Source organism: Crocodylus siamensis, chromosome 4, assembly GCF_052110815.1.
Source record: "Crocodylus siamensis isolate JL-2025a chromosome 4, ASM5211081v1, whole genome shotgun sequence".
In the NCBI taxonomy this organism is placed as follows: Eukaryota; Metazoa; Chordata; order Crocodylia; family Crocodylidae; genus Crocodylus; species Crocodylus siamensis.
This window is the reverse complement of record NC_143398.1, coordinates 42,169,354-42,313,532: the sequence shown is the minus strand read 5'-3', so window position 1 is coordinate 42,313,532 and position 144,179 is coordinate 42,169,354. Positions and strand designations below refer to the sequence as shown.

The following is a 144,179-nucleotide window of genomic DNA, read 5'->3' as shown; positions in this document are numbered from 1 at the left end:
GCTACTTTTCCTCCACATGGGAATGGAGTTCTTCCGGGCTTTGAGGATTGTGTCCTTCAGGAACGACCACTCTTCATGCACTCCTTTCACCTTCGGTCCCTAGTTCCACAGCACTTCTACTATTGCCTTGAGCCTGTTGAAATTCACTTTTTATAAGTCCAAAACTTCAACCCTGTTAATTGATTTTCCTGCCTTACGATGGATAGTGAACGTGATGGTTTTGTAGTTGCCAGTTCTCAAGAGAACTCCAGAGTGAGCTTCTCCCCCTTGTCTGCTGGTCTGTAGTCAGAGGGTTTTGAGATGTTCTTCTTTGGAGCCAATATCAGCCTCTAAGGAGGGGGTACTGCTCCCTCACATAGAGAGCTATACCTCCACCTTTCTTCCCTACTTGGTCCCTTCTATGCAGGGTGTAGCCTTGCATGATTGGAACGTAGCCCTCTATGGCTACATTCTAATCATGCAAGGAGTCCCACCAGGTCTCCATAATCCCTACTAGATTGTAATGTCTGATGAAAAGTAGAAGGGCTAGCTCCTCCTACTTGTTCCCCATGTTCCTAGCATTAGTGTACAAGCACCTGAGTCCTTCAGTTGAGACCCTCAATTTCCTTGCACACTGAGGGAGAACCGTTCCCATTCCCTCAACTCTTGTAAGAGCAGTTATCCTAGTGTCCCCAATGTTGGGGTGTTCTTGTACGCCAGTCCCCGGGCATGCTCCAATCAGTGTTTCCCCATCACGTGGCAATCTAGAAGATTGGCCATCCTGGTCAAGAACCAGGACTTATCCCCCACGTGAGGTGGATGCTGTCTCTTCTCAGGAGTCTTTCTCCCTGACATGTGTGCTGTGGTCGAAGAAACCGAAGCCCTTTTGGTAGCACCACTGCTGGAGTTGTTGTTTCACTTCTTCAACACATCCTTCCCTCCTAGGTCCATGGCCTGCAACCGGGAGCACAGAGGAAAAGGCTACCTGCACCTCTGACCCCTTAAGCCCAGCCCCCAACCCCCAGAGCTCCAGCACCATGTGGCTGCATCATCAGACTGCAGAGCATAGGACTGCACCAGCATGTCTGTGCACAGGCTGAGGGGCAGAGTCTGTGCGCGTCTGTTCATAGGGTGAGTTGCACACGCACACCCTACCATATACATGCACCCATACATCCCCTTGCAATGCCATACACAAACCCCAGCCACCTTCCCTCCACACATCTCCCCACAAACCCCATACTCATCCACCCACCCCTCACATATCCACACACACACCCACATGCTCCCTCACCCCACATACCTACACACCCACAGTCCTGCACAAACCCATACCCACCTCCCCAACACGTAAAAGAGTAAGACTTCATTTTAAGCTGTTGTGCAATCACCTCTATTTACACTACACAAATGCATGTAAATCAGGACAAAAATATTTTTTGAAGTTAAATTAATTAATGCTCTCAATGTTTGCTTTTTAGAATATAATGTGGTATTTTTCTGGTTCTGAGATGGCCACTTGCTGAAAGGAGTACTTCTGGTGGTAAAAATCAGGGGCAGGACTTTTGGTCACAAGATAGCAACTAGGGGATGGGGCACCTGTCCGGGGGGTGGGACTACCCATGCAGCCCTCGACAGCTTGCCCAAACTCAGTAAGCAGCCCTCCACCCAAATAATTACTTTCCCCTGCCTCATGGGTCCCTGGTAGGGGGTCTGGATGGCAGATGGGTCCCTTGGTACCCTGCAGGAGGGAGTCCCCCACCATCACCATGCATCTCCTCTTGGGGGTAACAGTTCGCTGACTACCAACCTCCTCCTCCAGTGTCTCCATTGGAGCCTCCTCATGCGTGGTGAGGAGAGCATACCTGTTGTGCAATGCCAGGGGAGGGGCAGACCTAGCCCTGCATATCTTTGAGCCTGAGACAACCATCTTCCAGGTAGCTCTGGGTCAGTCTTTTTGGCCAGCCTTCTTTTTGTCCACCTTCTCTTCTTCTTCATTCTTCAGGAGAGTAGCCTGACTGTAGTAGTCCTTAATCTCCTGCTCGTGGGCCCTAATGGCACACAATCTGCCTACCTGGGCCTAGAGCTCAGTCACTTAGGACTCCAGGGAACCTCACTAAGAAGCATACACCAGATGGCAATGACCTTACTCCCATTCCCAGTTGCTGACAGCCATGCCAGGCAGCCACTGCAGCCTGGTGCCAGGGGCTCTATCTGGCTGGAGGCCTTAGTGGTGCAAGGGAAGGGAGCACCAGCTGGTATCAAGGCAGGAAGCCACACAGGGTATGATACATCCCCACCATTGTATAGTATAGGCTATGCTACTACCCATGAGCTGGCCTGCAAACTGTTTCCCATTGGTGACACATAAGGGGTGCACCCAGGAGCACATGTACCCCCTCGGGTGTGGCGGTGCACCTCCTATGAAAAGGCATTGCCAACACTGTTGGCAGTGCTTGCAGGCAGTCGCCACTCGCCATACCCCTTTCCCCCCCACTCACTGCCAACAATGCTATCAGTGTCTGCGAGTGGGCAGCAATAGCTGCTGGCTGATGCTGCTGGCAGTGACTGCGGGAGCTCCCTGCTTGCTGCCGCCAGCACCGCTGTGCCCCCACCAGCCAGCAAGGGCACACATCATTCATGCTGCTTTCCCTCTTTGCAGTTTCCGTTCACTGGCTCTCTGGTTGCCTGGGGAAGTCTCCTTTTATACCCTTCTGGGTCTGGGACTCAGCCCCTTTGTTAGGGCTTCTGTCAGACCCCAGCAGCAATCACACAGCAGTCAGCAATCCCACAACAATCAACAATCAGCAATCACACAGCAGTTAGCAATCACTCCCAGTTTCTTAAAGCACACTCCCAATTTCCCCAAATACACAGTCCACCAAACAAACACTCAATAAAACCAAAAGTACAGGCAACTGGATCACTTACCTTTCCTGGGCAGGATCTGGTGCCTGGCTTCTTTCCCTCTTCCCCCTCTTGCCTCCAGCAACTGTCTGCAAACTGCTTCCCCTGTTTGCAGTCCCTGTTCACTGGCTCCCTGGCCACAGGCCTAAAAGCAGCCAGGACCAGCCTTGAGCGCTGCAGTAGGACCCTAACAGACATTCCCTAGCCTACCTTTTGTTCCTGCCAGCCATAAGAGGCTCATCTAGGAGTTGAACCCAGGACCACCCACACCCAAAGTGAGAATCATACCCCTAGCTGACAAACCATTATCCCAAGATGAATGAGCCACTAGTTGAGTGGCTAGTTGAGGCATTTCGTATTTGTGCTTCCTTGTCTAGATGATTCCCTTCTATGGGAAAACACATGTAGGAATCATGGCTGGTAGATGTGGTCACATACCAGTTCTCATTTGAGAGGACAGTTTTGACCCTTTATCAGCTAATCATTTGGAACCAGATAAAATCTAAGCTCTTAGTTTTCATGGGGCTTGATGTTTTTCAGCATTAGATGACATAAGTAAAGTTACAACTCATCATTAATGAAAATATTCTCTCATATCTCTTCACTCTTTTATCACACTTGGCTGCAGTAGTTTAGACAGGGATGATACTGTCTTGAGAGGAGGTAGATTAGATCAGAGGTCAGCAATCTATGGCCTAGATCTAGCCTGCAATGTGGAACAGGGAATAGATGTCATGAAGCTGTGCTACGGATGGCGAAGGCAGTCTGTCCTAATGGTTAGGCCACTGAGGGAAGGCAGGGGCTAGAGACTGGGCCAGAGTTCAGGAACCAAAATATCAGGTCCAGAGGGAAATCCAGGGGCAGAGTCCAAAACACCAAGCTAGGACTGGGGTTCAGGAATCAGGTGCCAAGATCCCAAGTCCAAGGTGTAATCCACAGGTCAAAGTCAGAAAACAGAGCTGAACCAAGTGACTTATCAAAACAGACGAGGATCAGAATTACTGGCTAGTCTGGGAGTCTACTCTCACAGGTAATGGTAGGCAGCACTCCCAGCAGCCAGTCAGGAAGCCAGCCAGTTAATTAGCTGGGGCAGAGCTTGTCAGCCAGAAACTAAAGGCAGACGTGACTGCTTAGGCTATTTTCCTCGGCTGGGCTGTTTGATTAGGGTCCCTGTCTACCACCTATCCCTTCTGCAGTGATCCTCTCTGCAGTGAAACCTGCTCTTTGATTGTATCTTCACTTTTTAGGGGGATGATGGGGATCAGCAGTGAGGGTAAGAGTCTGCCCCCAGGTGCAGACTTCTGGCAGGGATGTAAAAAGTTTGTTGATCCCATGGATTAGATGAGCTTCTAAAGTTCCTTTCAGCCCAGTTTTTCTATATTCTAGCATCATACCCTTTGCTTTATATGCTTTTCCACACTTTACCACCTCTCTCTTTTCTTTTTCCATGCCATCCCTACAGATGAAACTATTTTTCTGAACTTCTCTGCCAGGCCTCCATACTCTCTTCCAAGCTCTTTGTATGGGTGTCTTTCTTCCATTAACCTTACAAATGGTTCTTCCTCACCTCAAGAAAATGGTACTGGAAACAGCGAATCAATCAAGACACATTCAGCCATAATGATTTTCTCATATTTCCCTTTCCTGTATTCTTCCATCTGCATTTAGTCTCTTACTACAGTAACTGAGACTGAAACTTTGTCATTTTAAAATGGTTGAATATGCCAAGCTTATTTTCCATTCTGTGAACAGTAATAATGATTACTGTTCAAAGCTATTTTTTCTCTATCCCTTCACAGTAAACAGTCTTCTAAAGACTGAATATTTACCAGGACAAGTAAAAGTACCCTGAAAAGAAAAAATGAATCAAACTTAAAAAAATATTTAAAAATACATGTCAAGGGGATCCACTTTTTCTCCAGTGCCCACAAAAGTCTCACCATTGCTAATGGAAGAGATGCATATGTATCAAGGAGAAAATGATTCTCTAGTCATCTTTTCTTTTTGTATTTTCCCTAAGGTATTATAAAAATAAAACTATATCTAAACTATTAGCACTCAAAAAGCCTGTTAAAATTGAAGTTCTTATACAAATCATTCAAATTTTGCTTTCATAATTCACATTTTCACCAAAAATCCCTGAATACTGTTCAACTCCAGAACAAATTTATTGCCTTGTTTCTATTATGAATCTCCATAGCATATTCCATACTCCAATTGGACAGACTTCTTGTTGATCCAAAGAGTACCACTTACAGAAGGAAAGCTATGAAACAGAGATAATTTTGTTCTTACATTGTGCAGCTTCTCATGTTCAGTTCCTTTTGTGTTATAGTGCTGATTTCCAAATATTATTAGCACATTTTTCTGTACATTTAAAAAAAAAAACCCAAACTACAGATGACAGTAACTTGGAACATAAGTAAAAAAAGGAAATATTAAAGTAGAAAATAAGTGATCAAGATGATTTGCTGCTACCAACATAAAAACAGAATATCATTTTGAGTGGAAATGCAAACTCTAAGCTGCCCTAAACTGCCTCTGGCTGTCCCCAGGTTCAGAAAACCTTGGCCAACTCCTCTGGGATCTTAGCAGAGACGCTCATGTACTTTTTTAACTACAGAGTAATGTAATATTCTCATTATAATGTGCAAATTATCAGATATTTCCAAACAATCAGAGGACAATATGATGCTTCCCTTAGAAATGAGGATTCTTTCTGGTGATATCTTTTATTGGACTAACTAGATAGCTGGAAGAGATGTTAGACAAAGAAAGGCACTGTGTGCACAAAAACTTAAGTATGGAAAAGCAGCAGGCACAATTTAAGCTTATCACCTTCACCGGTATTACATACTTCACAGCACTTATTTAGAAATATCTTGTTCAAATTATACTTTTAATAATTACATTCTGTAAACCTAAAATTTTGCCTCTGATACTTTTACTAGGATTTTCCACTTCCTGTGCAAAACCTTTGCACGATATTGCTGTATAATTTCAAACAAGTGCTGCATTTTCATAGATTTCATAGATTTCATAGACATCAGGGCTGGAAGGGACCTCGGGAGATCATTGAGTCCAGCCCCCTGCCCAAACAGCAGGAAGTCAGCTGGGGTCATAGGATCCCAGCAAGATAAGCATCCAATTTACTCTTGAAGGTGTTCAATGTAGGTGCTTGAACCATCTCCGCTGGCAGACTGTTCCAGACCTTGGGGGCTCGGACAGGAAAGAAATTCTTCCTTATGTCCAGCCTGAAACGGTCTTGCAGGAGTTTGTGACCGTTCGACCTCGTCATCCCTTGGGGCGCTCTGGTGAACAAACATTCCCCCAGATCCTGGTGGTCACCCCTGATAAACTTATAGGTGGCCATCAGATCACCCCTGAGCCTGAGCCTTTCCAGGCTAAAGAGTCCCATGGCTCTCAGCCTGTCATCGTAAGATCTGTTTTCTTTTCCTCTGATCATGCATGTGGCTCTCCTCTGCACTCTCTCAAGCTTCTCCACATCCTTTTTGAATTGTGGAGCCCAAAACTGGACGCAGTACTCCAGCTGCGGCCTCACCAAGGCCGAGTACAAGGGGAGAATGACGTCCCGGGATTTGCTCAAGAAGCATCTATGGATGCAAGCCAGCATTTTGGTCGCATTACTAGCCGCAGCATCGCATTGGAGGCTCATGTTCATCTTGTGGTCAATGATGACCCCCAAGTCTCTTTCTTCTGTATTGCTATCCAACGTAGCACTGCCAAGCCTATAAGGGTGCTGCAGGTTTTTCCTCCCAAGGTGAAGAACCTTGCATTTTTCGGTGTTAAACACCATCAGGTTCTCGTCTGCCCATTTGCTGAGCTTGTCCAGGTCAGCCTGGATCACCCGCCTATCTTCTGGCATGGATGCTTTGCCCCAAAGTTTGGTGTCATGGGCGAACTTGGCCAGTCCACTCCTGACTCCAATGTCCACATCATTAATGAAGATGTTGAACAGTATGGGTCCAAGGACAGAGCCTTGAGGGACCCCACTGGTTACAGGGCACCACGATGAGTGACTGCCATCAATTACAACCCTCTGGGTCTGACCACGGAGCCAATTTCCCAGCCAGCGGATCGTGGTGGAGCCAAGGCCACAACTGGCCAGTTTGGCCAAGAGGTGATCATGGGATACCAGGTCAAAAGCTTTTTTGAAGTCAAGATATATGACATCAATCTCTTCTCCCTCGTCCAGGTGATAGGTCACCTGGTCGTAGAAGGAAATGAGATTGGTCAAACAAGACCTACCCGCAACAAACCCGTGCTGGCTATCCCTTAGGATGTTAGCCTGGGCCAGTCCCTCAAGGATGGCCTCCTTAATAAACTTTTCTAAGATCTTCCCCAGGATAGAAGTCAGGCTAATGGGCCTGTAGTTAGCCGGATCCACTCTCCTCCCTTTCTTGAAGATAGGCACCACATTGGCCTTCTTCCAGTCTTCGGGCACTATACCAGAGCGCCAGGAGTTTTCAAAGATCCGTGCCAGGGGCTGGGCTATGACACTCGCCAGCTCTTTGAGTACCATGGGGTGCAGATTGTTAGGGCCGGCTGACTTGAAGGTATCCAGCTTCTCAAGGTGTTCCTTCATGAGGTCAGCATTTCTGGAGGGTAGGGGACCCCCATCACCTGGATCTCCCTGTCCCATAGCAGGCATGGGCGTCCCATGGGACTGATGAAAGACTGACGCAAAGTACCTATTTAATAGGTTGGCTTTTTCATGGGAGTCAGTTGTCAGTTGCCCCATCTGGTTTAGCAGGGGTCCAACGTTGCCTCTCGTTGGCCCATAGACTTCTTGAGTCAGGTAGAGGTCATCCACGCACGAGAGAACGCTTTGCGACCGCTCGGATTTTGCTGAGTGATCTTCCCACGAGATGTCTGGGTAATTGAAGTCACCTATGACAACCAAGGTCCTGGAGCAAGCGGCCTCAGTCAGTTCCTGGGCGAACTCCTGGTCAAGCTCAGGACTTTGAGTGGGAGGTCTGTAGTAGACTCCCACCATTGTGTCCCCTGTGCCGTATTCCCCATGAATTTTTACCCAGAGGGTCTCTAGCTGTCCATGCCGGTAGCCAACAACAGCTTGCAGGGACATGTAGCTTTCCTTCACATAGAGAGCTACACCCCCGCCCCTTTTGTCAACACGATCCCTCCTGTACAGGGTATAGCCCTCTATCCCCGTGGTCCAGTCATGGGTGGAGTCCCACCAGGTCTCTGTTATCCCAGTGACATCATAATTCTTTGCACTGAGCAGGAGGACGAGCTCGTCCTGCTTGTTGCCCAGGCTCCTGGCATTAGTGTACAGGCAGGCAAGTGTCCCCTTGGGGGCTCTTGCCTTGCCCACAGATTGTGCCAGGGCTGGGGCAGGGGTGGGTTCCCTTAAGTGTCTTGGTCTGCTGGCTTTGCAAGGGTTGCTCAGTGGGCCAGCAGTGGCAGTAGTCCCCCCATCCCCCAGCGGGCTTAGTTTAAAGCCCAGTGGAGCAGGTCAGCCAGCCTGGCTGAGAAGCATCTGTACATTAGCAGTGAGTGAAATAATTTCTATATATAGTTTTTAAATTTGTCAATAATGTTAGTGAAGTATGTAGAAAATATTTATGAGAAATTAATTAAAGCAAGATTATTGATATCCTTCTATACACAGCATTTTTTCTTTCTCTGCACTGTACTCAGTAGTGCTGAGGAAATGTGGTCAGCATAGATGTAAAGAGCCACTTGTTTTGACTAGAAGCCAAACAGAAATAGTATGTGCTATCAGTAACAACAGGTTCATCTCCCACAGTGTTATTATAGAACATGACTTGTTTTAGTAGCACAAGGTGATAAGGTAGCATTGGCTGTATGGAAACAGGAGAGTGGGGTGGAGGAGAAACCTTCATAAACTAAACTTATATTTGCCTACATAGAAAAGAAGCACAAAAAGCCCATTCTTTTATAACATAATGGCTTATCTGCTAGCAAATATAAACAATACTGAGAATTTGCTGTGTCCTGTGGCTTCCAACTCAAGCTTTGCTTTATAATGAAAGTTTGAAATAGGTCAACAACTTATAGGACCCTGTAAGTTGGGGACATGGGTAAGCAAAGTATTGTGGCAGTGAACTTTGTTCCTCCTTAAAAAGGCTGGAGAAATTTTGGGTCACTAAATGTTTCCACCTGTCTTCCTAGATAGGCTTTTCCTGCTAGTGTTTCCTCCCGTACACGGTCATTGTCCCTAGCCCACCCTTTCAAGACAGATTGTAACAGTCTTCTTGCTAACTCCTCCCAGAACTGGGTTATCTTCCTAATACTCACAAATCCTTCATCTTTTTGCCAAACGAGGCAACCTAAAAAATACCAATCATACAACTGACTGGCTCTAGGCACTGCTACTTGTTGGTCTCTAGGGGCTTTGGCCTGTGGGGATCCCCATGGACCTGTAGAGAGCCCCACAGGCCAAATGACAAGGTGTTGGGGACCGGATGTGGCCTGCAGGCTGGGAAATCCCATTCCATAAGCACCTCTGATTTATTTTATTAAATACAGCCTCCTGCAAGTACCAGCAGTGTGCCAAGTTTCCTTGATGAAAGCATGTGGGGGGTCATACTCAGTAGTTGCTCCTCAGCTCTAGAACTTCCTTCCCCTTGAGGCCTGAGCCTGGACACCTTCCAGAAGAGGTGAGACCTTCCTATTTGAGCAGGGATTTAGCAAACTAGACTAAGTTGCAATGTTGTTGCAGGGTTGTTTTACATTTTATTTTAATGTTCTACTTGCTTGTCTCTATTAACTTGGTCTCTTGTTTTGTTTGTTACTTGTTATCTTGTTTTAGAAGTTATTTTCTCCTGTTACTGTAAGCTGCTCTGAGCCTTTGTTGGGAAGGATGACATATAAATAAAATTAATATGACATATTGCATCAACTTCATTGAAAAAGCTCATCCTCAAATTCTTTGTGAGGACAACTGCTGATCTGGGTTAATATGTCTCCTATTGAAAACAGCTAATGAACGTTCCTTGCAAAATGAAACCTGCAGCGAACCAAAATTATCAAGCTTGCAGACAGGTGCCTTTCAGTACGAGAGCGCTAAGTTTCAATGGGGAAACAGCTGTAATGGTAGTATTCTCCTAATTATTTTAGGGAATTAGCCCCATGATTTCTTTTGGATAAGAGCAATTTTTGGGACATTCTCAGGTTATGTTTGAGTTTTGTCCATAGATTTATAATTACAGATTAGTGTAAAGTAACATCCCTGTTAACAGCTTGCAGCTAAGACTACCTCTTACGAGTTCTAATATTATAAAAGCCTACATCTGTCTGTCTGTCCATAATGCTTTAATCTCACTCTGATTGGCTGACAGAAACAGCCAATCAGAGTGCTCCAAGCATGTGGGAGTGCCACCATGATTCCGAAGCTGTGCCGAGGACCAGACAGATGGTGGGGGAGCCGAGGCCAGCAGCGTTGGCCTTGGCTCCCCAACCCCACTTCCCACAAGAGGCAGAACAGTGGCAGCATGGGGCGTTGGGTGACGACACTCAATCCCAGCCCCCTCCTGCCTTCGCCCCCCATCATTCTTGATGGGCACTTGGCTACTATTTAATACTGAGGTTAGTGTCAGAACTGGGACAGAGAGGTTTTTAGGGTAAGACTTCATCTCTACTCTGCCTATCATGGAGCACCAAGCAGCACTTAAGCAAAACTTGTAATTTCTCAGTTATATTCTGACATTTCTTGAATCGAGATGCGTTAGATAAGAAGGCCTTCTGGCTAATCTATTTATAGAAAAACATTTAGTTTAAACTTCAGTCTTTATAGTTCCTATTTTTATTAAATTCAACCATACTGATCTACACAGGAGACTTTTTGGTGAAAGCTGCTCTTTTGTAACGGTAAGTGTGTTGCTAAGCTATGCTCTGCATCTGGAACCTGTTTTCAAAGAGCTAGTGGTATTTAGATCAAAGTTTTTGTCTTGACCATTTTAGTGAAGAACAACTGTGAAAATCTGGATCCAAGTGTGGATTTAGGTTCTGACCCACTGCTGAACTCTTATTTCTATTTTTCCCAGCATAGATGGAAGGGTAAGATGGGAAGATCCTTCTCTCTCATGTGACTCCATGTTTACAGTGTCACTAGGACAGATAAGCTGAATAATGGAATCATCTGGCAGAGAGAAAAATAGCTGAAAAGTTATTCCTTCATATGCCTTCAACACCTGCTTTATCCCATTTGCTTTGCTGATACCACTGTTAAATGTAGGTGATGACGCATAGTTTTCAAGGACAGCATAGCGTGCAAAATTTTTAACAGTTGTGTTTGTCTCTAGGGTAAAGCTGATACAGCTTGTCCCATCAGATTGTTTCACAGCCAGGTTAGGAGTTAGGCAGGATTGATTTCTTTTTCTCTTTTCTTTTTGACCTTCTATCTTCAAATAATTTGTTTCAGCTCATAGATTCAATTTAAATTCCTTTAGAAAGTCCTGGTAAACACAATGGTACTGGTCAGATCAAAGCCATAAAAATGTGCTACCTGCATCTCCCCTACATGAGAGGATCAATGGATTAGTCAGGTTGAACTGTATATTCCTTCTCGATTTATATAAATACCACCAAGAAAAGCTTGTAAAGGTGAAGAAAGGAGCACAACGGACACACTGGAAGGCACAGGGGATTTGCAGTGAGGATAGAGAATACATATAGGGGTAGGGAATGGCAAAGGGACATGCAGGGGATCATGCAGTGGGAATAGGGGGTGGGGGGAAGTAGAGGGGACATGAAATGGGGAGGGGGAGGAGAGCTTTGAGTACAAAATAGCCTTCCTTAGGGTTTATAGCCAGAAAGAGGTGGGGGGCATAAAGGGAACTATAGGCAAAGAAAAATCAGGGCTCAGATGATGAGGCAGTGGGAAAGTAGAGAGAAAAGGTAGAAAGGAAGAGAGGAAAGAAAATGCAAAAGTAACAGAGAGAGGGAGAAGAGGGCAGCCAGACGCTTTTTATTTGCATGTATTTATGTTGTTTTCAATGTGTGCCATGGTAACTAAGCTATGCTCCTGAAGCCTGGGATTGCAGTTCCACTCCTTCCTGGAGTATCTGTCTGACAGGCTGTCCTCTTGCTCTGTGGCTGAAATAAATAGCCAACCATTACACATACATCAAGAAAGGAGTGGATGGCAATTGGGCATCTGTCCAATGTTTTGCCCACGCTGACCATAGTGGAAATGGGACTTGGATCAGCCTTCTGAACTGGGATGCATTTCACCCCTAAAGTATTGTACACATGGTTTCAAATGATTGCGCCAAAGTGCCAAAGTTTGAGCAGAAACTCCTACAAAATTTCTCAGACTTATTACTTGACATGTTTGTCTTGGGATGAAATGGAGGAAATGTATATTCAGAAGGGTTCTCTCTTCCAAAAAAATGAGAAAATAGTTTCTGAGAAAGGAAGGAGATTGCATTGCTAAACTCTAGCTGCCTATGCATAGCTTAACCCCCTCTCCTCCCCATACAACTACTATTATGGAGGCATGAATGGAAAGGTGTTTGCTATAGAAAACCTCTCACACTGAAATAAATTAGCATGCGAAATATCTGCATTCAGGAGCAATTCCTACATTTATAAAAATGGCTTTTTTTCTATAGGAGTTATTGCTAAGAAACCAGTCGTACTTTCACCTGGGGGGAAACAAATATTGATATTATTCTTAAGATAGTATTGAGTAAAGCAGTCAAACTCATACCATGAGTAGCAAAATATATGGTAGGTTCAAACCAGACAACTGTTGATAATACTCTTAAAATCCAGCCCTAATGCATTCAGTAAATATTATGCCCTACCATTATACATCATGTGGTGGCACCATGTATTAAGGTTGCCTGACACTTATAAACCCCTGGTTGGTTTTAACTTTGCCAAACTTTTAAGATGGAAATGTTCCAAGAACAACATCAGCCCCAGATTATACTTTGTAATTTCAAACAAAATGATTCAGCTGTTTTTGAGAATGAGGGTTAGGAAAACAGACATACATTGTTTCCACCATGCTAAACCACTCTAGTATCCTTTCATTTGAAATGCTCTGGTTTCCTCATGCTTTAATACAGAAACTTCATATTCAGTGGTACCAGGTTAGGGACCTGCTTTATCCTTTCCAAAAGTATGTCAGTCCAAATGGGCATCTATACATGTGCTCTAGGGTGGGGGGGCTCTTTAATTAGGGAGGCTCTGAGAGCCACACAAATTAAAGCACCCACAGCATCATGTGTATTCAGCATCCCACACTTCAAAATGTTGGTGGGGGTGCTTTAACTAAAGCTCATTTGATGAGATTTAGTTAAAGCACCCCCATCACCATCTTGAAATGTAGGGATGCTGAATACATATGATGTGGTGGCTGCTGGAGCACATTAATTAGCACGCCTTAGCAGACTCGCAGGAGACTCAATTAAGTCGAGTATGAGCTGACATGTGCTCGTTACTACGCATTGGACCAGAGGTCCATCACATGTATAGGTAACCAATTTGGCCATGTTATATAAGCTTTTGAAAAGTTACAATTTACAGAGTTTCAGTAGAGACATTGGTTTTAGCAGCTAAATTCCCTAAGGGAATTCACACCAAGCATGTTGTATCCTGGCATTTAGCTGGATTTTCTCTGCAATTGCAGTTGCAGTTTGGGGCAGCTTTTTAAAGGATTGGACCCCTAAACTAGCTCAGCCTAATTTACCAGCTCCTCAGGTACCTCAACCCTTTCACACAGGATAAAAGTTAGCACCACACTAATACAATTATACTGCTTCTGATATGTGAGCTAGGATATTTAAAGCTAGTTTGGATATCTCTACAGAACCCCACATTACTCTGTACAGACATACCCTGAGCATAAATGATGCCATATGATAACATTTAAAGGGTGGAAGGTTGTGAGCTTTTCTAAAAAGCTAGGATATTACACAGAGTTTCTGGGAGACGCCAGGCAAGTTACTTAATTTAAGTTTTTCACTGGCATCACCAATTCTGGGCTCGTTTTCTCCACTCAGCCTGATAAATCAGTGGTCTGATGGCAAAAATACTGAGTGTTCAAATCTACAACTGATGTCACTAGAAACCATGCTCTGAACATCTGGAATACTATGATTAAATGTACTGAGAAATCAGGTCCCAGGTGCAACCATTTCAGCATCCAAAATTAGCCAATATTTCTTATCTTAATGTCTCTGTGCCTTATTCTCCATCTGTGAAATAGAAATAATGTAGCACCCCCACCTAACAGGTATTGCAAAAATAAATTCATTAACAGTGGTGAGGTGATCAGCTACTGCATGATAAGCATCACAGAAAAGCCCAGGAGGAAATGAATAATTTTGTCCAAAGCAATAGGGGCCTGGGGCCACACACTGAAGGATAAAGACAAAAGAAAATATTAACCTGCTCCTTATTAAGTCCACGCTGTGCACGGAATGAAACAGAAGTCCCATAGAAAAACTATTATGAAATTACATGGCTAGTCACACACCATAATACACATCAACAGATGGGCAAATTCAGTATTTTTTAGGTTTTGAATGTATGACTTTATAAACCTTTGTAAACTTTTTAATGACATTTGTGTGTGCGTGTGACATTTGGGAATCTGTCTTCTCCATCTCTAGCCTGAATGGGCTAAAAAGTTATTGTAATGTATTGAAAAAGATATCTCTGGTTCGTGACTGCATATCAGCCAGAGGCTACATGGAGAGAGGAAATACAAAGCTAGGGAGAGAATGGAGAAATTCTTCTCTGACTTTTTTTGTTGTTGTTCTGTTTTCTTTTAATGGCAGCTGTTTGAAGTGCCTCAGGATTTGCAAAGTTAGAATTAGTCACAGGCAGGGCAGATCTAGAGGGTGTGCAGTGGTGTAGCTGTACCTCCTCCCCACTTTTTTGACCATGCAGTATTAATGGCAGTATTCACTTCTTGGCAAAACTGGCCAATTGTGGCCTTGGGTCCACCATGATCCTCTGGCTGGGAAATTGCCTCCATGGTCAGTCCCAAAGGGTGGTAATTGATGGAAGTCAATCGTCATGGTGCCCTGTGACCAGTGGGTTCCCCCAAGGCTCTGTCCTTGGACCCATATTGTTTAACATCTTCATTAATAATGTGGACATTGGAGTCAGAAGCGGACTGGCCAAGTTCACTGATGACACCAAACCTGGGGGCAAAGCATCCACACCTGAAGACAGGAGGGCGATTCAGGCTGACCTGTACAGGCTCAGCAAATGGGCAGACAAGAACCTGATGTTGTTTAACACTGAAAAATGCAAGGTTCTCCACCTTGGGGAAAAAAACCTGCAGCATCCTTATAGACTCAGCTGGCTAGCACTATGGAAGAAAGTGCCTTCAAGTCTCAGGCAGTCCAGGTTGGGGTCTGAGTCCTTTTATATGATCCTATGACCCCAGCTGGCTTCTTGCCCTTTGGGCGGGGGCCTGGACTCGATGATCTTCTGAGGACCCTTCCAGCCCTAATGTCTATGAAATCTATGAAATATCAGTCTCGCCAAACACAGAACCAAAAATGGTCTAACAAAAAAAACAAGGAATCAGAGGTCTGAATTTCTGAAAGCCCTCAGCCACAAATGTCCAGATAGCTATCTTCTGGAACTACTCCCTAGTCCCGTGGGTGACATGGGCCTCTCCAGGCTGCTTCCTGTACATTTCAAGTACCAGTCTCTATGAAGGATGTCGGGGAAAACCGAAGGATCGGGCCCCAAGGTCACGGTGGGCCGCGGTGGCAATTAGATACGGACAGGTGGGATTAGCAGCGTAGAGTCTGGAGTTAGGGACTCGGAGCGGATTGAGAAAGAACAGGAGAATTTATTTGACTTACGCTTCAGGCGTAGGCAGAAAGGTCTTCAGTTACAGTTGGAACACAAACAAACAATTAACAACAAAGGGGGCTGTTGGCCCACAAGGTTCAGTCCGAAGACCTAGTCCCAGGGCTGGTCAACAGCTCATAAATGGGGATCACAAACAACAAAAACGAACTGTAACACGGTGATGATGAACCGCGTGACGCCAGTCCACAGCAATGGACAAATCGGGTGGTCGAATGAGGAAGCCGAGGTCAGGAGCCAGAAGATGAAGCAGCGGAGACGTCAGTTGGAGGGATGAGCAGAGTCGTAGGTGGTGAAGGAAGCCGAGGTCAATGATCCAGAACCGGGTTAAACAAAGTCCAGAGGGTGATCCAAAATCGTAAGCCGTTAATCAGTTCAAAAGGTAAGTCAGGAGCCAGATGATCGTAGTCAAAACCGCAATACAATGAGTAATACGAAGGACTAAGCCACGGAGCCAAAGGAGGAGATCAATAGGCCTTGAAGCCTGACTCAGAGAACAGTCTCTGCAGCAGCAGCCTCTGTCTCTGGTCCGCGCGATCTCCCCCCGAGGGAGGGGCTCACAGAACTTTTATATCAATTTGGTAGCCAATCAGCGTGCTCTCCGCAGAGAAATTTCTAGCCCGATTACCTCATGTCAGGTTCTGACTGAGCATGCTCTCAGTCAGGAGCTGACACAATCTGAGCATGTGTCTGTGGGGAAAGTAGGTCAACAATGATTGACAGCTCCGCAGGTCACCCAGGGGGCAAGGACTGGGTGAGCCTTGGAAATTTCCACTCACAGCTTCAAACTGCGCATGTCAGTTTAACCTCTTCTGTACTGGCAGCACATACTCAAAAAATTTCCATGACAAAGGAGAACAAAACTCTGAATGGTCTTCCTATGCAGTCTTACTGGAGAAGGCAACCCACCACCACACTGGTTCCCCCCACCAGGTCATCCTTCCTCATACTTGTCCCAGCCATGTCTGATTTGACTCTCTTTCACAGATGTCCTTCGTGCGGAGTCCTCATGGTCATGTTACATACTTGTCTTCTGCATCTGCTTTCTTTGGTGATCCTCCAATCAGCCCATGCTCCTCCACTACGGCCAGCTTCATATACCTCCTGGGGAGAGAGTCCTCCAGCATCTTCTCCTCGTTGATGCTACCAATTCTCAACTGTAGCCCCTCCCCACAGCTGGAAATACTTTCTTGGGCTCACCAGCTGCCAACCCAGAGGAAATAGCTATTCTGGAAGTGCTGCTCAGTGCAGGGAGAGGATACAGCTGTCAGTCAGGATGCTGTGGGCTTTTCTTCCTCCTCTGGTGTTTCTTTGCTTCCTGAGCAAGACGGTTCTCTTTGAAGTGTACTGTAGCTTGATGTATGGTACAGTGCCTTTGAGACTTGTTACCAGCCAGCACTTCCCAGTTTGTAAGGCTAATGCCATCCTTCTTAGGGTATGCTTTCAGGGTGTCCTTGTAGCATTTCCTCTGTCCTCCATAGGTCCTTTTACCATGACTGAATTAGAAGAGGATTTCTTTCAGGAGATGAGTGTCAACCATGGGTGACTGGTGCCTTTTGAGTTGGGGGTGAGGGGGCATTTGTCTCCCCAGCAGCCAGTCAGCAACCGGGGGAGGGGGGTGGCAGGAGAGCACCTTGGTTTTCCCAATATTAAGGGAGAGTCCCAGGCTATGATAGCCACCTGGGAAAAGGTCCTGGGTGGATTGTAGATCAGTCTCAATGTGTGCAAGGGGACACAGTTGTCAGCATACTAAAGGTTGGTCTTGGTGACTTTCATTTTTCTGCGAAGGCACCACAGGTTGAAAAGCTGACTATCCATTAGATACTCAATCCCAATTCTGGGAGGAAGGCAGTCATGGATGAGAATCAAAACCACAGAAAGATAGATGGAGAAAAGGGTTGGGGTGACGACTCATCCTTGCCTGACAACAGTATGGATGGTAAATGGGTCTGTCTCTGAGCCACTACAAAGACTGTGGTGGTCATCCTATCATGGAGTAGCCTGAGGATGCTGATTAACTTCAGTGGACAACCAAGCCTAGCCAACATCTTATATAAGGCTTCATGACTGATGGAGTTGAAGGCCTTAGTTAGGTCAATGAATGCCATAAACAGCACCGAGAGTTGCTGTCTACACTTCTCCTGGATCTGTTGTGCAAAAAAATCATATTGGTGGTACCCAGTAATAGTCTAAAGACACACTGGGATTCTGGAAGGAAATTTTCAAGAAAGGGGAGGAGGTAATTCAGAAAGATGTGAGAAAGAATCTTCCCAGCGATGGCAATGCCTCAGTAGTCCCCACACACTGACTTGTTCCCTTCTTGAAGATGGTCACAATGTTTGCGTCCTTTAAGTCAGATGGAACTTCCTCGTTAACCCATATTTTGATGAGAAGTTGGTGAAGTTTTTGTGCTAGTTGTGTTCCACCAGCTTTGAAGATCTCTGTGGGAATGCCATCTGGTCCTGGCACCTTATTGGTCTTGGTCTGAGTGATGGCACACTGGATTTCCTTGAAGGATGGGAGATCAACAAGAGATTCTATTACTGGGTGTTGAGGGATGGACTTGAGGTGGCAGATAAGACCTCAGATTCATGGTTGAGTAGAATCTTGAAGTGGCTGAGTATGGCTTTTATTGCTTGAAAGAAACTTCTCATGTCATGTGGGTCAGTGCAACTCTGGATCTCCATGCCTTCACTTGCCACCACTAGTTCTTGATGTCCCATATCCTCCTGTGAACTACAGCTTTAAGCCAGTGATAAGTCTCTTGTTTTTGCTGGTTGGAGGGTTCATCTTACCAACTGCAGAACATGGTTCTCTTCTGATGGATAAGTGCTAGAATTTCCTCATTATTATTTTCATCAAACTAATCTTGGTGATGGTAAGTGGAGTATCCAATTGATTCAGCACATGCCTTGTGAATAATATTCTTAAGTTCCTCCTAATGTGCCTGGATGTTCTTGATGTCATCAGGTAGGTCAGAGAGAGTCTCAGTAATGCATTGCTGAAAAGCCTCGTATCTAGTTTGGTGTAGGAGTACCTTGATGTTAAATCTCTTCTGCATTCCTTTCAGTTGTTTACAGTACTGTGGTACAAGCTGCATGTCCCTGACTGAACTGACTAAATGGTGGTCCATTCAAAAGTTATCTGCACCTCTCAGGACTCAGGTGATATGAACATCGGTACGTGGACATCAGACATGGGTTCTGACAACAATATAGTCAAGAAGGCACCAATGATTGAAGCATGGGTGCTTCCAAGTGGTTTTATATTTGTCACTCTGTCTGAAGATAGTATTTGTGATGAACAAGTCATGCTCTGCACATTTGCAGAGGAGGAAGATACCATTGGAATTGACTTTTCCCACCCCCTCTTTCCCAATGGTGCCACTGCAGAGTTCAGAGTGTATCCCAACTCTTGTGTTGAAGTCACCCATGAGGATGAGCTTGTCTTCCTTGGCAGTGACTGTGTCAAAAGCACAGTAGAACTATTTCTTGTTGACTTCTTCATTGTCAAGTGTGGGGGTGTATGCATTGATGACCGTACCATACTGGTTGTTAATGAGCTTGAGTCTGAGAGTCATAAAGCATTCATTAATGCGCACAGGGAGTTCTGAAAGCCAACTAACAATCTTGCTCTTGATGGCAAGATGACTGCTATAGAAGTATTCTTTGTGAAAACTTGAAGGAAAAAAGTGAAACAATTAAAAAAATATTAAGATGAACACTGGTGTTTATTAACCAAATCTATATATGAAAGGCAGTTTGCTACATCTCATAGTTCATAGTTTTGTAGTTGTTAGGGTTGGAAGGGACCTGAGCAGATCATCAAGTCCAATCCCCTGCCATGGGCAGGAATGAATGCTGGGATCAAATGACCCCAGTTAGGTGATTATCTAGCCTCCTTTTGAAGACCCCCAAGGTAGGAGTGAGCACCATCTCCCTTGGAAGTTGGTTCCAGATCCTAGCTGCCCTGACTGTGAAGAAGTGCCTCCTGATGTCTAGCCTGAACCTATTCTCAGCCAACTTGTGGCCATTATTCCTAATAACTCTGGGTAGTGCTCGGGGGAACAGGGCCTCTCCCATCCCCCTAGTAAGTTTATAGAGAGCCACTAGTTCCTTTCTCAGCCTTCTCTTGTGGAGGTTGAGCAGATTCAGGTCCTGTAGCCTCTCCTTGTAGGGCCTGCCCTGCTGCCTCCTGATCATGTGAGTGGCCTTCCTCTGGACCCTCTCCATGTTGTCCACATCCCTCCTGAAGTGCAGCACCCAGAACTGGATGCAGTACTCCAACTGTGGCCTGACCAATATCACATAGAGGGGGAGGATCACCTCCTTGGACCTGCTCATGATGCATCTGTGGATGCATAACAAGGTGCGGTTAGGCTTACTGACCACATCCTCATATTGGTGGCCCATGTTCATCTTGGAATCAATAATGACTCCAAGATCCCTTTCTGCCCTTGTGCTGATGAGAAGGGAGTTCCCCAGCCTATATGTATGCTGCTGGTTCTTTCTTCCTAGGTGTAGTACCCTGCACTTGTCAGTATTGAATCCCATCCTATTCTCATCCACCCAACTCTGTAACCTGTCCAGATCTAATTGTTGCCTGTCCCTCCCTTCTAGCGTGCCCACCTTTCCCCACATCTTAGTGTCATCCACAAATTTGAACAAGGTGCTTTTCACCCCCTTGTCCAAGTTGCTGATGAAGATGTTTAACAGTATGGATCTGAGGACTGAGCCCTGGGGGACTCCACTGCCCACATCCCTCCAGGTCAAAAATGACCTGTCCACCACCACTTTTTGGGTACAGCCCTCTAGCCAATTTGTGACCCAGCTGACTGTGTAGGCATCAATGCCACAGTCACCTAGTTTTTTTTAATGAGAATGGGGTGAGAGATAGTGTCAAAGGCCATCCTAAAGTCCAGAAAGACTATGTCTACTGCTACCCCCGCACCTAAGGATTTGGTGACCTGGTTGTAGAAGGCCACCAGCTTGGTCTGACAGGACCTGCCCCTAATCATAAAACACAACCAGGTTGATCTGACAGGACCTGCCCCTAATGAACCCATGTTGGTTGCCCCTGAGCATAATTTCCCATGCTGGTCCCTCGTAGATGTGCTGCTGGATAATTTTCTCAAAAAGCTTCCACAGGACCGAGGTAAGACTAACAGGCCTATAGTTACCTGGATCCTCCTTCCTCCCTTTTTTGAAAATGGGGACTGCATTGGCCCTTTTCCAGTCCTCTGGCACCACACCAGAGCACCATGAGTGCTCAGAAAGCCGTGCCAGGAGCCCCACAATGACCCCTGCCAATTGCCTCGGCACCCAGGGATCTGCTGGATCTGCTGATTTAAACACGCCCAGCCCCACCAGAAGTTTTCTAACAGGTCCGCTCTGACCCTAGGCCTGGCGGTGCCTCTCCTGAGTCTGTCCAGAATCCTGGTGGGGGAGATGTCCCCGTCCCTGCTAAGAAAAATGGAGGTAAAGAATTTGTTAAAGAGGTCAGCTTTTTCATCTGATGCAACCACCAGATAGCCAAGCATGTCCTGCAGGGGTCCCATATTACACGCTGCCTTCTTTTTACTCCCCATGTATTTAAAAAAAAAAATCTCGTCACCCACTGCATTGAAGAAACAATGATCTAATAAAGGAAAATATCCTGATGAAACATCATAGAACCCATCCTAGATAGGATCCTAAAACAGTCAGAAAGTGATGGTACTGAACATGAGTGGACAAAAACACTACCTCTTACATCTCTGCTAAACATTCCACTAAAACACTAAAAAAATAAAAAGAAACACAGAGGCCCTATGAATTACCATACATTTGTTTCTGATTTATTCCAATGAAAGCAATTTTTCTATATATGGACACAGGTTATAAAGAATTGCAGCTATTCATGTTTGAGAGCAGAAACTCTGTATGAAGCATTTAGTATCTTTCACTGTTAATAGAAAAAGAAATGCATGATTAAGTATTTGAGCAATAGCATATGGTCATGTATTTGGGGACTAGATTTCAACGCCCACATGAAAAAGAGTAGAGTTAAGGTTAAAACTTTCATTCTGTATTTTACCTAAGTGTGTAAAAGTAATCTCTCATTGATATAGTTTCTTGCATTATCAACTATGATAACATACTTTCTCTTTAGAAATAGGAGTTGAGGGTACTTATCAGTAAGAAGAGAAGGATCTGAAATGACCAACAACCAGCTTCAAAAGAGCCACTAGGGGCCTACCTCTGCTAGGTTCTATCAAAGTGAAGGGAAGCCGGATAGAATTATACTGTAAAGGACTAATTTTTACCCTAAAGCTGTGTGAAAGCCTGTTAACTTCAACGGTAGCATGTCATCATTAATTTTAAATAAATCCTATTCACTTGAAATTAATTTGTCATTTTGACTTCCTTCAGATTGTTTCTCAATAATTCAATCAATAAGTAGCTGCATTTTATCGTCACTTAGAGTCTGTGTATGCCATTGCCAGACCAGTGATTTCAGTAGACTCTGGACTGCTGACCTGCTCAGTTCATGTTGCATTACTGCAGACTCCAAAGCACCTTGTTCTGATAATGTTAATAGCTCCTCAAAATTACCGTGAAAGTGAGGGAATTACACTAAACATCTGTTAAACTGTTTTATTCCACTCGTTCTTTGGCAACTGGGAATTAAAATATATTTTCATTATTTCCTTTCTATTGTTGCTTGAATACAAAGTGAGTATAATTATTTTTGTTATTTTATTTTCTGCCATTCCCCTCTGCTAAGTACCTAGGCTGGTACATTCTCCTGCTATCAGGCTACGCTAAATATGGTAATGGTCAGTGTGTCAATAATCCCCCCTGTTTAAGAGCCCTACAAACCCTAGTGATGTGACATTCTTTCTGTTCAGATGTCGAGCTGACGTCTGATGCTTAAAACAGAGCATGCTTTCATCCTTCCATGCATTGTCGTAACCCCTCTATGACTACTTTTAAAAGGGTGCCTCAGCTAGTCAGGGAAACAGTTGCTGACCAAACGAGATAGAGCCTATCTGATTCAGCCTTCCTGAATGCTTAATTTTTTCAACTTTATACCAGCCTGACCAAACAGGACCATGTCTACCTTTGGCTACAGAAGAGAGCTTAGTAAATATGAAGACATTGATGAAGATGAACTCCTTGCTTCTCTGACCGAGGAGGAACTGAATGAGTTAGAGAGGGAGCTGGAGGACATTGAGCCCGATCGTACTCTTCCAGTAGGGCAAAGACAGAAGAGTCTGACGGAGAAAAGTCCAACAGGAACTTTCAGCAGGGAAGCGTTGATGGCTTATTGGGAAAGAGAGACCAGAAAACTTTTTGAAAAGGAACGATTGGGTACATCTGAAAAGGTAGGCTCTTAGACGATTTATTCCTTGGAAATATTCATTCTTCACTGAGTTTCCATCCCTTACCATTTTTATTTTCTTTCAATCCACTATAACACTTTAAAGAAAAATTTTAGTGACACTATTTTACTAGAAGGCTGTGTTAGAATGCTGTAAATTGGGTAAGAGAATTTTTGCTTTCTGTTTTGCAGTGCCTTAAAAACTACTTGGAAAGAAAAATCCTGTAAAATTAATTAGCGTTAATTACTGAAATCATGATAGAAGAATGGTTGGAAATAATTCATGATAGAAGAACATTTTCATTAAATGAGGCGCAAATTAGTATGTTCTGCTAGTGCAGTCACATAGGCTTTTGGATATGTTACCATTTTATTTGAATGCTAAGACACTGTTTTTATCCTTCTTGTAAAATAGATTATCAGTAGTGGTGTCTGAGAATCAATACAATAAGGATCAGGAAGAGAATTCTGAATTTTTTGCTAGAATATAAGTTGGGCAAGAAAGTGCAGTGGAGCTCTTTGGGTCACATATGCAGCAGCTGTAAATCAGCATAGCTTTGTTTCAGTGAACAGATATACACCCAGCTGAGGATCTGTCCCCATGTCTGGTACTTTCAGTGACACATTATGTTTTCTTATCAGAACAAAGCACTGAGTCCCGGAGTAGATATCCAGTCAAACAACTTATTACTATAGTGCGTGTCATGCAACCTGTCCCAGGAACTTTATATCAATAACAGCACTAGATGCTAGTTGCTGACAGTGGTATAACTCAGTAAAAATAATTAAAAGCTCAATCCTGTTAGTTAATAAGTACATTTAATTCTCATTAATTTTGTGAGATTAAACCACCCACTACTTTAGAGAAGCTGTTCTCAAAATCAGACTCTAAATAAAAATGTTTTTTTTAAATGCCAGCTCCATAATTTTTCAAGCGCAGTGTAGAGCTTGAAATGCATGAAACCCATTGATTTTACAGCTACAGTTCTATGCTGAGCAGTGATTATAAAGAGCTTGATTCTGCTGTCATTGCTCACAGGGACAAACAGGATCCCTGATTTTAAGATTAAAGGTCATTGGATTGAGCTCTTAGGAGTTACAGTTAGAAGTGCTAACATTCAGGGTCCACAGCAGTTTTATATCAGGAATGAATATAACCTTCTTTGCATAATTGATGTAGTGGTATCTTATAAGGAGGAAGAAATATTAGCCTTCTCATGGTCTCGTATAGTACTGCTATACTAGAATCCAGAAACAGTTTACATTAACAGGTTTGCTGGTAACAGTGAACTCCAGTGCAGTGTCTACTATATGGGCAAACACATTAGCTCACAGCCTTAGATTTCTTGAGAGACTGACTCCTGGACAGACAGCAGGATTAGCCCTTTATGTTTTTCAACTGACTCTTCAATTGCCTTCTGAGTTGCCAAAAGAAATGGACTGGAAAAGCTTCATTTAGACCTCACGGGGCCTTGGTACACACAACAAAATTGGCCTTTAAAGTGGCTTAAATGCCCTTTCGCACCGCTGTAATGGGGTTGCTGCTCGGCTTGCTCCACCCCCACTGGAAAGGCAGGTAAAGATTGGGCCTGACCCCTGTGTACACACCACGGCGGTTTACTTTGGTTTAAAATGAAGCGGGGTTTTTAAAAACTCACTGTTTCAATTTAGGGAGAATTAAACCAAAGTTAACCTCATGGCATGTACAAGTAGCCATGATGGGGTGTATTTCCATGTGTGCGCATGTGTAGGGGTGTACATTCCCCATGAGACAAATAGTGGTGCCAGATATTTGTGCCACCGCTCTTTGTCTTCCAGCACACCCCCGCATACATTCTCTGGCACATAGCAAATTGCTTTGGGTGGGGTAGGGGAGGCTGGGACCAGCAACCTACCTGCAGTCCTGGGAGCCTCCTGGGGCACCAGCAGTGCACCAGTGTAAAAAAAACCCAGCCGCACTGCAAACTAGCAGCAGAACGAATGCTTTCATGTGTGCTGCATGCAGTTTGCAGCACCATAAACCACGCATGCAAGCTTGTGGGGATTTACCCATAAAGGTCTCATTTTATTACTAACTCAGATTTCTGAGTTAGTAATAACTTCCTCCACTCCCACCGCAAATGGCAATATAATGTTAGTGTTGGGTACAAGCCTAACCCTGAAAGAGATGGTAAAAAGTATACTACTTTCTCCGGTGGAGGTGAGAGCAGTACCAAATGCATCCATAAATGTGAAAATGTTGACATTCCACCATCTGGTGTTTGTTAATTGCAATCTAGGAATTAAATCCTCACTCCACTGAAATCAGTTACAAACTCTTCTTCATTTCACTGAGGCCAAGATTTTTCCCTTCTTGTCTGTAACAATTCTGTATGGGGATGCTGCTCAAAATAAGAGAGAGAAAACTACTAAAGAATGTCAAAGAAAGCAATATACAATTCTAAACATATCACTGAAGTGAATGGTGAAATCAAGTGATGGATGGAAAAAGTAAGCATTTAGTCCCTCATTTAAAAAATGAATTTAAGTAGGTTTTTTAATTTGTTTTTGTTTTGTTTTTACTGAAGTCACTGAAGAAGCACAATCAGTACATTATAAAGTCTCTCTTATAAACATGGGCTCAGAGGCCATGTTGAAGAGTGTAGTATGAATAGTTAGGTAGCTAAATGCTTGATAATAAAGAGGACATTCTGAGAAGTTGCCAGTCTCATCTTTTACACTTCACTGTATGCGTAGAGAAGGCCCTGATCTAACAAATTCCACTTAGGTAGATTCCTCTGCTCACATACAGCTCCACTGAAGCCAATGGATTTTTTACAACATGAGATCTCCCACAGAGAGCTTGTTGTAGGGTCAGAGGGATGGCACCTGATCCTGTGAATTCTCTGTTAACTGCCCAGTGAAGTGTGCGCAGGGTTTGCAAGAACAAGCCTCTAGCTGTAATGTTCACACCTTTTATTTCACTGCAGTTGAGCTTCTGTAGGCATCATAGTTATCGTATTCTGTATGTGTCCTGCTGCAAAAATCAACTCAAGAGTGCAGGGTTGCATTCAACATGTCAGTTTTAGAGGGAGTCTTTTACTACTGACAAAAGTTTGTTTAGGAATATAATTAGCAAGTGGTTTAAAAGTTGGTTTTGACAGGTTTGCATTTTGGTACCACTTTTGCAAGAGTCAAAAACAAAGGCTTCGTAAGTACAGAGCATGGACTCAGTCCTTGGCTGGCATTTTAAAATGACTGACATATTAATGGTACTAATCAGTATTTGTGAAATGTCTTTTTGGATTTCTAGACTATAGATGAGTTTATCAGATTAAAAAAAAATAATTAGGATTAGATTTTCTGATCAAAGAATTTTTGGTCAACCATATGCAAAGGACCAGCATACAGCCTTTGTGAGACATATGTCCCTCTTGCTCAAGATGGCATGTAAAAGATTTTAACAGTACCTAAGCTATGTGCTAGTCTTGCACTCAGAGAGTTACCTTTTGCAATTTGTCCACACTTTTGAATACCAAAGTGAACTGTGGGATAGTTTGGATGTGAGTTCAAATTTGGCATAACGGTAATATGTATGTTGAACATATAGATATGAAGTATTAAAATGGTGCTAAGAAGAGCATTATGGACCATGTTTTCATAAATAACCCTTAAATATGCACATTCCAAAATATGCATCCAAATTGTTGGATGTATGACTATGGCAACTCATTCTGTTTGTGCTTGAGTAGTCTTCGGCCAAGGGATTTCGCCTTGGAGAACATGGAGGAGAATTCAAAAAGAATGTTAGGTCAGATCCATTTTTTCAGTTCTCTGAAATTTCTATGCTTTTGTTGGTTCATTTTTAACTTTTAACATTATGTTCAAATAGTTTAATCATAATAATGTTTAGAAAATCAATAAAAAGCTTAATATTAGTTCAATTGTGCTTAATACCAACATCTACATTCCTGTTCAGGATTCAAAGGAAGAAGAAGATAAATCAGAAGAAATTCAGGAAGAGTATTTCACAGAAAGTAACAGTGAAGTTTCTGAGGAGGCATACACTGAAGAGGAAGAGGAGGAAGAGGAGGAGGAGGAAGAAGAGGAAGAAGAAAGCAATGACTCAGAAGTGAAGGAAAATGCTGAAGTTTGTGAAAGGACTGTGAATTGTGAAAGTGGCAGGAGTTCTGACCACATGAAACATAAGGAATGTAACAACCATAAGGAAAATGAAGACCTTATCAATGGCCATAGTGAAAGTGACACAGAAAATACGAGATCTCAAACAGGTGCCATCCATGCTTGTGGAAATCCAACCGTCATTGAGGATGCATTGGAAAAAGTTAAGAACAATGACCCTGCCACCACCGAGGTGAACCTCAATAACATTGAAAATATCACTATACAGATGCTTACACAGTTTGCCCAAGCCCTCAGGAACAACACGCTAGTTAAGACTTTCAGTCTAGCCAATACTCATGCTGATGACAATGCTGCAATTGCGATTGCAGGCATGTTAAAAGTGAATCAGCATATAACTAGTCTGAACATAGATTCAAATTTTATCACAGGCAAAGGGATACTGGCCATTATGAGAGCTTTGCAACATAATAAGGTTTTAACAGAACTACGATTCCACAACCAAAGACATATCATGGGCAGTCAGGTCGAAATGGACATAGTTAAACTGCTGAAAGACAACACCACTGTGGTGAAGCTAGGATACCATTTTGAGCTTGCTGGACCAAGAATGAGTATGACAAGTATCCTGACTAGAAACATGGATAAACAAAGGCAAAAACGTATGCAGGAGCAAAGACAGCAAGAGTCTGGTTGTGAAGGAGCAATCAATCCAAAGACCAAAGCCTTGCAGAAAGGAACCCCTGGGTCCTCACCTTGCTCATCTCCTAAGAGCTCACCTTGGTCTTCTCCAAAACTCCCTAAGAAAGCTCAGCCAGTTAAAAGCCATCCTCCAGCTCCTGCTCCACCTCCACCGCCACCTCCTCCTCCACCTCCTCCTCCACCACCCCTACCTCCTGTCGTTTCAGAAAAGAAGACACCAACCAGGAATATAGCTGAGGTCATCAAACAGCAGGAAAACACCAAAAAAACCTTACAAAATGCAAAGAAAAAGAAAAAAGGCAAAAAAGGCAAAAAACATGAGAATAACATATTGAAAGAAATTAAAGATTCCTTAAAGTCAGTCTCAGACAAGAAAGCAGAAGAAGCATCACAGCCCTCTACCCGACCCTCTACCCCACAGAGGTCTCTTCATGATAACTTGATGGAAGCAATTCGGGGAAGCAGCCTAAAACAGTTAAGGCGGGTAAGCTGAAAACGTATTTAAATAACTACTTTTGGCTCAAATCTTGCACAATCCAAAACATGTAGCAATGATTTTTTTTCGAGATTTATTTTAGTAAAGAGAACAATAACTATACTTTTGAGTTTAATTCTACCTCAGTTTGATAAAAACTAGGCTGCTGACAGAACCAAGCTTTAACCTTAATAGACTATACTCAGAGGAGGGGTTTTAGCTGTAGAGGTGGAAATATTGGGAATCAAGCAGAAATTTTACCACCTTTGGGTTATGATGCAAGAAAAAAACCTCCTTCGGGAAAGATGTCCCCTCAGAAATACGTTGTGAAATGAGCTTTGTTTCTTGCTATGTAGAAAAACCCCCACCGCTTTAAGTAGCTTTAATCCATGGAGGAGGAGACAGGACCTTTAGTTTACTTCATTAACAGAAAGAGTGTATTTATAAATATAAATAGTGGAATTCAGATACAAAGGAGATGGGCACCTTAGAACCTTATATATAAATCATCAGACCAGATAAGGAAAGTAGCCAGAAAGATCAGACTGCTGTTGCTTTTCTAGCCTCTGTTGCAAATGTAATGAGAAAAAACACACTGCTATCTTGTAGGTGGAGATCCCAGAAGCTCTTCGATAAAAGCATGGATTATAGAAGAACCAAAGCACTACAGTGGGCAAGGGAAGGTTACTGACTTGTTGAATGGCGGTAACAGAAGTTGTCTTGTGATGTTTCCAAAGTGCACTCTTAGGTTTGAACAAAAATATAATCTTTTTACAGAGATAGACCTATTAAACACTAAAGAATGCTTTAAGAATGCATAAGCCTTTTAATCTGTAAATATGGAAATAAACATCTTTTTATATTTAATAAGTTTTCTATTGCAGAAATAGCAGTTTATTTAGATATTCTTTTCAATATCTGATTCCACATCATTGGACATGTTTTTAACACTGAGATGTAATGGCTTAGTGACCTGTGGTTTTTTTTCCTTTGGTTTTTTTTCCATTACTTTACAATAAATATTGTTTGAAGATTTTCAGCAACCGAAACAATCATAGTCCTGGGTTTCTGTGAGTTTAGAACTATCAGGAATAAAACTTCTGAGGATTGGGAAAGTCTTACTGCTCCTAGGATCTAGTGCAATGAGAAAGTATGTGATAAATACCAGGGATGTACAAAATGGGCCGTATTCAATTTGGATTCGGATTCAGCCCAAATTGGGGAAAGTGATTTGGTTCGTTGATTCGGATCACTGTCCCTGATTAGATTTGGCCAAATCCTAATCTGAAGATACAATGCTGATTCAGAGAATCAGCAAGTCAGCCACAGACACAGCTTTAAATGTTTTTTCTACGTATCTTGAGGTGCCAGGTGCAGCTCATGAATGCTGTGATGCTGGGGTGGATGGAGCATCCCACGGGAGTGTGGTCCCCCGCCCCTCCCCCTCCCCCCACATGCTCAGGGTGAACCTGGAAGTGTTCCAGTCCACTGACCCCTCTCCCATGCCCCCAGCTCTGTGATCGGCTGCAGGGGACCCCGCCAGACCCAGGAGGCACTAGTCACTGAGCTGGGTGTGGGCACTGGGGGTGGGGGGCCCTGCACACCACTCCTTGGCGGACCTGATGCTGAGCATGCAAGGGATCCCCCTGCGCCCCTGTGAGATGCTCCATCCACCCCACCACCTCAGCATTCATGAGCTTCCTGGTACCTTGAAGTATGTACAAAAAACATTTAAAGCTATGTCTGTCTGAATCATCAAATCATTCCGAATCTCTCTGAATCCATTCAGATGGTTCCAATTCAATTTGGAGAGATTAAAGGGTCTCCTGATTTGATTTGCATTCAGAGATTCGGCCACCGAATCAGGCTGAATCTCCACCGAATTGAATCAGTGACCGAAGCTTCACACAGCCCTAATAAATACAGCTACAATGGTTAAGTAGGAGTTGATATAGAATTAGGCAGTGTTTTGAAAAGAAGGGAAATTGTAAAGCTAATACAAAATCCCTTAAACAACAAAAAGAGAGTCATTGAGTACACATATGAGCTAATGCATCCAGGAGGAAATAACCCAGAGACTTAGTGGGATGGAAAAAACATTCAGGCAAAAAAATGAAGACCTTTAAGTAATGCAGACAGAAGTTCAGTTGGGTGTGAACATTCAACATGATATGGTGGCAAAAGAACCAACATGATTTTGGGATATATGCAATTGGCTATCATGTAACAGATGATGGGATGGATAGACTTTCTCAGTTCAGGGCTAGTAAGTTTCCTTCTCGTGTTAATTATGGTTCAAGTTGAAGGGAACTTAGATCAAAGATCTAAATGCTTAGTTTGTTTCAATAGTATTAGAGCTATTATACCTTTTGCACATTTTTGACAGATAGAAGCATCAGATACAAACAATTATTTATGATATTTTAACCCCAGGGTTCTCAACCCTTGCCTACAGGTCAGATGGCTCTGGTGTGTCATCATCTAGCCCACAGGGTTCCCCCTGAGTCTGTAGGGAGCTCTGCAGCCCGTTGCCCTGCTGTGCATTGTGGCGCAAAGCCTGATCTGATGTGCAGGGTCTGATTTTTCCATGGGGGACCAGGTGGAGGTAGCATGAGGCCCTAGGACCCTAAGCCCTGCCCACAGAGACCAGTAGAGTCAGCACAAAGCCAATAAACAAGGTGGCATGGGGCCCTGAAACCTAATTCCAACATGCAGGGCTGGGTGGAGGAAATGCAGGTCCTGGGGACCCCAATTCTGGCATGTGGAACCTGGTAAAGGAGGCATGGAGCCCAGAGCCTCAATCCGAGCAAATGGAGCTGGGCAGGGGTGGTGCAGGGTCCTGAGCCCCATTCCTAGCGTGCAGGGACACTTCAGTCTGGGTCCAGGCATGTGGACCTGATCCTGGAGTCCAGTCTGGCCTGCAGACTGGCCCCACATCACTTATTTGGCCTGAAGGGCCAAAAGATTAAGCACCACTGGTTTAACCAAATATGATGAACTAAAACTGAGAAAAAAAATCCATGAAATCTAGCCATTTGAAAATATTTGTAGGATACATTCTTGAGATGTGTTTTTCGCTTACCCAAATGAGGTGTAAGTGTCAGATTACCTGAGTCAGATCACAGCAAAATGGACAGAAGATACAACAATATGTTGTAGGGAGTACACATTCACCGGCAAGGGAAATAGACAGGGTTAATGCTGGAGAGTTTTCCATTTCTAATTGCTTTGATTTTATTATTTTAAGGATACATCTGCCCAAAGCAATTTATACATGACTGATACTTCTTTCGGACTTGTTCTTTACCCCCAGTATCACAATTAATATACTGCATCTGATTAGCCATATTTTGGAAACCTCTGCAATTCCATATTCTATTGTAGCTCAGGTACAATCCACGGTCTCCCTCAGCCTTGTAGAGGTATTAACTCAGGATATTTTAAACTCAAACAGTGGGGACAATGTGGCAACTCTAATACAAGAAACACATAGGACTGCAGATTACAATCAGGATGGGGCCTCAGACCCAAGATCCTTTGCTCCAAGAATACATTGTGAAGCAGGAGACACAGCAAGATTAGGGAGCAAGTCTGGAAAGGGAAATCTAGTGTTTGCTAGGTAGAATGAAGTACAGATGTAGGATTCAGCAAGAGAGCAACATAGGTGATCTGGAAGAAGAAAAGAGAGAGAAGGAAATGTATAAAAAAACACAGAGACATGGGGCAAAAAGAAACTATAAAAAAGAAGGCACAAGAGAAGAAAATAGTTTGGAGAAAAAATGAATGATGGAAAATTTCAACTGAAAGAAAAGGATGTGTGAGCAAAGGGAATAGAAGATGAGAGAACAAGGAAGAAAAAGCAAGAAGGCATTCAGCTTTCAGGTAAGTATGTGTTTGATTTCTTCCCAGACTCAGGGTCTGTCATTTATACTAACGGATATAATGGGAAGGGGAGTGGACACAAACACTTATGCAAGCAAGGAACAAATTTCTGACACTGTTGCTAACAAGTAGTTTAGTAATCCTGTCATGATATGGAGCCGTCCTGTGCTACTGGAAAACAGCATTGCAGATAAAAAAGTCAAAATCAATGATGACTTGTGGTCATTTAAGACCACTTGGCACATGTCCTGATGAAGTGTTAGCTCTGTGCCCTGGCCAGATTCTAATCTGGGTAATCACATTCTGCCTACATAAATTTCACAGCAGTTTCAGTTGGAGAAATTTCAAATCCTGCCTTCTATTTGAAGATGTGCTTGAGAGGGGCTCCTGAAAGCACCTTGTTATCATGTTGTCATTCAAGTGGAGGGAAAGCTAGGGTCATTTTTCTTCCTCTGATGGAGTTCACTCTTTCTCTAGGAGCTGCTCCCTTCTGGAGGGAAAAGCAACTGCCAAAGAGCATTTTGTTTGCCTTTAGATTAGACCAATTTGCACAGTATCACATGCACAAAAAATAATCGGAGATGTTATGTTATTTTCCAGGATTAGAAACCAGGATGAACTACACCAGGAACAGAATGTTGGCAAGATTACATATTACTGCTTAGTTTAAAGCTCATGGGAACCAAGTAGTACTAGAAGCCTCTATTTTCCCTTGGGCCCATTTCCTTCCTAGTTAACGCTCTATAATATTCCCCTGAGTCTTCAGGGTAGACAAATAATTTCCTGACTGCCTCCTGTTTGACCTATAAAGAATGTGGTCCTCGAGTCAGCTCAACTACTCTGTCCTATGCTGTACTTTCACCAGACCTGAATACAGTGCCTTAAAGTCCAGGAATGCAGCAGGTCTGTTTCTTACCTGACCACGTAAGACTCATTCCCGGACATTATGGGTTCAGACAGCAGAGCAGCTCCCCACTGTAACTGAGAACGCTTTGCAGGAAGCGTTCTGAGTTACAATGATCCCCTGAACCAAACAAAAGTTCACTGTTGATTCCTGGGGAGAAGGGAATCTAGCTGCTGGCTGGGAGCCTGCAGTTGGTTTCCCCTAGTAGCAGCCCCTCCTCTCTCCCAGCGTGTCCCTGTTTCAAAATGAAAGGGAAGGGGAGAGGAAAAGGGAGCAGAGGCAACTCATTTTAGGGGTTCCCCATCCAGCACAGCAGGGTGAAGTGGGTGTATTGGAGTTCCCACCACCTGGGGTGCGGGGCTCCAATGTACCTGCCCCACCTTCCAGCAGAGGCTGAAAAACCCCCAGACTGAACTCCCAGTGCTCCCTTTCCCCCTCCCATTCTGAAAACAGCTAGAAGCTGGGAGGCAGCACAGACAGAAGTTACAGAAGATGCTATCTATGTTTTGAAACATCTTCAGCTGACCCCTCATGCAATGAGGGTTCAGATTTTCTCCCAGCTGACCATTTTTGAAGCAGTTTGCAGCCATGCACTTGTGTTTGGTCACAGATATAGACTGCTCTCTGTGGCCAGATTGGGGAAAAAATTGTCTCTTCTGTCTGTGCCGGCTGGTGCTATTGCACCACCTGTCTTTTCACAGCTAGCAGCAAGTAATGCAAAGCAAAAATTTACAAACCTGTCCCTGCTGGAATCTGTTGGGCAGTCCAAATGACTGAGAGCTGAAGAGAAATGCTGGAAAGGTAACCAAGAGCTCCCTGCCACTCAAATAGATTTGAGAAGGACCTAGGTGAATGGCAGCGCAGGACACCTGACATAGATTGCACTCTTTTAGGAATGACCTGAATTAAGTTTCCTGGACTTGTAAAGAGCAGAATTACTGCAGTTAGCCGAGAAAAAGGAAGGCAAAAGTCAGATTCTGTCCCCTCAGTCCTACTGAGCCAGACCTTTCTCTGCACTGAACAAGGGGAATTAGGCACTACTCAGCATGACCACTCGTGTCAGGGATCCATGGTAGATCATTGGCCTGTCATGTTAGCTGGTACTTGATCAGAACACAAAGAAGTTTATTACGTATATGAGTTTTTATTTCACATCTTTTTTTAAATCCTTCCTTTCTGTTATATGCTAATGTGTCATCTCCTCACTTAAAGGATCTGGCTAATAGCCACCCTTCCCCTCTGCATCCATGCAGGGAAGGTAGCATGCAGAGCCAGACTGGAATATGGCAGGAGTGCTTTCTGCCTCCACAACGTGCTCCTTCCTTCCACTTCACTTCTGCAGAAGTTCTTCACGTAGCTATGGAATCAGAGCTCTGGGTGGAGGCGATAGCTGTTATTAGACCGACTAGATAGCACTTTCAGGCATAGGAGAATACAAAGATTGTAAAAGTTCTTTTAGGTGGAAATGAAAATGTGTACTTCACAGGAGAGCTGAAGGGGTTGTAAGATCTCCTGGTTGGAAAAATTCATTTTGTGCAAATTAGGCTCAGTTAAAAGTTAGAGCAATCTATTTACCTCAAAGTTGTCTGATGGTAAGCAGGATGTTGAATTATTTTTCCTTCTGGTTATGTTGTTTCATATTTCACAGGAGGGTGGGATGATGGAAAGCTCTCCTGGGCAAGGAATTTCTTTTGTGCTGAGGCAACTCTGAGCTCTGTGAACATGCAGATTTAGCTAGGAACAAAAGGCAAGAGGCAGGGTGTCAGATTTCAGGTTTAATGTGTTGAATTTTGCTTCCTTCTTGTAAAATTATGAAGTTTTTGTTTTTAAAAATGGCTAAATTCAATATCTTCCATGTTTCAGGGATACAGGCTGTAGCTGTATTGATCATGTAGCTATGCGGGTTCCTACTCCAGAAGGCCGGAGCAGTTGGGGTAGATTTAGTCCCACAGTATAAGCTACTGCGGACAGTCTGTATTAATTTACATTGCTTTTCTTTCTCACCCCTGATGTGGGTGCCTGTAGCTCAGGAAAGCGTCCAGAAGCACAGCCTTGGTAGTAGCATTGATCTTTTGGGTTAACAGAGCTGGCAAATAGCAGGATTACTGACATGAGGAGCAAGGGGGAGAGAAAAGGAATGAATGGATAGGAGTACTGGCTACCCTCATCACAAAAAAACCCTCCCCAAAAGTATAATAAGGAGATAGTGAGTGTAAGTGTAACCCTCTTGAACTGTAGGAGGGAACTTTTCAAAATGCACCCATCTTGGGAAGGCTAGGGAGATCCTCTTGACCATGCCCAGTGGAGAAATGGTGGTGGCTGCCTGCCATGATGGGTCACATCACTAAACATCCTAAAAACCAGGTTGGAGAGTGTCTGGCAGGTTGGCCTAGAGGGGAGGGCTCTGAGCACTCTCTGTGAATAGGGGCAGAGAATGGTTCAGTGAAATGACAGAGGTTGAGGGGAATGTTAATAACCTTTCTCTCAACCAGAGGTGTGTGTGTGTCCTGCTCTGAGCGCCTGCTGGGGAAAAAAGAAATATAACGCGAGAGCATTGGATCCATCCAGAGGCTCCAGAGGAGGTGGATTAAGTCTGCACTGAGAACAGCTCTCACAGGTTTGAATAGCTCCAGTAAGAGGACAGAGGTTCCCGTGTAAATGAGTTTAGGCATGAAAGTCAAGAGTAGAGCATTAGGAGTTAAAACAGAGTGGAAATGTCCAGAAGCAGGACACCTTTTATGGACTCAGAAAATGCAGAGTTCTCCGGGACAATGAAGCTAGTTTGCAGCTTATTCACCACTGAGGGGCAATGTAATATGTATAATTTGTGTTTTTTAATGTTTTATTTGTAAGGTTTTCATTTATTGGTTGTTATATGTTTGTTGTAGTAGTATTAAAACATAATTTTGGCCTTTGTATTCATTATTAGTCACTGAGTTGAATTTAGTGCTAAGTACAGCACACTAAGTGCAGTTGAGATATCATGAACCCAGAGGGGTTGTGCACTTAATATTGCATAATCCTTACATAAACTCAAGGTTTCCATTTTCCTGTTCATCTCATTTCTCAATAGATGCACTGGGTCTTATGAAATGGTAAAAGGGGCTGTTAAAGGAAAAGAACACTATTCTTTATTATCCCTCTAAAATAATCTGACCTGCAAGCTGGAGCAAGGTGTAAAGTTGTAAAAGCATCAAATAATTGGTGCTAAGATGCAAAAAGCACATGTAGGTCGCATAAGGCTAAGTACTAGACAGGACTGGCAAAGTTAAAGACAGATGCTGAGCCGAGTTTGCCATTGATGTCAATGAGAATAGTGTACATACCACTGAGGGCAGACTTTGTTGATTAACAGTCCACAGCTAATGGTTCACAGGAGGATAAATCCAGCAGTGTGACAAAGACCTTTTATGATCTGGATTGACTTGTCTCCAGCTGAGGTCTATTTGTTGTCTGTAGTCTTATGATCTATTTATATTTGCATTCATTTGATGCGATCAAATCATTACAACAGGAGCTTCCTTCTGTTGGCAAAGTTCCTGGGATTCATTCTGCATTTAAATCTCAAACCTGAGATCATATCAGTTTAGAGCCACAGAAAAAATGTGGATTGTTTCAAATCTCTTGAAGAGAAATTGAAATACGGTGTTTCAAGATAAATACTACTGGAGGTTTTGGGTGACTGCTTTGGGTGTTCAATAGAATTTGTTTTTAAGAAATGGCTCAGAAGCTGCCCTAAAAAGTCAGACCTTTTAAAGGTTTCTCAGTCCTAAACTGGAAGCTCTGAAATCACCAGTGACTTTTTAATATATTGGCTATTTGATTTTATTGTATTGATGGTCTTGCTCTTAGCAACACCTTCACAGCATTCACTCTTAGTAGTTATACCAACTATACATTAATAAATATAGTAGCCGTAGTAAAACATTGGCACACATGAATGTTTTGCCTTAGAGAGAGAGAGAAAGAGAGAGAAATTTCTGATTTTAATGTAAGAGGAGGCAGAACTGGGAGCATATTTGGGACCCTATGGGATGGATAGGCCAATTCTGGCCTATCCAATTCTCTTCCGATTCTGTCTGATATTGGAAGCTAAGCAGTTTTGGGGCCAACTAGTACTTGAATGGGAAACCACTAGGGAATTTCAGATGCCATAAGCAGCCCAGGCCTTTTGCTTGGCTTAGCAGGGAACTCTTCAGTGAGCTACAATACAAGAAGTGGAAACTTAGATAAAGAACTAGGGAGGGATAAGAGTATTGCTCGGGCATACAGGGATAAAATCCGGAAAGCCAAAGCACAATTGGAATTGCAGCAAGCAAGGGATGTGAAGTGTAACAAGAAAGGTTTCTACAAGTTATGTCACCAACAGGCGAAAGATCAGGGAAGTTGTGGATCCATTACTGAAGCAGGGGGGCAACCTAGTGACAAGTGATGCGGAAATGGCTGAAGTACTCAACATCTTTTTCACCTGTCTTCACAGGCAAGGTCAGCTCTGAGACAACTGCCCCGGGCAGTACAGTTTGGGGAGGAGGTGAGCAGCCAACAGTGGTGAAAGAACAGGTTAGGGTTTATTTAAAAATGCTGGCCATGTATGAGTCCATGGGGCTAGATGTGATACATTTGAAGGTGCTGAGGGAGATGGCAGATGTGATTGCAGAGCTGCTGGCCATCATCTCTGAAAACTCATGGAGATCAGGAGAGGTCCCAGACAACTGGAAAATGGAAAATATAATGCCCATCTCTAAGAAAGGGAAGAAGGAATTATAGACTGGTTAGCTTCATCTCAATCCCTGGAAAAATCATGGAGCAGGTTCTCAAAGATTCCATTCCTATGCTCTTGGAGGAAAAGAAGGTGATTAGGAATAGCCATCATAGATTCACCAAGGGCAAGTCTGATCAACCTGATTGCTTTCTATGATGAGATGACTGGCTCTGTGGATGCGGGAAGAGCACTGGATGTGATATAACTTGATTTTAGCAAGGCTTTTGATATGGTCTCCTACCACATTCTCGCAAGCAATCTAAGGAAGTCTGGGTTGGATGAATGGACTGTACGATTCATAGAAAACTAGCTGGATTATTAGGGTCAGATGGTATTTAATCAATAGCTCAACGTCTAATTGGCAGCAAGTATCAAGTGGAGTGCCCCAGGGGTTAGTCCTGGGGCCAGTTTGGTTCAATATCTTCATCAATGACCTGGAAGATGGGATGGAGTGCACCCTCAGAAAGTTTGCAGCTGACACCATGCTAGGGGAATAGTAGATACACTGGAGTGTAGGGTTAGGATTTAAAGAGACCTGAACAATTGAAGGATCAGACCAAAAGAAATCTCATGGGGCACATCCCCATGAGTGTGCATGTGCAGTTTGCAGTACCATAAACCACATGTGTCGCATGTGCATGCATTTGCTGCACTGCTAATTTGCAGTGCAGCAGGTTTTTTGTCACTGGGAGATTGCAGTGTCAAAAAAAACTCTGCAGAGAAAGCCCAGCCTCCCCTAACCCACTTAGGGGAATTTGCTGCACACTGGAGTGCATGTGTAGGGGCATGCCTGGGGACAAATAGTAATAACACAAATATGTTCCATTGCTTTTTGTCCCTGGGAAAATGCATGTTTCTCCTCATGGGGATGTGCCCATGAAATTCAATAAGGACAAGTGCAAGGTCCTGCATTTAGGACAGGGCAATCCCATACTGCAGTAAAGGATGGGGACCGATTGGCTAAGCAGCAGCTCTATAGAAGAGGACTTGGGCGTTACAGTGAAACATAAGCTGAATATGAGCCAACAGCATGACCTTGTTACGAAGAAGGCTAATGGCATACTGGGCTGCATTAGTAGGAGCGTTGTTAGCAGATTGAGGGAAGTAATTTTCCCTATCTATTCAGTGCTGGTGAGGGCACATCTGGAGTACTGTGTCCAGTTTTTGGGCCCCCACTACAAAAAGAATGTGGACAAATTGGAGAGAGTCCAGTGGAGGGGAAAAAGATGGTTAGGGGGCTGGGGAATATGACTTATAAGGAAAGGTTGGTGGAAGTGGGCTTATTTAGTCTGGAGAAGAGCAGATGAAGGAGGGGAAAAAATAACAGCTGTCAGCTACCTAAAGGGGGGCTCCAGAGAGCATGGAACTAGACTATTCTCATTGGTGGCAGATGACAGAACAAGGAGCAATGGTCTTAAGTTGCAGCAAGGGAAGTTAGGAAAATGTTAGGAAAAACTCTCTTATAAGGAGGGTAGTAAATCACTGGAACAGGTTAACCAGAGAGATTGTATGAGCTCCATCCTTGGAGGTTTTTAAAATCAGCCTAGACAAAGTCTTGGCTGGGAAGTTCTAGTTGGAGATGGTGCTGCTTTGAGCAGACAGTTGGACTAGATGACCTCCTGAGTCTTTTCCCATCCTAATTTTCTATGATTCTATTATTTTATGTCTCACTGAGTCAGAAAACATTAACAACGCAATTGGTTAAACTGAGAGAAGTGTGTATAGGTAAGAAGAAAGAAGAAGAGAAGTCTCTGAACGTAAATGAAAGCCTCTTTGGAAGGAAGATTGGCTGAAAAAAGCTTGTAGAAGGTCTTGAAACTCAGTGATTATCACTGAGATCACAGATGGAACTATCGGAGGGTCAAGAGAAACTACAACTACCAAACCATTTGTGTCATGTCAGAGTCTTAGATCAAAGGTTTGAGATCAGAATTATTTGGATTTCCACTAGCTTTGCAAGGACAAAGTGAAAATTTTACCAGATACTTTGCTTTCAGTAACAGTGGTCCTACTTGGTGGTGCTCTGTCCGGTGGTCTGATTCAGCAAAGTACTTTCCTGCCTGCATATTGTGTTGATCATCATTGGTGTTCTAGGACTTCATAAATAATATGGTAATTCAAATAGAAACAAAGCGTTGTGTTCTGGGTCCCATTTGATATAAAAAGATATTAGGACCTCTTGACAACGTATGGAATCCCTTAACTGAACATTTCTGTATCTTTAACTCTAGATGAACAAATCTACTATTTTTGGCCTGTGAGCTAGCAAATGAATGCAGCCAATCTGTACCAACTAGTTGGTGCTATGTGATCACAGAAGGCACATCCCAATGTGCGCAGATGTGTGGTATGTGGCGCTATATACTCGTAGGTGCTGTACATTCCCCACACTGCTACTTTGCATTGCTGCTTTGCAGTGTGGGGGGAAGAGCTGTGTCACTGCTACTTGTCCCTAGGGAAGCACACAGTTCCACTTGTCCGGATTCCCCTAAAGTGTCAACTTTTCTGCCTTGCTTCAAGGATAAGACTCCCCTAGTGAAGAGGAAAGCCTGACAAACCAATAAATAGCCAGAAATACCACACCTCACAAGGAAGAAGCCAGTCTTTCTAGCATCACAAACCTGGATTATTATACCCTTAGAATAGTGCTTCAAGAAATAAACTTGTATAATTGCAAGATGATGAAATGTCTTGATTCCCAAGTAAGCATCCATGTCTGAACTGCAATTCAGAAGTATGGTTGCTGCTTAATGTATGCACACCCATGTGAACTTTGACCTAACTAGCTCAGTCGCTGATCAAAATGTGGCTGCAGCAGCATGGAGCTCAGCACAGGTGCAGATATCCTGAATACTTACATGAGCTTTTGGGCAGATTTTGCAGCCTGCGCTAAACCTTAGGTGACTGTAACTACACAATTATCCGTACCTGAGTCTGCTGGTTTCAAGTTAACTCAGATGTGTCTACACAAGTCTTCAATGCTGCCTTAGAACTGAAACCTACAGAAAGAAAATATGTTTTGCAACCTGCAGTCACGGGGATTGACTCTCCTCCCAGTTAGGATGGTGTGAATCAGGAATAACACCACTGTGCAATAAAGGAGTTAACTGGTGTAACAGAAGGACTTAAGTTTCTCTTTCCATATTATATGAATGTGATGAGATGGACTGAAAGCTGTGAAAAGCACTACCTTGGCTGAGTTTTGGACAGACTCAAAGTATTTCAGATTGAACTACAGCTGAGTTTATTTCTAGTTCTAAAAGCTGACTTATATTTATCTAAACACCAAACAAATCTAAGCTAAAAGAGGCTCTCCCCTTTCAACAGTATTAATAGAACAACCCATTATAGAACTGTGGCTGGAAGAAACATGATTCCCTTTAAAAAAAAGCAACCATTTAAAAAACTTTGAGTGGATCATTTCTAGAGGTCAGCATGGGCACCAGGCTGCCAGGATGACTGGGTTCTACTCTCTGGTGTGTCCATATGACTGTTTTCTTGGGTAAAATACTTAACTGCCTTGGTTTTCCCTTGGGGATCTCAACAGTGATTTGCCTCACAGAGATATCAAGAGGCTAAATTCAGATATGTTTCTAAAGTGCTCCAAGATCCTCAGATGGAAAGTGCTATAAGCTGCATTACTAGTAATAAGCTAATCAAGTACCCTGACTGGCTGAATATCTGAATGTGTATTTAATGGATAACAACATAGTTCCAGACCACTAGAAAACTATGATAGGAAATCATAGAGAAGTAGGGCTGGAAGGGACCTCCATAGGTCATCTAGTCCAACCACCTGCCTGAGGCAGGATCAGCCCTATCCAAACCATCCTATACAAATTGATAATCTAACCTCTTTGTAAAACTGCTGTCAACCCTGACACAGCACAAAACATAACACCCTAACTTGCCACAGGTAAAGCAGGAGGACTGTGGCAGCCAGCATCCTGCTTCTGTAAAAGGTTTTTAAAAGGTTGCTCAAAAGATTGCAGGGCCATGCCCCTTGCCGTAAGAGAAGGCAAAAATCTTCACAGTCCATCAAACTAACCATGAGGTAAAAGTCCTTCCTGACATCAAGTTTGCTTCCATGGGATGTTACAGGCAATGACATGCCTGTAAGACTTCATGACTAAACACCCAGTTCAAAAGGGCTCACAACTATGGGAGGCCTGTGCCAACACAGGTTGAAAAATAAAAGACATACATCTTCCAGGGAAGCAAGTTTTTCCTAAACCACAGTGATATGAACCCCAGATCTTTGTAAGTGATGCAAGGAGAAAAACCTGCCAAAAGAAAATCTTGTGTTATTTCCGTGAGATTTCCAGCTAAGCACAAAATTAAGTCTGGAAAAATAAAATCTAAAGCAACAATTTAAATCAAAAGCCTCATACTGCTTTGACGGAGAAGAGCTGAAAGTGCGCAAATATGTAGGGAGAGGAGATACTCTCATATGGCTAGCCAGGTAGAAATTGTATGTGGCCTGTGGGGATTTCTACACCAGACCACTGCCCATGGTACATCTTGCAGGGTAAACACCTGGTGTTTTACTTCAACAGGAAGGAAACACTTTACTCCCTTCCTCCAATTACACATCGTGTAGCTAGTGAACCGAACACAAGTGAACAGATCCTTCCTGACCTTTTCTTTGGTGATAAAGTTGATAACCAGAAACATGGAGAACCATAATATTATTTTTGCCATTTCTCTCAGTTGTCAGTGATCTGCAGGGAGTTTCCTAGGCACCGTAACAAAGTGTTTATCTCCTATACACAGAGGGGCTATTTCTTTTATTGGGTCCCTGTTGGGCCTTTTATTAGAGCTCTTTAACTTATTTGCACATACGTGCATTCCCATATTGCAGAGCCTGGCATGCTCAGAATTTACTGTGCTTGTCACTGTATTTCAGTCAAGTTCACACTTCTCTTTTTCAGGCTTATCTTTGCAATACCAGTTCATGTGCATGTCTCACCATACATCTACATTTATGATCCAAACCATTCTGTATCTGCTGTAGCTGCTCTAAGAAGAGGTAATAAAATTGCACAGTAATCAAAATGAGAGCAGACCTTTTTGATATTGTAGCTGCTGCTGAGATGAATCAACAGCATCTTTCATCAGTTGATGACAATAGGGTCCTGTATGCTGAGTCCAGCGTGTATAAGGAATGAAAATGAGGCATGGGACTGCTGGAATATTCTCACTGAAATCATTAAAAAGAAATCTCACTGGGCGGCCTAAAGGAATGAGCACATGGCTGGGAGTTAGGCAGCTCTGAGTTGTAATGCTATCTTCTCAGGCCTGGAACAAGTCCCTTCAGCTTTCTGTCTGGTCCCTCACCTGGAAATGGAAATGGGGATGAGACTAATCCGTGTCTCTCATGAGGGTATTGTGAGGATTGGCAGATTACCATTTGTACAATACACAAGCCATGCTAAGTATCATTATCTTATTCAATTCAATACAGCACCATAAAAAAAGAGAGAACTTTTTTCCTTTGACAGTTAGCCAGTCAAATACTCTTTGATCCCAAACAGGTAATGTTTCCAACCAATAACATCAACTGGTTTGAAGCAGCCAGCTATTTCCCTTCAATCCTATAATGCATTAATGTATCATTCGCAATATGCACTTATGCCTGCTCTTTCAAGAAGGGCTCACGTAGCAAGTCACTGGAGTACAGGCTTTAGACTCAGTTATATAGATATACTATAGAATCACTAAATGCATGCAAGTTTGCAAGACTGCTTATCTTGCTCTTCCAGATCTTCCTCTATTGTCATTTTGCTAAAATCCTTCCAGTACTACATTAGCATTAATGACCACAGGGCTGGGATAGCCTGGCAATGACATTGCAAAACTAGGGGTGGCCATTTCATCAGGGAAGGGATCCTAGTTCCAGGGCAGTACTTCTGAGAGACACTCATCCATGGCACCCAGGTTAGAGTTCTCTGCTGAAATGTGAACGATCAACATTCAAGTTCTTCATTCAGACCATAGAATTAAATCTATTTTCCACATCCCACTGAGTGTCCTATCCACTGGGCAATTGGAAGTCAGCCCCCCTTCTGGCTTAATATATATTTCATTGCTTATACAAAGTGGAACAGGACTAGTGGGAAGAGTGCCCCACCCCAGGATAGTCAATACCTTGAAGGCTAGGGGTTACGCTTGGAGGGGGTGGAGACTTAGGTTCAAATCTCTGGTCTTAGGGACTTAGGCTCTTCTGTGCTGAGTAGCCAAGGTTGTTAATTATTCTGGGGTGGAGGTGGATGGTATTTCTCATTTTTTCAGGTGAACTGTTGAAAGATCCTGATTTCTTCCTGAAGCAGAACTGGAAAATACTTGAAGCCCAAAGGGAGGTAATCCTAACACGGATCAAAGGGAGCAGGAGGGTGCAAAAGCCCCCATGGCTCACCAAAAGCATCCGGGAATGTCTCCTAGCTAAAAGGGAGGCATATACCCAATGGAAGGGAGGGGCCATCACCAGGGAGGATTATACTGAGGTTGCTCAGGGATGCAGGGGAGCAGTCAGGAAGGCCAAGGCGGAGATGGAGCTGGGACTAGCTACCTGGATCATGGACAACAAGAAGTCCTTTTTTAAATACATAGGGAGTAAAAAGAAGGTATCAGGTAATATGGGACCCCTGCAAGACACGCTAGGAAATTTGGTTGTCACACCAGATGACAAAGCTAACTTATTTAATGACTTCTTTGCCTCCATTTTCCTGAGCAGGGAGCAGATCAGCCCCCACCACTGGGCCCCCCTCAGGCCCCAGAGGAGGTGCACCTAGGCCAAGGGTCAGGGAGGATCTAGTCAGGGAACTTCTGGAGGGACTGGATGTATTCAAATCAGCTGGTCCAGACAATCTCCACCCCAGGGTGCTGGGGGAATTAGCTGTGGTCATTGTGGGACCCCTGGCATGGCTGTATGAGCACTCATGGTGCTCTGGTGTGGTGCCAGCGGACTGGAAGAGGGCCAATGTGGTTCCCATCTTCAAAAAAGGGAGGAAGGAGGACCTGGGGAACTATAGAACAGCTAGTTTTACCTCAATCCTGGCCAAGCTTTTTGAGAGAATTATTCTGGCACATGTCCACGAGGAGCCAGCAGGGGAGATTATGCTTAGGGGCAACCAACATGGGTTCATTAGAGGCAGGTCCTGTCAGACCAACCTGGTGGCCTTCTACGACCAGGTCACCAAATCCTTAGCTGCAGGGGTAGCAGTGGATATAGTCTTTCTGGACTTTCGGAAGGCCTTCAACATTGTCTCTCACCCCGTTCTCATTAAAAAACTGGGGGACTGTGGTGTCGATACCTACACAGTCAAATGGGTCGCCAACTGGCTGGGGGCCGCACCCAGAGAGTGGTGGTGGACGGGTCATTTTCGACCTGGAGGGATGTGGGCAGTGGGGTCCCCCAGGGCTCAGTCCTCAGGCCCGCACTGTTCAACATCTTCATCAGCGACTTGGACGAGGGGGTAAAAAGCACCCTGTTCAAATTTGCTGATGACACTAAGATGTGGGGGGATGTGGGCATGCTAGAAGGAAGGAATAGGCTACAATTGGACCTAGACAGGTTACAGGGGTGGGCGGGTGAGAATAGGATGGGATTCGACACTGACAAGTGCAAGGTGATACACCTAGAGAGGAAGAACCAGCACCACACCTACAGGCTGGGGAACTCCCTTCTCGTCAGTGCAGAGGCAGAAAAGGATCTTGGAGATATCATCGATCATCCACAGATGCAACTCAAACAGCTCCAAGGAGGTGATCCTCCCCCTCTATGCGGCACTGGTCAGGCCGCAGCTGGAGTACTGCGTCCAGTTCTGGGTGCCGCACTTCAAGAGGGATGTGGACAGCATGGAGAGGGACCGGAGGAGGGCCACTTGCATGATGTGGGGACAACAGGGCAGGCCATATGAGGAGAGGCTACGGGACCTGAACCTGTTCAGCCTCCAAAAGAGAAGGCTGAGGGGGGATCTAGTGGCCTGTTACAAACTAGTCAGAAGGGACCAACAGGCATTGGGGGAGTCCCTGTTCCCCCGAGCACTGCCAGGAGTGACCAGGAATATCAGTTACAAGCTGGCAGAGGGTAGATTTAGGTTAGATATCAGGAGGCGCTACTTCACTGTCAGGGCGGCTAGGGTCTGGAACCAGCTTCCAAGAGAAGTGGTGCAGGCTCCTACCCTGGGGGTCTTTAAGACAAGGCTAGACAATCACCTTGCTGGGGTCATTTGACCGCAGTACTCTTTCCTGCCATGGCAGGGGGTCGGACTTGATGATCTGCTTAGGTCCCTTCCAACCCTACTAACTATGAAATTATGAAACATGCTCCAAGGATTGGGGGCAGGACTTCATTGCTGGCTCATCAACTTCAAAATGGCCATGAGTCCCTGATTTTTAAAACTACAATTTTTATTAACATGCAAAAGGTTTTAAATCTTTCCTGTATGCCAAAACTGTGACAAGACTGATATTTGGAAGAGAGACACTGATTTGAGCACAAACTTCAGACTCACTTTTTGAAACAGGAATATTAAAGCTTTTATAGAGACCATCAGAATTTAAAGGAGGCTCATCTGGTTTTGTTGAGAATAGCAATAAAGCAGCTCAGCAAGAAAATGATTGATTAAAGGTGATGTTAAAGTGAAAATCGTGGTTAAAAATGAAAATGCGGTTGCACCTAATGATATGTTGGTGCTTGCACCCAAAACCAGAGAACCTGTACAGTTTTTGAAAGCAAATATTTTGGCTTGCATTTGGCAAAGGAACTATATCAGCACATTTGTTATTGAGCAGGGCTCCTCCCAAAATCAATTAATTCTGTTAAAAAAAAAAAAGCCAAATTGCATGTCCTCATGCTTTCCCTGCAAGTCAAATCCCTAGTTATGGTGAGTGGTTAATGATTTGAGAATACTTTTGCAGTAGCAGAAGTGGAGGCATCGCACCAGGTTATAAATAACCTCTTAATTCAAGGCTCTAATTCCTACCACTGGCCCTACCACCACATTGCTTCCTGATTAAAGCTATTTAAATACTGCCAGCTTGTGATTTTTTTTTCTTATTTCCCTTCTCATTTTTCCAACTATCTCTGTCAAAAATATGGGACGAGGACACCTGACAGTGGCCACTTGATCCTTTTCCAGGATATTTTAGGAAATTAGTGTTTTTTTGCTTTACATGAAAGCGGTTCACTTCCCTCAGTCTTCCCTTTGGGATATTTGTCCATTTATCCACCCTTTTCATATGCTCAATCTGCTACTATTAACCTCACTTTCTATACTTAAAATATCCATATCAGACTCAACATTGTCAAATGAATACTATATTTTGTCACATACTTTGCACCTTTTCCCTAAAACCAAACTGGTGGAATTTGGAGATGTGCATTGTATGTGAGAAATGGGGATCCCTATAGGTCTAGAAATGTGGTGGGGATGGGGAGGGGCAGCATTAATTGCTGCAGCTTTGGGAACCATGGCAATTAACAATGCCACCATTCCTCCCTACCAGATGTCCAGACCCATGGGGAGTTCCTGCCTCCTTTCTGCCCCAGATGACATGGCTGGGGTACAACTGGCACATGGCAATAGACCCAGCACACACTGGATCAGACCATGGCCCCACACCTACCATGCCATAATGAACTCAGCACAACCTGGCATGAAGGAACAGGCTGGTGTGTGGGGTCAGTTTGCAGGCTCTGTCCAGGGGCTGGCAGAAGCCTCATCTCCATAGCTGCTGCTCAGGTACTTAAAGACAAGATAATTTTTCTTTAGGCTACCTCTTCAACAACAGGGAGGATGTTATACTCAGGGACAGCTTATATGTGAGAAAATAAGGTAGTAATCTTGCAGGGTTTTTTTGTTTGTTTGTTTGTGTTTTTTTTACTTTTTTTTTTTTTTTTTAATAATTTCACTTTGCTTTCTTCCTGCCATGTGAAATGTAAATATACCACAGGGGGAGGGGGGGGGCAACTCAGCATAACAAGGAAAACAGAATCAAAGCACTATTAAGCTGCTTCTTTATTCCTACTGAGTCTGTCTCATAAAGAAACAAACAAGGAAGCATCCTTTGATAAAGCTGCATGCAAGGCACCATCTCACTACCTTAGAAAGGAGCCACTTCATGGTAAAAATCACAGCAGTGAGGGATATTTAGATGCATCGGATATGTTTTAGGCAGAGCATTTTGATCCTGACAGACAGAATTATTGTCACCCAAATGGAGAGGCTGCCATGGTGAACAAAAAGGGGTAAACTAGACGCTTCCACTATAAATGGAGGACCCGGGCAACTATAGGCCCGTCAGTCTTACCTCTATCCTTGGGAAGCTCTTTGAGAAGATCCTCAAGGAGCACATCTGTGATGGGCCGGCTTCAGGGATGATGCTCAAGGGCAACCAGCAGAGTTTCATTAGGGGCAGGTCATGTCAGACCAACCTGATTGGCTTTTATGATCAGGTCACAAAGGCAATGGATGCAGGTGTTGCTGTGGACGTAGTCTTTCTAGACTTCAGCAAGGCCTTTGACACCGTCTCCCACCCCATCCTCATTAAAAAACTAGGCGACTGTGGCATTGACGCCTACACAGTCAGATGGATTGCAGATTGGCTCAAGGGTCCTACTCAGAGGGTGGTGGTGGATGGGTCATATTGGACCTGGGGGGAAGTGGGCAGCGGAGTCCCCCAGGGCTCGGTCCTGGGGCCTGCGCTGTTCAATTTCTTCATAAGCAATTTGGACGACGGGGTGAAAAGCACCATGTTTAAATTCGCGGATGATACCAAAATTTGGGGTGAGGTGAGCACGCTAGTAGGGAGGGAAAGACTGCAGCAAGACCTGGATAGGTTACAGGAGTGGGCTGACATAAACAGGATGTGTTTCAATACTGACAAGTGCAGGGTGCTACACTTAGGCAGTAGAAACCAGTAGCACACTTATAGAATGGGAAACTCCCTTCTTGAGAGCACGGAGGCAGAAAGGGATTTTGGAGTCATTACTGACTCAAAGATGAACATGGGCCGACAATGCGAGGTCACGGTTGGCAGGGCTAAGCGCACCTTGTCGTGCATCCACAGGTGCATCTCAAGCAGGTGATCCTCCCCCTCTATGCAATGCTGGTCAGGCCACAGCTGGAGTACTGTGTCCAGTTCTGGGAGCCCCATTTCAGGAGGGATGTGGACAACATTGAAAGGGTCCAGAGGAGGGCCACATGCATGATCCAGGGACAACAGGGCAGACCCTACATTGAAAGACTGCGGGACCTAAACCTGTTCAGCTTTCACAAGAGAAGGCTGAGGGGGGACCTGGTGACTGTCTATAAACTCACTAGGGGGGACCAGAAGGGTTTAGGGGAGACGCTGTTTCCCCTAGCGCCCCATGGCATGACAAGGAACAATGGACACAAGTTATTAGAGAGTAGATTTAGATTAGACATCTGCAAGAACTACTTCACAGTTAGGGCAGCTAGGAGCTGGAACCAACTTCCTAGGGAAGTTGTGCTGGCTCCTACCCTGGGGGTCTTTAAGAAGAGGCTTGATGACTACCTGGCTGGACTCATTTGAGTCCAGTCTTTTTCTCCCGCCCAGGAGGGGGGTCAGGCTTGAAGATCTACAAGGTCCCTTCCAACCCGACTTCTACGATTCTATGAAATATAAACACAAATATAAATAAATACTATTTGGAATAAGTCACAATAGGGGGAAAAAAAGCAATTTTTAATGCAGATCTCCTAGTTCACTTTTTTGAGAAAGCCTCTCCATTCTCTCATGTGTATTTTATTAGGAAAAAGGAAGGAAATGCATTTTGTTATACATTCAGTAGCACCCTATATAAACACATACCATTTAAGACAGAGGAAAGGGAATGTCCTATGACACAAGTTATTTGAGGAATTTGATTTACTCATTCACTCCAAGGCTAATCGCTTGTTGTCTTCTCTAGATCTGCTGTTCATTCTGCAGCCGTTAGAAACAGTCTTAACTGATGTTATTTTTAAGTAGATTCCCTTTTGACAGCGCTTGGATACTAGACAGAGAGAGAGGCTACATGGACACCACTCCCTCCCCCACATAGACAGGCAGTTATTAATGTTCCCAGGGGCAAATGTTTTGTGGTTTGTAAGAGTTGCCAAACTGGTAACATGAACTTTCAGATCCCCTAGTATATCCTTGTCAGGACCGATGTCTGTATGGGCCTTTATTTCATTCCTATATATTTGTGTAATGGGCATTGCCTTAAATAGCACATCAAATCCCCTTCTCGCTCATGTAATTCCAGCCTTTTTTTTGCTTTACATGTTCTGCCAAGTGCTTATGTGCAGATACCTTTTGGTTGTAAAATTGTACATTTTGTGCAGACGCACTAATGCAGTTCTATCTTTTATGCTAACTTTGCGATCTGTGAACTGACACTACTCTCTCCTGAACACATTTAAAAGGAAATGTTGACAAAATGCAGATACCACCTTACATACAGCATCTCCTTCACAGGTATGTACAGTTAAGAATCCTATACATGATGAACAAAGTAAAAAAAACCTATAGGGACGTAGCAGTCTACCTATAGGGACCTTAGCAGTCTACAAATCTCTCTACAGCAAACTTGTGGTTAAATTATCACATCCATGAAACACATTGACTTTCAGATAGAAAGATGACAGTTAATAGCCACAATAGGCCACTACTAAGCAGGATTTGTGTTGCCCAGGAATTCCTATTCCATCGAGACCTTTGTAGACACATTCAATAATTTAAGTGACCAAGCCAAAATCAACATTTAATTCTAGTTCTTTTGTTTTAACCATGAGCTAATCTGAAAGGTTCCATGGGTGGATGGCACCTGGTTAATGCAGATCACTGAGTCTGGAGACATCACTTAGATTTTGGGTTCTGACAGACTTCCCTTGATACTTTGATCTAGTCACTTAACCTCTTTATGACTCTTTCCCAATCTTGCTTCCTTAATTTTTTACAGCCCTGTTTGAGTCTTAATATATTAGTGTTAGAATGCTTAAAGGTCGAGAGATGAAAGATCTGACAGATGTGGTAAGGCCTATGAGCAATTACAATGGGTTAAAAAACTCTGGGGCTAGCATAAGGTACGCTCTTTCAGAAAGATCAACAGAAGATTATACAGGGCACAACCATTCTGCCAGTGTTGTTCACTTCAGCAGCACAAAGGACTAAAGTAATGTTTGCTTTCCTCTTCCTCCTATAAAACCACTGAAGAGATGCTACTAAATTAGAACCCAACTGCCTCAGTAATAATAAAAACAGGAGGGCAGATTTAAAGAGCTCTGTTTGCCCTTGTGTTTCTTGGAAGAACTCCCAGTCTCTAAATCAACAGTGCAGCTGTCCAGAGAAAATTATGCAGAAAGATTAATAAATTCTTAGATGGTTTTCAGCATACATGGGGAGGGTGACAGTTTAAAGTATTGCATGAATTAAACCATCACACTTGAAACAGAGACTAGCTATATTTTTACCATGCTGCTGTAATATTTAATTTAACAATGGAGGGAATAGAATAGATTGACATTAAAAACAAAAAATCTAATTTCTCCCTAACTCAAGGTGCCTTTTTTTCCTAGTGTCCCAAAGTGCTTGAAGAGCAGGCTGCAGGACATTGAGCATGACTGTCATCACACAACAAAAATATTATCATCACACACTTCAAAGCTGTTGACTGTCTTCACATAAATAAAGGCAGAACTTTAATGTGCACAGAGATGAAAACAGGATGGCCTCTTTCAAAGCAAGGCCCAGACAAGACAGTAAGATGATACCGGCAGGATCCAGCAGATATGGAGCTGCAATAAATCCAACCTATAAACAAAATGCCTTCTATACTTACAACCTTCAGAAGCCCCACGTTTTTTAAAATATCATCACTTCACTCAGTCTAGCAGACATTACCAAGTGCAGAGGTTATGTATGATGATTTAGCCTTGGTTAATGTAACAATGTTGTTTTGTCTTTGGGAAGAAAAACTTATGCCATGAACTGTTGCACCTCAACAATGAAGAGCCTGATTTATTACCTATGCCCAGGTCAGTGGTTATGTGATAAGGGAAGAGATGATACTGTTTGTATAAGCAGTTTCTGTAACAATCACAAACTTAAGATGCAGCAGCTCACCCTCATTGAGGACTGTGTCCAGTACAGGTTTAAACCTCACCTTCTGACCTGTCAATCACACCAAAGCACATTTGGTGGGCAGCAGGGTGATATGAACTGCCACAGTATCCCAAGAGTCCATTTCACTTACAAGCAACAGGATTAGCAATGCTTCTTTAAATGGGAGCCCAAAATATTGTTCACAAAGAAAGCCCATGTCCTTGCATATAGCTCACTTGGGAACACGTCCTGTGGCCAACTTTCCAGGGTTGGTTTTTTTTTTTGCTCAATCAGGCCACTGCATGAAGGGATTTTTAAGAAAATGAACATAAAATTTAACTGGGCAGAATGGCTCTGGTCAGTCCTCTAGGCTAGGTACAGAACCTACACATAACCTGGTTTAAGTGATCAGAAACTGGTTTAAACCTGTAGCAGAGCAAAAGTTCGGTGCATATAAACCAGTTTCAAAATGGCTGAAACTGGTTTAAGATAAACCTGGCTGAATGTAGTGTCAGACTTAACAGATTTCAGTCAAACCAGTTTATGGAACTTCTGTCCCAAATCCCTTCCTGGTTCAAGTTAAATCAGAGTTCCCCAGCATCCCAGCATGCTTTGCAACCCTGGACTGGGCTGTGCTGTCTGCTCCAGAGAGCAGGGCTGGCCCTGTCCCTTTGCTCCCTTGTTGGGGCAGTGAGGGCTGCCTCACTGTCCCCACTCCCCCCACCAGGCAAATTCTGGCTGGGGTCTGGGGCCAAGGAAGGGGGTTAAACTCCCCTTCCACCAGGTACAGAACTGCCTTGCTGGCTGCAACTTTCTGCTGGCTGAGACTCTGGACTACAAATCCCAGAGGCACCTGGAAGCAGAAAGAGGAAGTGATGAGTAACCCTGCAGAATCCTACTTCTGTGATTGTGGACAGCAAATCCCAGAGACCTCAGGAGCAGCAGGAAGAAACAGCGAACACACAGCCCATGCTGGGTACATGCCAGAGAACCAAGCTCTAGCACCCTCCCACCCCAGCTTCTGGCTCGAGCCACTACAGGTAGGTGGCTACATTTCCTGAATCAAAAGTGAACGTCTGTTCGTTTGCTTATTGGTTCAATCTTTGCAGCTTAGACTAGCTTGCAAAGACTGAATCAATTCAGCCTTGGGGTTTTTGACTGTCTACATTAAGCCCTAATCTTTCTTTATCTAGTCTTAGAGTCTTAACTTGCTGAGCACCTAACAAATGAATCCACGCATGGCACACTATTTACACACAGATCATTTAGCTCCATGGCAAAATTGGTTCTGTTCAATAAGATCAGATTGATATGGTTTAAAATATTTAACATGCTTAGAATGGTGCCAGTGTCTTGGTCTTTAGCATATATATATATATATATATATATATATATATATCTCAACACTGCCATTTAATAAAGGGAAGATTAAGCGACTTGCCTATGGTCACATCAGAAATTTGTGACAAAAACTGGAGCTTCAGTTTCAAGTCCCAGGCCTGTTCTTCTAGGAGAGGCAGGGAAATCAGCACATTCAGATATACGAGCCCCTCAGTTCAACACTTAAGGTATGAAAATAAGAATAAAGGTATTCCAAAAGTATTACCAAAGGCTGTTCAGCTGGTAGCAAACTGGCCACATCCAACCAATATGGAGGTTAATGTATGGTCTGCAGGCTCCTGCCTAGCTACCACTCCCCCCTACTATTCCTGCTGCTGTGGTAACTGGGGCTTCTGGGGCATGCAGGACAGTACAGTGGGCCTGCTACAGGAGGGGGCTCCTGCTGTCCACACGGTAGTGGTGGCAGAGGAGAGAGGACTCATGCTATCTGTATGGCAAGGGTCCTGGAGAGGGCTGGGGGGCCCTGCAACATATAACCATGGCAGCACATAGCCTGCAGGCTCTCAGAACTTGAACAAGTCCTGTTAAAAGTGATGAACAATCTAGAGCTGGGGTGGCCAACTTGCAGCTTGGGTACCACAAGTAGCATGGGCAGCCTCTACATGTGACACATGGCAGTTGGGGAGTGGATAGGTAGTGAGTGCTATTTTATCTCATTTTTATCTAAATCTAATTTTGGGGAGGTTTTGACTCACTTTCTCTTGCAGCAAATAACTGCTTCAGGAAGCTTACTGACAACTAATGAACCCAGTATTGGCACTTGAAAGCACCACAGCTGAGCACAAATGCACACTAATACAGAAGTATACATACAAGCTTTTGAAGAAGTACTGGTTAAGTAGCACTAGACTTCTGCCTTTCATTTATTAAAAGCTGGAGAAAGTTAAGGGAAATCTGCTTTGGAAACCTCCAAAGTACTGCAGTATTGTTATTGTAGGAAATTATGTTCTCTTTCAACTTCTATTGAGCCAATGCCTCATTCAGGAAGTAGTGGCAAAAATCAACTATTGAAATACCTTTTTAACACATCGCTCTTCATTATTCCTTCTTGCTCTTTATGTTATCTTAGTAAGGGCCAACCTTTTTGGCAAGCATGCCACAAAGAAGACTCCCACCTTCTCTCAGTGCCACTACAACCTCTTTCTCTGCCTGATCTGCTGTTCTATTTTCTGCTGTATCCTATCTACTGCTGTGCTGCCTGTACCTTCCCTTAATCAGCAGCATGCCAAGCACAGGGGCTGCCTGTGCCACAAGCTGGCCACCTTTTCTAGCTCAACTGCAGTTCAGCAAGTAATTTTCTATCCACAATTTCAGTTGCATACAGCATGAAGATTACAAACTGTTACGTAATACTCAACTGAGTACTTACAAAGCTGGCAGATTACGATTAATATGGCTGCCTTTTTTGGAATAACTTACTTCATCTCTGTACCTAACATGACAGAAGTGTTTTGGAACAAAGTATGGGTGTGAATGCTTTACACTGCTGTACACCCTGGTTACATTTCTCATTCTGAAATTATAAACCCCATGCTACATCTTTCACTGCCTCTACAAGAGAAAAATGAAATTAAACTCTAGTATTTTAATTTAGTTTACACTATTCTATAAGCTTATCAAAGAAGCCCTCAAGAAATGCTTACACAGCTCAGATTGTAACTTCAGTCTCCAAACTATTTGAATTGAGAGCATCTGAAGAGGCAGCGTATTTGCTCAAATCGAAGATGAGTATTTTCCCCTTCAGTGAGCCTGGAGAAAAAACAAGCTTCCTCTTGGATTCAAGTACCAGAACTTCGGCTCTCCATGGGGGTGGGGGGTGGGGGGGTGTCATGTTAAATTCAAAGTCTTCTTAGATTCAGGTAAATACCTGGGTGGTAGCAATGAATTCTCTTTATACTTGAGAAGTAATTGCTTCCCTGAGCAATATCGTTTCTACATACCACTTTGGAAGAGTTATGCACAATAGGGGTTTTGAATAAGAGTCTTCAGTATTTAAATAATTGTTACAGCATTATGAGAGTTAAAAGCTCTTAAAACAAAACAAAACCTCCAAACATTGACTAAACTTTGCAACTTGCTGATGAAGTGGGTAGAATGACAAGCGAGCAGAAGGTGTAAATTACCCAAGGCTACATAGGAACTGAAGACTGCAAGGGACTTCCTGGATCATATCATCTGCTCCTCTGCATCACAGACATTCACATAATAAACAATTTAGCCAGAAAGGAACCACTACACTCCCCTGCCCTGCATATTATAGATCAATGATTCTCAACTGATGTGCCAAGAGACACTTTTAAGGGTGCTGCATAGTATAAACACTGTTAGGTGTGCAAAACACTTATACAATTCACAGGATAAACCCAGAGATTTCAAATAGGAATCCATAGTGTCAAGAAATTCTAACCTGTCATGGTTTTTCTGAAATCTCTGCCACAGATAAATTGCTCAATTATTTCTCTGTAGTAAAAAAAAAATGAGCAGAAGCTAAAAGCCAATATTTTCCAAGAGGTGCTTCAGTTTAATGCGGTTGAGAACCACTGCCACAGACACAGAGACAAATAAATCTACAATCTGCCACAAGACAAGGCTAGGAGAGAAATAAAGTTCTCATCCAGACCAGTGCAACATCAAGGAATTTGCGTCAGAGTGATGCTGTAGCCATAATAGTCCGGGAATTATGCGAGAGGCAAGGCTTTATTTTTTTGTGGGTGATAGTTTTTGTTGGACAAACTAACTTTATGACCGGGGTAAAGTTAGACAAGCTTTTGAATGCAAGGTCACCTGTCTTGCATTCAAAATCTTGTCCAGCTTTACCTCAGTCATGCAGTTGGTGCAATAAAAGCTGTCACCTACAAAAAACCCCTGCCTCTTGGCTAAAATAGCTTATATGATGCCAAGGAGGCCATAGATTCCTAGGAAGCAGACCCATGCCCTAGGCTGCAGTGCAAAACAAAAAACAAACAAAAAACACCCGCAATGATCTGGAAAAAAAAATCCTTCTCGACTCAAAACTGGTAATTAGTTTAACTCTAAGTGTGTGTAGAAGACAGCAGCCAAGCATCCAAGAGTTCTCTCAAAAGCATTTGAAGCACTATTCCATATCAGCCAACATGGGCCAAGGGTAGAGCAGAATCCAGGCATCTTGGATATACCACTTCTCTTGCTCTTACCATGCCGTTCTGCCATCTCCAAGTGTCAGTAGAATATGGATTCATTCTACATAGAAAGAGAACTCCAACTGTTCTCAATCTTTTGACAACACAGCAGTAAAATAAACTGATTTTCTTAATTTTTCTCTTTGTTATCTTTGAATCTTTGATTATAAGCAGCCAAAACTCAGTGTAGCTATATTTGGACAACCGTTGATTATACTGGAATGTAGTGTGCACTGAGAGTAGAATTTATGGCTTCTACTATTTAGTGAAGAATGGTCTTCAAAAGCCTCCTACTTAACTATATGAACATGCTTAGAAATACAGATGTTTAAAAGCTGGATTGATACCCGTTTCACAACCAAGTTTAATAAAAGTTACAATTCCCATTCTATTCTCTATTAACATATTCTGTTTTCTTCTTCTCCTCTCCTGCCCTCCAGAGGTGGGGAGAAGTCATCAAAGATAATCTGTTTAAAGTAAGTATACCTTAATTCAGTTTGTCATGCTGTAGCATGACAATGTCCTATTGAGAAAAGAAAGCCCCACACTTCCCTAAGCCATGGTTTGCTGTACTATAAATAAAGCAATTTATCACTGAACTTGAACTACAGGCACTTTAACCAGATAAGGAATTCCTCCAATGATAAGATAAAGGCTGTTGCAATGTAGTCCACAATAAAAAAAAAACAACTCTTCCCCCAACAATGCATTTCACTTGTGAAAGTATCTTGATAAACATTAATTCAAAATAAATTACCTTTTGAAGGATTTTTTTTGCACAGGACATCTCGTGAACAGAAAGAAAATATTACTGCACATACCTTTCAAATATGTGAGCTACCCCACTGAAAAGTTGAACCAACTTTGTCTTACACTGGGAAGAAAACTACCAATCTCTCAGTTTAGCAATGGTGATGTTTAGGTTACAACAAAGACAGCAATACTTTGCAATCATAGGACAGTAAAAAAAAAAAAATGTATAGCTCACACTAAGTCCCAACTCTGTTTTATCCTCTGTTGGGTAAGAAGTGATCCTGTGATTCACTGCAACATTACATACAAGTCAAGTACTGAACACACACTATTTCTGTTAAAAGTTCAAACGGTTGGTGTTCAGTTAAGCGTGTTTACTAGGCAGGCCACAATTGTTTGACCTTGAAATGTTAATGCATTATTTCACTTGCCTGTAGCAGCAGTTGTTTCCAGGGGAGCTGCTGCGCAGCTGTCAGATTTACCAGAAACACAGGGTGTTACAGTGAGTAAGAATCCGTTTATTCAGTGGCACAATCCAACTCTCCAGAGAGATCTGAGGTCACTATTTAGTGCTTTGTAGTCTCAGCTCAACAACTGAGCTTACTTTCAAAGTATGGAATCAACACATAGGGCTATTTCAAAACTGTGCTGAAGTTAATGCTTAAAAACAAAAACCAACACTGCTTTCCACTATTTGGGTCAAATTAATTTTATTATGCTCCGTGATGAATTGCCACCAGTGCAACATCCTATTCACTGTACATTTCAAAAATTCACATACTAAAAATTTCAGTTTGATAACTGGAAAACTGAATGATTGAGAAGTTCTTACGTACAAATAAGTGGCTAGCTGATACCGTCTATGCACATATAGTGTCAAGATACAAAAGCCTCATGCTAGTATGTTAATTGCTAAGGCTACTTGGACACAGTAATTTAACTGGAGTATATATGATAGGCTTTCATTACAATGTTTAGCAATAGTGAATCAATGCCATGAAACACTACCTTCTGCCCACAGTGCAAGTGGTGGAGTGCTGGAACATGCAGCCATGGCTATTTTAGCTTAATTGCAATTGCAGTCTTCATGCCTGGGTTTAACCACACACACACTGTTTTTAAGCAAATATTAATTTGGACTTTGTTCAATAAAATAGATATACTTCTTGTACAGAAAAATCAAAGTCAAATGCTGCCTTTGGCCAATGAAGAAACTGTTCTTCAAAATATATAGTGTTTAACTTCCCCAGCTCTTGCAACATGGGGAATTGGGATTCCCTGTTTATTTGTTTGTTTAATGTAATTATACAACAAAGACTTTGTTACACTGGGTACAGAAATCCCAACTCCTGAAGCATAGGGGTTAAACAGTTCCTAATAAGCAGTGTGTTAGGAGAGCATCTGGGACTCATCCACTTAACTTTAAATGCCCTTTTGCTATAAAAATAAAAGGAGATGCCAGAAGTTATATCAAAGCCATAAAACTATTTAACTTGTGCACAAACTCTTAAACCCACTGGATGTTTAGTTCCCCCAGGGCTCACCCACATTCAGCTCACAATGCTCAAGTCACTACAGCAGGAAAGCTAGTAGAATGTGAACATTACTGCAAGAAAATAAAACAACTCAGAAGTTTCCCAAAGTTATATGCGTTTAAATTAATCTGGGAAGGAAGTTAGCATCCTTTGAATAATTTAACTACTGCCTCACGACTCGCACCACTTTTCGGCAAGTCAACCTTTTAAATTCCTTTCTTCCCACATGACTAGAGACTCAATAAAGACTAGATTATAACAGGGTTAGAAATCCAAGCCACATCATGCAGGTCCAGCCTGTCAAGATCAGGCCAACACTGGGTTTCAGTCAATACAATTCTGGATAACTTAAGTTTAGTGTGACACCTTGACTACAGTTGAAGACTGAAGATACTATATGTTAACTATACTCCAAATATGACTGACTTAACTAAACACTCTGCATCAATGAAATAATGTGGTTCTTTAAAATAAAGATGACGTTTCTACCTGAAATTTACTGTAGGTACAGTAATTAGTGCTGCAGACATTAACTACCCATTCTAGAGCAGATTAGTGTATTTTAATAGGCAGGCACTCCAATTTTTACCACACTATTAAGTACATATTTATTACAATTGTGCAAGCTGTGAAATAAGAGAGCCATCCTCCAATCACTTATTCAAATACTGTTCCTGTGAATAGGGTCTTGATCTTTCCCCACAAATCTTGCGCTTAAAGCCAACATAAGAAGCCAGAACTATTGCGATACTGTTCAGTACACATTTAAACTGTATATTTTGATTTATAGACTTTCCACTTTTTTGATGTAGGACTGGTGTCTAGTATTTATGTACCATAACCCATAAAGACTGAAAAATAACACCACTTAAGTTTATTTTATTAGTACACCAATGCCCTACACATTTTAAAATGAATTTAAACATTATTGAAGCAAGCATTAAACGCAGCCCTTCAACCCAAAACCACATAAAATTGATTTTAAAAATAAATCAAATGACTGTAGCAACTGCCAGGCTACAGTACAGCTCCAGCAATTTAGACTGCTTCTCTTTCCAGATGATGATAGCTGGCAGTAAGGAATCAACTGGTTTGCTTCAAAGATGCCTTCACTACTGCTATACTACAAAACCATTTTGTTTAACCTCAGGTGGAAAGATCCCTAATTAAAGCATTCAAATATCACTGCTGTCTAAGAGTAGACAATATTGCTACATTATGGATAAGTTGTTGATTTTCATAACTAGCTGTGTATTTTTGTAGTGGTTTTGTTTTATGTAAAGCATATTGCTGAGATCTGAACTGGAAGGATGTGACATATCGAAAACCGTTCAATATTATAATCAACCTTAACATTCATGTACTAGAGTATTGGAAATGTAGGGGCTAAATAAACTAAGAGCTGCATCATTTAAAGAATGTAGTGCTACACTAGTTTTTAATAAGAAAAATTTAGATACAGAAAAAAGTAGGGTATGAAAATAGTGTCTTCCTTCTTGCATTATAACTAAATTACATTAAGGTTTTTGTCAGTCTCACTTATTACATTTAAACTCCCTTTTTGATGGAATGGAAAAATATTCACATGTATATGATCATCCAGATGTAAACTTGCACACATTAATAGGGAGTAGCTTTGTAGAGGATTTTGACAAACCTTTACAGATTAAATGAGGTATTGCACAGATTAATAAAAAAGCAAAAGGCAACAAAAATATACAGCAAATTGGTAGAACATTTACATGATAATTTTACAGAATCCATAGACAGAAAGTAGTGTTTAGTATTTCAATCACCTTAAAAAATATATATATAATATATAATATATGATCAATCATCCCATTCGTCATCATCCTCAAAGTCTTCTTCATCATCTTCCTCCTCATCTTCATCTAGGAGAAAAGAGCAATGGTAATTTTCATGTACAGAATTAACATGTTAAAAGGCTTTATTGTACCCACCATGTTCCCTTGTATGCCACATGCCCCCAAAGACAACATTCACCTTGTTTATGGAAAGGTTGCACGTAGAAAAAAAAAGTTTTTCCCAGAGTTCTGACAACACAGAGCAGAAAATTTTCAGTTCCCTCCCCCTTCCTTTTCTGCTCAGAACTAGTTTTAACTCCTTCGCAGTTGAACTGTCTGCAGCTTTGGCTGCTCAGCTGAAAGCTGAAACTGTAGTTGCTGCAAAAGACTGGTCTCCATGGACAGATTCATGTAACACTTGAACATAACAGTCCTAAAGGGCCTTCCACAGACTCACCAGAAGAATGAATGGCTTTGCTCCTTTTCTGCATAACTTCCATTAATGCACCCACAATTCCTGAGGTGGGTGCCGGAGTGGGTGGTGCAGTCTCTTGGCCATCAGATACCTTGAAGCAAGAATTAAATACTATGATAAAGATTCTCTAGTTTACTAAATATATTCCCAGAGATATCTTTTTACAAAACAGAAAATATTTTGTTCAATTATGAGAACATGGATATTAACTGGAACTACAATCTCCATTTTTAGCACAAGCTGTATCCAAGGAAAAAAAGAGCTTCACAAAATCCCTTATTCTGATTAGATTTTCTCTTCTGTTTTTTGCAAGAGAATACAATTAGGCACCGAATACTCAGATTTGGACAGAGCACGATTAAGCACTAAACCTCAACTCAGTGAACCTTATTCTCATCAGAAATAGCCTTCATGCATGAAGGAAAGCTCCTTATGATATTTTAATAGGCAGGGCTTTTTTGGTTACATAATAGCCTATGTTACAGATAACAGAACAGCCATTAAACAATCTTCTATAGATTGTTGATCAGGTTGAATGTGGACAGATAATCTCCAACTGGGAGAGAGAAGTTTGGAGACTGCAAACATGTACCAACAAGTCTATTTATAACTCACCATACTTTTGCAGGGTGCTTGTAGAAAGCAAGACCCGCCCTCTGTCCCAAAATAAAAACCACCAGGAAAACCCAGAATCAGGAGCATGCGTAGATATCTATCTGTATGTGTATGGGGGGGGTAGGGAGAGGGGGAGATTTAAAAAGAATGTTATACAAATGTTATCCTATCAACAAATAACACGTAATTTTTTTTTTCAAACCTGAGACTGTGGGAAGCTAAAGGAGGGAAGTGGCCAGGAACAGGTTTTGTGGAGTAATCCAAGAGAGCCAGAATGCTTACTACACTGAAAGAGGGATGTCATCAAGTGCAAGGAACAGAGAAAAACATTAAGCAGAAAAGGTCAGAATGGGAGATAGGAGGATGGGAAAAGTGTAGTCCAAAACTATGTAACCAGCAATATGAGATAACTTGAAAGCTGTAACAAGCTATGAGAATATGGAATCTAAACAGGGAGACAAGGAAGAAAGGAGGAAGTGTGGTAGAAAAGAAGAGTAGCTACAGAATACTGGAAAAGGGAATGAGGAAATCTAAAAGGAAGAGGCAGTTATAGTACAGGAGGCAGAAAAGTGGTTAAGTCCTACACTTAAGATGAAGGCTAAAAGGAACTTCCTTGGCTTCAGGTTTAAGTCACTCTTATAAAAGTGTATATGCTTTTAAATTCAGGTTGTGTTTTAAAAACTCGCATAGCATTTTCTTTTCTCCTTTCCCTGCAAAAAGCTAGATTTCAGAGCATGGGAATTCAGAGTTAAGCTCTCAAACAGCTTTAATTCTGCCCTTCAGTGATCCATCTTCATTACCTTCAACACTACTGAGCAAGCTTTTTCAAGTTTACAGTAAGTCTATTTACTGTAAGTAAGTGTGACCTAGACTATTAATAAGAAAATGATTTTATATGCAAAAAAAAAAAGATGCTTCTTCACTATAGCAATCCAGTTTGAGTATCAACCCATGCCTAAATCCCAATTAAGATCTACGGTAATCCAGACCAGTGCTGGGGGCACATTTAAACACTATGTTCCAGGGCAGACTAAATCATAATGTGTACGTACTTAAGTTATATGAACAGCACTGAGTTCGGTAAAAACCACAGCACCTTCAGTTACTTTCAACAGGAAGCACAGCAGGAGTGTTTGTTCTCAACTAGCTATTTGTAACTAACCATAACTTACCAAATTTTTTAAGGTTGTTAAAAAAATCAAAAAACTAAATCAGACTAAAAAGCTACCCCCCCCATACAAAACAAACTTTAACAGTATCATAGCCACCACTGCATAACCTCTCCACCAATTTAAGAAATACTGTAAAACTGTTCTTAATTTTTTCTTTTTCTTCTTTTTCGCAACTTATATTTCCCCTCTCCCCCATACACTTTAGAACAGTGGTTCCAAGCAGTGGTGGCACTCTGGCGTGCCTCAAGATCTTTTCAAGGGTGGAGTGTTACGTGTGCAAACATGATTTGCAAGATAAACCTAGGGATTTCATAGAGGAATCCATTGTTAAAAAACAAAACAAAACAAAACAAAACAAAACGTCATTTTGTCCTGTTGTGATCTTTTTGAATTCTGTGCAAAGGAAGAATTGTTCTGTCATTCTTCTGTAGTCAAAACGGGTGGAAACTAAGAGCTGGCATTTTGAAGGGTGCCTCAAGTCTAAAAATGCTGAAAACCACTGCTGTGGGTATTAGGAAAAAATAAGCAGACATCCTAAATCAGTCAGTTTCCATTCTGTTCGCAATTAGGATGTAGAAAAAAAATCTAAGAATTCCCTCCTACAACATTCCTGCTGAAACACATTCCTTGCACTTGTACTGAAAACCTCACTAAAGCATGTCAACATGCCAATACTGTTTAAGGACACTCCCTGCAAAGGTCACCGCTGCCTGACATACCATTTTGACATTACTATTCCAACATTTCATAAGTTTCAGAACTCAGCTGTAAAGCCGTAAGCACAGAACTATACAAGGTACCTGTACTAGATCATTCCTACACGTCACATTTTAATTTGATTTCAAAGTGGAATCCAGCAAAAGCATCGGAGGAGTTATCCAACTGTTACTGTTTATACAAGTATAACTTTAAGAATAATGTTAGACTTGCCTCAAAATTAAAGGAAAAAAATCTTGGAAGGGCCTAAGTCATTGCATACAGGAAATGACGCTTGTAGCCACTTGCAAAAGGAATGGGGAGCCGTGACACCTGAAAGAGTCTGCAGTGATACAGGTATAGCAAAACCACTCCAACTTTGAGCGTATTTCCTTCACAGTCAAAATTAAGCCAATTTGGCTCACTTGTATTCATAGATTCATAGACATTAGGGCTGGAAGACATTAGGGACCTTGAAGATCATCAAGTCCAGCCTCCTGCCCCAGGGGCAGGAAGTCAGCTACGGTCAAAGGATCCCAAGGCTCATTGCCACAGACTCACACAGATGTAACAGTTATGTGCTCCCAGTGCACTTCTGCACCCACTGACTATACCCCTGTATTGTACCCAGAGTCCCCTTTAAGGAGTTCTGAGGTAAAAGTAAAAAATGTCAGTCCTATAGTGGAAAAGCAGAATCAACTTTAACTCCAGTGTGGTGCAGCCATTCATAATGTTAAATAACATGTGGCTTATAATATGCTCAAAAATGAAGGGAAGATCCAATTTTGGGGACTGAGATACAAAGAACAGCATTACTTACAGACTTCAGCTGTATGCCCTGTCGTATCTGGTCTAACAGTGCATCTCTTCCTGAGCAGGACACTGGTCGACTGTTCTGTTCTACTTTCTTTAATTGGGCACCTTCTCTTATTTGATCTAAGAGTGCTGCTTTGTTTCCTGCAGGAACTGGAAGTTGATGATCAGCCTCTGAAGCGAGGCCTGGTGGTGGAGGAGGACCCGGAGGGGGTGGTGGTGGAGGAGGTGGTGGAGGTACATATGACCCACTTGCTGGAGGTGGTGGCGGAGGAGGAGGGCCAGATGGTGCAGATGATGAATGCACTGGAGGTGGAGGAGGATACATCCTGTTTGGAGGAGGTGGGGGCATTGCTGCACCTGGTCTAGATGGAGGTGGGGGAGGCGGTGCTGCTGTGGGAGCTCTTGAAGGAGGTGGAGGTGGAGCCCCTCTTCCTCTGGCAGGAGGAGGAGGGGGACCTGAGCTATGTGGAGGCGGTGGTGGAGGTGGTCCTCCCCTGGATGGAGGTGGTGGTGGAGGTGGTGCTGAAACAGAGCAAATAAGATAAGAGTATAAAACTAGACACTACACAAAAGTCTTTCAACCAAGTCATTCTAGCTAAGATGCACAGAAATAAAGAATAAAAGGCAACAAAGCCCAAGCCGCCGCTTTGCCTCGTCTTTTACAAGCATCTCTGTGCCTATACAAGATTATACCTGTCTTCTTGCACTAGGAACAGACATTACATATCCCAGGATCAGCATGTACACACATTGCCCTCATAGTCACAGTTTAGTGAGTTCAATGCACTGCTGCTTTTCTGCCATTGATTCAATGATGTAATCCCAGGTAACCATTCATATGCAACACCCCAGGATAAACTGTTAGTACTTCTTATCCTGTGAACCATCTTAGGATTTATCCCAAGCCAAATGCAACATCTGTTTGCAGCCTTGAATTCTGGAGTGAAGTATGCTGAATGTATGCTGAAGGAAGGAAAGAAATGTTCTTTCTTTCCTTCCTTCTTTCCTTCTAGCAAACTGGTAATGGTAATAAGTACTGAACAGTATTTGTAAAAAGAAAAACAAAGTACAAACCTAACTGGTAGGCTGTGCAAATAGGTAAGTATTCAATTCAAGTTTGGCTGATTCAGAGGACAGTGATTCGATTTGGAGATTCGGATCACTGTCCTGAATGGGCTTTGGAAGATTTGGTGGTGATTCAGAGATTTGGCCATAGACTATAATAGGGAATCATTGAAATACATATAAACTTTTTAATTTTTTGGCAGATTTGGATGAAAACAGTAGGGATGGTAACCCCTTCTGAGGGCATGAAACCTGCCAAGTTTCAAGGAGATAGGTGCAGGGGAAACTGTACCTCAAGCCCCTGAAAGCAAAACTCATGACATGTAAGAGAGAGAGAGAGAGAGAGAGAGAGAGAGAGAGAGAGAGAGAGAGAGAGAGAGAGAGAGAGAGAGAGAGAGTGTGTGTGTGTGTGTGTGTGTGTGTGTGTGTGTAAGGTGCAGCGGGATGAAACTAGCAGGGATGGTAGCCTGTAAGAGGGGCCTTCCTCGTGCTCAGACAGCAACAGCTCACAAAAGGGACGGAAAGGCTGCAGACAGAGGCTTATGTGCTGTTTCTACATCTCTCCCCCAGACCACTGTAACTGGAAGGGGACTCAGGAATAGATCACAATCACTGGCCAGCTACAGATGTCAGTCTTTCCCCCCGCTTCACCTCCCTCTCCTCAGTTTCTGTTCCTCTGAAAGACTGCCTTCCAAATCTATTTGGAGGGGTTTTTTGATCTCCCAATTCAGTTCAGATTTGGTGATTTGTCCTCTGAATCGGACCAAATCTTCTCTGAATCAAATCAGCGACCAAAGCTTCACATGCTCCCTATTAACTGGGGTCTTGATGAGTAGCTTTTATTGTCCTAGGGTAGAAATGTCCCCAAATAAACACTATATGTTTTGTATAGGAAAGCATTTAAGTCGTCAATACAACTTTACAAGGAAATAGGTGAACTTTTTTTGGCTAAATTTTCCACAGGATCTCAGTGGATCTGAGAATCATGATTCTGGGTGGTGCTCAACTGAACAGACTGCAGTTGCCCTCTTTGGGTACAGGTGGCCAACGTATCACCGAATGCATTTGCCTGTCAGTAAGAGTTCCATATAAATCTCTCTACAGGCACAATCTTCTTCACTGTATCTCCAGTCCAACCTTTCTATATGGCATGCTCCCAATATTTTGCACAGGTCAGTGCTTCTGGTGCTGGTGTTGCCAAACCTTGTGGGGTGCCCTGTGGTGCTACAGGACATCTCAGGAGGTGGTCTATGGTTTACTTCTCCTGACAAACACACTGGTCGTTTGTGTAGAGGCTGCATGATTTTATGAGCAAGTTGCATTTACCAAGACCTGCTCTCAAATTGTTCAGGCTCTGCCATGTGTGCCATTTGTAACTGGAATCAGATGCTAACTCCTCACTGTGAGTAATGTGTCGCTAGCTGCATTCAACAGCTTTGTTGCCTAGTTTCTCCCACTCTTTTTGCAAGAGGGTAGTTCTAGCCACTTTCAGTAACGTGGTCAATGATAAGGTAGAGGACAAAAAGTTATTTCTCAATGAGATACAATGGCACGCTGGTTGCTGTCCATATAGCAGGCTGCATGATAGATATCTCCCCATGATGCATCCTAGACAATTTCTGGAGGGTCATCTCTGAGAAGGCCAAATCTATCAACCACTCCAAACACCAACCTGGTACAGTGATATGGCACTTCCAGCATCCAAAGGGAGAATTGTATTGCAGGTACAACTGCTTTGAAAAGTTTAATTCAAAGTTGAGAAGACTCTAAAAACGCTATAGCTACTAAAGACTAAAGTAGTTGTAGTTCATTATTATTCTTTGCATACTTCTATCCTTCCTCCCTTGCTTCCCCTTTCATTCCTTATACTTTGTGATGGACATATGTCAATCTGAAATACATGCAACTGATAAATATGTATTTTGGGCTGCAATTGGGAAAAACCCCAATAACATAGCTTAAAATAAAATATAACAAAGAGTTCTACATAATTTTCCTGATTACTGGAAAAAATAGGTAACTTAGCCATGATTCAAAGTTTGCATATCTGCAGAAGTTTGCTGCAGATTACCTGACCAAATATAAAGTTTCTAACTTGGAAAGATGCCATATGCATTAATTAGATGCAAATCTAGACAGGAAAAAAACAAAACAAAAACCTCAAGACGTATCTCAGACATAGTGGAACAACTACTTTCATCGCCATAGAAACATAGTTTAATAGGCCATATATGACTAATTTGCATGAAAAGTAAGCAGTGTGCTAAATGAAGGTTCCATTTGACCAATAAAGTAGTTGAATGCTTTATGGATTTTCACAACCATAAAACTATGAGACAGTTATTTCATGCTAGAAAAAGAATAACAAAATATTTTGGAATTCTCTGAAAAAGCCACTTCCTACACTCCAAGCCAAAAAAACTTAAGACTATTTGAAAGATTCTATGAATCTAGGCTCTATGTATCTACAGAAGAATTAGTAAAAAGTCATATTTGAGTAGGTGATAGCAATAGCTAAAGTTGAGTAAAGAGCAATGACAGCTTTGCTAAAAAACAGTCATAGTCCAAAGAAAAACTCATTTAAAATGACTTTTAAGATAAATTTAAGCCTTATTTCAAGCATCATGTCAGGCCTAATACTTTCTATAAGCACAGAGAATCTTGCAATAAACATAGCAAATGAAAAATTGTAAAAAGGCTGTGTTTCAGGAAAAACCCACAAAAGGCACTTCAAACTGCAGTCACGAATAAACATTATATATTTTGTAGCTTTAGATAAAAGTATGGAACTAGGGGTGTACCAATAAAGATTTTCTTGGCCGATACCGATGGCCAATTATTAACCAGCCATATTGGCTAATACCCATCCGACAGTTGATTTACAGGAATGCAGCTGGCAGCTTGGAGAACTGTGTCTGGACGATGAGTTGGGGGGGAGGGAGGGGGCAGATTGAGGCCCCCATGGTGAAGGAGGAAGTGGGGCAGGGGCTGCTCTGCCAGAGTGGTGAATGCGGCCCTGGGAGCTGAATGAATCCGTGGGTGGCATGATGGGGGTGGGGGGAGAAGCACTGAGGGCATGTGCCCCCCACATCTGTGTGGGATGGCCCCATGGGAGGCTTGTCCAGGGGACAAGGGCAGGCTGTCCACTGTGGACTCAGGGCCAGGGGCTGTGCTGGTCTCTTCCCAGTGGTGGGGCTGGGCTCTGAATGGGTGGGAGTGGGGCAGGGTGGGCAGTGGTGCTGGGAGATGTGGCTATAGGGTGGGCTATAACCACCTCAAAATTCCCAGTAGCCACCCCTCCCAGTACCCGAGCACAGCCCTGGTCCAGCCCCTCCACTAGGAAGAGGCTGGCACAGTACCTGGCCCTGAAAGGGTAGCCCATCTCCACCCCATGCACAAATCTGGGGGGCACATGTCCCCCGTGCCTCCTCCAGGGGTGCGTGCAGTGGCAGGGAGCCGCCCCTCCTTTCCCTCCCCCCTCATGGGTTCATCCCATTCCCGAGATTGCATTCACAGACCTGGTAGTGTCTCTGCCTGCCCTACTCCCTCCCTCACTGTGGGGTCCTTGATCTGCCCCCTCCACCCATACCCCTTTCCTTCCCTCTGCCCCTTCCCGCACACAGACTTACCGGATGGACACTACTCTCCAAGCTGCTGGGCTGCATTCCTGGCTGTGTGCATGCTGCGTCTGCACACACACGCAGCATTTAGCGGTCATATTAATCAGCTACATAGGCCAAAATAAGCTGATTGCTGATAATGTATATTTTTCTTTTATTGGTGCCAATCCAATATGCGACCAATATATTCATAGACAGAATATTGGTGCACCTCTACACGGAACAGATATTTAAATCTTTAGGACTATTAGCCTCATTTTGTTTGTCATGCATGCTAACAAGAGGCAGTATTTTTTTTATTTGCACACATGCAAAGTGGGCTGAAACTTTAAGTTAATAGACACAGAAAAGCCAGTATTTTACACTAGTAATTAAGGGTAAAAAAAGAAACCTCAAAAGACTAATATTGTTACTATATGATGACTTGCTTCAAACTAAGGACTTTGTATACATTTTATATTTAAAAACAATGAAACTGAGGAGATTATGTAAAAAAAACTCTTTGAAATTTGCAGATCTGCTATTTGATACCAAAGTTCTATTGAGCCAAATTTGATGGTAAACCAATGTTGAAAAATCTTTTAGTATTACAAACAGTATAAATTATGAGTAAGTATTTTGGGGCTAATGTTTCTTATCCGTTAAAAAGGGCCACACAGTTGAAACATACATAATTTAGTGATATATGCTTAAATGGCAGTTCACATACATACCACTCCAACGTGGGGGACCTAGAGAACAAAGGTTACAAGTTACTGTACTCCGAACCTATGGTAACTTGGTCACCTATGGCATTTGGTCACCAAATCATTTACCAAGAAGCATGAAATTGTTACAGTTCCAACTGTATTAATACCCTGGAATGACCTGGATAATTTTTGTACCTTTGATTTTAGCAGTATATTTTCAGCAGAATAATTATATTACAGAATTTAATGAAAAGACGGAAACTTGAAGAAGATCTTATGGTCAATAACAAATCACTCTGCTACTCCAGCTAAAAGAATACCTCTTCTTAAATATTTATAAAAGTTTTGTATGCCTCTGGCTGTTAGAAGGCATATTATACAGTACTGTTGGAATATACAATCATTCAAACTTTTCTCCTCTATATTTGAAGTGTCATCGATGTATTTTTTTTTGGATTGAGAGCAGCAATCCATTTACTGAATCAAGATAATTTATAATCTTTCAAGATCCATAAATAAAATATGTAATGGATGCTATTTAAAAAAAGCAAACAGATGGAATATATTGCATACCTCTGCAGTCAGTGAAAATGTTACTAGAAATTACATCTGACATGCAAATCAATATCATTGATTAAGATAAATATTTTAGAACTATATGCACGGGGAAAAAATTAGACACTTTTACATAGTGAATTTATGTTATATAGAAGTGCCTTGTTACATTAAAGCCTACTTCTATTACAATATAAAACCTCAGCATCAGTAAAATTCCTTCTCATCCCAACATTAACACACACAGAATAAACACACCCCTCCAAAATAGCTTAAGCACTTAAATGAATTAGTAAATGGAAATTCACCTTGTCTCCGCAGCTCATTTTTAACAGCTTCTACTCCTCCTGTTTTTTCAATGAAATCATATATGACCTTTGAAGTTTCTTTGTCTTTTAGTTGAGCCTCTGAAATTCCACACAGATCAAATAGTTTTTTCAGTTCTGGGTCCAAGTTGTTTACCTGCAAGTCATACATATTAATGCAAGAGCTTATGTGTGGCTACCATTTTCAAATCTGAAGAAAGATTCTTATTTTTTACTTGAAAACTTTGCTCAAAAAACTCCATGTAGTTAAAAAACCAGCAGAATAAAAATTAATTAGACTCAAACAAAGCACATATTTCTGGACCAAATTCTTCCATAGGAACTGACCATTTCTGAAATGAAAATAAGTTATTCAGCCCCCAAAAGTATTAGCTAACCTTTACAAATATCACCCCCATCTTTAATAGTTTCAGTAGTTTTTCCAAAGTTCTGCAACATCACAATGATCATCAACTGGATGGAACACAGTGGAATTTTTGGCATCTGACATACTTAACACAATTTGGATGAAAATCCTATCCTTTAACCATTCGTAGAGGTTACTTACATCAAAGCCTGTGTTTGGATCCCAACCAACATGTCCAATGTGTCTGAAAGAGAACAAAAAAAGAAAATTTCAGTCCACATCAAAACCATGATGATTTTGTGGATTCCAGAAAATCTGGGTTCAATGCCAGGCTGACATTCCGCTGAGACAGCAGGACCTCCTGAAGTCCTTGAACTCTCTACTTTGTCAAGTCTATGACATTTCCTTTCCTCCCCACAGAGTCTTGTTAAATGATCAGTGCTCTCCTACTTTCACTGACCTAGTGGCTAAAATACTAAGATACATGCAAGTCAGGGGAGAAACGAAAGAGGGGGGGAGGGTTGCATTTTATGTAAAAGATCTGTATGATTGCTCAGAGCTTTAGTATAAAACTGGAGATAGACTGGTTGAAAATCTCTGGGTGAGGGCCAGAGAGGAGAGCAACAAGGGTGATGTTATGGTGGGTGCCTGCTATAGGCCACCAGACCAGGATTTCATAGATTTCATAGACATCAGGGCTGGAAGGGACCTCGGGACATCATCGAGTCCAGCCCCCTGCCCAAAGGGCAGGAAGTCAGCTGGGGTCATAGGATCCCAGCAAGATAAGCATCCAATTTACTCTTGAAGGTGTTCAATGTAGGTGCTTGAACCACCTCCGCTGGCAGACTGTTCCAGACCTTGGGGGCTCGGACAGTAAAGAAATTCTTCCTTATGACCAGCCTGAAATGGTCTTGCAGGAGTTTGTGACCGTTCGACCTCGTCATCCCTTGGGGCGCTCTGGTGAACAAACGTTCCCCCAGATCCTAGTGGTCACCCCTGATAAACTTATAGGTGGCCATCAGATCACCCCTGAGCCTATGCTTTTCCAGGCTAAAGAGTCCCATGTCTCTCAGCCTATCATCATAAGATCTGTTTTCCTGACCTCTGATCATGCGCGTGGCTCTCCTCTGGACTCTCTTCAGCTTCTCCACATCCTTTTTGAATTGTGGAGCCCAAAACTGGACGCAGTACTCCAGCTGCGGCCTCACCAAGGCCGAGTACAAGGGGAGAATGATGTCCCGGGATTTGCTCGAGAAGCATCTATGGATGCAAGCCAGCGTTTTGGTCGCTTTACTAGCCTCAGCATTGCATTGAAGGATCATGTTCATCTTGTGGTCAATGATGACCCCCAAGTCTCTTTCTTCTGTAGTGCTCTCCAACATAGCACTGCCGAGCCTATAAGGATGCTGCAGGTTTTTCCTCCCTAGGTGGAGAACCTTGCATTTTTTGGTGTTAGGTTGGCTTTATCCTGGGCGTCAGTTGTCCCATCTGGTTTAGCAGGGGTCCAACGTTGCCCTTGCTTTTCCTCCGGCTCCCCACATATCTGAAAAAGGACTTTTTGTTGTCCTTGATGCTTGAAGCTAGTTGGAGTTCAGTTGCAGCCTTGGCTTTCCTGGTTTGCTCCCTGCAGGACCAGACCAGCACAGAATAATCCTCCTTGGAGGTGAATCCCGTCCTCCATCCTTTGTAGGCTTTCCTTTTTAGCCGCAGGAGGTCCGCTAGGTCCCTGGAGAGCCAGGAGGGCTGCTGTGCCTTCTTGCTGCCTTTCCTCCGTGTTGGAATAGATTTAGCTTGTGCACTGAGGATCGCTTCCTTGAGAAGCAACCACTCTTCTTGAACTCCCATCTCCCTGGGGTCATGATCCCTAAGGGCCTGAGCGACAAGCCTCTTGAGCTTGTCAAAGTCAGCTTTTCTGAAGTCAAGGACTTCTGTGTGGCTGACTGACTTGCCAGCTTTATGGCAGATGGTGAAGGTGATCAGCTCGTGGTTGCTGTCACCCAGCTTCCCATCGATCACTAGGTCGCTGATTAGGTCGTCCCCCGTAGCCAGTACCAGGCTGAGCAGCGCTTTGCCCCTTGTTGGCCCGTAGATTTCTTGAGCCAGGTAGAGGTCATCCACGCACGAGAGAAAGCTTTGCGACCGCTCGGATTTTGCTGAGTGATCTTCCCACGACATGGCCGGGTAATTGAAGTCACCCATGACAACCAAGGTCCTGGAGCAAGCGGCCTCAGTCAGTTCCTGCGCGAACTCCTGGTCAAGCTTGGGACTTTGAGTGGGAGGTCTGTAGTAGACTCCCACTGTTGTGTCCCTTGTGCCATATTCCCCACGAATTTTTACCCAGAGGGTCTCTAGCTGTCCGTGCCAGCAGCCAACATCAGCTTGCAGGGATATACACCCCCGCCCCTTCTGTCAACATGATCCCTCTTGTACAGGGTATAGCCCTCTATACCTGTGGTCCAGTCATAGGTGGAGTCCCACCAGGTCTCCGTTATCCCAATGACATCATAATTCTTTGAAATGAGCAGGAGGACAAGCTCCTCCTGCTTGTTGCCCAGGCTCCTGGCATTAGTGTACAGGCAAGCAAGTGGGCTCTTGCCTTGCCCACAGATTGTGCCAGGGTTGGGGCAGGGGTGGGCTCCCTTAAGTGCCTTGGTCTGCTGGCTTTGCAAGGGCCGTTCAGCCGGCCAGCAGGGGCAGTAGTCCCCCCATCTCCCAGCAGGCTTAGTTTAAAGCCCAGTGGAGCAGGTCAGCCAGCCTGGCTGAGAAGACCCTCCTCCCCAGGGGGGAGAGGTGGAGGCCATCTCTTCCCAGCAGCTCGCTGCCTCTCGCCAAAGAGCGGGCTGTGGTCATGGAAGCCAAAGCCTTCCCGATGACACCAGCTCCGCAGTCTTTGGTTCACTGTGTGGATCCTCCTGTCCCTCCTCAGCCCATAGCCTGAGACTGGGAGGATCGACGAAAACACCTGAGCTCCCAGACCCCTAAGCCCCGCTCCCAAATCCCTGTAGCGCCTCATGACCTGGCTGGGGGTGCTCCGAGCTGTGTCATTGCTGCCCACGTGAATAAGGAGCATGGGATAGTGGTCTGTGGGCCAGAGGAGCTCTGGGATCTTCTCCGCAATGTCTTGGATACAGGTCCCCGGGAAGCAGCAAACTTCCCGGGCTAAGGGGTCGGGGCGGCAGATTGCCCCCTCAGTGCCCCGCAGGATGGAGTCTCCCACAACAAACACCTTTCGCTTTGTCTTGGGGAGAGCGGGGCCAGTAGCTGCGGTCGAGCCTGGGTTGCCTGCGGGGGCTGGCAACTGTGTGGGCTCTGCTGGGGCTGCAAGAGGTGCGAACCTGTTGCTAAGCTCCGGCAGGGCAGGGGCCTTGGTGCGGCGGGCCTTGGGGCCCTTGACCACCTTGGTCCATGCCCCTGACTGGGCAGAGCGGGAGGTCCCAGAGTCCTCCTTAGTCGGGGAGGGAGACGGAGCTCTCCCCTGCGGCTCCTGGGGGAGAAGGGCCTGGCAGTAGGAGTCTATCTCCTGCTCGCAGTCCCTGATGGCACGCAGTCTGGCGCGCCAGAGACCCCAGTAGGGAGCAGACCCCGCAAGGGGAGGTGGCCATGCTCCCGGGCCCCAGAGCCTGAAAAAGGGACAGGCAGCCCCCGCAGCCAAGAGTCAGGGGCTCCGTCTGCGTGGAGCCCGGAACCATGGGCTCCGTCTGGGTGGCCGTCTCTGAGGTGCCCGATGGGGGGGGCCGCAGAGCCTGAGGGGACGCTTGGGGTGCGGCGCGTGCCCATCCGTGTCATGCCTCTGGTAGGCTGGCTACGGCTGGGACTGACTACTCTGTGGGGGGGTCGCAGACAGGGTCTCGTGCCCTCCCACGCCCTCTCCTGCGCAACCTCCACGCTAACTCAAGTGCCTGTTTACGCAGCCTGTTCGCGCGGCTCCGGTCGCGTGGCTCTCTGGGGGCTGGGCCAAGTAGGGGCCTGGGCGGGGCTTGACCCGGCCCGGCTCCATGCAGCCGCCTCCTCCCAGGGAGCGAGAGTTAACCCCTTCCCACCACGAGCCCGCTTAGCTCCGGCTGTGCTGGGGGTCGGCAGGGGGCTCTGCGGCTGCTGAGGGGGTGTCTGGGGGGCTTCGGGGGAGCGGGGACGCAGTGGCCTTTCACCGACGCATCTCTCACCGCTCTGGAGCCTGAGCTTTTTTTCCCTGTTTGGCGGGCCCTTTTAAACTGCGCGCATGTGCAGTGGGCCTGCCGTCGGGGAAAGCTGGTTTCTCAGGCCGGGGGGGGCGAGGCTTTCTTCAAACAGCTAGAGGAAGTTTCCCGATCACAGGCCTTGGTTCTCATGGGGGACTTCAAACACCCTGGTATCTTCTTGGAGGGCAATACAGCAGTGCACAGGCAATCCAGGGAGTTTTTGGAGAGTACTGGGGACTTCCTGGTGCAAGAGAAGATTAGGGAAAGTGTGAGTCCCTGATTGAATGGAGGAGGCAATTAAGTGGCAGATAATACAGAAAAGGCTGAAGTACTCAATGCCTTCTTCACCTCAGTCTTCACAGACTGGTAGCACAGTTTGGGGAGGAGGTAAGCAGCCAACAATGGCAAAATAACAGGTTAGGGACTCTTTAGAAAAGCTGGATATGTGGAAGTCCATGGGGGCCAGATATGATGCACACAGGGGTGATGAGGGGATTGGCTGATGCGATGGCACAGCCACTGGCCATCAACTCATGGTGATCAGAAGAGGTCCCAGAGCTGACCCCTAGGGCACTCCACTTGATACCAGCTGCTAACTAGACATTGAGCCATTGATCTACTTACCCGCTCTTGAGACTGACCAACCGGACAGTTTTCTGTCCACTCAATTCTGCAGTTCATTCATCCAACCCATACTTCTTTAGCTTGCTTAAGAGAATGTTATGGGAGACTGTATCAAAAGCCTTGCTAAAGTTAAGCTCTGGCACGTCCGCTGCTCTCCCTGCATCCACAGAGCCAGTTATCTCATAGAAGACAATCAGGTTGGTCAGGCATAATTTGACCAAGGGTGTCCGGGAATACCTGATTGCCAAAAAGGTGGCGTACAACCAGTGGAAAGGGGGTGTTATCTCCAAAGAGGAGTATACCTCCTCTGCTTGGGCCTGTAGGGGGGCTGTCAGGAAAGCTAAGGCGGACATACAGCTAGGACTAGTGGCCAAGATCAAAGACAGTAAAAAGTCCTTTTTCAAATATATTGGGAGGATGAAGAAAGCACCGGGAAATGTGGGGCCCCTGCAAAATTCTCTGGGCAATCTGGTGGTTGCACCAGAGGAGAAAGCAGACCTCTCTAACCAATTCTTCATCTCCATTTTCTTGTGCAGGGACCTGGAATTCCCCACCGTGATGCAAGACGGACTTGAGGGGAACGCCTCCAGACCTAAGGTTGGGGAGGACCGGGTTACAGAGCTCCTGGAGGGGCTGGATGTGTTCAAATCAGCGGGTCCAGACGCTTTCCACCCCAGGGTGTTGAGGAAGCTAGCAGGGGTTATTGCAGGGCCCTTGGCACAGCTTTACGAGCGCTCGTGGTGCTTGGACCAGGTGCCAGATGACTGGAAGATAGCCAAAGTGGTCCCCATCTTTAAAAAAGGGAGGAGGGAGGACCCAGGTAACTATAGGCTCGTCAGTCTCACCTCAATCCTAGGGAAACTCTTTGAGAAGATCATCATGGAGCACATTTGCGATGGGCCGGCTTCAGAGATGATGCTCTAGGGCAACCAGCACGCTTTCATTAGGGGCAGGTCATGTCAGACCAACATGATTGCCTTTTATGATCAGGTCACAAAAGCACTGGATGCAGGTCTCGCCGTGGATATAGTCTTTCTGGACTTCAGCAAGGCCTTTGACACCGTCTCCCACCCCATCCTCATTAAAAAACTAGGCGACTGTGGCATTGATGCCTGCACAGTCAGATGGACTGCAGATTGGCTGAAGGGTGGTGGTGGATGGGTCATATTCAACCTGGAGGAAATGGGCAGCGGAGTCCCCCAGGACTCAGTCCTTGGGCCCGCTCTGTTCAATTTCTTTATCAGCGATTTGGACGACGGGGTGAAAAGCAACCTATTTAAATTTGCTGATGATACCAAAATTTGGGGTGAGGTGAGCATGCTAGTAGGGAGCGAAAGCCTGCAGGAAGACCTGGATAGGTTACAGGGGTGGGCTAACAAAAACAGGATGCATTTCAATACTGACAAGTGCAGGTGCTACACTTGGGTAGTAGTAACCAGCATAGATTTAATAGATTTCATAGACATTAGGGCTGGAAGGGACCTCGGAAGACCATCGAGTCCAGCCCCCCACCCAAAGGGCAGGAAGTCACCTGGGGTCATAGGATCCCAGCAAGATAAGCATCCAATTTGCTCTTGAAGGTGTTCAATGTACGTGCTTGAACCACCTTCGATGGCAGGCTATTCCAGACCTTGGGGGCTCCGACAGTAAAGAAATTCTTCCTTATGTCCAGCCTGAAGAGGTCTCGCAGTAGTTTATGACCGTTCAACCTCATCATCCCTTGGGGTGTTCTAGTGAACAAACGTTCCCCCAGATACTGGTGGTCACCCCTGATAAACTTATAGGTGGCTATCAGATCGCCCCTGAGCCTATGCTTTTCCAGGCTAAAGAGCCCCATGGTTCTCGGCCTGTTGTCGTAAGGTCTGTCTTCCTGACTTTTGATCATGTGCATGGCTCTTCTCTGGACTCTCTCTCAAGCTTCTCCACATCCTTTTTGAATTGTGGAGCCCAAAACTGCACACAGTACTCTAGTTGTGGCCTCATCGCATTGCAGGCTCATGTTTATCTTGTGGTCAACGATGACCCCCAAGTCTCTTTCTTCCGTAGTGCTAGCCAGTATAGCACTGCCGAGCCTATATGGATGCTGCAGGTTTTTCCTCCCAAGGTGGAGAACCTTGCATTTTTCGGTATTCAACACCATCAGGTTCTCGTCCACCCATTTCCTGAGCCTGTCCAGGTCAGCCTGGATCACCCGCCTGTCTTCTGGCATGGACCCTTTGCCCCAAAGTTTGGTGTCATCAGTGAACTTGGCCAGTCCACTTCTGACTCCAATGTCCACATCATTAATGAAGATGTTGAACAATATGGGTCCAAGGACAGAGCCTTGGGGGACCCCACTGGTCACAGGACACCATGATGATTGACTTCCATCAATTACTACCCTCTGGGTCTGACCACAGAGCCAGTTTCCCAGCCAGCAGATCATGGTGGACCCAAGGCCACGATTGGCCAGTTTCGCCAAGAGGTGATCATGGGATACCAGATCAAAGGCTTTTTTAAAGTCAAGATATATGACATCAATCTCTTCTCCCTGGTCCAGGTGATAGGTCACCTTGTAGTAGAAGGAAATGAAATTGGTCAAGCAAGACCTACCCACAACAAACCCATGCTGGCTATCCATTAGGATGCTGGTGTCATCCAGTCCATTAAGGATGGCCTCTTTAATAAAATTTTCTAAGATCTTTCCCAGGATACAAATCAGGCTGATGGGGCTATAGTTAGCTGGATCCAGTTTCCTCCCTTTCTTGAAGAGAGGCACGTTGGCCTTCTTCCAGTCTTTGGGTACCACACCAGAGCGCCAGGAGTTTTCAAAGATCTGTGCCAGGGGCTGGGCTATGATGCTCGCCAGCTCCTTGAGTACCATGGGGTGTAGATTGTCAGGGCCAGCTAACTTGAAGGTATCCAGCTTCTCAAGATGTTCCTTCACGAGGTCAGCATTTATGGAGGGCAGGGGATCTCCCCCACCCGGACCTCCCTGTTCCCATAGTGGGCATGGGTGTCCCATGGGACTGAAGAAAGACTGACGCAAAGTACCCATTTAATAGGTTGCCTTTTTCCTGGGTGACAGTTGTCAGTTGCCCCATCTGGTTCAGCAGGGGTCCAATGTTGCCCTTGCTTTTCCTCCGGCTCCCCACATATCTGAAAAAGGACTTTTATTGTCCTTGATGCTCGAAGCTAGTTGGAGTTCAGGTGCAGCCTTGGCTTTCCTGGTTTGCTCCCTGCAGGACCGGACCAGTGCAGAATAATTCTCCTTGGAGGTGAATCCTATCCTCCATCCTTTGTAGGCTTTTCTTTTTAGATGGTGTTTCTTATAAGATGGGAAACTCCCTTCTTGAGAGCATGGAGGCAGAAAGGCATCTTGGAGTCATTATTGACTCCAAGATGAACATGGGCCGACAATGCAAGGTCACGGTTGGCAGAGCTAACCGGACCTTGTTGTGCATCCACAGGTGCATCTCTAGCAGGGACAAGGAGGTGATCCTCCCCCTCTATGCAACGCTGGTCAGGCCACAGCTGGAGTACTGTGTCCAGTTCTGTGCGCCTCACTTCAGGAGGGATGTGGACAACATTGAGAGGGTCCAGAGGAGGGCCACTCGCATGATCCAGGGACAACAGGGCAGACCCTACAATGAGAGACTGAGGGACCTGAGCCTGTTCAGCCTTCACAAGAGAAGGCTGAGGGGGAGACCTGGTGACTGTCTATAAACTCACTGGGGGGGGGGAACCAGAAGGGTTTGGGAGAGACCTTGTTTCCCCTAGTGCCCCCTGGCATAACAAGGAATAACGGCCACAAGTTGTTGGAGAGTAGGTTTAGATTAGACATCCGTAAGAACTACTTCACAGTTAGGGCGGCTAGGAACTGGAACCAACTTCCAAGGGAAGTGGTGCTGGCTCCCACCCTGGGGGTCTTTAAGAAGAGGCTCGATGCCTACCTGGCTGGAGTCATTTGAGCCCAGTTTTTCTCCTGTCCAGGCAGGGGGTCGGACTTGAAGATCTACAAGGTCCTTTCCGACTCTAATTCTATGATTCTATGACCTTAGTGAATCCGTGCTGATTGTTCCTAAGCATTTTCTTCCCATGCAAGTGCTTTCCACTTCCTATCCCCATGGGCTTCTCTTCTGCCCACTGTATCCACTACACTGTAGACACTAAGACTGCTTAAACATGTGAACCTCCCCACCGCAAAACAGGGCTTTACTTTTAGCTCACCCCTACACAAAGCATGCCCAGAAAAGGCAACATGTTAGTTTGACCCAGCTCACCAAATGTTTGTATAAATTAGGTCCTACAGGGGGGCTTTATGGCACTTTTATCCTATAGCTGATTGAATTAGCTTTAGATAAAAGGGCCAAAAATCCCCAGTGAAACACCCAATCTATACAGATGCTGGAGAGCTGGATCAAATTAATGTGCTACCTCTTCTAGTAAAACGCTGGGTGTTCCCCTTCCCCACACCTGTCAGCACCCTTCCCCTTCCCCACACCTGTCAGCACCCTAAAGTATCATTTATTGGATAACTTGATTAGATAAAGTGTGATAAAACAGTTCACAGGTCTCCAAGCATTGTTGTTGGCAGAATAAAAAAGGCAAGATTTGGTTTACCAATGTTTCATATTTGGAACCACTTTCTAGCAATGATGAAGGCTAGAAACTTTTAAAATTGAAACTCAGTTTCTGCACAACTTAACTCTTGCAAGTAAAAAATAAATAAATAAATAAATGCAACAGGTTGGCTGGATCCAGCCATGAGATTGTATGATTTAAGGTACATTCATTAGAACAGAGTTCACTTTCATTACCGATTAGCAAAATTCGGTCCAGATCCTGATTAGAGAATCCCAGTGATACTGTAATACAAGTGTTTCTTTACAATGTAGAAAATTCCAATATCATTTTTGAGTCAAAAAGACCATTAAATAGCATTACTGGATGTCATCATAAAGAGGGGCCAAAATCCACATACATTTACGTCTAAAACTGGTCTTGTACAAAAAAATAGATACAAACAGGTAAGAAAGAAAAGCTCCTAAGGTTTCTCTAGGTACTAATATGTAGGGACCTACTCAAATAGCGATTTTGTGGAAATTTGTCACTTTGAATTTTTAAATCACCTAATTCTCTCTGAAAAAAAGAGTTCATTTTATTTTAAATACATGTACACACATGCAAGCTTGAAAAAGACAGTGTTCCACTAATGCCAAGCCATGAAAACATTTTCTAAATGAATATATTTTATAAATGAAGTCTTAATTTTAATAAGCTTTTGCCCTTCTTATGGCCATCTGGTGGCTAGTCACTGCCGCCAAGTGTACACAACTAGTGCAATTTTAAACAAGGAAAAACTGCACTGGAACAAGATCAGGATTTACAGAGATTTAGGCTGTAAACTAGAGGTCTGCATTAGTATAGCTACTCCAACAACTGGATACACACAGTTGAAATCCCTAATGTTGACAAAGCCCAAAGGTCATTATGGGCTGGAATTTTTTTTGTTTTGTTTTGTGGGGGGAGGGGGAGAGGGTGTTTTTAACATGGAATTCAGCTCTCCCCTACCATCTGTTTGTCATGTTTTGCCTTTGTATTGCAGTGCACCTTATTCCAGCAGGTGCTGTACAAAGAATAAAAATAAAGTTTGTGTCCAAAGAGTTTAAAGCACAGTCTGTGCTAACTCTGGGCCTTCTTCCTTATTTAACTCTCACTAGTATCTCATGAACCACTGTTTCCAAAGACTAATAAAAGAGATTGTTGTCAATGGTAGCACTCCTTGTAGGTTTATGCTAGGAAATTTTACCAGGCTATCCTGGTACACTGGTTATGGGAGGAAATAGTTCAGCAGAACAGAATCACTGAGCATAGGGCATAATCCTACCCTAAAGGAAATTGATTTTGTAACAAAGGCAATCAACGTGGATCTTTCCTGTAGCCTTTTTAGATTTTTAATCCCCATGGCCATGCACTTACCATTTCAAAAGATACTGAGATAAATTGCTGTTAAAATTTTGATTCAGGAAAATAATAGAATTAACCTATAACAATATGGAAGAGATTTTTTAAATATATTATTGAAGTGATGGCTGACCTTTAGGTGTAAAATAAATATTGAAAAGGAGTACTTACTGGAAGTTGCTTGGAGTTCCAATATCTGCCTTTGTCAATCTCTTCTTTTTAGGTTTTCCTTTCTTCTTTTCTTTGGTATGTGAAATATTGTTGACTTGTGAATTATGAAATCTGCCAGTTGTAATTTCAGGATTTTTTATATCAACAGTTGCCATTGGTAGATTTGGACCTGTGAAGAGATAGTGTGAACACACTTCACTATTCTACTGAAACAAACCTTTTAGCATGGTGACCATATATTCTGTTTGCTTTCCAGTCTCAAATGCTACTTGCATGAACACTGTGCACTCGCATGTGCACGTACACGTAGTTTAAGAATCATGGGGCAGGCTCAAGTTAAAAATATTCACTAAACAGAACAAAGGTTTAGATATACTTGGGGTAATGTTGTGGTCTGTTCAAGATTTGGATATTTATCCTATACCACTTTTGTACAGAAGTTTCATAAAAAGAAATCAAAACCATCACAGTAAGAACCATTCATAGAGTTTTCACATAAGATAGTAATGTTTGCTTGTACATAGATATGGGTTGGATACCAGGAACACCAAACCCCATGACGAGTCAGCAGCAATGCACTACTAACTTCACAATATGGAAAACTGACCTCTAGGGCCAAGAAATCTCAGACTAATATTAGCTCAAAGAATGATGGAGATAGGTGATGGATACCTGCTCATGAGAGCCTAAAAAGTTACCAAATTTTGTTTTTAAAATATGAAAAAATACTGTAGTTATTTTTTTAGTTGCCTGGTCTTTGGATCAATTTCTTTCTCTTCATGAGATAGCTTGCAACATGATTTACTGACCAAATACATGGTGGGAAGGATGAGGTATTCAGGAAAACTGCTAAGGGGCTGCTCCCTCCCCCTTATTTTTTTGCTGCTGGTTAAACTAACTGATTTAAAAAGAAGAGTAGAAAATGCTTAGTCACTTTCCAAATTAAACTGGTTTTTTTGTTAATGTTTGCAGTTTTGACTGGAAACATCTCTATGTTAGTAGATGTTACAACCAAGATGATTTAAAGACTAAAACGTAAGTCATAAATCTTTCCCAAGAGGATGCTTCCACCATAGTACTGTTTAGTCAATGATCTCATTTTTCCTGTAAACTTGTGGGCAAACATTTTATTACCGGTGGTAGTGCTTACTCGAGCATGCATATAAACTGCTTTGATAAATCAAGGCCTTATTTAGGACTCACCTGCTCCAAGCTGCCTTTTATATAGATAAGCATATCCAAGGTTATCATAATTTTTAAATATTTTGGAAGTGATGTTAGGCCTTATGCTTCAGAAGCAAAGCTAACATCCATATCTATCTCTAAAATGTGGCAATATGTACTAAATGCATATCTGATAGGACTGTATAGTGGCATTGCAGATAACACTTAAAACCAGTATTTAAAACTAGGTACATTAACTTCTTACCAAATCCTATCAAACTTAAAATTCATAAATATTTTTCAGTCCTAAAGTTATGAAACTTACACACACACAAATACATAATTAACAATTAGATTCTTGATTAAGATGAACTTCGATAGGAACTTACTACAGTAACTGTTTTGTCACAGATTTTATTTTTTTATTATGTGTATTTAATACAAAATAAAAGAATAAAAAAAATCAAAAGAAACCTGTTACTTTTTATTGGGGGAGAGGCAATTGGGGGAGGGGGGAGGAGAAGAGGGAAAGGATATTACACTTTTTTTAAAAGTGATTTTCACCTTTTCTGACATCACTTTTAAACAGTCAATATTCTGAATATTTACTGACCATATCCTGCATGTAAAATCCTATTGATCTAACCATAAATGGCTGAACTCTCAGAAAGACTGACATTTTCAGAATGAATCTTTATTCAATATTTTAAAAAACATTATCTAGCTGCTTTATATTTACAATATCCATTGTAGAGTTCACAAAATAAAGCTTTTAGCTGTAACCTGTTCTTACCATCAGGTTTAGATCTTGGCTGTCCACAAGGAATACAAGACCCTCTGAATAAATTCTCATTTTCTTCTAGTACTGCCATATTAATATCCAGCAAAATTTTCCCCATCATAACACATGCACCTTCCCCATCAGATGCAGACAGATCAACGCATGAAGATGAGAGAGGCATACACAGTTCATCATTGGGAAGTACTTGACAATACAGAGGTCCTAAACATCCACTGATATCAATATCTGTAATATCTTCCGAAGGGGCTCCAGAAAATTTAGTACAAAACATATCAAAATATTCTGTATTATATAAAATCTTCTGTATTTTGAAGCGTTGCCTGTCATCTGTCCTAGAGTGCAGACAAGTCTAGAATAAATCTAAACAATTCTATCTTAATAGCTGAAATAAAATTATGCCATGTGGTTCTTAGTCCTTCAGAAACTAATTCTCTGACAAATCCCCTCACTCCTTTTTAATCCAGAACTCTAGCATGAGGTCAGTACAACGAAGATAGCTCTTTAAATTTGCATGAAGTGCCTTGGCCATTACAACTGAGAATAAGACATAAATCCCAGGAAATTACAGGCTAATGCATTTTACATAACCATTAATGCTAATTTAATTTTAATCCTGCAATTCTGTTCAAAATCTTAAACCCGTAACATTAAAAAGGTCATCCCAAAATAGAGGTTATTTTTAAATAGCTTTACATCCAACCTCCCTACACAGGCAGAAAATCCTGTATTTTGAAACCTAATGGGAGAGATCCTGGCTCCACAGAAGTCAATGACAACATTCTTGACTGACTTCACTAAGGCCAGGAATATTCTCGGTCTCTCTCTCACACACATATACACACACACATTATAGTAGTTTCTACAGATAGTCACCTGTTGGGATACAACACAAAGATATTCTGGGTATTCTGACAGGAAATGCCCTACTTGTTTTACTAGAACTTCATATAAATTTGAGAAATTAAAATGGAAGGGTTATTTACTCTACAACAACTCTAATTCTTTGGAAATATTTTGCCTATGTGTACACAGTGCCAGTGCCCTTGTTCTAGGTGTCTAAAAGCAGAGTCTTTTAGCCAACAGCAACAAAAGTTGCTCTTGTACCCCATGTGCTATCTTTCCTTCATGGCCTGAGATACAAAACTGTGGCCATGGGGAAGGTCATGGGATACATATGACAATGCATTTTGAAGAAATGGCCATTGTTTGCAATAGATTAACTCCCTGACCAGCAATTCAGCACTGCACGAGACCTTTCTATTCAGGTGATCTGCTAAGGCAGGGGCAGGCAATTATTTTGGGCGGAGGGCTGCTTACTGAGTTTTGACAAGTCATCGAGGGCCACATGATAGGCAGCCAGGGGCAGATAAATATTAATTTTCTAAATTTTTTAGGGGGCCTTGTGGGCCGGATAGAATGGTCTGGTGGGCTGCATCTGGCCCCCAGGCCACATTTTGCCCACCCCTGTGCTGAGGGGTTCTTCAGTCCTGGCAGGGAAGACCTATCAAGGTGACCTGAGTACTGATGTATCCAGAAGTTGACTTCCGGGAAGCAAGGGGGAGGCAGGGCTGCTGATCAAACTACCTTTTATTTAGCCCACTGCCGTGGTACTGGTTATAACCTGAACCCCCACAGGTCATGCACAGGAATGCTGCAAGGACTAACCCAAATTACTTTTAAACCTAGAAAAAGTGCAGACTTGTCTCTTTATGAATCCAAAGGCCTTTTGTCTGAGGTTGGTTTAAGTACTCTCTTCATTTGATACTGAACATATATTCTATTGTTCTGCAAGTGAATCAGCTCTTCCTCTGCTTTCATCTGTGAGATGTCTGTCCAGGCAGGACTGCTCACTGTCGAGGCTTCCACACAGGTCCTGGTTTGGCACTGTGGAGACTGTGGCTTGCAGGTTCTTTCCAGTGACAGGCAGGTGGGGGTGCGCCTGCAATGAACGCGGTGTTTCCTTAGGGAGCAGGCAAGAGAGGTACAAGGCTTGTATCCCAGGCTCTGTATATTTCTGTGCAGACATGAGGTAACTAACAGATTACCCTGCCTCCCCGCTGCTCCTTCCTGCGTGTGCTTCCTTCACGCCACCTGCTTCCCCACTTACCTCAGGGTTTTGGTCTCCATCCCCGATGAACCTAATTTAAAACCTTCCTCACTAGGTTAGTGAACCTGTTTGCAAAGATGCTTTTCCCTCCCTTCATCAGATGGATCCATTTCTTCCTAGCAATCCTTCTTGTAACAGCATCCTGTCTTGGAACAACAAGGGATACAAGCAGGCAAGAGAGGTACAAGGTACAAGTGGTGGCAAGGCTCCAATGCATCCTCAGCCATGAGGAGTTCATTGTTTTGATGCTGGAGGATACTGCTAGGACTGTGGAGAAAGGACTGCCAGAGGCAGTGCTGCAGAAGGAAGAGGATATGGACTTCCAGGAAGGTGGAGGCTAGAAGCTTGTGACCTTTGGCAGCCAGCAAAGTCTTTATCCGCACCTGCAGTGGTGTGCCTGGAGAACAGTTATCATGCCCTAGCAACAGAAGAGAAGGAACACATTCTGTCAGTGGAAGAGGCCAGGCCAGGCCTCCCCAATGTTGGGAAGACTGCCACCAAGAGGAAGTGATGGGTGGCAGTGGTTGGAAACTCCCTTCTATTAGGGACAAAGGCATTCATCAGTTGGCCTGACCTGCTGTCTTGGGGAGCCTGGATCTGAGATTCCACAGAAGGATTACTGAGTCTCATTGGACCCTTTGACAAGTACCCCTTGCAGCTAACCCATATGAGCATCACTGACAGTGCCCCTGAGCAGATCAGGTGAAGCTGACAGGGGCTCAGGTGATGTTCTCCCCCACAATACTCCTAACCTATTTTTTCCTTAGTTGTCCCATTCATCCATTAGCCCCCATATAGAGGCGGCTACTAGTTTAGTGGGTGGGCCTTAGAGCCCACGGCAATTTTGAATGGACAAATAGACACGTCATGTTCTCCTTGATCTTTTTGATCAAGGGGAGGGGCCTGGCCAGGAGTGGACACATTCTGCAGATCAATACGTGGCTGTGCCAGCAGGGCTTTGGATCCCTTGTTGCTCCAAGACAGGATGCTGTTACAAGAAGGATTGCTAGGAAGAAATGGATCCATCTGATGAAGGGAGGGAAAAGCATCTTTGCAAACAGGTTCACTAACCTAGTGAGGAAGGTTTTAAACTAGGTTCGTCAGGGGATGGAGACCAAAACCCTGAGGTAAGTGGGGAAGCAGGTGGCGTGAAGGAAGCACACGCAGGAAGGAGCAGTGGGGAGGTAGGGCAATCTGTTAGTTACCTCATGTCTGTACATGAATACACAGAGCCTGGGATACAAGCAAGAAGAATTGGAAGTCCTTGCATAGTCACGGATCTATGATGTGACTGGAATAACCGAGACTTGGTGGGATAGCTCGCATGCCTATTACTGTCATAGATGGGTAAAACTGTTTAGGAAGCACAGGCAGGGCAGAAGAGGAGGAGTTGTGCTGTAAAACGGATGTGTGATTGCTCGGAGTATGAAACTGATTAGGGACAGAGGGGAGAAAAACGAGGATGATGTCATGGTGAGTGTCTACTATAAACCACCAGACCAGGAGGATGAGGTGGATGAGGCTCACAAACAGGGCAGAATTGGTGGGCAATGTAGAAACAGATGGCAACTTGAGCAGCAACAACCATGAGATGACTGAGTTGAGGATCCTGAGGAAACAAAGAAAGGAAAGCAGCTGAGTTATGACCCTGGACTTCAGAAAAGCAGACTCCGACTCAGGGGACTGAGGGACAGGATCTTCTAGGAGGCCAGTCTAAGCAGGAAAGAAGTCCAGAAGAACTGGTTGCATTTTAAAAGAAACCTTAATGAGGGCACAGGAAGAACCATCCCAATGTGCAGGAAGACTAGCAATTATGGCAGAAGACTAGGCTGGCTTAGCAGGGAACTCTTCAATGAGCAAAAACATAAAAGGAAGCTTACAAGAAGTAGAAACTTGGACAAAAAACTAGGGAAGAGTGTAAGGGTATTTCTCAGACATGCAGGGATAAAATTAGGCAGACTAAAGCACAATTAGAGTTGCAGCTATCAAGGAATGTGAAGTGTAACAAGAAGGATTTCTACAAGTATGTCACCAGCAAGAAGATGATCTGGGAAGATGTGGGTGCCTTAGTAACTGGGGGAAGCAACCTAGTGACAGATGAGGTAGAAAAGGCTGAAGCCCACCATGCCTTTTACACCTCAGTCTTCAAAGGCAAGGTCAGCTCCCAGACTACTACACCTGGCAGCACAGTTTGGATAAGAGGAAAGCAGACAACAGTGTCAAAAGAACAGATTTGAGACTATTTAGAAAAGCTGAATGTGTACAAGTCCATCGGGCTGGACACAATGCACCTGAGGGTGTTAAGGGAGTTGGCCAGTGTGATTGCTGAGCCACTGGCCATCACCTTTGAAAACTCCTGGTGACTGGGAGAGGTCCTGGACAATTGGAAAAGGGCAAATATATTTCCCATCTTTAAAAAAGGGAAGGAGGAAGATCCAGGGAACTACAGACCAGTCAGTTTTACCTCTGTCTCTGGAAAAATCATTCTGGATTCTGGAAGCAATTCACTCCTAAGCACTTGGAAGAGAAGAAGTTGATTAGGAACAGGTGGCATGGATTCATCAAGGGCAAATTGTGCCTGGCCAGCCTGATCGTCTTCTGTGACGAGATAACTGGCTCTGTGGATGTGGGGAGAGCAGTGGATGTGACATATTTTGACTTTAGCAAGGTTTTCGATAGAGTCTCCTACAACATTCTCACAGACAAGCTCAGTAAGTCCAGGTTGGATGAATGGACTCTAAGGTGGATAGAAAACTGGCTGGATCATTGGGCTTAGAGGGTAGTAGTCATGGCTCAAAGCCTAGTTGGCAGCTGGTATCAAGTGGAGTACCCCAGGGGTTGGCCCTGGGACCAGTTTTGTTCTTTATCTTCATCAGTGACCTGGAAGGTGGGAGAGAGTGACCCCTCAGCAAATTCATGGATGGCACCAAGATAGGTGGAGTAGTGGATATACTAGAGCTTAGGTTTAGGATTCAGAGTGACCTAGACAAGCTGGAGGATTGAGCCAAAAGAAATCTCATGAGGTTCAATAAAGACAAGTGCAGCCCTTTACTTAGGATGGAACAATCCCATGCACCAGTACAGACTGAAGACTGATTGGCTAAACAGCAGCTCTGCAGAAAAGGACCTGGGGGTTACAGTGGACAATAAGTTGAATACCAGCATGCCCTTGTTGCCAAGAAGGATAACAGTATACTGGGTTGCATTTGGTGGCAGCACTCCTACTAAATCATGGAAAGTGATGATTAGTAAAGTACTGGAACAGGCTCCCTAGGAAGGCTGCAGACTCTTCACCCTTAATGGTTTTTAAGACTTGGGTATTATCCTTTGGTTGGGATTATATAGCTGGGGATGGTCCCACTTTGATTAGGTGGGCTAGATAACTTCCAGAGATCCCTTAAAACCCTAATTTTCTATGATTCTGTAAGTGGTATTACACTGCTTACTTACTTGGGTTCTTTCCACCAGTACATTGATGGTCCTTATGTCAATGCAACTTGGAAAGCAGAATGAATGGAAGAGGAGATCCCGTCTTGTCATTTGCATTTCCCTAACATCCTTGTGGAATGTGTCCACAATCCAGTGAAAAAATGACTCAATAAAAATCTTGACTGATTTTGAAGTGATGAAGGCAGATAGAAGGGTGGTATACTGACTTTCTAGCATCTATAAGGTACACATTTCAATGTCTTCCTTAAAGAGTTTTCTCTACATCACAGATACAGTCTGTCATTTAAGGTAAAGGCAATAATTAGCTATTGGCTATCAAGAGCTGCAGAATTATTCCTCTGTTGCATCCCAAAGACATTTAGGCTCTTTTTCTAGGCATAGCATTGATCTTTTCTGGACAACTGCCATAACCAGAGAAACCCAGCACTGTAAATGCATAAAAGTGTTAAAAACAAGATGATGCCGGTTATTTTTATCTGACCTTTTTGGACATAGACACAAAGGGCACATCCACACATGGAAGCACATGCGCTTGCAGCAGCTCAAATAGAAGTGGTGCAAATTTGAGCTGGGCTTTTTGCCTCAGCGCACATGCTCGTACATGCACTTTCTTGTGGACCAAATTGTGCCACTTGAGGCAAAATAACCTTGCCTAGATACTCTTGGATCTGCAGCCAGGGGGAGCTAGAGCTTGGGGACAGCACCTGTGCTGTCCCCAGCTATATAAAAAGCTGCCCTGTCCTGGCCCCATCAGTACAAAAAGCTGCCCTGGCAAGTGGCTCAGGGCTACTCACTCTCAGGAGCTTCTGGGGCCCAGCCAACTGGTACCTGGGGACACTAGCCCTTGTGCCAGCTGGACTGCTGAAGCAGCCCTGAGAGTTCCCTGCACCCTCTAACCACTGCAGCAGTCTGGCAGTGGGGGCTGCTGCCTGGCTATGACCTGCTGCACATCTGCCAGACCCGGATGAGGCATCTGCCCCTCTGGGCCAGCTGCCAGTGGGTTGTGGCTGCAGAGTTGGCCTTTGTGCAGCACTACTGCCATGTGTGCCTTCTGCCCGGCCATCTGGGCAGCTATTGCCCAGAAGATGTTCTGGGTGTGGTGCCCTGCTTTGAACTGTCAAAGCCTGTCCTCCTGGCCCCAACTAGCCAGGAGGTCAGCCACAGCTAGCTGAGTCCAAGGTGCCAGCTCTGAGCAGGCAGGGTCCTGCCACTGGCCTCCCTACCAGGAATTCTGGTGATCCCTATTGGAAAACTGAAAAATCCCTGATAAAAAAAATCCCAAAGTCACTCTGTAAAATACAGGCAGTCCTCGACTTACAACGTTTCGAGTTACAACGTTTCGCACTTACAACGTTTACAAATTAACACCCTGTTTGCTAGGTCTTGGAGTGGCTGCTAAGACTGTTGGCTCTGTCTACTGTTGTACAGTGGAGACTGCACGTAAATATTAGGGCCAAAAAATACAACCTGCATTTTCTAGCTTTGCTGTTTGTCTCTCTCCCCTTGTGTGCATATCTGTCATTTTTGTTGTCAAGGAAGACGCGACAGACTCCAACAAAAGTTCTAACTGCCATTCTGGCCAACTCAATGACCTTTCTTTGCTTCAAGTACTAAAGCTAAAGTATTCCAAACAGGGGTTTCTTCATATTAAAATTCTACAAGTAAAGGGAATAAAAGTAAGGAATGATGTTAAAATTAAAGTTTTACTTAATGCTTTATCTTCAAGTGTTTTAACCACTTCTCCCTTTCTTTCTGATTTTTTTTTTAAAAAAGGTAAAAATGGTTTTTAATGGTGATTCTTTTGTCATGAACTAGCAGTGCATTGTACCACCAAATCCCATGCTGCAATGACCACTAATGCTATAACACAAGGTTGACCCCTGTGTGTCAGATGGTCCTCACACACTGCCTGCAGAGCCAGCTTGGCACATGTGTTGGAATCAGCATAACAGGCTGCTTACAGGTGTGGCAAAAACTTTTTAAAAACTCAGTGCTTTACTTTAAGCTTAGCATGCGTCCATGCCAGGTGCAGCGCGCACCCAGAAGCATCACATTACTTGAACCCAGCTTGTCCAACATCTGTATAGATCAGGCACATTAGAGGGGCGTTTTGGTGCTTTTATCTGCTTTTAGTTGTGGAGCCTGGTCCAACTAACACGCTTCCTCTTCCAGTAAGCACCACTTGGTTTAAAAGGGCACTTAATGCAGCACAGGCTCTGTGCTAGTCCTGTGCAGCATGCAGTGTGCATGGCTCGTCTCAGCTCAGCATGCAGCACCCTACCAGACTGGCCCCACATGCTGGCTTCAGCGTGTGGTCCTGATCCAGCCTGCAGACTGGCCCAGCATACTCATCCAGCCTGTGGCGCTGGATGAGTATGACACCCATGCTGTGCAGGATTGTGTTAACATACATTTGAATAGGCAAATTTAGTTCACCGATATTAATAGAAGCGGGTATCCTTGAGACTGACATTTTCTAGATCTCTTGTATCTGCAATGGTCATAATGCCTAGAATCCCTATTTGGGATTAAGCACGTAGGGATATTGAAGGCAAGGAAGGGATTACTCCTTCTCAAGAAAAAGGAGAACACATTTTCCCAAGGTTCTAGGGTATACCACAGGAAGCTGCCTTATGTATGTGCAATAAAATTGTTTAGCCCTGGATGGGAAGAAGTAGCGAGTCTGCAGCAGTGACTCAGGAAGAGAAAACATTATGAAATTACTCAGTACCGTGAACCTCTGATTACAAACTTGGTACAATGAGCAACACTGGAGGTGGCATGTGTCAAAGATACGGACTCAGAGTGTGACACTGAAATTCTTACGTTATACAATTGGTTCAGTAGGGAAGGCAGCATGAAACTTCTCTTTTGCCAGTACCACATTTTAGAGGCCACAACTTCAGAGCGCCAAAGAAACAAATCTTGGGCTTTATTCTACCCTCACAGAAAGCAAGGGAAAGCATTTTTTGCTTCCTACTAAGCCTATAGGAAGGCGATCCATTTCACAGAGCAGTGTTCTCTATCCCTTGCAGTGTGTAAGGACAAGGAGATGATTATAGGTGTAACTGAGGAGAGATTTTTTAAAAGGTGTCAACAGCCTGCACTCGCTGGAGCATGTTCTGTAAGACTATTTACATTCCAGGAGAATCTTGTTTATCCAGATCCATGCCAGATCTCGCCGACTTATCAAGAAAGGGTTTCAGATGACTTTGTCTTGCTGCCTGTGCTTGTTTAGAAAATGAACAGCAGACGACAAGACAACAAAACAAGCCTCCAGGACACCCAGTGATGTGGGGACCACTTACTTCACAAGGACAATATTTAAAACCCAAGCCGAAAACCTTGGGCTGAAACGTGGTACTGGCAACAACAAAAAAATTCCAACTTGAACATGAAGTGCCATTTCCACACCCTCCGTCATCCTGCTTTTCTTTCCCCATGTTTTACATGAGTATGATGAAAACCTGAGTAGTAGTATTTACTTTGTTTTGGATCCATGCCTACCTTTACCTTTAATCTATCATTCTCATTGCATAGAAGCTCCACTTCTTTTATTTTTATTGTATGTTCCTTTATTATGGTATAAAAGAACCTTCTGTTTAAATTTCTTTTAAAAGGTTTAATTCAGTCTAACATTTAACAACTTTCACTGATCTGCCAAGACTTAGCTTTCTTTGGTTTTTCTCCATTCCTTGTTGGTTCTCTGCTTACTCCTACTCCTTCTTAAATTATTATTGCAGGGTTTGGCAGCCTTCCTTTGGCAGGATTTGGCTGCTGAATTTACAACCTGGCAATTGCTGGAAGAGGGCCAACGTGGTGCCTATCTTCAAGAAAGCGAAAAGGAGGACCCAGGGACTTACACGCTAATTAGTTTGACCTCAATCCCTGGCAAAACCCTGGAAAAAATGATCAAAGAATCCATTATTGATAAGCTAACAGAAGGCAGTATTCTTAACGTCAGCGAAAATGGCTTTGTTGAAGTTCACTTCAAATTGGACATAAGGAAAAACTTCTTTACAAGTCAAATGCCAAGGGTCTGGACACAGACTCCCCCCGGAGGTGGTACAGTCACCTACCCTGGTGATCTTCAAAAAGTGTCTTGATGCCCACCTTGTCAGGGTCATTTGACCTTAGCAGTCTTTCCTGCCCAAGTACAGTGGGGCTGGACCTGATGATCTTGTAAGGTCCCTTCCAGTCCCTAATATCTGTGAATCACTGCAAGTAGGAAACCTCCATCTCTTCTCCCCTTTCCCTCTGAACAGCTGGCTGCCAGATTCCCAACACTCTCTGCTGCAAGGGTAAGCTTAGATGTGGAGCAGCAGGCTCCAAAATGAAAGGGAGCACTGTGGAGCAAGGGCGGTGTGGCGCAGCTCCGTGAGACCGAATGTCCATGTTGAATCAGACCTTTTCATGGGCTGGATCTGGCTTACGGGCTGTAGCTGTGTACCTTCAATTTGTCCAGTCAGATCTTGGACTTTTTCTACAAGTTTTCTCCCCTTGCCTGGAATAAAAATACCTGTGCCTCTGAAAAAGAAATGTCAAGCCTACATTCAAGTTGTTGAGGTCTTCAGACCAGCTGACTTCACTACTTCCCTTAATTATTAAAATCTGCCCCTTTAAACAAAGAATCTGAATTACAAGCCTTTTTTTCCTTCTATTATTCAATTTAAATCAAATCAACTTGACCCAAGGTTAATTTTCTACATCCAGCTCTTCTATGATATACCTGCTACTTCCAATTACAGGTTGACCCCATGTACAAAAAGTATGATTTTTAATGGATCTTTTGAAAGAAAGACGTAAACTTATAATCAATAAGTACCCTTGTGTCTGCTTTTAATCAGCCTTATTCCTTTAGGGTTCTGTTATCAGGCTATATCTACTAACCATTCTTTTTTTTATTAGTTCCCTCTTTTGCCCTGTACTTGCAGTCATTTACTTCCAAGGATCACTTTTCTAGTGTACGGGTTTGCCAACCAGGTCTTCTTTCAGCAGGTTTCTCTGAAATGCATGTGTAGTTTCCTGTCCTCAACTTCTTCACAGAAGAGCTGAATGTGTTTTTCTAGTTCTTGGATCTTTCCTTTCATGAGCACTTCAAAACTAAACTGTTTCAGTCAGATACCTAGTGAAAGGTTGTAAAAGGAACATCCTAGAACGTCTCCAACATCTTCAGGGTCTCCACCACTGCTGCTTCTTCCTTGTGTCTACTTTTAAAGAAAATTTAGGAAAAAACATCCCATGGACATCTCTCCAACTTCCATTCCAAACTCTCCTCTTTGCTGTTTTAGCAGTGTTTCCTCTCCTCATTGCCTGGCTTTTCAGCCCTTTTACTTAAGAGTATGAACATATAAAAAGCTTACTCCATAGTAAATGAAAGCTAACCCCACACTGAGGACTAAACTGCCACAGGCCAGCTTTCACTTGCCAAAGGATAAGAGCATGTACACAGATAGTGACAAAGGAACAACTTAAATGCACTAAATCCTCATCCCCTTTTATCTTGCAGCAAATTGTTCATTTGCTCACCTTTTCTCCACATTTAGGTTTGGTGCTTAACTGTTCACCTGTGATCAAAAGCAGGAACCCTCCCTTTTTACCTGGGACTTCAACGCCTGCACTACTTACAACATAAAATATCTCAAGGAGATGTACAAACCTTCCACAGTATTTATTGCACCAAGCAGCAAATTCCCTTATCCCCAAGTTTCATGCAGACTCCAAAAGAAAGCCATAAGCTGCAGGTGGCAGTTATGTTTCAATTAGGCAAGAGTAAAGAAAAAAGAAAATGCAATGGCTGCATTCAAAACTTACCATTTGGTGGGTCCCGTCTCTTTTCTGTTCAAAGAAAAAAAAAATTGCTCAGAGTTACGCTATCTTGAACATTATTAACATTTCTTCATAAACTGCACCTTCAGAAATTTATATGTAAACTTATGTTTGAATTTCATTCTACTAAAATTAAATGGTCCATAAGAGGACATTTTGTCATAATTTAGTGGTTATTAGTCTTTGTTCAAAAAAAGGAGAAATACCAAACTTCTATTCCACTTTAGAAGGCAATTTAAAAGTGGAAGCGTTTCACACATCTAAAGAGGGAAATGAATAGTTTAGGATAGTGATGCTCAACTCATGCAGCCCCTCAGGAGCCAAAGCAATCAGTACTGCCACCACTTGCCCGCTGCCAAATTCCCAAACTTGTGGGAAGCCCTATGGGCCAGATCCAGCCTGAAGGCCATGTCTTGGTTACCCTTGGTCTAGGGCCAATCTGATTACCTAGTACAGGGTTTTAAATGATAGGCAAAAGGGCTAGTGGTCATATTTAATTCAAACACTTAAACTGGCTTTCCTACCAATCTTACGCATTTCACGCTCTGCACACACTCTGCACACATGTGAGGAGTACTTGGGATCAGCTCATTTCTTCTTCTTTTTTTTTTTTTTTTTTGGTATTCTGTGGGAAGATTCACCGATTGCATTAATGGACTTGTACATTCACTTCCTAATCTTTCTGCCTCAAGCCACAGGCTCCTTCATTCTGAAGTTTTATTAGCCTGAAACTAATAATTATCAAAATGAAAACAGCCTGAATATTAAAAATACAGATGCATACACTTCAGATAAGGACATTGGCCACTGCATGTGCTCAGCACTTCTGGAAATTTATATTTTAGAAAATTAATATGTGAATTTGAAGTGTCAACTTTCAAATGTAGCCCTTTTATATGGCTACTTGTTTTCCAGTAGAACAACAGGAGACAAACATCAAAAAAGCTCTGGAGCGCTGTCAATAGGTGACAGAGGATTGGTAGATTCTCTCATTCAAATGGCCTTATCTCCTGCAGTCCAGCTGATTCTCTCCAGAATGGGTTGTGCAGACTATTAGCCATTACTTGAAGGTCTGATGCAGAAGATGGTTTGATAAGGGAAGTGAACAGGGGGCAGAGGGGAGAGAGACAAGGCTTCAGTGTGGCCATAAGATGAAAATAAAAACTTCCCAGCTAAAACCTAAAATCCTTTTGAAAAATATCCCTCCTCTTTATGCCAACAAATGTTTGGGAGTGGCAGTGGGAATAGAAGATAGGAGCAAAGTATTCTTTCACTATACCTTTAGTTTACCCATTTACATCCATGCATCTAAGGCTTTTGTTCTGTGCCTAATTAGGGGACATACATATTCCCATTTCGTTTTCTCCTCCTTTCACTTAGCTTGGCTTTTCCTCTGTATAGTCAAGGAAAAGGCGGATGCATCTGTCTGCTTGCACCCACTCATCCTACTATGCTGTCTAGTCTATGCTATGATTTCCCTTCTAAGGAACTCTAGGGGCTTTTATTCTTCTTCCTCGACTTCAGGCTTGGCCAATAAGGATTTTTTTGGAGCAGCTGCAACTGTTGGATACCTCTGTGCTAGAAGAGGTACCCTTATCTTGTTTTACCATATCTAGAAGAGGTGAACAAAGAAAGAAGAAAGAAAAGGTGACAGCTCCTGCTTAGGTTGCTACCTGGAAGCTGCGAGGAGACAGGGGGTGCATCTATATATGCTCATTTATGTGCTGTTGCCAATGCACATTAAATTTTGTACTTCCATTGTGAGGGTGCCTATACATGAGCAGTAAGGCTGCTCTGATTCACTTAATTGAGTCTGTTGGATTGTGTCAAATGCCACACTCTAGCAGCCTCCTGCATCTTGTGAATCAGTGTGACACTGTCAGTGTCCTCATGCTTAAAAAATGAGCTTTAGTTCAAGCACCCCCACTGCCATTTTTAAGCATGGGGATGCTGATACATGAGACACAGCAGCACTTTAGAGTGGCTTTCGGAGATGTTCTAATTCAGGCATCACCCCCCTCCCCACCTCCAGAGCACATGTAAAAGCTCCAGAAAAAAGCTCATTAGCCTCTTTTAATGCACATTAATGAAAATGCATTTTTTGTGCACTTTGACATGCATTAAAATAATCTAGTGTGCATTAATGTGCATGTGTAGATGTGCCCAGTTATGGGAGTTTATACATGTGCTCCAGGAGCAGGGGCACAGACGTACCCTGAGAGCTGCTCCAATTAAAGCCCCTGGAGCATCTTATGCATCAGCACCCCTGCACTTCAAAATGGTGGCGGGGGCACTGTACCTAAAGCTTGTCGATTGAGCTTTAGATACAGTGCCTCTGCTGCCATTTTGAAGTGCAGGGATGCTGATACACAGGAGACGGGAGGCTTCTGGAGCATGCTAACTGACATGCTTCAGCAGACTTGATTAATCTAGTTTGTTACAATGCACTGGAATTACAGCACATCAGAGCAGCCTACATGTTCGTGTACAGACATCTAATGTCAGGTAGCAATAAGGTAAAATTTATTGTGAAAGATCCAGAGTAACGATTTCCTTGTGAAAGGTAGTACCAGGAGCAACTCAATATACTATTTCTGTTAGCAAGGTAAGGGTCATCAAAAGCATTATATAAGCATATCATTCTGCAAATTAACCCATACTATATAGCTTTTAGGAGAGTACAGAGCTACAACAGCTTTTCATTTGAAGCGTAAAAAATTAGGTAACACTGTCTCTGAGGTACATAAATGCAGAACTCCATCTGGTGGTCTGATAAAGGAACTTCATGAGTTCTGTGCAAAAAAGTTACAGGGATATCTAGAACTGAATTAAAAAGGAACTCAGCCAATCAACTAAAAGCTGTATCAATATGAAACAATTTCTTTATCATACAGCCTTATTTGGGGCAACCTTTACATAACGAACAAAAGTTTTATTAAGTAGCATCTGAACATGTCATGACAGCATAGTGCAAAAGCCTCCCTTCTAACCATACCTGAATAGTACAATATTGAGAGTTCTGAGGTGCCTTACTTATATTACCTTCTTAAACAGAATGAAAAATGCAGGGCATTAAAGATGGAGATCCACTACGTTCCATTAAAATTTCTCTCCCTGGAGAGAGGAAGTCTTAGAGAAAGTGATTTAGGCTACAACACCTCAATGAATAAATACCTCATGGCTTACATCAGCTTACGTGCACAACACCCCAGTGAATATAGGGGTGTGCTTGCATGGAATACAATGCAGGATCAAAATCTTAGTCTAAGTTTTCAGCTCTTCACCTGTGCTAAAATTACGAATTGTGAATAAAGGACATTAATCCGGTATTTAGTGGAGAAATGTCAATAATTCATTCACACAGACTATAAACACACCACATTGTAAAAGCTGTTACAATCCATTTTCTCTGAAATTAAACAATCAAGGTACTTGAGTGGCCCAGAAGGCAAAGGGTGGTTAGTTTAATCTGGACAGAGTTTACAGAAGACTTCTAATTTCTCCTAGTAACAAAGTTATTTTCCCTTTTCCTGCCTGTATCTACAAATACTATGTGCAGAAGAAACTCATGCTGAGTACCAATTTTTGTGCTACTTAATTTAAAATACACAGTATAATTTTCTGATCACCCACCAATGGAAGAAGCTTCAGTAGAGCAGTAAGTTCTAAATAAGCTAATAAACCTCCTACCCTGCCCCCATATACTTCAATGTAGGTTGAATATTTACCAGATTTTCTTTGCCGTCGTCCAAGCAAATCTGTTACTGTTTTTCGGAATATCTTAGCTTCTTCTTCATTAGCAAAATTAAGGCCAACCTGACACGTCTGAAATACATCAAATTTATTCCCCATTGAACATGAAAGCTGTTCAAGTCTCTTAACTATTTTATTTTTTACAGAATTTAAGGGCCAAGAAAACTGGTTTCTGAAGGAATAAGCTAGGAACTCATTGCTTTGAGGGGTATGTGAAGAATTTAGAAGCAAATATGTATGCAAGTTGAACATACGCCACGTGCATGATCAGAGGTCAGGAAAACAGATCTTACGATGATAGGCTGAGAGCCACGGGACTCTTTAGCCTGGAAAAGCGTAGGCTCAGGGGTGATCTGATGGCCACCTATAAGTTTATCAGGGGTGACCACCAGGATCTGGGGGAATGTCTGTTCACCAGAGTGCCCCAAGGGATGACTAGGTCGAACGGTCACAAACTCCTGCAAGACTGTTTCAGGCTAGACATAAGGAAGAATTTCTTTACTGTCCGAGCCCCCAAGGTCTGGAACAGTCTGCCAGCGGAGGTGGTTCAAGCACCTACATTGAACACCTTCAAGAGCAAACTGGATGCTTATCTTGCTGGGATCCTATGACCCCAGCTAACTTCCTGCCCTTTGGGCAGGGGGCTGGACTCGATGATCTCCCTAAGTCCCTTCCAGCCCTGATGTCTATGAAATCTATATATTCGTGTTAGGGAATGTTTTGCTTACTAGAATCTAATTACTTAAACTGAGGCCACCTCTACACATTAGAGGTGCTCCACAACTAACTGGTTCATTGCACAATTACCTTGAGACCAACTACATATGCAAAATAGCTACTACCCAATAAAAGTCTCTAACCAGCTATAAAGTTAGACCTCAGACATGTGTACCAACTTTATAGCTGATTGCTTTAATTTGCACATGTAGCAGAGTCTCCCCTGCAGCTGGGAACTCTGTTGATGGGGCTCACAGCAGCATGGGTGCACTATGCCTAGCCAAGGCTGGGAGTCTTGCAGTCCAAGGACACTCTCAGTCCCAGAAGCTGCCGACTCTGGGTCCTGGCAGCAGAGTCCCACAGCTGTGGACACTGAGTGAGGGGATCCAGCAGATGGGGGGCCCAGCTATCCCAAGGGTGCATGAATTCAGCTCCCATGATCCTTCAGTCTCAGGGGTATGTGAAATCCCCAGGGCTGGAAGATCGTGGCTCCTGCCATCCCCCAAGCTCAGGACTGCATGTGAAGCCCCCAGGACTTGGGGATTGTGGCAGCCAGTTTCATGAACCCCTGGGAAAGCTGGGCCCCCCAGCTGGGTTTCACTGAGGGGGCTCCCGGCCATAGGAGCTTGCTTCTTGCCAGTACAGGGGCAGCCTGGAAGTGGGCTCCCCCTGCACCTGCGGTGAGGTGTGATGGGATCTAATGCACGATCCTGGAATCATGCCCCCGCCATGTGCATGTGGCATGGCAGGAGGTGCAATTTTGTGGATCATGCATTAGACACCATTAGACCTTTACCTGCATGTGTAGAGAGGACCCAGACTAAATATCCTAGGAATATACCGTGAAAGAACTAAGGTTTAGGTTAAGTTGCATGAAGTCCATCTTAAGCTGCACTTAAGCACTTGTAAATGATTTTCTTCATGTCAATGAAAAGACATCTGTAACTGGTGTTGGATTTTTTTTAAATCAAAGAAAAACTGTAAAGATATGGCCTCTTAATTTTTCTTCCCTTTTAGTATTTCTTCTGCTTTAGCATTGATTTTTAGAAAGAAAAATCAATGCTAAAGCAGAAGATCCCCTCTTATAATTAAGTTTACCACAAGCTGTGAGAAAGAATATATAGCTAATACTATACTTTATAAAATAATTTATACAATGAAAGCTGAGTCTTTCACACAAGTTACATTAAGGGAAGCAACTGTTAAAGAAAAATAAATATGCTAACGAAAAATAAAATAGTAAAAATAAAATTGTTTAAATGTATTACACAATTAATATCAAGACTTACATCTCCAGCAAAGGTATGAAAAAAAACTCTAGGGCTGTTATATACAAAGTTATTGTACAGTTCCTGCTCCCACAATAGTTTCCCATCCTGTAAAAGAAAAAAAAGTTATAGAAGTTAAAGACTAGTAAACTCCCTGGACTAGCTTGTATTGTAATAGCATCCAAAAATTCCAATGGAAAATTGCAATAGTATTGTGTCAATCACTACATACACACACATGCTCTGAAGAAAGTCTACTCTACAGAGTTTAGAGTCTAGTCAAAAGATTATTTGAGCTTGTTGGGAAGCCAACCTACTTTTATGGTTGCTGTCTATTTGCCCAAGTTTCCAGATGTTTTGTATAAGCAATACCTTTCTAAGTTTTAGGAATCTACAATAGAGAACAAAATCCAAATGATGAGATTTGGTCAAAGGGTTGGTACTTCCAATGTTATCAACAGGCTGATAATTCAGGTCTAGTCCATGCAACAACTGGCAATTATCATACAGAAGCCTATCAAACTTTACCTCAAAGCGTTTGGAACAGCTGAATGAACAGTTTTTCAAGACTGCAGTATCAAAAGGAAAAATGCTAGGCAATTTTCTAAGTCTCACTGAAAGTGAGTAGAACTTAGGCTTCCTCTGTCAATGAGACTTGGGCACTTCTGAGTTTTACTTAACATCTCCATGTCTAGACTGAAAATTAATACAGTAGAATAGAGAATATTGCAGTACTGCTACCTATGCCATAAAGGATATTTTTGTTTTTCCTGTACTTTTCATGTGCAATAATAACATTTATCTTATCTAGGTATGAAAAAACCAAAGGTGATATTCCTAGCTTGTGACATCTACAATGTTTTCTACACCAGCATTTCTCAACTGGTGGGTTGCAACCCAAAAGTGAGTCACAAGAATATATGAAAGGGTCACGAGGAAGTCCCAGAAAAACATGCAAAAGTGTAGGATTGCCCTTACAGGTTGGCAGTGTTCCAGCCTGCAAGCGCTGCTTGGGACAATTACAGCCAGTGGGTGCACATGCATCTGCGCGTGCGGATGCACATGGACAGCACTAAGCGAGGCTGGGTTGTGGGAGCAGTCCCAGCCACTGGACACAGATAAGCATATGGGGAGCAAGGAATGAAAGTATGGGGGACTGTCTAGAGGGCATATGTGTGTGCGGAGCAAGGGAAGGAAGTCTCGGGGACTGTCGTGTGTGTGTGTGTGTGTGTGTGTCGCGCGCACACATACTCAGGAGTGAGGGGCACCAGTATGGGGGGAGCAGAAACCTGTGGCTGGGGGGTGAGGGGTTCTTGTTCAGGGGACTTTGGGTGAGGCAGGGCCGGGGGGGTGTGGGTAGGGACAAGCCATCAATCTTGGCAACTTAATCCCAAAATGAAAAAGGCTGAGAACCACTGTTCTACACAGCTGCTTAGACCCAGCACACTAGTGACACTGCACCAATGTTAGCAAGTCCTCTAGTCAATATGGTAGTTCTTTATATAAAGTTAGCACTATTCTATATAGTCTAAATCCAAATATTAAGTTATGCAATCACAGGTAATTACAATATTTGAATACAGGGTATACCCTCAAATTTCCCTGATAATGCTGTCAGAAACGCAAGCATGATGTCTGCATGAATTTCATAAAGCAGGGGTCAGCTACACATGGCCTGGCCATGGGCACATCCAAACCACGGAGCTAGAGAACTCTGCCTGTGCTTAGGCAGTAAGGAGCTATGCTGTGGCTAGGCAGCTTTCAGCTGTGCCACTGCCAGTGGGAAGAGGGGACATCAGGGAGAAGAGTCAACAACACAGATGCAGTTTGCAGGTGCCTGTCCTCAGTGAAGCCAGCCACTGGGGCTGAAAGCTTCATTCATACTGCAACCAGGGGGTAAGGGGCTGGGAGAAGCAGTTGTGGGGTCAGGCAACTGGGAGCTGCACCTGCACCAGAATGAGTGAGGGGAAAACCTCATTTGCTGATGTGTTGCCAAAGCCACTCGGCCCATGCTGGACCACAGCAAGCTTGTTCCAGCCCACAGCTTGTAAAAGATTGCTGACTTGCATCATAGAGGACTATTAAACAATTAATCATAAGGCAGTTTCACACACCTTTAACCAAATTCAATACAAAATTGAAATGAATTTTACCAAATTAAGAAAAAGAAAGTTTAAGAAAGAAAGGGCTTCTCACCTTGATGTCATATATTCTGATAAAATAAGACCTTTGTGGATTGTCTTTTACAAGGCAAGCTATACCACAGCATCTCTTCGACCACATGGCATTGCGATCTGCTGCATATATTTGAACAACTGCTGAAGACATTGTCTGAAAAGGAAGAGAATGTTGTCATTAGTTCAAGTTTAAAAGTAAGCCATATGTACTTCATCTTTTAGTAAAATGTATATCTACCAGTTTAGTCCTGAAGACCAAGCATAATTAATGATTTCCAGGAAGGTCACACAGAATGGGAAAGATTAGAAGGCACCCATTTTATTTTATTTAGATATGTTTTGACAAAGTTCTTTAGATATTCTTTTTCAAATAACACGATTTTGAGACCTTAAGAATATTTAGTCAGATGCCAGCTTCAGAAGACCACCCTGTAACTTCGAGTGACTGAGGAGGGTAGCTATACTATAAGGATAAGCCACCTTTCTCCTCAATAGCCCAAGTGCTAGGTAGAAACACAGTGTTAGATTGGGATTTTGCAAATGTGTAGAAACTCAAGACTTCCACAAACTGGTTCCTTTAGTAGTCCATAGGCAAATCAAGACCTCATAAAATGAAGACACCTGACAGATCCAGAATGTATACTTAAGGTCCAAATCCCATTCTACCTCTAATACAACTAAATGACATCTATGCAGATTTTAGGGATCCAAGTCATCACACTATTCCACTTATTCTTATGTATTGTGGAAGCTCCCACAACACATTAAATGGTCACTGGATAAAATGCTGAAGTACACTAAAGGCAGAACACAGAATCTAGGGCTCACTCCCTTCCAGGCCAGTGCTTCCACACTGGGGCACAGTCAAACTCCCCCTTGCTTGCCCTTTCTTGCCCCCAAAATCTTGTATTCTTGGCTGCACATGGATGCACTCTGAATAGAAGTGACAAAGAATGCTATCAGTCCCACCCAGCTCATGGCCTCGTGGTTAAGATGCTCTCCTAGGAAGTATGAGACAGTGGCTCTAACCCCCGAGTAGGCTAAGGGATGTCTAGAACCCAGACTGCCTACTCACTGAGAAAGTGCCTTATGCCTTTAAGATACTGGGAGACAGGTGGTAGTGAGTTTTCCTCATGCTCTGATTTTCCATTGAAGTAATAGCTTATGGACAGCAGCATTAAATACTCGTTTAAGCAAACATCTCTCCGCTGAGGAGCTGATCCCAACATGATCTCTCCCTTCTTAGCCAACTGGAACCTACCATTACATAGGTGCCAAGGCTGCTGATTAAGAGAATTGGATAGGAGTAAGATCTTCCTGAGGCGCATGAGGCTGCCTGTTGCCAAAGTTGGAACATCCTACAATTCTTCAGGTCAAAGTAGGATGAGGCTCTGGAAGCACAGAAGGCCACCCGCTGTCTGAGTGGGAGGGCAATGTGCCTCCCTCAGTGGACTAGGATTGTCCGCCGGAGATGGACATATACTTTGGGTTGAATGGAAGCTAAGTACCCTGATAGCCATCAGGCCACAGATCTTCATTCATCGTTAAGATCTTACCTCTCAATTCTGTGTTCTTGGGGAACCCTGGCACAGTACACAGCCTGCCTGACTCACAAAGGACTCATCCCCTCCACACCTCTGCCTGAACAAGAACTGATTAGAGGAGGGACTTACAAAGACAATGAAGATGTAGTGGGAGATGCATCTAAAGCCCTCCAGACAAAGGTGATAAGAGTGAAGCAACTCCCCTGGTCTCATATGCATCGGAGATGGAACTGGATGACAACTCATTTAAATGGGAGATGAGACAGGAATGCACCTTCATTAGCATCAGGCTGGAGAACAGATTCCAAGGCAAGGACCGCACTGAATTCTGGAAGCAGAGAAGCAGGGGAGCACTGCATGATGGGGGATCCCTGCTCCAAATGCTAATCAACCCATGTCTACACACACCAGAGCTCAGCATTTATCAGACCAATTCTAGTAATGACTCCTTTACTGGTACCCAAAACACTGAATCTTCCTGTCTGTTGTGAGCCCCCTCAGAGTAATGCCACCCACAGTCAGGAGTGATCGGTTCCTATTATCCAGTGTATGAGCTATTGTTTACTTATAAATTAGTCAGGGGGGATTTATAAACTAGTCAGGGGGGATCAGCAGGCACTGGGGGAGTCACTGTTCCCCCAAGCACCACCAGGAGTGACCAGGAATAACAGTCACAAGCTGGCAGAGGGTAGGTTTAGGTTAGATATCAGGAGGCGCTACTTCACGGTCAGGGCGGCTAGGGTCTGGAACCAGCTTCCAAGAGAAGTGGTGCAGGCCCCTACCCTGGGGGTGTTTAAGAGGAGGTTAGATGAACATCTTGCTGGGGTGGTTTGACCCCAGTATTCTTTCCTGCCCATGGCAGGGGGTCGGACTAGATGATCTGCTCAGGTCCCTTCCGACCCTAGAAACTATGAAACACACTGAGTGTTCTCCCTTGAGCCATTGTTAGTTCTCTACAAAAACTCCTATCCAAGCTCAAGTTTCTGTCCTGGTGCTTGGAGCCAAAAGCTACACCAGTTTCACTCCTTTTGGGTCGCCTCTCCAAGCGGGTGGGCGGGGTCCGTGTGGCACTCATGAAAGTGGTGTTGCTACTGTACACCGCACTGGTCTTCCCTGCACCCAAGTGTGTCACCTGTAGGATCCAGAGAACCATGTGCGTCTTCTTCTGGGGATCCAAAATGGAGACGGTGGCAAGGAAGACCCTATACAAAGAGAAACGGGGGCAACAGGATGCCAGACATCCACCTGTTCGTGTGGGCATGGTACACAAGCCAGATCAGCAAGCTAGTGACTGGGCCAGAGACCAAAACAGCCTGTCTTGTCAAGTATTTTAGAGGTCACCTCCTGAGCCTGTGAGGGTGTATGCTCCAGCCAGAGAGAGACCGTGCACCATGGAATACCCCTGATTCTACTGGGCTGGAGGATTTTGTGCAGTGAGTACGAGCTACAGAAGGAAAGCCCAGAGACCATGTCCAACCACAGGAAGATACAGAAGGCAGTCAAAGACAGAGACGGGCTATCGACCGTGGACCTGCTCCCCGATGATTACTGCCAGGCCATCTGGGACCGGATCTTTCACAAAGACCTAAGAAAAGACCACAGAGACCTGAACTAGTTCATAGCTCATGGTGTACTCCCAGAGAAGGCATGGAGGTATAAAGCAAGACGAGAGGCTAGACCCAGCTGCCCTAGGGAAAGTTGCCAAGGTGTGAACGAGACCATCAGCCACCTCTTTTGGCTCTGTCCCTATGCCAAGGGAGCGTAGAAAAAGGTAAGCCAGCTCCTTGAGGAAGTGACAGGAGTCAGGCTGATGACAAGGGAGGCGGCACTATACGAACACCCGACAAAACATCAGGGGTCCCAGACAACCTGCTTCGACCTGTTTGTGTCCTACAACAGGAGCGCCCTGTAGCAATGCAGGAACCTCCTGATGTACAGCCACATTAAGCTCAAGCAAACAGACTGTGTTAAAATGTTTCTGAGTGAACTCCAGTCCTACTACCAGAAAGTGGTGGGAGAGGACAGAGAGGATGCAGTCAACTCCACCTGGAAAAAGGACATGTGGCACAGGCTGTTCAAAGCCCTGCCCTGGGAAAGGAAGTGGACAGGGAGAACGAAGGGGACAGCGACACAACTGGACCTGAAGATGGCAAGGAAGACAACAACAGGATCAGCAGCAGTGGAAGCGACAGTGACACTGACAGCGAATAGGACTGTGAATGAACTGAGAAGGGAAACACCAAATTGGGGCAGGGTCTAAAAGACTGTGTTTTGGGTTAGGGAAGGGAAGAGGGTGGGTGCAAGGGAGTGGGTGCAGTTATTGTAACGGGTGCACAGGTTTATTAAGGTGCTTTGGAAAAGAAAAGATGCAATGGAAGTCTATGAGAGAGGATGTGTACACTCACACACATGCACACACACACACACACACAAAAATATATCTATATAGATATATTTTAATTAAAAAAAAAAACACATTCTGCCTGGAACCCCTCCATTGATCATGCTCAGAATTCTGCCTGTCTGCAAGCTCCAAAAAACACCTGGGACCCTCAACTGGTTCAAGTTTCGCTGAGTGGTGAGACCCCAACTCTCTGTCTCTCCCTCACTCTGATTCCAGGAACCTGACTTTTACTCTTTTGCTCCAGGCACAACTTTCTAAACCTGACTTTTGCTTTCTTACTCCAGGAACAGCTTTCTAAACTGGGCTTTTGCTAATCAAACTTGAGCTAGACTTCCCCAAATACCTAACTGAAACCATGTAACATTGTAACTGTTTTATTGGTCTCTCTTGTAGCGCTATTACTACTGGTGTCATCATGACTTCATATACTTGGCAATAAATAACTCTTATGGTCAAGCTGGTTGCTATACTCTCTCTCTGAACCTCACTCTTCCTTCCCCTTGACTTCCCCATTTGCTCTGCAGCAATGCTTCTTTTACGTAAGCCAAAGATCCCTGTAATACCCAATACTACAGTGGGGTCTGCTCATCAACGGAGTTACTACTAGAGCAGGGGTGGGCAAAATGTGGCCTGCTAGGCCAGTCTATCCAGCCCGCAGGGCCCCTACAAATTTTAGAAAATTAATATTTATCTGTCCCTGGCTGCCTGTCATGTGGCCTTCGATGGCTTGCCAAAACTCAGTAAGTGGCCCTCCACCTGAAATAACAGCCTGCCACTGTACTAGGACCATTGTGACAAGAGATTGGGACGTGCTGAGTTTTGAGGCGCATGAGGGTATCAGCTGAAAGTGTCTAACCGCATTTATTATTGTTCTGCTGAAATAAGGGATGAACTGAATTCAAGGCACTTGAGGGTGCCAGCTTGTCAATACTGAAGAGAGAGAGAGAGAGAGAGAGAGAGAGAGAGAGAGAGAGAGAGAGAGTGTGTGTGTGTACGCGCCTGCGTGCATTTTGACTGATTCAGTGGTTAGAGGAACCCAGCCCCACTGAGCCCCAGTCCTGCAAGATAGCTCCATTGGAAGGGACAGATACAGCTCCATATAGAAACAAAAGTAACACAAGCAACACATTGATAGAATCACAGAGACCCCAGAAATGTACCCCTACTAAATGAGCACACCCCAAAGTGACAGGCAAATCTGGTCACAAAGATTATCTACAAAACACATTCATTCCCACCCAGACGATACTGAAGTTTGTTTCACCAGGTTTACAAGGGTCAGGAATTTTGAGGCAGCCAAATACTCCCAGAATTTTCGTATCAGTCTCATTGACAAATTTCCATTCCTCATTAAGATCAGATATCTAACAGTTAGTTCAAATGTCAGTACCTCCTTAAGGGCAAGATGGAAACTTCCCATTCTTAGGTTGGCTTTGTATGACCTTTGCTTAACACCCCCCGACCTCCCAAACTTAATGTTGGTCAGCTTCAACCATATGAGCCTTGCTCCTCTTCAGTATACCAGTGGTGGCAAAAAACTCTTAACAACCTTGGTACCTTACAGAAAATCCAGCCAAGTCCAATGCAAGGAAAAATTTGCATTTTTCTCCTCCAATAAGCTCCACAGCTAGACAATACTACCACAAGAATGTTAATCTAGTACTTCAGAATCTGCACTGATTTCCAATAGCTTTCTGGGCACAATTGAAAGTGCTGGCTTTAACCTATAAGACCCTAAACTGCCTTTCCTCAGGGACTGACTTCTCCCTAAGGTTTCCTTGCAGGGAGCAGTGACACCATTACTTGCTGATTCCTACTGCCAAATTTCCAGACCTGTGTGGAGCTCCGCAGGCTGGATGATGTGGCCTGGTGCACTAGGAACCACCAGTGTGCTGTCAGATCCTGTGTGTAGGGTCAGGCTGCACTTGAGATCAGGCCAGTGTGGCTGGGTTTGGAGAGTTGGTTGCGTGCATGATCAGATCAGGAATCTATATTCATATTGAATCATAACTTTTACATAGGTATTTTGCAAGTGAATGTGTCGAAAATTACATACTGTCCCTGCTCCATGCAGCCATAACTGTGGAAAAAATCTCCCCTCCGCCTAGTATTCTACCTTCCCCAAGACAAAAAGTTAACTTATTGGGGGTGGGGAGGTAATATGGCACACAAAAAAGTATGGTAAAATAATTTTTACAAAAGGTGTTTAATCAATTATTTATCATTTGCCATGATTGGATTTTTCAATAATTTTAAAATGTGATAATTAACTAGATATGCCCTGCCAACACTAGAGTTCATCTGAAGTTAAAAAAAAATTCAAGTAAGGATTAAAAATACCATTAGACACAAACAGTGATTTGATGTTCTTTTTTAATTAAAGATGGCAAGCAGCTTATTTGTTGTAATGTTTTGCCATTTTCTGCAGTAAGTGCTTTCCCTCGATCAGGGTCTGGAGAACGAGTTGGGAGCAGACTCCTCTGCTCCACTCCTAGTCTCCAAGCAATCCTTGGCATAGGGAAGAAGCAGGAAGCAGCAGGGAGAACAGACCTGAGCAGCTGGGCCACGCTCCCAGCCCAGTCCTCAGATCCCAGACTGAGAAGTAGGTGGGGATCCTCCATCTTTCTGGACCAGATCAACAGAGGAACATACAAGTATTCATTCTTGCAAGATATATGACACCCTGGAAGATCCTTCTCCCAGACAGGGCAAGTTTCCCTCAGGAGACGCTGAATGTATGTCACAATTTCTACCAAGAGAGAAGTGATTATCCCAGGAGAAACATAACTGCTGTACATGGCCTGAATATCAGCCATTTGTGTCTTTAGTTTAAAAAGAAAAATTCCAATTTATAAAAAAAAAGAAATTCATGTGTGCCTTTGAGAATTTATAATTTTATTCTTATTCAGCTGAAAGCATGATGCATGAAACAACAGGCAATTTGATTATCTGACAACCAAATAAGCCACTCAGAGCCCTTCTGGATATGGAGTACAAATCTAAACAACAACAACATACTAAAAAATTAATTTCTCACAGAACACCTTTAATAGTATGCTTTTTTTTAAAAATTACTGAAAATAAATTTTAACTTTGTTTAAGGGAATTCAGCTATATTGGAAACACAGTGACTATGACTATACATTGAGTGTAGCCACACACACCCTACACACCAATTTCCCTTAGCTTTTTCACAGCTTCAGTAAATTTACCTGCTACATGCATCTAACACCATTATAATATGGTTAAAAAAGGAAATTTATCAATTTGACAGTACCCCTTTGATTACTAAAATCAACTTCCTTAGTTTCAGGAAAATCCTGTGCCAATATGTAGAGAAACTGGTTTTACTGGGCTTAACAGAAGTAGCATAGTTTCATAGTTAGTAGGATCGGAAGGGACCTGGGCAGATCTTTGAGTCCAACCCCCTGCCATGGCAGGAAAGAGTACTGGGGTCAAACGACCCCAGCAAGGTGTTCATCTAGCAGTCCCATATCAGAGGTCCCTCTGCTGAAAGCAGAAAGCCCAGAGCTTCTCAAAAAGCCAATCTAGATTTTTTTCTATTTGAATGACAAACCAGCTTGGAGTTGTTAGCTTTTCTAAGATTCATAGTCAAAGCTGAGAAGAACTGAACAGGTTAGAGCCATGATCCTGAACTGTACTCCAAGATGCACAGGAAGCTAAGTTATAAAGCAGCTCCATAACTTTAAGCTATGGCCCCAAATGATTCCCCAAATGATTCAATTAGGCTCAACTCTTCAGAACTTTATTATATGTTTAAGTGGTTAAGACAGGCAGTTACACACACTTGCAGAGTTTCTGTTTGCTAATTTAATGGAAACCATATATATAGAAAACAAGGTTTATATTTTAAGTGTTATTTTTTATGTATCTTGATATGGAACAAGACTGGTTCCCATTTTAATAACTAAAGACATATCTTCCTGCCCTTCACCAAATTCCAAGCTTCGTTCAGGTATTTTAATTGCAGACCAAAAAGTTACTAACCGTAAAATGGATTGCTCCTAGTCTTTCTTACACAAAGATTCAGCATATACTTTAATTTCATTTGTTGACTATAAAAAGATGGACATTATTTTTAATATGATTTGATACAGTAAGTCTATGAAGCCATTCTGCATCAAAGAAAAAAAGAATAACCACTTAAACCAATGTGTTAGAAAATTGTTTGAAAAGAAAGCATCTGAAGATGGAATGAACTAGTTCCATAATCCTGGTTACTTGTCAAACCACATGGTAGGTGCTTCCCACCTGCACTATTCTCAAATGCAAGAACAAAAGATGGTTTAAAATACTGAAATGATCGTATTCAAAGACTGAAAGCCTTTTGTTCTCAAGTGATATTCAAACCAAAGGATAAAAATTCAATGTTGTTAAGTTTTGTATTTTATTTTTAGAAGTTAGATGAATCCATATCTTCATAGACAGGCAAAATGAGTATACCACGGTAGGAAGAACTCACCATGTTTCAAGCTTTCTATTGTAACTGTTTTGCGCACCTCTGCTACTCCACAGTGAATGAAAGCTCTAAATCATGGTGATTTAGCACCTGTTTCACACTAATGTAAATGTGCACTGCTTTAACTGCACTTACTGTGGGATCAGAGAGGTCGTATGAAACAGTTACAGTGGATCAGCTAATGCATGCTCAGGAGTGGTAAATTCCCTCTCCCCCCCAAACTAGTGTAATTGTTTCATCTGTCCCTAGCTACAGACACTGAAAGATAACAAGAAAGAAAAATATTCATGTCAATACTTACCTAGAGGAAGTAGAGTTATACAAATATTCTCTCAGATTACTCCTTCCACTGGGAAATTATGCCATTTATTAAACTTTTCAAGTGGCAAGGTATCAAGATCTCAGCAAGATATACAAAGACTGTAGAAGTAGAGGTGCAGCTCCCGCTCTACACACACCCTACTAATTAAGTTACCCTGCGTTATGTGCAGTACTTTGAGAGGCTGTCAGTATGGGTCTCACTGTAGATATATAAGTACTTTATGCATAAAGTTGTAGTCTGAAAAGCAGTCTACAGATGTGCCCTATGATTGCTCTTCTATGATGGGCATAAGGACAGGAGCTGCAGCCTTCCCTCTCAGCTGCCCAGTAATTCTAAACTCATATTAATTAGGATTCTGAAAGCGGAAATAAAGGCTTGTCAGAGGATCAACAATCACACCATCTCAAAAAGTCAGTTACTGAAGGATAAGTAAACTCCCTATTCCAGTATGTGTCTATGCAAATCCCACTACAGGTGGCAAGCAAAGCTATCTCCCTCATAAGTACAGACAGTAAAAAGCCTGAGGCTGAATCAATTCAATCTTTGGTTAATCTAAACTGCATAGATTGAACTGATAAGCAAGTGAAAGATAGATATTCATGCTTGATTTTGGAAATGCAGCCACATGCCTGCAGTGGCTCAGGCAGAAGCTGGGGGGGCACCAGAGCGTGCCTCCCTGCTCAGCTGGAGCAGACAGCTTGGGCCAAGGCTAGCCTGCCCATCCTGGGCAGGAAGGAGAGGTGGGAGCAACGGGACATGACTGAGAGTTAACTTGAATCTGGAGATCTGGGACAGAAGTTCAACAAACTGATTTGAGTTACAGATTTGAACTGGTTTCCAATCACTGAAACCAGTTTATATGTAATTTCTGTCCCTAGCCCAGAAGAACAGAATGAGGTTTAAGTAGAACAGTAACTGCAACACTGCTCTCCCACACTTGGCCAATATCCTGGAAGCAGTGAATGAAATTGGAGAAAAAAATCAACAGGATATTTCACAGCAGCACTTTTCAAGTCTTGAAGCTAGCAAATTCCTGAACAAGTCACTATTTATAGTTAATGGGCGAGGTTTGCCAGTCAGCCAGCAACTCAGAAATTGTGGGGAGACAGACTGAACAATTTGGTTCTGTAGGTGTACTGTACAGAAGCAAAGGCTTATTACATAGGAAACTATCCTGAATAGATATTTAGCCTACACAGCTTTTCTCCCACTGCCTGTAGGAAAAGTAAGGACAGACAAAGAAGACAAGCAACTTGACTGATTTGCATGCAGTTCTGAGAAGATCAAGTGGATAAAACTTAGAAAAGATTTTAAACAATATTTCATCTTTGTCATGTATGGGGAATATCAGCTTTACGTGCCTAAAACGCGTATCATTTTGGCCATGAGTTAGGGCTAGCTGATGTAAGGAGTGTTCTGAAGGAGTCTGAAAAGAACAAATGCTGATGTCTGAAGGCAAGGTCTTTGGTTAATAAGTTTGAAGTAGGCCCATGAGGAACTCCCATACTACTAAGAAAGAAGGGTGAACAAAAATATACAGGAAGCAGAGACAACTTTGAGTTGAACCTTGGCAGAGCTGAAAGGTGCAAACCTTTTAAAGAAAGCAAGCAGTCCAGGGACTTCAGGACTATAGCCTGCATAGGGTCAATTTTTTGCTGGGCTCCCCATACCAAATACCTCCTCCATTTTGGAAAAATTCTTTTGAGTACATGACTTCCTGCTCTGTATCAGAATTTCCTGACATACCTGGAACAATCCCTACCTTAGTTCTTAGTCATCTAATAGCCAGGGTGGCTGATTCACTTATTTACTATCTGGATCACTTATCTGAATGCGGTGATGTTAAACCAAGTCTGGGAGCTGAGTAGGCAAAAAAAAAAAAAAAAAAACCTCGACCAGATGAAAACTACAGGAATGATCATGTCTGGATATCACCCAGGGTACTGGGGGAAAATCACTAGAAAGGAATGTAGGAAGTCTTCACTCCATTGTCAGAGGATACCTGGCAATAATTATATGATCAAGTATAGTAATTCTGTGCCTCTACTTAAGTTTACAGATCTCCTTTAACCAGCATTCACCAGGGTCAGCAGCCAGTTGCTATACTCTACCAAATACTTGGGGGCAGAGAAAGAGAAGGAAAGGTGGCAAAGTAGATGCTACTTCCAGATGACACCCCCCACCCTCCAATCTATAGAGGAAGGGTTTATGGGCTTGTTTAAGAGGCTGTTAACAGTCATGCCAGGTGGAAAATAGTTCAGATAATAAAAACCAAACAACCAAACTCAGATTTCCTTCTTAGGCTCCTTCCTGTGAGTTTCCTCTCAAGAGGGGTGATCAGGCCTTTTACGATTAAAATATCTTGTGAAGTAGAAAAGTTCAGTGATATATGGCTTATACCAGATACATAAGGATTTTCCTCATAGATGACCATCTGACTTACCGCAGGGTCTTCCAAAGACTCTGAATTTTGCTTCAAAATATTGTAGAGACTCACTCTCACCCTTTTTAGACTCAAGCCACCTTCAGTAAATGCCAGCTCTTAGTTTCCACCCGTTTCTTTGATTATGGACAAGACAGACAGCAACTCTCCTGTAGCAATGAACTCGAAGGCCATAGCTGGTTTGAATATGTTTAACACCATGAATCCTCTGGGCTTCTTGCAAATCATGTTTGTAGACTTAACATTGCTAACACTGCATGGTACCCTCAAAAGGGTATACACCTCCCCCCCATCAGTCCATATCTTATAAGCCACAGATAAAAGGAAAATTGACATTATTGGCAATTGGCTTTTTTTGGCCTATGTGGCCAATAATGTCATTGATAAATGCCGTGTGCAAGAGCACAGCCACAGCATGCATGTGACCAGGAATGCAGCCTGGCAGCATGCACAGCAGCATCCAGCTACTAAGTCTGTGGTGGGGGAACAGACAAAGGTCCCCTTGGTGAGACAGAGAGTGGGGCTGGGGCAGGGACAGGGATTGCTGCACAGCTGGGGCAGGGGACAGAGCCATGGCTTGCCCGGGGCTGCTGGGCAACTCCTCTTGCTACACTCTAGACCCCACCAGGGGAGGAATGTGTCCCCTAGATCTGTGCACGGGGCAAGGGCAGGCTGCCAGCTTGGGGCCGGGCTCTTTGGTGGGGGAGGGGGCCAGGCCAGGACTGTGCTCAGGGCAGGTGGGCCATGTGGCGGCAGCACTGGGAGAGGAGGCTATGGGGGGTATGACAAATTTTGGCCTGGTGGTAGCCCTCCCTGTAGTCCCACTACCAGCACTGCCACTGCCTGCCCTGAGCACAGCCCCTGCCTACCACCGGGAAGAGCCTGGCGCCGACCCTGGCCCTCAGCCGGCAGCCCACTCTCATCCCATCCACAGATCCGGGGGTCATATGCCCCTGCCCCGGGGTGCATGCAGCAGTGGAAGCTGCCCCCTGTCCTTCCCCCCACCCATGCCACCCAAGACAAGCTGCAGCTCTGCCCTGTGCCCCACCCGAGCTGTGCAGTGCCTGCCCCTGCCTGAGCCCCACTCCTTCCCTCACCATAAGGTCCTTGAGCTGCACCCCCCTCATCTGCCTCTTCCTCCCCAACAGCCTTACCAGCCCAACGCTGTTCTCTAAGCTGCTGGGCTGCATGTTGGCAATCAGACTGATATTGGTCAATATGGCTCATTATTAATTGGCCGTCACCAGTGGCCCCAAAACATCTTTATCAGTGCACCCCTATTTGTTATGTTGATGACTGTTTCTTAAAAGATGCTTCAGCTTTTTATTTTGGCAAATGAATATGGGTAATTCAGAAAATACCTCAGAGAGAAAGCCACAAGACTGCTACTCAGGAAGCATAACACCACTGAACTTTAATGCAATTGCATTCAACATATTCACTGTAAAATTTAAATTTAAAAAAGACAAGTCAAGGGATCACCACCACTAAATACCACCAGTCCGTTAAATCAGACTCCTTGCCCTGTTCTAATCAGCACAGCGGGAGTAGAAAGCAAATGCGCAAGCGCCTGGTTCAGCATGGGGAGCCACCAGTGACCATAAAACCATGCCACGTTGCAAGAGGGAAGGAGACAGAGACAAGTGGCTGAAGCTACAGTACAAGTTTCAAACAAGTAAAAATTGTGTTAGGAGCATGGAAAACTGAAACCGACTATTGTAACCTTCCTTCTCCTCAATGTTTCCACTAATTGGAAGCTGACTTTTTTTTGGAGTAGGTAGAAAGTGTGGGAGGGCAGGAGGGTGTGCAGGGAGGAAAAGGGGCTGTATAATGCATGTTATGTTATAAAATATTTTACAGGATAGATTTTTACTAAATAAAAAATTAGGATTCAAGTACTTAAAAAGAAAATTCCAGATGCCTTGCAGCCAACTCCACAAGCCCAGACAATACACATTTGTAACAAAGAAGGCATTAGCTCCTTAAAAGCAGACAGTTTTTAAAGAGGCATCCAATTTTAGAAAAGGATTTTGCCTTTTCTAAAGGAAATAGATAATTTATTTTAATGATACTGATTTTATCTTTTTGTGGAATGTTCTACCCTGTAAGTTAAATAGCTGTTTATTTTTGCAATAAAGTTACTTTCACAATGTTTGTAAGGGTTTTGGGCTACTTATCACTAACAAAGTCTCCCCCGCCTACATCCTCCCAATCCTCGCTCAAGCTGCAGTTTGGTAGGCCTCATCACATCTATGTTTTCTGACACTGCCCACAGGTCCAACATTTCTACAAGAAGTCTAAAGCAGTCTGATTAAAAAGAAAAACAACAAGAAGCCCTACATACACATGCATGTAGCCTTTTAAAAATATTCATTATTTGGAGCCTGTAACCCTCATACCATGAATCACAGAAGTCCTACAGTTAAAATGTGGCTAGACAATATAGCAAACATGAGTCCCAATGAGGTGATCCCAAAGCAATACAAGAAAAGATGGACCCTATCAAAGCTTATTTTTGTTTTTAAAATCTGTAACTTCCATCTAGCTCAAATGCAAACATGACTAACAAACCAGAAATAACCACAAACATGTCCCAGTAAAACTTCGCTGCTCAAAGCTCTTTCATAAATATATGACTGATCCACCTATCTCCTAATTGCTTATGATTTGATTTGTTGAACCAGGTACAACTTGGAGCTCCTTCTCCTGAGTTCATTATGAACATTCTTCTTCCTGTTTACGTCATTTGCTTGTATGACTTCAGGTATGCTGTGTACCCACCTACTTCCTCATGTGCATTCCTATTTGCAAAACAACACCTTGAATTAAGAAATGACTTAAAAAAAACCTGCTGTGCTACATGTGCAATTACATGAGAACAGCTGCACTATCTTGCTGAAGCTGTTGTGTACAGGGGACAAGTCAGATTATCTCCCAAGCCTCCCAAGGCATTTTTTCCTGCCTCTATGAAACAAACACTACTAACATTTTGAAAAATTTAAATACCTGGCCTTAGGGAAAAATGGATAGCTTTAAGTGAGATCTGTCCCTAAAGTTGGTCACCTCTCGTGTGGGGTTTAAAACCATGTCATAAGTCCAGTCTTCATGGAATTTGATGTATGCTTGTACAATGACTCTCCCTCCCCACTCCATAAATTCAGTACAGTTGCTTCCAACAAAGAGCTAAAAGCAGCCCTAGAGCTCAACCTGTTCTTTTGTGGAAAACAGAGTATAGAGAACAGTACTTGAGCTGACATATGTTCTGCCTTAGAGTGCAGCTTGCTCACTCATTATCCCTCCCCATTTCAAACGCCTCCGCCCCACTTTCTCACATTTTCTTCCTCTCTTCCTGCCAAGGGTACAATTTCTTCTCCATCTCCCAAAGCAAGCTGATCATTCTCTTCTGTACTGCCACCAAATATTCCAGTTTCACGAAGTTTTCATTCTCTCCATCTATTATTCAATGGTTTTCCATTCCCCTGTACAATCTGACAGACTAGATCTGAATGACTATTTAAAAAATGTAGAAGGGACTTTGAGGGGGCACAGAGCTGGCCTGGCTCAGCCCACTGGTTTGTGCCTTTGACCCAAACTGAGCTGGCTCCCTGAGAGCACATGAGGCTTGTGGCACTGAAGGTGGGAGCCATGCAGCATTGGGACAGGTGGACTCTGTGCCTCCACCTGGGGCTTCCAGCACTCCAGCAGAAAGTTGCATGGAGACACAGAGTTGCATGCCACTGGACTGGGCTGCCTTCATGCCACCATGTGGAGCTGCCCGCTGGAGTGTTGGAAGCCCCACATGGAGGCATGGAGTCAGCCAGCTTGGCCTGGCAGTGTGTGGCTCCCACCTGCAGTGCTGTGAGCCCCACATGTTGGCAGAGACCCAGCCATGTCTGGGTCAAAGCCAGCAGGCCAGCTGGGCTGGCTCTGTGTTGCCATGTGAAGCCCCCAGATTTCAGCTGGAGCTGTGTGCCACTGAGGGGGTTCTGCCTGGCACAGCCATGGGTGCCCAGAGGGCCTGCTGTTGCTTCCGCTGGCAATAAGGGCTGTATGCCATGGGGGCAAAGGGAGGGGTGCATGTGGCAGGGTGGCCCACATGCACCCACAAACCCCACACTCACCCCCTGCCCACCCATAAATTCTATGTCCACCCCCCCCACCGCCGCAGGCAGAAGCTCCACTCACCAGCTGTCATCGTGCACCACCGTGCTTGGTGCCGCCACACAGGCTCAAGTCCTGGGAGCCCCATGGAGGTGGAGGCACAGAGCCCACCTGTGTTGAATTATGCACTTATGCCCAGTCATACATTTTATGCACAAAATTGTGGGGGCACACAACTGTGCAATTCCCCAAGGTGTATTGAAGGCTGTTCTATGAAGTCATCTACATCTGTTGAATGGCCATATGTTGAAAGACGATCACATTTTTTGAGAGAAAATGGCAAAGGAAATGTAAGCAGGTGTAATCAGGCGACCACTGGTCGGATGCAAAGTTCTGGTATCTGAGATATTGCACTAAAAATTACTTTAATCTGGAAGACTAAATTATGGCTTCTGTTCCTGGCTCCTGACCTATTACTGTAAGGTATCCTTTGAAAAGTCACTTAACCTCTCCATGCCTCAGATTCCCTTCATATTACAGATCAGATAACAATGCCATTTTCCTTTGCAAACTTCTTGGAGACAAACTGAGCAAAACCTAGGAACAATATTTTCTAGTTTGTACAGAGCTAAACCTACTGTTTTCACTTTGGTCTATGAGGGGGCACTAGATAGCCAGTGAACTAGTAGCAATATATAAAGGAAACCATCGCTATTCGTGGTTTCAAATATTCGCGAATGCCAAACCTGCAATTTAAATACACTTAAAGGAGCTCTGTACCTGCGCTGCCACTGAACTCCTGCCGCTCCAGCTGTGCCCTCCCTACCTAGCCACCAGGGGCATTGCATTCATGAATGCAGACAATGTTCATAAACGCAGTGCCTTATTTGCAGATTTTGCCATTCGGGGGGAATACGAGAACATATCTTCTGTGAATGGCAAGGGTCTTCTGTACTACCACCAATATAATTCTGTTCTGCGTACAACAGGGCATGCCTCAAGCATGCTACTACCTGACCCATGTACACACACAACAACTCACTATCTAGAAGAGTGTTATGGGTGACAGCAACACAGACCACATAAGAATTAAATTGCAACAAAAATTGTGGACATCTTTTGACTGCAGCTGTTACAACAGTCAGAACTCTCACTTACTCTTACATTATAAGTATGGCCTGGTTTAAATCGCAGGCCTGCAGACCAAACCCATGGTGGCACAGTGGTGCTTTTAATCTTAAGCGTCCCCCCCCTGCCTACTGCCCTGTCCCACCACCCCCTTGGCAAAGGGGCTCCATTGGTCTCATCACTCACCTGGATGGCAAGGAGTTGAAAACTGACGTTTTAAATATGCTGAGGCTTTCACTTTCCATCTGGTCAGCAATTAGCAGCGGGAGGAAAAAAACATGCTTTTCACCTCCTGGCTATCAGGACCAAGTGGCAAGGCTGATTGGGGCCCTTCTACCAATCAGTGGTGGGGGGAATGGAGGGAAACACCAAGATTAAGGAGTCGCTATACTGCGACCTGGGCCAGCAATTTAAACCAGGCCCTAATTATAAGTAATCCTGACTAAGAATACCTTGGACAATACAGTGTCCAGACTCTAAAACCATTTAAAATGCTTATTGTTCACGTGCAATTCATACAAATATAGTAAGCACTACTGATTTAAAGCAAGGATGCCCAACCTGTGGCACCATGTTATCCAGCCCATGGGGGTCCCCACAGGTCTGGATTTTGGCAATGGGGGAAACCTGGCACCACTCTCATGCTGCCAAATTATCAGACCCATGGGGAGGTCTTGGCCCTCCACACTGGATCAGACACTTGACTCCATTACATAAAGCTAGATGGGACTAACACAAAGGCCCAATCCTGGCATATGTCAGCAGTGCCAGGCTCTTGGGGCCCACTTCTGAGGTACAGGGTTGGGAGTGGGCATTGCCAGGGTCCTGGGGCCCAATCTCACAATATGGGGCAGGAAGATGGTGGTGCTGGGTCCAACAGCCTGATCCAGCCCATAGACCAACCTCATCTCACTCATCTGACTCGTGGGACAAAAAAGTTGAGCACTACTGCTTTAAAGTAGCAAATAACTAAAGTTCTCAGTTTGCATCTGTTTTTGTACAAACCTCAAGTTTTCAGAAAAGAGTGATTTTATTGCTTTTCACTTAAAATGTGCTGCAAGTATCAATGCTCTAGACGCAGTGGGCTTTTATTTACTGTGACCAGCTAGATTGCTTATTATCAGTCAAATAACCACACCCTTGTTTTGTTCCAAAGATTGAAGTTTTATAAGTAAAACAGGTGAATAAGATGAAAGCAAAGCAGTTGAGCTTAGAATACTGAAAAATTGGATTAATGTGAAACGTAAGTTAGAATATGATGAAGAGAAGTCAAGATTAAAAATGCAGGTATGATGAAAGTTTAATTATTTTTGCCTGCCATCCATTCCATGCACTCTACTGGCTGCAGTGATGCATGGGAAAGCTTCTCCCCCCCTCCCAACTTCTTCCTGCACCTTAATTTCTTCCCTCATAATCACTCTTAGTCCCACTATTATAACTACACAGGAGTTCATAATTAAGCCTATAAATATTTAAACAATGGTGAAATCTACAAGAAATAAAGATTACAAGGACAGTTTACTGACTTGTAGTTTATATTTTTTTTAATCTATCTGGTACATTCACTAAGAAAGACGGCAGTTTGACACGTTTCTCCTCCTGCCCACAGTACCCGTCACCCAGCAGCATCGCATGTTCTTTCTCATTATGAAGATTACATGGTACTGTCTGCTTACCTTACATATATGCAAGCAGCTTATTTTTCTTTGCAAGTAACTATATTAGCAACTCGGTACTAGTGACCTGTTCTGTAATAACAAACTAATAAACCTGTGATGGGAAATAAATCTGTTTTTCAAGCGCCAAAATAATTTTCATGTGGGCATCATACATGTACTAAAATACTTTAAAATTTCTGCTTGGAAAAAAAAAAATCAATGAGCATAAATATAGTATACCACATAATAGCAAGTCAACAGAATCTATTTCTATCCTGAAATACAGTTAGCAAATCTAAACACTATTCAACTAATTAAGTTTTAAATTCTAAGTTAAGAATCTGCCCTAATTTTAGTAACTGTTAAATATTTTGCTGTTGCATAAAAAGCTACTCGAAGAATATCCAAGTTGCCAAGACAAGCATTCAAATGTGCAGTGTAACAGAACTAAGGGTGCCCAGGCAGCAACACGAGGACATTTAACTACATTGGTAGTGTTTTAGTACTCATCTTCACTAACATTTACAGCATTATGTAAATCAGCTCCCTAGGAAGTAACAATTCTTCAGTTACGTTAAGATAAAATACATAAGGTTAACATTGGCCGACCTTATATTATGATCTATTCTGCAAGAAACTCTGAGGATTACAACTAGATAAAAAAAAACCAATGGTTTAAGTTTGTACGGGGCATGTAAAGCTCAGCAGAAATAAACCAGTTCTTCTATGTAGATTATGAATACAAAAAAAGCTCTCGTTTAGAATTTAGAATCCATAATACAATGCCTTAACTTTGGTTTTAAAACCACTTTTAATATAGGAAAGAAAAACTCAGACCATAAAATACAACTACTATTTTTCAAAAACCCATTTACAGTATTAACAGTCGACTCATTTACACCTTGCTACTCTTAGTTAATAAAACAATACTAGGCAAATCCTACATGTTGATTCAAAACTGAGTGGCAATATTGTGCCTTCATTTCTACAGCCTCACAAGAGCAACTGCTAAGGATTACTATGCTTTTATGCTTTCCTTTGATCAAATCAGAATGAAATAAGAAAACAATATACATTTTTACTGATTTACAGATTAATTTGCAAAGGTCACAATTCTGAATATAACAATTGTTAGAAATAAGTGCCACACTGTATTTTCTTGCATAAAACACATCTCCAAATAAGATGCACACTTTGGTTTTGAAGGCAGAATGAAGAATGAAGAGTAAAAGATCCTTCCTTCAAAATACTGGTAAGTATGAAATTTCCCCAAGGAAAACACAGTTAGCTCCAATGGCTTGGGAAGAGGGGTGTTGTTGAGGAAGGAAGGAGGAAGAACCCATGGCTGTTCTATTAACACCCTAGTTGCAGCTCACCATAGGTGCTACTGGTTGAGTCAAACAGTTCAACCTGTTTTCTTCTTGAGCTGAGATGGGTGGGCACACAGAAGTGCCTGTCAGATCAGCTCAGGGCATGACCCTAGCCAGCAGCACCTGCAGAATTAGCTAAGTGCCCACTCAGTTGATTCAGCAGAAACCTCTGCCTCAGCTCTCTTTACAAATTCAGCAGAGCCAGCCTTCTACAGCAGAAGCCTCTGCTGGGGGACAGGAAAAGTATCTACAGCCAGAAGCTAGGAAGCCCCTCACCTACAACATTACAGGAAAGTCTCACTATTCGTGGTTTCAAATATTCACGAATGCTAAACCCACATTTTATATATATTTTATATACTTACAGGAGCTCCTCAGGAGCTCCATGCTTGCTGCCGCCATCACTGCCACGCTCACACCAGAGCCATGCCCCCACCCTGCCCCAGCTGCCAGGGGCACTGCGTCCTTATTCACGGATTTTGCCATTCCCAGGGATCACAAGAACATATCCCCTGTGAATGGCAAGGGTTGCCTGTACTTTCTCTTCCCCCCAACACAGGTTTGTACAGAAGAAGCTATTACTGTATCTTTACTTAAAATGCACATCCCAATTTCTGGGAGCTGATTATTGGGAAAAATGTGTGTTTTATGCAAGAAAATATGGTACTTCTATTTCCAGGTTATGCTTGTGCAAGTATGGCAAACTTTTCTTGATTTACTGACAGTGATGCTACAGCATCCAATGGTCATTACTAGCTAGCACACAGCAGCATGTTGTAAAAAGTCCTTTACTGGTCCCCCATTTTGTTACATAAGTGGAGTCTTTCTGAAAGGAATATTAGTGGCATTACTTGTGTAAATGATATAATTGCTGCCATGCTATTTGTACAAGTGTACAGTAGTGGCCCTTGCTGGCTTAATAAAATATACTGATCCTAATTACTTTAGTTTAGAATTAAACATTTCACACACTACTTTTAAATTAAAGAACTGATTTGTTGCATTTGCTATCAGCTTGGTCACAAACCAGGTGAACTTAATGTACAGTTCAAACTGCAATTCAGGTTTATAGGAAAATACAGATCTCAACACAAAGTGATGAATAGTGGGCTGTAACGTCCAAAGCTGCAAGTCCAAAGCCCATCACTGCCTAAAGGAAGTCAAACCTCAAGTCACATTCCATTTTTACTGGAAAGCTAAAACCTTTATTCGGAAAAAAAAGGGAAACTTAGTAGTAGAGAAGTAGACTTAAATTTTGTAAGTTGATCCTCTCAATACTACAGTCCCAAAATTCAAACTAATTGACTAAAGAGATACACTTCTAATTCCTGACTAAATTTAACAGTGAACCTGTGACATGCTGAGAAGCATGCCCTAACCTATTCACTCCCATATGGCACTCACCAAACCCAGAAATGAGGAAAGCAAGCCCTAACAATTCCCAAGCATTTAGCAAGTAGCACGTACAAGAGAGCTGGAGCACGTGCTCAGGGCCATGTAACTACTACACTGCCTCATATCTAGGATTTAGTGCAAGCTGAACAAGAGAAAGTGGCCAGGATGTACTTTTGTAGGTGGTCTCAGACAGCCTGGAGGAAATGTGACAAGTCCAAGTGTGTGGGGGGGGTGATTTTTGGCAAGGGGGGGGGGAGGAGTAGGAGTTTCAGAACCTGTCTCTTTCTTTAAAAAAAAAAAAAAAAGAGGAAACTAATTAGCAGTATTTCTGTAAAAACCCACACCACTACAGGATGTGCAGAGCTTTCTTCCCCTTTTTTGATTAACCACAAAAGCCAAGTCAGGTTTGATAGCGAGAAGGCTCCTTGGATGTCTTTGTGCATATTCAGTGTCATAAACCAAGTGATGTCTCTGTTTGTTTTGGCTGGATTTGAGGAAGAGTAAAGGAAAAATGTCCACATACAAAGGGTGACTACATCTTAGTTATGCTCTTGGAGGCAGAAGTCATGTGAATACACAAGCAGGAAATAACTTAAAGTACACTCACAAAGCAATACCAAACAACTCTGTGGTTTCAAATCTTAGCTAGAAAAGTAGCTGAAGCTACATCTTCCAGTATTGACCCTTTAACATATTACTACTCGGTATCCACCCACAGAAAGGTTTTATTTGCTTTTTAGAAATCTTAACATCCTGAATTAGTGGAAGGAGCTGGTTTTAAATCTAAAAATGTCAAGTGTGTGGCATGAAAGTCTTGACTGCTCAGTAAAGGAAGGTGCTGGAGTCAAGACTGGGACAGGGAGCTGAGGAAGTTCCAGCCCCATGGAATAGAGTTGAGGCAGGATGCTGCTGTCAGAGGAGGTAGCAGGTGTCGCTGCTAAGAGACCCTTCCCTAGCCCTGAAACTGCTGCCAAATTCAGGGTTTGGATTTTCATGTACCATGTAAAACTATGGCAGTGGTAGGGCCAGGGAAGAGTAGGTGGCTCGTGGCAGTAACATCTGACACTCCCTCTCGGAACAGAGTGCTGCCCCTAGGCTGGAGCTCCTGCTTTCACTTCTGAAATCCTGAGTAAAAAAAATACACTCTACCAGATATGCCTCTAGGGCAGGGGTGGGCAAAGTGACCGATCTGGCCAGCAGCTGGACTCCATTTCCCAGCAGCCCCTGCCTACATGGAGGGGCTGGTCTCCATGGAGACCCCAGCCCCAGAAAGCTCAAGGCTGGGGTTGCCATGGAGACCAGCCACAGCTGCACAAGCAGTGCAGGCAGCCAAACAGGGCAGGGGGCTGCTCCAGAGCTGCTGGGATCTTGTAATGGGGACAGCTTGCTCCAGAGCCAGGACAGGGCTGCGATTTGTAGCCTGTGCACTTCCGGCAGCAGCGCACAAGCAGATCATAGCTCTGCCCCAGCTCCTTGCAGCGGTGACAGCATGATTCTCAAATTTTTTCAAGATTACATTCATATCTCATGAGGGGAAGCTTTTAAACAGGAGGTTTCATGCTCTACCTAAACAACAGAAGGGGCTGCAGAAATAGGTCCTTTAATTCCCACATGAAGAGATGAAACTATATTACAGCCTTGCATTCTTCCTTGCCACAGGAAACCCAGCCCTAGCACCCTGACTGAGGCCAGAGCCCCAACACACACTGACCCTGCAGAGTCCCTCACAGACACACCCACACACTACTGGGGCACCTGCTGCTGTCACCAAAAGTCCCATTATTGGTGGCAAGTGATCTCTCAAAAAGGGAGGCACTTGTTCAGGGAAATCAGACACGTACAGGTACAAAGAAGGGCACCTAAAACATGATCCTACATAAGACACCACTGCAGGATCTAGTTAGGCTCCCAATGAGCATGCATCTAGACTCTTTTGAGGATCTTCTCATTCCTCTTACCACCAACATGCTAGACTGTCTATCCGTAATCCCCTTCTCCTCTCTACACTTTATTCAATACTGAATAAAAACATACCTACATCTATTTCAGACCTATCCCCTCCTGTTCAAGTTACAACCTGTCTCAGCTACATCTGGTCTTAAGATCAAGCTTTCTATAGGTAAGAGACTCCTAACCTTTCACCCACTAACTCCTACTCCTTTCTTATGTGGACAACCCTACTTGCCTGTGACTTTTACTCATTTGTCTCTCTAGGTATGAGAACTAGACTACGTGAGTCTTGTAGATTCTTTCTGGATAACAGCTCCAAGATGGAGCCTTGCTGATCCACCCACATACCTAAAATTCGCATGTAGGCTTTCACTGTATAATACCTCAAATATTACAACATCCTTTTCCCATGGCCTTAACAGACATAATCTTATGTCCATCCAGTAAGGTGCTGCTGTGAAAAACAATTTTCTAATTTATCACTTAAGCCACCTCACCCCTCTCTGTATTTCTCCAGCAACTCCCCCTTACCCATCACACCAAACATAAGAGCATCCCATCCCTCTCTCTGCAGTTCTCTAGCAACTCCCCCTTTCCTATCACAGCAGACATAAGAGGCTTGACTTCTCTTGAAACCCCCCCCAACAAAACAAGACCCATCCCCACCATCTTATTCACTACTGAAAGACTTCTTCCTCTGATCAGCCCATATTATCAATCTTCAGTTAAATTTCGAAGTACCTTTGTGTTTTCTCTCATGCTTATAGTTTGGAGAAGTTCATCATAAGCATCGGCAAAGCATCAGGTTAGGCTGATTTAAACCTAAGTGATTTGAATCACCAATTTTAAAACATGATTTCATCAGCAAACAGCAAGCCTTGATTTAAGTAGTCATTTTAGTCATATTTTGCATTTGTACTTTTTACTTTTGTAAAGAAAAGTTCTCTCATAGTCATTAAAGGATGCTGATCTGCAATCAAGTACAAGTCTTTAGCAAAAATCACCAAATTTGGGATAATCAGTAAGATTATGTACTTTAAACATTTATACAGATTTTTAATTCGTTTAATTTACTAGATTAGAGAATGGGGAATTATGCATTTACACTTTTTTTTTAATTATGAAGCTGCATCTGGATAAAAATTATAATTCAATGAAAGCAACCAAAAATGGTTAGATAAAATATAAACATGCTATAATAAATGTGTTCAATTTATTAAAAACAGAAAAAAAGCAATTACTTTTTCATTTAAAACTGACCTGTTAAAACTAAGGAAAAGAAAATATCCCCGGGTGGTTAACTGATTGATTGTTACTGAGCACAACAGAGCAGATTTGCAATGGTATTTAGGTGTCTGGAGAGACACGTTTTTGAAAAATCCCACTGATATCAATAAGAGAGAGATCAACACCTAACTGCTTACATGCCTTTGAAAAAAATCTCATTAGGTACTCACATACATGTTTAGAACCCAAATCTCTGCAAATCCACCCCCATGAACTCCAAATTTTAGAGTAAATGGATCTCATCCTCTCCTAACTTTTTTATTCACAGATAAAAAGACAAAGAAAAAAAGCTTAACTACTTTGTAAGCTCCTACCTCTTTCAATGAATTAGTTCAAATGAAGAAAATAGTCTCTTTACACTTGTTAACTTGAAACCAAAATTACTGGGCAAAAGTTTTCTATACAACAGACATGACTAGGAAACTATCTCCTTATTCAACAAAACTTAAGAGATTTCAAATACGTTTCTAGTGTCCAGTCAGGTTTCTCGAGGAAAAACACAGAAAAAAGAAAAGCTACCCCAAAACAGCCAAGGCACTCACCTGGGAGGTGAAGACTCACATTCAAGCTCCTGACCCGCCTGATTCAGAGCAGAAATTTAAACCTGTGTCTGCCATATCCCAGGGGAACAACCTGACAATTAGACTACTGGCTACTTCAAGGTGAAGTCTCTCTCCAGCTCTCCTAATAGAACTTTTCTCCTCTTTATAAATATTCATTCAAGGAGGGCTTAAACCTGGAGTTGCCAGCTCTATTTAACAGCAGAAATTGAAAGTCCACACATTTTGAAAAAAATGTCGTGTCAGCATTTGCTCCATTAAAAAGACTGAAAATGCAAATATGTAATACAGCAGTGTGACACTGACACACATGAATTGGATATGTCTTCTGAAAAAAACCAAGATTTCCCCCTCAGATTAGAAAGCAGTACCCTTTCAATCTTAAATCTGAGAAAACTCATTGACATATTCTAACTTATTGAAATAATATTTAACTTCAGACATTAATATAGGTGCTAACTTCAAAGAATTTAAAAGAAGGTACTTAAAAAAAAATTAAATAAAAATCCTTTTAAAAAAAAGGGTGGGAGGCAAGTGTTATTTTTTTTGCTTTGTACCTCATTCTTCTCCTTTGCCCCGATGCCTACAAAAACTTGACGACAGGATGCTGGTGTACAGACACCCTTGTCTCTCATACTGGTCAATATTGCCTTTGTTTTCCCTGTACTCCTCCCTCCATAGCTGTCTGCAGTCTCCTTTATACTCAGATTATAAACCTCTGTAGGGCAGACTGCCTACACTATACATAAACTTACGAAATCCAGTATGATTTATACAATGCCTGTATTTGCGTGTTTAACACGTGTCTTACTATTTAGTATTTCATGTTCCTCATACTAAAGAGCAGGGGAGTGGCAGCTATAAACCTGAGTTTTAAAGATTTGGTAAGGGCTATCAATTAATAAACAGACCTAGTCAAGACAGAACAATGAGCTGACTGAAATTTGGGGAAATCGGTTTTTCTCTAACTTCCTACAAGGGTCTAAAGTTTGAAGCACTAGAACTTCCCAGAAACGGAACAAGCAAGCAGGTGTGAACGGTAGTAATGATAAGCTTTTGGGTCTTACAGCAGGAGTTTTCAACCTTTTTAGATCATTGTACTCTCAGCAGTTTGCCTTAGAGCAAGAACAAACAAACAAAAAGCATATTTTCATAGCACAGGAGACTGTTCCCAATGGCTGGACAAACAAAGGTGAAAAATAGTCAACTTGGAGGAAAGAGGGAGCCTTCATAATTAAAAATATAAAACATGAGTTGCTCACTCCACAGGACTTTAACTTAAGCCAGGGCTGTCCAACTGGTGGTCCACAGGCTGCATCCAGCCCTGATCTACCAAGTCTGGCCACTACTCCCTCTGTCACTGTCCACCTGCTGCCACTAGTCTCTAGGCTCCCCTTCTCTCCTTTTGCTGCCTGCTTCTGCCCCTGTGTAGGGTAGAGCAGAGCTAAGGAGCCCTTGCCAGAGGACCTGGGGGACCCTGAGGACCCTGTGCCATGCTGGTGTGGCAAGGGGGGCCATGCTGTGTGGTGCAGTGCAGTGGGGGTCATGTGGCATGGTGTAGGTTGAGGAGAAGGGGACAGGCAGCATGGTGCAGATGGCATGGTGCAGGACAGTAGCACTGCAGAAGTGTGTGGCGGGGGGACAAGACATGGCACAGCACGGGACCTCCAAGCCCTCTGTAGTTAGACAGCCTTGTCTTAAGCTAATTGGACACTCAGGAGAGGTAAAACAAAAGGAAGTAAATGTAGACATACATTATTTTGTCTAAGGCAGTACATTTCTTCCCTTAGCTACACAGCCATTGATTTATGGAGCTTTACAAAACCTATACCTGTTTGCTTCAACTACTGTTTAGCCCTGAGCACAAGAACAGTAAACCCATAGTGCCCATAAAATTGGGCCTCTGGAGAATGGCATGCAAACCACTGGGGGGAGCTCTGGAGACCAGTCCTTGGGGCCAACTGCAGTTGTGCTATAGTTTCCATTTTCTTCTGGGCTGTCCATATGCACCAGAAAAGCCAGGAAAAGAACTTTTATTAAAGACTACTCTGAACAATCTTAAGAGCATATGAGCACAGCAGGGTAGGATGCAAATACAGCAGCAGCCTGACCAGCTTACATCCAGATGAGGTGTACCATGGTTGTACAGAAGCTCAGGGTCCTAGTACTTGACTGAGACTCTGTGGCAATATGGTAATAAAAATAAATACTGGCATAAACCATCCTTTTTAAAAATCATTCAGTACACTCCTTTTAAGAAGGCTGTTGGATCAGAGATTCTTGAGGGAAAGAACCAAAGGTGCTAAGCAGTTGGTTTAATATACAAGATATGATAAAACGAACGTGTATTTAGTTCAGTCTAAGAATGGGAGAACTGCAGAAGTCTATTCCAGCAGCAAGTTCTTTCTTGTAGACTCAAGTGCTTTGTAGCTGGATAGACTAAAGAAAACAACCATATTTTCACATGTATAAGCTGCACCTTTCTACCCTACCCCCAAAAGCACCTGGGTAAAACTGAAGCGCGTAATATATGTGAGGAAAAGAGATCCCCATGACACTGGAAATTTTGTTGGAGGGGAAAGTCGGGGGAAAGTGGTAGCAGTATTAATTGCTACAGTTCTGGGAGCAATTACTACAGCCTTTGCTCCCCCACACAGCCACCAAATTTCTGGACCCATGTGGAGCTCCCCTTCCCAATCATGTATTCCCAGATCAGGCTGGTGCATGGGGGGTTGGCATGCAGCTGAACCCAGGACCATACTCCTGCAATGCTGTGTCTGTACTGAACTGAATGGCACTGTCAGTTCATATGTAGCACAGGCAGGTACATTTCCTCTGATCTCTAGACAGCCAAGAAGATACAGGTGCCTCAGGGGCAACCCAAATCAGCAACTTGTACTTTAAGAAGCTGAGACATACTCCTATGCCTAGCATATCCTATTTACTGACTACAGGCATCGTCTTACTCTGTGCCTCACTCTCTACATTGAGACTATACATGGATCCTATGTGTCTAGCACTATTTGGATCATACTTCTGAGCAAGGTGCTTAATTTTTAGACACTGAAAAGCCTCATTGGAGATGCCTACAAGAACAATTTGGATCTGGCCCCTTGTCCCTGTTTATTCACACCAAAAAACATCAAGTTATTTTCAAAACCATATCATACCTGAAATAACTGATGGCTTAATCACAGAATCAGAGAAAAAAGGCTGGAAGGGACTTCCAGAGGTCATCTAGTTCAATGCCTAGATCATCCCTGAACAGTGGCGGTTCAACTTTTTGAACACATTCACCCTACTGGACACTCTCGCATCCACAGTACTCCAGAGAAAGCTTCCTGGGTGACAATGGAGGATCCAGGTTAGTGAACAGGTACTGGCACCACCAGAACTGGACATCTTCACTTACAAAGACAAAAAAACATGAAGAATTGGCTTGCTATTTATCATCCTTTGTGGAATGCCTCAAGAACTGTATCTACAGGATAGCAAAAAAAAGGATTCAGTACTCAGGCCCCTTCTAAACTATAAGACTTGTTTCTACTTTCTGTGAAACTTTGACACCATTTACAGAAAGTGCACTCAATTTTAAGAACACTGTTTATGGCTAGTCTCCCAAAAGTCTCTCCTTCTCATGACTTAAAATCTCCACTATCTTCTTCTATCAATCCCAACTGTGGATATCCTATACTCAGCAAAGGGAATGTATACCAAAAGCCCTGAATAGGAATTCATCAGAGCGTTCAGATATAATATGCAAATAAAGAACATAATAGTAGCTTACTCAGAAATGGAAAGAAAAAAACCCCCTAATCAACAAAAATAAGCTGCAAGTGGAAATTTTAGTAAGACACTAACTCGGGGTTGACAACCTAAAGCCCTGTGGAGCCAAGATTTTGGCAGCGGGTGAGGGTGGATGGGGCGCTCTGTCTGCACCATGCTGCAACCAGATAGTAAGGGTTTTGGTGGCGAGGATCAAGAGGGAGAGCCCGTGTCCATGCTGCCTCCAGTCAGATGTCAATTCTGTATTCTTCCATCACACAGCAGGGTGAAGTGATGGGAACAGTGAGGTCCTAATGCCATCCCACCTCAGATGTGAGCTGGGTCATTCTGGCCCGCTGCTGAAAAACACTGCTGACCCCTGGACTAAGTGATAAATACATATTGAAGTTACATAGCTGGTAATGTGAGAGAGTCCAGAGGAGAGCCACACACAATCAGAGGGCAAGAGAATAGGCCTTATGAAGAGAGGCTGAGAGCCATGGGACTCTACAGCCTGGAAAAGCGCAGGCTCTGGGGGACCTGGTGGCTGCTTATAAGTACATAAGGGGTATGCATCAGGACCTGGGAGAACATCTGTTCACCAGAGCGCCCCAGGGAAAAACAAGGACCAATGGTCATAAACTCCTACAAGACATTAGGATGGACATAAGAAAAAATTTCTTTATGGTCCAACCCCCAAGACCTGGAATGGACTCCCTCCAGAAGTGGTAAAGGCACCTACTCTGAACTCATTCAAAAAATGTTTGGATGCTTACCTTTCTGAGATCCTTTGACCCTAGCTGACTTCCTGCCCCTAGGGGCTGGACTTGATCTTCGAGGTCCCTTCCAGCCCTAACATCTATGAAAACCTATGTGTATTTTTTAACAGGAACATGAATTCATTTTAATGAAATAATATTGAGAACTCAGAAAAAAAATCTCAATTTGATCATAAAATTATTGTGGCACATAAGCAGGATCAAGAAGAAAGTTGTATTAACAACAGAGATGAAACCAAATCTATTTTAGTGCCCTGAATTGACTCTAGAAGCAAAGAAAAAGCCATTAAAGCCATCTTGCACATGATATTGCACTTTCTTAGTAAGAAAGCAGGCAACAACATTCTGTACCAGCTGAAACACCCAAATAATCTTAAAGGGTAACTCCATTAAAAGAACATTATATGCAACAGTCTAAACTAGAAGACAAAAGCATCCCTTTTTTATTTGAGATGTCAGCAAAGGGCACATTTTACCTACCGAAGGCACCTAGAGCCCACAGAAACCTCCAAAATTGAAGCCTCAATGAGAAAGGCTGGGCTTATCAATGTCTATCCACCACATAACACCATAGCATCCTCAAAAGAACTAAATTGATTACAAAAATAAAACGTACTTATATTGTGATATACCATGTGAATAATATACCCAGTACCTCCTAGTACTACCTCCTAATTTGATTTATTTGCTATGCAAACACAAGTCCAAGTAACAGGTAAAAGCCTAAAACTCTGTTAACTTATAGAATACAGTCAGTAAGCTAAACAGTCAAAACTCAGCCTACAGTAACTTTTGTCCCTTCAAACCTTGACCTGAATCCCAACACAAGTTATAGTCAACCCAGTGTAAATCCAAATGATAGAAACTTGTATGAAGTTAATATAATAAGAAATATTTTACTTCCCTGAAACCATGACTATCTGCTAATGAAAACATAAGGAGTATTATTACCAAGAGTCAGGAATATTAACATTACAGTCAATAAAGCTCTCATCAGCTTTGCATACATTTTTACATACTTTGTGAGTACAGTTAAGCCTTAAATGTCAAAACTCCCACCAGTACCTTAGCCTTTATGGGACATCTCTCAGGGATGGACATAAAGGCAATTTATGAGGATGATGCATGGAAAGGCAGCATTAAGAATGACCACTATGGATTACTGAATGGTCATAATAATCCTAGTTAGCATTTCTGAGATGTTTGGAGACTTGTCTGCCTATCGAGATTTCTAGACTAGTGACACAGTCCCCATCCTATATAATTGACATGACTCTAATTTTAGGTTGGAGTATGTTGCGGTTAGCATGTTTGATTTCAATTAGAAGAAAAAAAAAAGAAAAAAGATTTAGAGCCACAAATATACATCATCAAGTAAACCTGGAATGAATCCAATGTTCTTAAGGTCACTACCACCATGTCAATGCAGAAGAGCTACTGTTTGTGCTGATATCTTAAAAGCCCATTTACATTTCAGTAAAACACAAGCGGTACTGACCTCAGAAGTTTTGTTTTATTAACTTGTGTTTTGAGGTATTGTAGGACAAGGAGAGAGAAAGCATTATGAAGAAGTGAAATTAAAAAAAAATTAAACAATATGCTTTTTAAAAAAATGTTTTGTAAAATAACAATGAGTACATTAATTCAGCGCTGTCCAACTACACAGTGGCTGGGGGCTGCCCACTGCAGGGGCCAGGGCCCTACTTCACCTACCCTGGCACCACGTAGACAGGACCCCCGCCCCCCACTCTGTTCCATTCATGCGTGAGCAAGTGCCTCATCCCCTACTCCCCAACCCCTGCCCCCCAACTCCTGGTCTGAGTTCCCTCACTGCAGTACTGCAGACTGTATCTCCCTGCCCTGCCCCATGGCCAGGAAGTGAAAGCCAAGCAGTAGCAGGGGTGGCAGGGGAGGAAGCCCTGAGACCCTGGCTGCAGTAGCCAGAGCGATGAAGGGAACAGCAGTCAAGGGGCAACTGAGGACTAAAGATTAACTCCTTGTGGGCCACATCTACTATTTGGACAGCTCTTTATTAATTCATTGGCTGGATTAAATCTTACTTTAAAAATTCTTAGTTAAATATGCATAGGCACAGTTTACTATATTGCAAGTTGAAACTGTTTGAATAACTAAGCCAACCTTTTAAAAATTTTACGATAAAAGTTCTTCTCTCTTCCCATACATTTTTTACAGCTCACATTTTTTAAACATCTCAATAACTGCTTTGAATTATGTCATATAATCTTCCTGATAGCAAATATCACATACTTCCCTTACAACCTAAAATAATGAGTTTGGTCAGAGATGTCACGTCAGCTGACTAAGTAAACAGGACAACTTCTTATCATAGCATGACATTTACAGGTAATAGTTACAATTTAAGTAATCCATGCCACCACTGTTAGCAAAATGCACATACAATATTATAAAAAAATATGATGCTTGTTATCCATATTCTGGGCACCTGACACAGGAAACACACCACCGGATCAATGCACTGCACTCCAGCCTTCTTAAAAGAAAGGCTTTTAACCAATATTGATGGGGGCTGATTCCAAGGAGCTTTCAAAAAATTCAAGCGCCATGAAGCTTTCCATAGATCTGAGGTCTGGCTGGCAAAGACGCAAAGAGCCATCTTTCCCCCACCCCCTTTCTGAAAGCCTAAGGCAGTTCACTCTCTGATACTACAGTACAAGATGCCACTTAGGAAACCAGAAATCCATTGTCCTACTTAGAGCCAAGCCTGTTAAAAACTTTTAAGTATTGTTTTCACTGTGTCCATGTTTCCAGCAGGGACAAGGGCAGCAGGAAGCTTTCAGCATCAGGCAGCGCAAATCAATTGTCCTGGTGGACATGAAACTCAGGTCAGGGAAAGACAAGCGAAACCTGGAACAGGCTTAGCCCGGAGAGGAGCTTAGCCCATCCCCAACCCAAGGTGCGGCAGAGCAGGTGTCCTTGGCTCCCACTTCTTCAACTTTGTGAAGTGATTCAACTTTTCCACTGGGTGTTGCAATGGCTCTATGGCTCCCCGGGGTAAATGCCAGGAGCCCCTCACTCAGGGAAGCCCTGGGCAAGCTGCACATTTCACAGAGGGGCATGTGTGTTGGGGGCATGCATGCATGTGTGTGTTGTGCTGGGGGGGTGCATGCGTGTGTACCCGGGTGTGCATACGCACACCCACACGTGCATGTGTGTGTGTATGCTGGGGGGAATGTGCATGCATGTATGCGAGCGTGTTTGGGGATGTGCAGGCTGGTGGCACAGACAAGGAGCTCGGCTAAAACAAGAGGGGCTGAGCAGACCCCCCATACCAGCAGGGCCCAGCAGCTCCCCACTCCCAGGCTCCACAGACGTGCCCACCCTGCGAGCCTGCCCAGAGAGCACCCGCACAGCGGCCTGAGGAGCTGCCCGGCCCATTCATTCCAGGCCGGGCCGGGCCGGGCCGGGCCGAGCATCCAGGCCGCTGGGCCTCGGCCGGGGCCGGGGCCGGGGCCGGGGCCTGGGCCGGCGGTCCCCACCCCCCCACTTGGGCCGGGGCTCACCACGCATTTCTTGCCGAGGTAGGCGAAGAGGGTGTCGTTCTCCTGCGACGTGAGCAGCATGGAGCCCACGTTGGTGACCCGCCGCTGCTGCGGCTGCTGCGCGCTGCTCATGGCCGGGGCCGGGGCCGAAACCGGGCGCTGCTGCTCCGCCGCGTCCGCTCCCCACCGCCTCAGGGCAGCCGCATCGTGGCGCAGCCCGGGCCCGAGCCGGGGCCGAGGCCGGAGCTGGGGCGGGGCGCGGCGCTGCCGCCGGCTGCCGATCGCCCCCCGCCCTCAGTCCCTCCCGCTGTGGCGAGCGCTAAACTCCCAGCCGGCGCCCGGCTCCGGCGGCGGCCGCGCAATCCAACATGGCAGCGGGGGCGGGCGGACCACACGGCGGCGGCGGCTGGGGGAGGCCGGGAGCTGCGCCGCCGTCACCGCCACCATGCGCGGAGGCACCCGCCGCTCCCGCTCCGGCCCCACTTGCCGCCGCCGGGCCGGGGCCTCCCCGCGCCCCTACAGCCTTGCGGCCGAGCCGGCTCCCGGCGCCGGGTAGGCGCTGGGCGAGGCGGCGGCGGCGGCCTGGGGCCGTCTCGCGAAGGCGGAGGCAGCCGGCCGGGCGGCCTCTCGGGGCGTCCTGTGCTGCGGGGTCCCTGGCCTGACTTGTCTCGAGCGCAGAGGATCGTGAGACAACGGGAGGAGACCTGGACCCCGAACCACCTGCTTGTTGCCTTGTGCAAACCTCTCCAGAGCGGGGACCCCCCGAGCTGGTACTTGTTCCCTTGTGGAAAACTTCTGCCCTCCGGCCCTGTAACCCCCAAACCGCTTCACTCCTTCCTTTACAAAAGCTTCCTCTCCAGACCCGCAACCCTCAAACTGCTTCACTCCTTCCTTTGCAGAAACTGTCTCCTTTCCAGGGTTATTTGATACACTATTTAATGACAGTGCCGGAGGGATGTGGTAGCTCTGATGGTCTAGGGATGTGAGAGGCGTGAATTATTTTTTTATTTTTTTGGAGGGGTGATTTTTTTGTATTGGGCCAACTGCATGCTTGGAATAAAGTCAAACAAGCTTTTGAATGTAAGGCGTTCCTCATCCAGTCTGAAGCAGGAAGCTTATTCCAGCCATGCACTTGGTCCAGTAAAAGAGATCAACCTTCCCCTTCCCTTCCCCACAAAACATCCGTGCCTCACATTACTGAATCTTAATTCTCCAAGTCAGAATTTATAGGATGGATAAAAAGGGGCAGGGCAGGATTTTTAATGGAAACTGCATGCACACTTTACCATGGAGAAATGTTTAGATTTGTGGAATAAATCCTGTATGTGGAGAGCGAGGGCAGGAAGATGAACGGTAGGCAAGGTGGTAATCGTAGACCCATTACGCTCTCTGGGGCCAGCCAAGAGACATCATCAAAGCACACACACAAACTCAGAACAGTACATTTTGTTGGCTAGGTGTTCTCTCTTGTCTTGTGATGGGATAGCAGTGCTGGGCTGCCTAACTGGGATGGAGTTTTAAGGTAACATAACGTCCTTCAGGACAACATGCACAGGCACATCAGTTGCTTCAGATAATCCGATCTGACCCTTAGCTGCTCAGAGGAAATATTTATGCCTGCTAATACAAAGATAAAGTAGGGTGTTGATAACATCACATTACTAAAATTCTCTTGACATTTTAAAGGGAAGATGGGTTTCACTCTGTCTCAGTAAGTTGACCCTTCCTGTGATCATTTAAATTTTTATTAAAAATGGGCTCCAGTTGTCTGACTTACCAATTCTGCCATTTCTAACTCTCCCTCACTCAGAGTTGTTGGGGCTTTTGTATTTTCTATCAAAACTAGCTGTTTTAGTATCTACTTATTATTTATTATTTGTGCTGCAGAATTTCCTAGAAATCCCAGCCAAGACTCATGCATAGGCACCATAAAAAACATATATATATATATATGCATCTTTTGTCAGTGAGTTTGTAACAGTAAGCTCAGTGGAGAAGAACATCCATCCCGTTACCCGCACATCTCTTAGATCACTGGTTCCCTATGTGGTGCCTGCATATGCCATGGTGGCCCCCAAGATTTATTCAGATGCCCATGCAGGGTTGATCAGATTGATCTAAATACTTTACTATCTATTGATCTAAATACCTTAATATTCATATTGGCACCCACTGCTTTTTCTTTTAAATTTGCATGTGCCTTTGTATGTGTGGTGAAAACTGTTAAAAACCCAGTTTAGCCCTTAGTTTTACAAATAATTACACAATAATAGTAAATACTGGAATACCTAATCCCTCTTCTATGTAAGTATATGCCCCCTTGAGACACAGTTCTAGGAGAAACATTTTAGTGGAAGCCCCTTGTTAAAATATTGGCAACCATCTCATTGACTGAATATGTACAAAAAAGATAACACACATGGAAACACTTTACAAACTACTGTAGCTTTTTTATCATCTTACAAATATTGCATTATTTTGCAGCCAGATCTACAGTAGATAATTCGTATACCTGGCTTTGCTGTTGGCTAGAACTTTAACGGCTTGGCTGGAAACTGAACAAACCTCTGACCATTGAAACGTGGCACCTTCTTTCATGCTATCCCATTTTGACTGATCTCGCCTTTTCCTCTGCAATCCACTGATTCTTTCTCACTTCCTGCATATTTCCATATACTTCCCAAAAGAGCCCTGGGGCATCTCCATTACTTTACTCCTTGGACTTCTGTCAGCCAGCAACCATAACTGTGAACCTTCATTTTCCAAAATTCCATCCCTGTTGTTAATGGGACACATACCCAAAGAATCTTACCTGCTGTTTTAGTAGAAAAAAAAGATCATTTATCTGGATTATTACATTATCTGTGCAGTAGTTGCTTCTGTTTGCTGCGGCCTAGAAATAGGAGTGAAAAGGACATGTATGATAGCCTTGATGATGGTACTGGCTGTAAGACTAGGTTACCACTGCAAAATGGATTTTTATCTTGGACAAAACCAACAAAGAATGGCTATTCCCACTACAGTCACCCAGGCAGGTAAAGTTCTCCCAACCAGAATTATCTGGATTGTCCAAGAGGTTATGAGACTTCTGAATGGCCCTAAGAAAAGTTATTCGAGTGACCGTTTTCCTGAAAGTTTTACCTCCCTCCCCTGCCAATTTCTTTTGAGCTCTGCCCTGAATTTATCACAGGTTCTCTTACATTTTAGCATATATAGGCCACTACTAACAATTACTACAACTCTTCCAGTCCTTTCGAAGTTCTGACAGCTGTCCTCAAAGTCATCCAAATGTATTCCTTTATTATAGACAAGGTTCTTTGGTGTAAATCCAATACCTTTTATTAGATCAACTCAAATTGTTGGAAAAGTTCTTCTTAGCAAACTTTCAGGTACAAACACTCTTTGTCAGGCTGAGGAAGCATCTGCAGGTGGCTCTGTGCTCTTCCTGGATAGAGTGGTATAGTAGCCATAGGCCAGCACACTTGTTCATAAAAATGATGGTCACATAGGACCCAGACACTGAATAATATTAAAAGTGGCATGCAAACATATCACTGACCACATTTAATCATTTTTGGAGGCTAATATGATAAATGTCAGATTTAATAAATTGTCTTTTCATTATCCATTTCCTTGTCAGAAGATTTATCTTTAATGAAAAAGTGTGTATGTGAATACTTGCTATTAATCCTTTGCTATTAGTCCACTTAAATGATCAAAATGAAAGATAATATCCATGTGGAAACTTTAACAGAAGCATATTAGCATAGTTTTTGACCGACATGCTACTGTGCCGTGTTATTAGGCTACTGCGCACTGTAAGGCTGTGCGAAATTTTGCCGGCTATTTCATTTCGACGCTGTTTTGACTCGTTTCAAGCTCAAAACAATGAAACTGAAACAAAATGAAAGGCTTCAAAAAAGCCTCAAAACGAAATGAGGGCAGTTGAGTTTCGAAGCTGAAGCTGGCCTTGCTTGCATGGAAACAAAAAGTAAGGAGAGGGAGAGAGAAGAGGAGGGGAGGACTGCTCTGATATTGACTGTGTAGCTAATCAGTAACTGCAATCCTTCCCTGAGGTCCCTTCCAATTCCAGTGCTCTGGGGGAGGGATGGAAAAACGGCATAAAAAGCAGCATTGTTTGAACTGGCCTTCTTTCTGCCTTGGGGTCAGTTACTGAGCTGTGTCTTAAAGCAGCTCAGCAGTGTTAGACAACAAAGGCTATCCTTCATTTCTTACTTGCTAACCTAGAAAATGGGATTCATCAATACCTTTTTCTTTCTATACCCTTTTCATTTTATTATTATATTCATTCATTCCTTTAAATTTATTCCTCTCCACAAATTCTCTTTTTGTTTTCTTAATCTATTTTGATTGGGCATGGTGTGGGTGTGTGGGAGGGTGGGCGTTGCAGGGACCCTCCACACACTCCCCCCATGGCGCACAGCAAGTGCTTGTGGCCCACACAGGCACTGCTGCCCAGCTGTGGGCATCTCCAGCCATTGCTGCACATGGTGGTGAGGACTGCAGCCACGCTGGCCTACCTCTGTCACGTGGGGCTCCGGGTGGCACATGTACAGCTCCTGGCACTCACGTGCCACCAGGGGAAGCCTCACACAATGGAGATGACTGCCTTATGTGCCCCTTGCTGTGCAGGTCCAGGGACTCTGCCAGAAGTGGAGGGGAGCCCCACCCCTTGTTTCCCAGGTACACACATGGTGTGTGGCTCTATTGCGCAGGGCTTCTCCCAGTGGTGCACCACACAGAGCCTCGAGCAATAAAGGCAGGCTGGCCTGGCTGCGCTCCTTGCCACCACATGTACTGATGGCTGGAGCCACACACTGCTGGGCAGCAGCGCCTATGTGGGCCCCAAGTGCCCTGAGTGTCCACTGCCTGCTGCTGCTGCTGCCACTGGTGGCAGAGGCTGTGTGCCATGGGGGGAGTGTGTTGGAGGCCCACCCTCCCTCACACCCCACAAACACTGCACACCCACACCCTGCTCCCACAACTCCTCCACATATATAGACGCAGACCCAACATACCCTATTGCCCACACACAGCCACACTTCCCCACAACTCCCAAACGTACTTCCCACACTCCACCACCCCACAACCACCCTCCACACAATATACAAGAGTAAGAGTTTATTTTTATTATGCAATCTCCTCTATATACAGTACGCAAACACAAATCACGGCAAAAATATTTTTTGTAATAAAATTAAAATATGTTATAGTGTTTGACTTTTAGTGTATGATGTGTTTTTTTTTCTGGTTCCAAGATGGTAACCCTCCCTTCCCAAAAGGAATACTTCTTGGGGCAAGGGAGGGATGTCTGGTGACTAAGGTCAGGGGTTAGGGGCAGGATTTCCAGTCTCAAGCTGGTGAACAGGGGGCGGGGCAACTATCAAGGGGCAGAGCTACATCTACAGCCCTCATCAGCTCACCAAAACTCATTAAGTGGCCCTTCAGCAGAAATAATTGCCTGTCCCTGCTTCAGAGCTACTCCTGCCTGCCACAGCCAGCCCAGGCTCAGCCCAGGTCAGTGGCCATGTCTGGATTCCCCCTTCCTGCCTGGTCCTCTCTCCACCCCCACAGACCATTAGCCGGGGAACAGGCACAGGGATGGCGGACCCCTTTTGCTGCCACTGCTGTCCCACATTGGGCCCAGTCCCTGTGCAGCCTGACTGAAGCAGGCAGAAGTAGCTCTGAAGCTCCCCTCTTCCCCAGGACAGTGGGGACAGAAGCAGCAGCAGAAGGGGAGAAGGGGAAGGGAGGGAATGTGCCTCTGAGTAGGAAGGGGAAAGCACCAAGAATTTGTTTTACCTGCTTCGAATACTTTAAATGTCCCCAACAGCTGCTTCTGTGGGTTGTTGGCCCACCCTGGTGCAGGGGTGAGGGGGAAGGGAAGAAGGCAGAATCATTTCTCATATGCTTTCTAAACCTTGGGTTGCTTATTTAAAATGAACATGGGGGGATTTTCTGTACCTCTACTCATTCCATTTTTGCACAGCAGAAGATAACATTAATTTTGTTTCATAGATTTCATAGACATTAGCGCTGGAAGGGACCTCGGAAGATTATCGAGTCCAGCCCCCTGCCCAAAGGGCAGGAAGTCAGCTGGGGTCATAGGATCCCAGCAAGATAAGCATCCAATTTGCTCTTGAAGGTGTTCAATGTAGGCGCTTGAACCACCTCCGATGGCAGGCTGTTCCAGACCTTGGGGGCTCGGACAGTAAAGAAATTCTTCCTTATGTCCAGCCTGAAACAGTCTCGTAGTAGTTTATGACCGTTCAACCTCGTCATTCCTTGGGGAGTGCTGGTGGTCACCCCTGATAAACTTATAGGTGGCCATCAGATCACCCCTGAGCCGGCACTTTTCCAGGCTGAATAGACCCATGGCTCTGAGCCTGTCGTTATAAGGTCTGTTTTCCTGACCTCTGATCATGCGCGTAGCTCTTCTCCACACTCTCTCAAGCTTCTCCACATCCTTTTTGAATTGTGGAGCCCAAAACTGGACGCAGTACTCCAGCTGCGGCCTCACCAAGGCCGAGTACAAGGGGAGAATGACATCCCGGGATTTGCTTGAGAAGCATCTATGGATGCAAGCCAGCGTTTTGGTGGCTTTACTAGCCACAGCATCGCATTGCAGGCTCATGTTCATCTTGTGGTCAATGATTTGATGTATTGAACCAAACTTTGTACAAATTAAGAATGAATAGGCTTGCTGTTTTGACCTTATAGTCTCTAAGGGACAAATTCAGGTCCTGTCTTCAGAGTCATGGAGGCTCCTATCTAGTCTGTGAGTGGTGCTGGAGTCTTGGTCTGTATGAAACCCCTCTTTACAGGTCAGAGGAACACACACCAGAAGATCAGTTGCCATTGGAAACCTGCTTTTCTCCCTTCTGCATCCTCCCTACAAGGAGTTACCCACCCAGCTGTTCTAGCTATTGGGCTTCAATAACCTTAGTGCTACAGTTCTACAACCATCTGTGGATTAGAGGAAAAGATACATTTTAACTTCAACTTCCATATAATGTTTTTTGAGAATCCAGAGGTTCTTGGAACTTAATGCTCAAATCCATGTTTATGATAGAAAAATAACTTATAGAACATTTAGCCGTCTGTGTTTGTGCTTCTGTATGGAAAAAGGAATAGATTTAACAAATATGGCAGCATGCTATCTGTGGAAAAAATGAAGGTAAACATATTAATGTCTTCCTTAAGACATTATGTTTAACAAAATTATGCATATAGTGTTTATCTGACTGCAAGGCAATGAGGATGAGTGAGTAGGAAACAAGACCATCATTAATCTTGTTGCACTTCAAAATTTGAGTAAACACAAGCAATCTGTATTTTTGAAGATGTCTTATTAAATGGGCTAAGAAATTCACATATGCATTTCTAGACCAATGATTTTCAGCATGGCCCCCATGGGTGCCTTGAGAGGCTTTCAAAGTTGCCCCAGGGTGCCACACTATTAGGTGTGCAAGCGTGATTTACCAAATAAACCCAGAGATTTCAAACAGGAATCCATAGCGTTAAAAGCATTCTGACCTGTGGGAGGACCTTTCTGAGTTCTTCACAACAAAAAAGTTGCTTTATTATTTTTCAGTAGCCAAAAACTGGTGAAAGCAAAGAGCTGGCATTTTCTGAGGGGTGTCTTCAGTCTAAGGAGGAGTGCCTTCAGTCTAAATAGGTTGAGAACCCCTGTGTAAAAGAATGTTAATGCAGGCAACCAAGCTATTTTAATTGGTATATTTGTAGCCACCTTATCATTACTTCCAGTTCACTAGTCTCCCCATTATTATAAATACATGGTATAGGATGACGCATACAAATGACATCTATGTTTTATGCAGGTGCCCATTATTCATTCCTGCTTGTCAATAAATTCAAAACAACCTGAATGAGGTGGAAAAAGTTGTTAGGGCTTTTGTATTTTTACCAAAACTAGCTGTTTTAGTGTCTACTTATTATTTATTATTTGCACTACAGAAATTTTTAGCAATCTTTGCTAAGATTAGTGCCTAGGCACCATAAAACATACATATAAGAACCTGTGCCTTTGCCTATGAGCTTGTAATAGTAAGCTCACTGGAGAAAAATATCCATAGTAATCTTCCTATTAAAATGTTAAAAATCTTCCCGTGTATTTGTAACTAAATAACTTTTGGTACTATGCACTAAATCCAAAATAGGA

General features: G+C 43.6%; 2 protein-coding genes across 3 annotated transcripts; one reads left to right on the top strand and one right to left on the bottom strand.

Annotated features, from left to right (window-relative positions):
• The first annotated feature begins 22,667 nt into the window (after positions 1-22,667).
• LMOD2 (leiomodin 2) lies at positions 22,668-29,266 on the top strand. Its single transcript, XM_090042171.1, has 3 exons — positions 22,668-23,101; positions 27,056-28,405; positions 29,006-29,266. Exons 1-3 carry the CDS (start codon positions 22,829-22,831, stop codon positions 29,030-29,032), a joined length of 1,650 nt encoding a protein of 549 aa, XP_089898297.1. The 5' UTR covers positions 22,668-22,828; the 3' UTR covers positions 29,033-29,266.
• Positions 29,267-58,052: 28,786 nt separating this feature from the next.
• On the bottom strand, positions 58,053-136,611 carry WASL (WASP like actin nucleation promoting factor). 2 transcript variants are annotated; one of them, XM_090042169.1, is made up of 12 exons: positions 135,998-136,611; positions 103,289-103,423; positions 101,114-101,200; positions 99,083-99,179; positions 95,340-95,363; positions 82,003-82,171; positions 71,285-71,327; positions 70,720-70,873; positions 69,881-69,898; positions 64,487-65,004; positions 61,166-61,274; positions 58,053-60,795 (listed from the first exon to the last, which is right to left on the bottom strand). In XM_090042169.1, the coding sequence occupies exons 1-12, from the start codon at positions 136,106-136,108 to the stop codon at positions 60,734-60,736; spliced, it is 1,527 nt and encodes a 508-aa protein (XP_089898295.1). In that variant the 5' UTR covers positions 136,109-136,611; the 3' UTR covers positions 58,053-60,733. The 2 variants fall into 2 exon arrangements, with proteins under 2 accessions (XP_089898295.1, XP_089898296.1); XM_090042170.1 differs by lacking the exon at positions 69,881-69,898 and having other exon boundaries at positions 135,998-136,598.
• Between the last annotated feature and the right edge of the window lie 7,568 nt (positions 136,612-144,179).

Excerpts from the sequence above, each read along its gene's own strand:
- WASL (XM_090042169.1), bottom strand. The coding sequence starts at position 136,108 with ATGAGCAGCGCGCAGCAGCCGCAGCAGCGGCGGGTCACCAACGTGGGC. Across the intron at positions 101,201-103,288 it reads TCAGAATATATGACATCAAG|GATGGGAAACTATTGTGGGA; the intron begins GTGAGAAGCCCT and ends TTTCTTTTACAG. Across the intron at positions 61,275-64,486 it reads AGGGCATACAGCTGAAGTCT|GTATCTGATGGCCAAGAGAC; the intron begins GTAAGTAATGCT and ends TCTTGCTTCAAG.
- LMOD2 (XM_090042171.1), top strand. The coding sequence starts at position 22,829 with ATGTCTACCTTTGGCTACAGAAGAGAGCTTAGTAAATATGAAGACATT. Across the intron at positions 23,102-27,055 it reads GATTGGGTACATCTGAAAAG|GATTCAAAGGAAGAAGAAGA; the intron begins GTAGGCTCTTAG and ends ATTCCTGTTCAG. Across the intron at positions 28,406-29,005 it reads GCCTAAAACAGTTAAGGCGG|GTGGAGATCCCAGAAGCTCT; the intron begins GTAAGCTGAAAA and ends GCTATCTTGTAG.